The sequence below is a fragment of the Xiphophorus maculatus genome, chromosome 1 (genome assembly GCF_002775205.1).
Source record: "Xiphophorus maculatus strain JP 163 A chromosome 1, X_maculatus-5.0-male, whole genome shotgun sequence".
In the NCBI taxonomy this organism is placed as follows: Eukaryota; Metazoa; Chordata; class Actinopteri; order Cyprinodontiformes; family Poeciliidae; genus Xiphophorus; species Xiphophorus maculatus.
The window spans coordinates 7,094,074-7,217,030 of record NC_036443.1 but is presented as its reverse complement, the minus strand read 5'-3'; the positions used below and the strand labels follow the sequence as shown (position 1 = coordinate 7,217,030).

The 122,957-nt window shown below is 39.1% G+C and overlaps 3 protein-coding genes across 5 annotated transcripts; 1 reads left to right on the top strand and 2 right to left on the bottom strand.

Moving 5' to 3' along the window:
• Positions 1 to 47,382: 47,382 nt before the first annotated feature.
• mib2 (mindbomb E3 ubiquitin protein ligase 2) lies at positions 47,383 to 98,352 on the bottom strand. 3 transcript variants are annotated; one of them, XM_023331453.1, is made up of 19 exons: positions 98,204 to 98,352; positions 83,624 to 84,019; positions 82,001 to 82,172; positions 74,310 to 74,416; positions 73,000 to 73,194; positions 71,953 to 72,095; positions 71,480 to 71,587; positions 71,275 to 71,379; positions 69,961 to 70,123; positions 69,248 to 69,381; positions 67,012 to 67,160; positions 66,180 to 66,336; positions 64,857 to 65,011; positions 55,999 to 56,125; positions 55,614 to 55,874; positions 52,847 to 53,025; positions 52,329 to 52,522; positions 51,356 to 51,421; positions 47,383 to 51,173 (listed from the first exon to the last, which is right to left on the bottom strand). In XM_023331453.1, exons 2-19 carry the CDS (start codon positions 83,844 to 83,846, stop codon positions 50,932 to 50,934), a joined length of 2,880 nt encoding a protein of 959 aa, XP_023187221.1. In that variant the 5' UTR covers positions 83,847 to 84,019; positions 98,204 to 98,352; the 3' UTR covers positions 47,383 to 50,931. The 3 variants fall into 3 exon arrangements, with proteins under 3 accessions (XP_023187221.1, XP_023187217.1, XP_023187211.1); XM_023331449.1 differs by lacking the exon at positions 98,204 to 98,352 and adding an exon at positions 93,980 to 94,358; XM_023331443.1 differs by lacking the exon at positions 98,204 to 98,352 and adding an exon at positions 90,830 to 90,998.
• A 2,684-nt stretch (positions 98,353 to 101,036) lies between these two features.
• On the bottom strand, positions 101,037 to 105,668 carry ubiad1 (UbiA prenyltransferase domain containing 1). Its single transcript, XM_005805790.3, has 3 exons — positions 105,484 to 105,668; positions 103,267 to 103,869; positions 101,037 to 101,931 (listed from the first exon to the last, which is right to left on the bottom strand). The coding sequence occupies exons 2-3, from the start codon at positions 103,841 to 103,843 to the stop codon at positions 101,444 to 101,446; spliced, it is 1,065 nt and encodes a 354-aa protein (XP_005805847.2). The 5' UTR covers positions 103,844 to 103,869; positions 105,484 to 105,668; the 3' UTR covers positions 101,037 to 101,443.
• Positions 105,669 to 107,797: 2,129 nt separating this feature from the next.
• mmp23b (matrix metallopeptidase 23B) lies at positions 107,798 to 121,187 on the top strand. Its single transcript, XM_005805791.2, has 8 exons — positions 107,798 to 108,345; positions 114,089 to 114,225; positions 115,712 to 115,851; positions 116,284 to 116,451; positions 116,539 to 116,703; positions 117,497 to 117,607; positions 120,647 to 120,773; positions 120,852 to 121,187. The coding sequence occupies exons 1-8, from the start codon at positions 108,148 to 108,150 to the stop codon at positions 121,024 to 121,026; spliced, it is 1,221 nt and encodes a 406-aa protein (XP_005805848.1). The 5' UTR covers positions 107,798 to 108,147; the 3' UTR covers positions 121,027 to 121,187.
• Positions 121,188 to 122,957: the final 1,770 nt, after the last annotated feature.

Here is a 122,957-nt window from a genome sequence, read left to right as displayed (position 1 = left end):
CCCTTTTTTATTGTTGTAGAAAAGTAATCCAACCTTTATCATTTCAAATATTAATGCTGACAGTGTAAAAATACTTTAGCATCATATTTAATCTTCTCATTGGGACTAGAATTTAAATTTGCTTAATTATGTGTTTCTGGTCAGTTCTGTTCCCACCATGTATTGTTTTTTACTCATTACAGTAGATAAAATAAACAATAATATTAAATCTCATGTTTAATAACAAATCAATGGAAAACATAACTATAAGATTTCATTAGTCTAACTCTGTTGAGCATAACTCTAGCTCATACACGTATAGGAAGCTGTGTTTAATTGAATTACAAAGGACAAAGTGGAACAATCTGTTTCTGCCTTGTAGTTGAAGAGATAAAAATGTTCCTTTTTGCTCACAGTCCTGTGAAAAGTGAATGGTGGGTTGGGTTTAATCATTAATTAATCAGGATGCCAGGATTAGAGTATTTGAATATAGAGTTACAGGAAGCCATTATAACTACCCATAAATAACACAGCTCATATAATAATTTACCACAACCAGTTAGAGGCTGAGAAATGTAAGTCCTATTGAACTTTTATTTTTTTTGGCAAACTAAAACAGATTAAACATGTTTCCCTCCATGCTGAGTCGGATTCCTGAAGAGTGCCGTAAGGATCGTGATGTTTCTGGGAATTGTAAACTTTCCCCCCAAGCCGAGGCGATCAATGAGGCTTGAGGCCTGCTATGTTAAGCGGCTAAATGGTTTTTCTGTTTGTGTTCGAGCTGATAACATCTGCTGACTGCGTTTAGACAGTCAACTGAAACCCAGAGTCAGTCTAATGCAATATCTATAGTCTATAGTCTTGTGTCTCTGACGTAGATAACAGACTTTTTACCTTTATGGGTGTAAAAGAAACCAAAGCATTTCTGCAGACACAGTTGCCTAGTTTGAAGCACAGAAAACACGCCTTGTGCTGCCCGGGTTTATCAGGCCGGCCTACTATGTGCCGCCATACAGGGAGGCACAATGAGGGCTTAGCTGATGGAGGGACCTCATGGGTAAATTGAGGTATTTAAAAAGAAGCTCTGTTCGGTGGTAACCTGATCCACACCTGACTGAGGCTCGGCATTCCGCTGCGTCCGAGGGAAGAGTTCACGATTAGCAGGAAAGCTGCAGCAGAAGGAAAAACTGTCTAAAACGTGTTTTAAAGAGCAGAAAACAAACAAAAATACCATTTGCAAATTTAGCCCATTTATTAAACATTCCAATTTGCATTACAAAACATTATTATGCAGTATTAAATGGCAAAAGGATTTTGTACAGGATTACAAGTTTTAAAAATCTCTACACATTATTCCTGGAAGAAAAGGAAAAAAAAACAAACAAATAACTGAAGACAAAATGAGAGGAAATAAAATTAACATTTCACAGGAAAGTCATTTTGAATACAAAATGTGTGAATGTCGTTCTGGACAGCCGATTGAAGAAGAAACTTTGACTCGTGACACATGGAAGAACCTAAAAGAAATTCATCCATCTTCCAGTGCAAGGATCACAGTTCCACAGTAATCATCACTCAGCGCCACCTGCCACTAAATGTCAATACGTTGCTGCTCAGGGCTTGACTTTAGTCAATGCAAAGCACGTCAAATGCACAGAGGAAGAGGAAGGGGGTGGAAGGGAAGTAAGAGAGCAGAAGGCAGCGCCATTTAATGGACGGCATTACCAGACAGTATTAGACACCAGTAATTACATCTAACCATGTCTGGTAAGACGCCTATCAACAGGCTAGAAGGGATGACCCCTGAGTGTTCATCTGTGCTAAGAGGAAGTGCTGGAGGAAACAGAACAGCTTGAAAACCCTTTTCTTTTTTTTTTTTGGCCCATTTGTGTGCTTAAATTTGCAAAGCATGCAGTGAAGTAAAAGCGTGAGTAAACAGACCAAGAAACGCGAAGAGAGTTAAGCGAGGTTAGCTGAAACGGTTCTGTTAAATACGAAACATGTGGCAACGTCACAAACGTGAAGCATAATAGCACAGGGGCATTAAGAAAAAAAAAAAATTTGCTACTTCATGTTGCGGTGGCTTGGATAATGGAGCCTGGAGGGCAAATAAAGGTGTGGCTCAATATCTGTGGGGTATATCTCCCTCCTTTGACAAACGCAATGTCTATGCTGGCTCTGTTCTTTACTTTTTTTAGTCTGGTTTAAAAGTTTAACGCTACATCTTTTGAAATACTATCACATGAACTAAGAATACATTTACAATTGCTTTACAGTTGTTACTTACAAGCATTTAAAATTTTAAAGAAGGCCTAAAGTCTGTTGCACATCTTCTTGTTAGTGGGTTTCGTTTGACTTTCTTCACGTAGAAAAAGCTTGGAGAAACTGAGAGAAAGCCAGAGCTGTTTTTTTTCTTCCTTCCTTTCTCTTTAACACATGAGGTCCTGAAACGGAGCTCATGTGTCCGTTTCAGGATGTGCCACGCAGGTAAAGCACTGCCGACCAATCACTGCTAAACAGCACAAAGACCAACGCTGTTCAGGGGGAGGGAACAAGGAAACAAGGCCCTGCAGGACCGGTGGAACCATCAACCGACTGCTATTCTTTAACTTGGGTGGGGTTGAGATTGCTATAAAGGCTTTTTCTTTTTTTTTTTTCAAAGGCAGCGAGACAAGAGGAAAAAACCCACATTAGAAATCTATTCTTTTCACAGAAGTCTCTGTTTGGTTGAAACTTTACTCAAGGAAAACGTCTACATGCTAATGTTTATGTATTAACATCTGTCAGCGCCTTTCTTTTCAGTTTGAACAATCAACAGTACAGAGTAGCCTGGGGGATGAGGGGGGGTATCCATGGTGCTAGTTTAATGTAAACACAAGTCCAAAACAAAAAGTACACTTCTCTTGGAATTACCCTAAAATTCAAAGCAACCAACTTTACCCTTCCACGCTGGCCTCTAAAGTCGACCGCATCTCGGCAACCGTCCCACAGTCAAGTTGGAGGAACACAGCCGCCCAGGAAACATCGTTACCAGACAGTGTTAGAGCAACGGTTGTACAATCCAGCACTGTCGGGTAAGATGGATCCTGGGAAGCACTTCTGTCACTGCGCAAGCATCAGGTCTGATCCCGGAGGCTCAACGGGAGTAAGTTCCTGCGGGGAAAGCAGTTTTTCTGGTCGCCGTCAGCAGATGAGTATCATCATCATTACCAGGCAGTATTAGAGAAAGGAATGATATCCAATGCTGCCTCGTAAGATGGAGATAGTCACCCAAAAACGTCCACTATCTAAACTTATAGCAGAATCATCAATACTTGGTTGGAGAATATGAATTAATGTTTTCAATTAATGTTTTTAATGGTTAACAAAGTCTAACTAGAAACCCCCGACTAAAGTTTCACTAAAGAATTTTCAGCTTCCAACCACAAAGTAACAGTGGAAAACCCTCATCGCCCCGACAGCCGATAAATTAATGTCATGTACTTGCCAGTGGTGTTTTTCTACGTTTATATTTAAGGCATTAAAATGCTTTGCAATCATCATGTTTGTTATTTAGTTTAATTTAACTAAACAGCAACCTTACTGGATAGCAACCCAAACTTTGGAAAACAAAATAATGAGTGGTATTCTCTCACATCTAATATGTAAAACTTTGGGTGAAATGTAAGTTCACTGAGCGGACTAATTTATCCGGCTATACTTTGAAACAGGAAAAATCTTCATCTTACATATCTGGTCTCCATAAAGACAAAGTCTGGCCATTTAGCCAAAGAGAAGGGTGTCCACAGATGTCCAGTGTCTAAAGAAAGAAGACTACACCACAAAAAAAAAGGAGGAAAAACTCTATCAGTAATGGTGGCGACACAGAGTTGAGCAATCAAGGCAAACTAATAGTTTTACATTTGTGGTGAAGGTAATGCTCAAAGTGAGCCAGAAGCAGCGTTGCAGTTGGAAAAGGAGACGCGTGTATGCGGGGAACACCCTGCCGATGAGTAAGTGGCAAAGCTGTGATGTGGCGGGGGTTTACCGCTTAAACCTGCTGTCACAGACGACTGGGCCACAGAGGCTGTTAATGATTGCCGAAACCTGTTCTGACTAGTCTACACCTATGGCACGACAAAGTTTGGGAGGGCTTCTTCTCACACAATGCATGGCTGTAAGTCATTTATAAATGGCCACCAAGTTTAAGACGCCCCTCCCCCCCTGGAAGCTGGTTGGGTTACATATCTTACTGTATCCGAAGCTCTTTGAGATTAAGCTTTGCGTTTCGCATTGGTGATTTTGTCACGTCTGTCTCGACATATGCTGAAAGAGAAGGATAACTGTCTCTTTTTTTTTTTCCCTTTATTCCACCCTGTTTTTTCCGTTGAGTTCTGCCGGTCCGTTGTCTTTGTGTTTGCCGTGTGATGAAAGGCCGATGGAATGCCGTCTGGCTCGACCTGAGCCAACGGCGCGAACACAGAAGGTCACAGAAAACAGCCCTCATTTACTGAATAACACGGATATTTCACAGGTACGACGCGTGAAGTCCTCACACCCTGTGCTGGCATTTTTAGAGTTTGTTCAAATTCTTTGCATTTTAGCCTCAAGTTCCCTTTTTTTTTCCTATGGCAAACATGCAAATAGACGTATCCCTACTTCCTTGTTCAAGTCGTCAAATAATTACAGTTTTCAATCAGGAAAAAAAGGTTTGCAATCATCCTGTAATGCAATGCAAATGTTTCTCAGGAAGGCAGGGTGAAGGAGACAGAAAAGAGGTTTAAGGGAGGGGAAAATTTCAGGAAAAAAGAAGGTGGAGAAGGAAAACAGAGAATGCACCTGTAACCTTACCGTCGTGAAAGGTACCCCACGGAAAGAATGCAACAAAACCAAAGTGAAGAAAACAAGTTTAGAGGGAGGCAGCTGAAAAGGAGATCTTGAGTTTCCAGCCGGCTGCTTGAGAGCGCTCCGTCTTCCCTCCAGCCAGGCAGGCCCCATGAAATGAGAAAGTCAAGCAGACCTGCTCTCCCAGACTCTTAGTTAGTTAATCATCAGCATTATAAACCAGTGCTGCAGGCCGCTCTGAGGAAGAAAAGAGGAAGAGATATGAAGAAGAGGGTGAGCCCAGAAAATTTCAAGCAGGTAGAAACAAAGCAGTGGGACTGATCTGTACCTGAACAGAGTAGAAGCTTGTTTTGCATCTAACCGACTCAAACATCCTATCAGTTTGTCCTCCATTTGTCCAGATACTTCCTCTCCCGCTTGTGGCTATATTCTACAGAGTTTTTTTTTTTTCCCAATTGTTGATCACGGCGCTCCTAGCAGTGGGAGTCTCAACAGCTACCCACGCTTCTTTGCCTGTTGGTAGTGAGGCGTGATCAGGTAACTCTGCCCTCTCTGCTGGAATGTGACTCTGCTGCAAAGTGAACAACCCGATAGGTAAACCGGCCTGGACCTTAATCAATAGTTGCTGTCTTTGTGGGAAAACAATGGCAGAGAGAAACCCAAAACCTTATTTAACTCCCGGCCTTATCTCATCGCAAACTAATTGGCCCTTCAGAGCCGGGCCAACACAGCTACTGTGATATTTAGGCCAAAGAACTAGTTATCATACAGCTGCCACTTATTGTGCTGGTTTCTACATATATATTCATTGACGGAGTTGGTTTTACATATTATTTGGTTGCTCCACCCCCATTCCCTCTCTTAGACTTACCGTCTTTGCTACCTCTGTATTTTAACTGATTTGAATATTTCAAATGAAAGACAAAAATGTTCCACTGATTTGACTTTTTGAACTTCTTCTCACAGTTTTTACTCAGTAAAGTTTCACTTTTTAAATGTTTTCTATTTTACTACTAAACTTATTCGTTCCTACTATTAGGGAAAAATTTATAGCTTTGACTAAAAGCTGTGAAAAGTTAAATATTTAAGGCTTTTTCAATTTCAGGCAATTCAATCTGCTGTGAACATCATATTATAGCCTGTTGTCATCCCCCTTGAGGCACCAAATGTAACATAAAATCCTTTTTTAAAATCTTATTTTATTTTTATTTAAACTCTACATCCAAACTTTAATTGCCACTCTGAGGATAAATAAAGTTTTTTGAATTTAATTGAATTTGATTAAGAGCTAAAATGTATTTAGTATTTTTGAATAATAATGCCTAATCACTATTCTTCCCTAATAAAGAAGGTGAACTTGATTTCAAGGTGTCGCATTCGCGTTTTAAAAATGGCCCTGGCACATAATGCTAAGTCATACACCTCTGTGTCAGCGTTACTGTTGCTTTAAATTCTCCTCCTCAAGTGATAAGAGATAAACTTTCACTTGAATTCAAACTGTGGCTCAAGCTTTGACAAACACTTTCAACTTAAGGCCGCCTCTCCCAAAGCTTAAATGACAACGAGTCGAAATTCTGCCCTGCACTTCCTGCTCCGCTGCCGTACACCAGCAGAGTTGGCGGCACTCATGTGACCAGCAGCTATTTGGGTGTACAAAGAGAAATGAACAAATGTTTCCTCCTCAGCCAATCACAACCCTCCACCTTGCTCCGTAGTCTTCCCCGTACAGTACTCGGTCGACATTTTCCCTCCATTTTCCCCCCTTCTCTTCCCCAGACATCCCGCGGCTAGTCCGCCTCGTAGCGCCGTCGACAGCAGCCCAGACAGCAAGATAATATGCACCTTCCAAACTCTGGAAACTCTCTGCCGTGTTTAGCCTCTGCCCTGCCTGAACTTGCCGCAGTACCTCAGAGGCAGGAAAAGTGGATGAGCAGACATTTTACATCCGGCTCGCATCCACTTCCCAGCAGAAAGTGAATGAAGCTTGTAAGCTCCATCTTGAAAAGCCAAAAAAAAAAAAAAAAGAAGCAAGCAGCGACTTGTTAGAGAAGGATATAAAACTAAAAACAAGGTTTTAAAGTTTAATGGGTTATGGAAAAATGTTCATAAGTGAGTTTTACTGACGATGTTTGTTAAAAGTAACTGGCTACTGCTTCCAGATAATTAGTTTGTAAAGCAGATTCTTACCGGGATGCTGCGGATGTCTCGTCGTAAGCAGAATTTTAGCTCTTTAGAAGAAGGAGTCAGCGTCTGTCTTCATATCCTTTGACAAGTCTGGCAGTTTGCCTTTACCTGCCCCAACTGGTCTATCCAGTTTAGGAATGAGCGTTAGCCCCTATTGTTTCCTCTTCTTTCTCTCTGCTTAAATGGAGTTGGAATTTGATACATTATTATTTTCGCTTCTCATCGAAACTCGCTAAACCCTGCGATCCCACCCAAGAACACCAATCTTATTTGTTTGCCACACATTTTGCAGTTTTAGCAGTTCTCTTAAAAGTTTTTAACTGCCGCGTCGCTGAGCAACAACTCATGACGACTACTAACTTCAAGACGGAGAAAGAAGACACAGAAGGGATTTTTTTTTTTGTTACCCTATCTTTCCCAGGTGCGGTCACCGAGCCAGAAACCCAAGACAAGAGGCATCATTGTACAAGGGCTCTTGCCGCCCCCGTTGGCTAGTCTTCCTCGTTCCTGTTCCCGCTGAAGGACGGTCGACCTCTCGGGCGGCGATCTGGGCGGAAAGAGAAAAAGCTGTCCCTCTCAGGTAGGTTGCAGCCGAAGAGACGGAGGATGAGCCAAGCCCCGGAACAAACCCAACCAGTTTGAAGCGCGTCACTTATCTTCCTGTCGCCGAAGCGAGGCTTGTTTTTTTCCATGAGCTCTCCTTGGCGGTGTGAAGCGGTTAAGCTCCTCAAGAAGACAGAGGCTGAATTTGTAAAGGGCTTGGTTTACATGTAGACTGACCCACCCCTCCACCCTCTTTTCCCCACAGGTGTAATTTTCAGGTCACAGCCAATCTCCTTAGCCTCTGGCGCTCACAGGTGCGTCCTCCATAGGTCTTCAGCCAATGGTAGAAAAGACTAACCCCCCCAACACCACCAACACCAAACCCCTCCTGCCCTCAGACTCCCACCACACTGGTTGCCTCACCTCCACCCTCCTCATAAGCCCCTAGGTACCTTGTTGTGTGTTTTTTATGATGTCAGCTCAAGCTTCTGTGGGAACGACCTCCTCTGTTCGTATTACAACTAAGACAACAACTGCACCTCCATCAACATGAACTGCTGAACACAGCCATGATGTCTAAGCAAAGAATATAAATTGAGAGGCCCGACACAATGCAAGGGTCAAGCATCAACCCTTTAGCTTACTTTTCAGCTCATGAGCCCTCTACCTCAAATACCTGCCCTTTGCTCTCATGACTTCCCTCTCCCTCTTCTTGAGTACATACTCCTTCGTTTTGTCCTGGAACAATAACCCGGATGAGTTACAGCAAGCACGACAGCCGAACAAAGTGCAGGTGAGTAAAACCTGAGAAAGACACACCAGCAACTTTAGGTCAGTTTGGGGAGTCAGAAGCAGAGTAGGTGGGAGGCAGAGATAAAGAGCCTGCTGGGGATTTTGACCCATGAGGGCCCAACAGGGGGCTTACTCCACAGCCTGCCCTGAGTTTTACTGGATGCGGGCTGGGCAAGGCGTTAACTTTCGGTCCTGAGGTTTAATTATTGGGATTAGACCCTCAACAATGAGAACAATGCCAGAATCGTATCTCGTTTCTGGTGGGGTGTGGCACAGGTTGCTGCTGAACCGCACTGGTAAAGATGGAAGTAGAGGGCTTTTATCAATTTGAAAGACATAAAAGAAGTGGACTTCATTTTGTTTGATGGTTTTGCTTTTCTAAAGAAAAACTGATCTATCAATGACATTTTTCACATAGTTATACCTTAGTTCTTTACTATGATTGGCAGCTTTGTCTGAAATCCTTCACTCAAACTTATCCTAACTAGAAATGGGTTGTTGAGTGATATCAAGATAAGTTTGTCAGTAAAAAAGAAAAGCAAAAACATTACATCATCATCATCTACAGTTATTTTAATGAGATGCCAGTCAATGCACCACAGTGATGTACTTGTTTGATTCAGCACTGCCCCTCCCCCACCTGTTGATACTCATTTCCTGTCAGTTGGCTGATTATTCTTTTTCTGTTCCAGTTTTATATATATAGCAAAACCATGGGATTTCTAATGATGTTTGAAAAAAAAATGCAAATAATTAGAACCAGGATATCCTAGAGTCTTAGCATGAACAGGAACCTCTGGGTTGATTGCAATAAGGTTTAAGCTTCGTCATTTATAACAAACTACTAACTCTTTTTCTGACCCTTTCAGAGGGAACAGGTAGTGAGTTTCTCTGCCCTGAAAGGTCGGCTTTGTTTGGACTTTGAATTTGCATACCAAATGAGTTTTGGAGTGAAGCACAGAGGCCTGACCTGAACTCATTTGGCTAGCGATGGGTATCTGGGCAGCTAGTCACGCAAGACAGGACGTAAGGACATCCATCAGTGAGGCTGAGCAACAGCTCCAGGATCCACAACCAGACAAAGACACACAGAGAGACACATATGTTTGCCTGCTTACACATCCTCACACACCAAAGTGCAAATATACATCCGGATCCGAGGCCTTTTTTTTTTTTCTCGTACATTCAGTGGGCTGTTCAGCTTTCATTGGCTGTATGTGATCTTTGGAGATCAAAACTGAAAAATGTTTGCCTCTTTAATTCAATATTTAAATCAAATGCCCTACATGTTATGCATGCATATGTCCGTCTATAAAATATTCATAATGATAAGTGTTCTACACAAAACTTTAATTGAGTCCGTTTTAGTTTTACTAGTAATGCAAGCTGGGAAGTAAACTGTAACCAGCATCTTGTTGATCAAGTAACAGGTCCCACCAAAATGACATAGCCTCTTTTGGAAGCTTATTTATGGCTCTAAACTATGGACATTTTAACACCCCGTTGAGTTGGTGTTGAACCATTGCATTTGTCACATTTTCAGCTGGTGCGATTTGCTTTCACACTGCCCGGGGTCAAACGAACCAAACCTTTTGAAATGCCTCTTCCTTCCCTCGCCTGTGGTGGCGCTGCACCAATAACCACTGAAGGAAACAACACAAAAGCATCTGAAGAAGACATGAGCGCAACTTGCTCCTTTGCAAAAACGTACATAAAACTGGAATAGCATCAGATTTTAGCGATTGTAGGATTTCTCTTTTGTCTTTGTAAAAGACCACAAGACATTTCTTCCGCTAGCATTGGAATTGGTTGTATTTACCCAGAATGCCCTTTTCTATAGTCCGTTTCATGCTTTTGGAATGCTCTCCAGTCCGCTTGCATCCACATCAGCATTCAAACCACAACAGCAACCTAGGTTTTTAGGCAAACCAGAGTTTGCTTTTGTTGTCCATATCAGAGTTCGATTATGCATTCACACCTCCCCAAATGAATCAGACTTTTTAGAAAAGAGGCCTGACCTGAACTGACAACCTGGCAAATGAACTATGAAAGATTAAAGTGGACTAAACAGCACTGGTAGCACCCTACATGATCTTAGTCACATACCAAAAATGAACAAGGAGATTCAGACACGCAGGCTGAAGAAAAGACTTCTTTTTCTGTGGGTAACATCTACGTGTCCACATTCCAGTCTCTCTACAGCTGCTTTGATACGAGAACAAATACTGTTTTGGGCTTTGAACAGTTTGCACACAGCAAAGAACAAGATACAAAAAAAGACTGGAAGAGAGTCAATGAGATATTCAACTAATAAGCATCATGCAAATATTCATGTCTATTGTAAGACATGTAATTAAACACAATGAAGTATGACGACTGAAGACAACTGCTGATAATAAATTTGGCAGCTTTGTTCTTCATAATAACTAGTAGCATAAAATACACCATAAAAAATACTACAACAATGAGGCAATTGCTTGCTGCAGCTTTACATTGTTACTTATGTAACTTCCTGTATCAACCAGTGTTAAGGAAGATTAAAAAGGCCAAACATTTATGTCTCATGTCTTCTAATGTACAAAGTAAAAAAAAAAAGTCTCAAAACAACATTCGACAGGTGAGATTGCTGTGATATGGAGATACTTAAATAAAATGTTCTATCTCTTCTCCTTTTCTTATTGCTATAGTTTACACTGGCTGAACCTCAATTTTGTGTCTTAAATAAAATTGTAGTGTCCATCCAGTGTGATCACCGTTCTGGTCTGTATGTCTTCTACAAGATGTTTTATTGAAACTAGCTAGTTGCAAGCTAGTAGCTAGTTGCAAGCTAGTAGCTAGTTGCAAGCTAGTAGCTAGTTGCAAGCTAGTAGCTAGTTGCAAGCTAGTAGCTAGTTGCAAGCTAAACTGATAGTCATGGTAAAAAAAAATGCAAAGACACACCCTGCTGACATTTTGACTTTTACAGACAGCCTCTGATGAACTTCCATTCATCCATTGTCTACACCCGCTGAACCATGCAGGGTCCTGGGGGGGGAATGATGCCTATCTCCAGTGGTCATTGGGCATGAGTCAGAGTTACAACACCCTTGAGAGATTGTCAGTCCATCACAAGACCTCTCAAGAACTTGCTTGGAATTTAAAAAAATGTAAAATATGTCTAGTAGAAGTAATTTTCTTATTGAAAAAAAAGGATATAAGGTCAGATTTCTAAACTCCAGTAATTTCTCACGTCTAAAACGGTTTGTGCTTGGATCATGGGAAAATGGTGCATTAAGAAAAATTACGAGAAAAGCGGTTTTGGCTCAATTTTAGTATGTCCTGTTCCGTATGGATGCAGTCTATCGTTTTCTATTGTCTTTTTACTACCCTGAACTCGCTATGTTGAACTCCAAAACGTAATACTCCAGTTTTCCAAATAATTTTCTGTAAATACTTTGCATGTTGAAGCATTTGACTAAACGTTTGTGATTAACCACTGAAATAATATTTAATGTTTGAAATCTGGGCTTTCTTTACCGACACAAAAGAAAGCACTCTCTAAAGCTGGGAGAGTGTACAAAGGGCTCTTTTTTCATGTGAATATCAAACAGGTGCTAGTAAAGTGTTTTGACCCAGCATTAATAGAACAGCATTACCTCCCACCCTCAGCACACAATGCATAATGATGCATAATAGAACAGGTGTTGCAAGCTCAAAAGTCAGGAAAAGTCTCCATTTTAGATTAGGTTGTAGTCTGATCACATACTTGTAAAATGCAAAAGATTTTCATAACTATTTCACATTCTTGCTGGTGTCATCATACAATTACCAACTGTAATTTGTGTTTTAAACCTAAACTATTTTCTTTTTTGATCCCTGAATTGGTTTGTGTACTCAAAGTGCCTACAGTCACAGAAATCTGAGTGCTTTAAATAGTTTGCTGCAGCAAAGTAAAGACTAATAGATAGAAATACGTACAATCTGTATTATAAATTATTCTTTGGATATTTTCAAGTCACTTGACCAATCAGAATCCACTGTTTCTTTTAAAACTCATCATGTATCCCACCTGAGGGCTTTGTGGAGCTGCTGTTATTGTGCTCAGCCACCTGAATGTGGTAATAGATTCACAGCAGTGACTTCTAACTACACAACATGCAATTTGCAACCAGAAAGACAGAAAGAAAATTATGTGTGCTCCAATATTTAAATGGATATTATTGGCCTACACTCAAAGCTTTATATTAATTGTGAAGCACGGTGGTGGCTGCTGCATGTTATGGGGATTAGACAAAGACAGTGATGAGTGTTCAGAGACGATTTTCATAAAAATCTGACGAAGATTGAACTTTTTTTTTGCGAAGAACGGGCTTATATTTCAAATCAAACATATTTATGGTATTAATTTCTCAGATTTTTGTTTAAAAAATTGAAAGCCATTTAACTTTTTCCTTCCGCTTCCACTTTCTGCTGACCTATAGCACAAATTCCCAATGAAGTTTTCACATTGTTTCAGCTTCTAATGAGACAAAATATGAAAAAGTATGACAAGTATTGCAAGGGTATCAAGGTACTTCTACAAGGAACTGTGTGTTGCTGCGTTTCCATGGCAAATGTGTGAACATCTTTGTCAATTTTCTACTAATGTAAAAAAAAACACAATTTCCCAATTGCTGTGTTTCCATTAAATAAGAAATTAAATAAAAATGACCATGAATAAGCTTGTCCACAAAATAAGGTATTTGAAATTTCATGGTAGCAACGGATGTAAATAGTTACAGGAGATTATATTCATATTTCTGTGCTAGCTCTCTCCATCAACTAGCCACCACTGACTGTATCTTAATCAAGGACTTAGGAGCAACAAACCCCTTATACATTCTTCTACAACTTCCTTTTGTCTTCTTCAGCGTTTTCACCAGTAGTAACATCGGGCCATTGATCACTTGATTTGCCTGATGTAGGGGAAAAAATGGTTTCCATTGCAGTTTTGCGAAATACATCTATTTTGATACGGCTGAAAAACCACCTCATCCTAGAGCCAAAACTTTTTATCGAAACTTTGAAGGATGGTTTTCTCCTCCCGCTCTCTCGTCCCTGCGATGCAGGAAGACCCACAGCGTGTGTTGCTTAATTAGGGAGTGGGGAAAGTCTCAGCCGCTATTAGAACTGGAGCGGGTCCATTCTGCAGAGCCAACACACTACTGTGGTTGTTGGTTTTTATGTTCAGCACAGAGAAAAGCACAACTTTTTCTGGTATTTTAAGGGAATTTGTAAGGAAACTGCGCAAGTCAGGGCTTCTATTCTCAATAGAAGCCCTGACTTCCTTTGTGCCAATATAAACGATACATTATTACGTAATCTGAACACATCTCAATCCGATCAAGGAACATTGCACAAGAAAACACAACATGACTAATTCCTGTTGCGTATTGTAATTGCAGCTCGAGTCATTCAGTTTAAAGGATTAGGTGAGGCGTTGCAGAGATGTGGGCTTCTATATGAAATGAATCAGACCGCAATCACAAGAAAATAAAGCTCAGAGAAGTTAAAATACTTGATACATTTATTTTTACAGTGACGGGTGGCAATAAACATAATGCTACATTCTTCTCTCTCAAGACTCAGAATGATGCCATCTTCTGAACGCATCCAACAGCATAGCATCTGTTCAAGCTGATTTCCACGGAACCCTGCAATCAGCTGGGTCCAGGTGCGATGTGCAAAGACGAGAACACACAAAAGAAATGTGGTTAAATGTTTAAAGAAAGAACTACAGAGTAGAAAATTGTTTACCAGAAGATCTATGAGTAAGAAAATGCCTCTGTTCTAATACCAGCTTGAGCTGTTACTTTACTCTGAACTATGTTGAAAACTGGAACATATCTGTAAACCCTGTTTCATTAGATAAATACAGGCCGTGGTAGAACATGTCATTAGATATTCAGTGCTTTTAGGTTAAGAACTGTAAGTCATAGCAAAGTCCAGCAAGTCTTTGCAGCTGACGCCTTATTAATAAAGTGATTCGTTTGATGCATGTAGGCAGCCCACACGGATCTTAAACAGGATAATGCACTAGGTGCTTTATACTGCACATAGTATAATGTGCAGTATATATTATTTATTATTCATCTGAGATGAATAATTAAAAACAATCTTTCCAACAGTTTCTAAACCAAAAAAAAGTATGCGATCATAAAAGGAGCAGATCATATCAGCTGTTTTTGCCGTTATTTATTTTCTGTCTTGTAAATTAGGGGCCTTATCGCTCAATGTGCAGCATGTATGTTCGCGGCTTTCATGTTGTTTTATCCACCTGTCTGCGGCCCTGCCCTTCTGCTCAGGTGACTGCGGGATAATTACAGAGATTTACATTGTCTTCAAGGAAATTGGAGGAGTTAGCCCAGGTGTGATGTTTATAGGCCCCTCATTACTCTGATCAGCACTCAACCGCTGATTTTTTGACAAGTCTCCAGCCAATTAGTGGTCTGTCTTCCGCAGCAGCAGACATCCACCGCCGCCTCAAAGTAAGAAATTAGCAGCTGAATATTCCTTTCTCTTTGTGTCTACAGGTTTTACTGCAACATCTGTTTGCCTAAAATCCGCGTTGACACCTCTTGTGTACAAGAGAAGAGAGCTGAATATATTTTTTTGACAAAGCCAGAGAACTACCGAGGGAGCGGCATGCACGCCAGCGGTCTAGCAGCCACAGCCGTGCTCCGACTTGCAGACTGCCACCACCAGTGGGTAATTGGCCCCGCAGGATCCAGGGTGGGATGGTGCGTGCAGATGGAAGAGTCGTATCCCATAATCTCCGAGGAGGGCATGTTGCTATAGGGAAATGGAGTGAGGCACACCAATTATTACCAGCGTCTTCTTCCACAACACACCTGTTTTCCTTGCCTGCTGCTTAACCGGCCAGCTGAGAGTCATGACCAAAACCCGAATGAATGGCCCTCTGTTAGGGCACTTTTAGAGAATCCATTGGATGCAGGTTTATAATTTATTCTTTCAGCATTTTCAGTATTTACGCTGCGTGTTAAAAGTCACAGCTTTTTGTCCTTACTGTCTGACATAAATCGGGTTAGGTTAACCTGATACATTATTGTTTGTATAACATTTAACGTAGTTTTTTGTTTTTACTTCACCAGTAACACCTGCATAGATGTGTACCAGTATGAACGTGTGTATGTACATGCATATATAGTCACACTTATTGTTTTTCAGTATTTTTTCTGCACTCTGGTAGCTGAGCAACGACATTTCGTTGCCAAATTCCCTGCTGCGTCTTTGTGCAATGACAACAGTGGAAGTAGGTCTCTAAACTTGAACCATTCAGGTCAGCTTGGTTTGCCAAAATTATTTATAAAATGACAGAACAATGTAAGAGATAAAATGTTAAAGAATTGTTGTTTGACTTCAGATCTAAAACGTTTGCATAAACCTTTATAATATTTGGTAGAATTTTGATTTGGATCAAATATTCTTGGTATTTTTACAGAAAGCTTCTTATACTGGTTACCTGGAACTTTGGGCGACTCCTGGCCAAGTCAGGTGTGTACTCTGCTTTGCTCACTCACATCTTTGAAGATGCGTACAAACAGAAAATGCTCAATAAGATTTACACTCCAATGCATCACTGTTTGATAATTGGGATCTGTTGGAATGTAAGTGTGATTCAAATCAAATGGCTTACTTGTAAAGTGCCTTAAGATGATGTGTGTTGTGAATCGGTGCCATGTAAATAAACATATTTGAACTGAACAGAATAAAATTGGACCAACAACAGCAAAAGTCAAATTCATGAAAGAAATGTATTATTAACAATGCAGAAATCTTACATACCCTGCTATTTTCCTATAAAACAGCAAAAATACAGAAGTCCGTACATGTGTAAATATGTTTCACAAATCAGACTAATTCAACTACAAACAGTAGCCATTCATCCATCCATCCATTATCATACACGCTTATCCCTGCTAGGGTCACCAGGGTTGCTCCAGCGATCAACAGGCAAGAGACGGGGTGCAGCATGGACAGGTCGCCGGTCCATCGCAGACAAACAATAGCAGAACCCTAAGTCATATTATTCCGTCTGAGTGATTTTCTTTCTGTAGAGTTTCTTTGTGTTGTATAAATTATTATTCTAAACTACATCTGTTTTATGTAATCAACCCAATTTACCCCTTTTGTTTAAAGTTTTAATAAAACGTTTGAAATAACCAATGAGCACAGAAAGCACACCTGACTCTGCAGGTTTGTTGCTGATTCTGTTCAGATGGATGCTCCCAACGTACAAACATCACCCAGCTACAGCCGGATGCTGCTGTTTCTTTTTCGCTTTTCAACCATGTTGTCACTTTTTTGCCTACGAGCGTTTACATTTGGTTCCCCGTCTCTCTGAGGCTCCGTGCAGCAGGCTGCAGCCTTCATGACATGTCTGTGTTTGCATGTGTTTGTGCTGCTTGGTGTGCCCATCAAAACAAAGTAGCAGCCCATGCATGGCGGGATTCAGCCATTCCTGATGGGAGTTGACAGAGAGGTGGCTCTCTGGACAACACGTCACTACTGTACAGCAAATTAAAGAGCCCTGACCAGGTGAAACTGAGCGCTGAAGCTGTAAAGATATGCTGGAAAATGAATGAATTAAACATAAGTAATGAATAGGAAATCTTACTTTAAAATAATGTATGTTTTCAAAATACTTTTGAGATTTGAGTGTAGGGTTGTAGTGCTTTTGTTGGAGATCTGGTTAGTTTTTCTGCTCACAGTTTAGCATGTTATGAATTATTCCTTCATTTCTTCATATTTCGTCTCCAATCCACCAGACTTTCATAAGTTTTCCAACTGAAGTCACACTTATGCTGCAAAAACAAAAGACTTCAGACTCGACTTTGATTTGTATCCTGAAAGATTTTAGACTCGACTTGTACTCGTGGTTGGAGACTTGAGTTTTGGTAACAGTTTATATCCAATGTAGTGAAGCCAGTGAGTTAGATAGAAACTGCAGCTGCAGTTTATGTTGCGTTGAAAGGATGAGCTTGATTATTATCCAGTGACATTGATGAATTATTGGATCACAATGACTCATAGTAATCTATTTATGTTGGCTGTAACTTCATTGTATTGACCACGTGGATTTCTCTTCAACTCAATGATGTATTAAGTGACTTTTGATCATTTCAGAACAAAATGAATCTGACAATCTATCACTGTTAAGCTATTTTTAAGATAAGGACACTTCTGGCTGAAAATATTAAAATAAAAGCACCTCCTGTTTCGTTCAACTAGAAGTTTAAGACCATTACTTACTACACTGTCTTGTTCATAACGTTTACTTATACTAAATATTTAAACCTATAGAAAAGAAGCCTGAAATGAAAATGTGAACATATTTTTTTTAATTTTTTTAAATCTCAAGCTCAGAATGAGCAGAAGAAAACCTTCTAAACCACATTAAGTGCAATATATAGTGAAGCCATAAACAAGGGTTCTAACATCTTTCCTTTAGGTTTTGCTTTGAAGCGGTGAACGTAATCACTAATCAATTGTCATAATATAAAATGGCTTTTATGAATGCTGAATAAATAGATTAAATAGAATTATTAAAAATAGATTAAGGCATAATTGTTCCTAAAAATGTATAGATTTAAAGATAAATTTTACCTATTCTTGCAATGATTCTGGCCTACAGATTCCTGACCTGCAGTGATGCAGTTAGAGACGACCCAAATCTTTCATGAGAAAATGTTTATTTCAGTCACTGCTTGAATTTTGGACTTCGACTTATGGCAAAAGACTTGCCGTGTTCCCGAACTTCCCAATAATATTTAACCAGATTCTCTGAACGTTTTTCTCTGGTTTTGTATATTTTTATTTTTATATTTTTTTGGACTTTAACTTCTTTCTCACTATTTTTCAGTCACATATGTGGCCATTTTTAAAGGTGCAAAACAATTCTAATCCCAAGGGATGAACTAGTCACGTCTTGGCTTTGCTTTCATCAACCTGTCACAAACATACGTTGTTGGCTTTTTCCTATTTTGTTTGCAGCAAACTTGATCTGATCAACCAATGATGAATCTCTCTGCTATTTCAATAACATTTTTCTATTACTGAAAATTCTTTGAGAAATTGTCAATCTTTTATGAATATCTTTTTTATGCCTGACAGTTTTTTTTAACTGCTTCACTCACTATTAAGCCAGTACCACACTACATTTTGTCAGTGTCAGTTAAAAAAATGAGTAAAAAGTTTGCCAAACATTAAAGAATGTCTTAAAAGATCACGAGAAAGAGACCAGTCCTTCCGTTTGTTTGTATAAATGTAAGATGACCAAGCTGACCCATATTAAAGTGCTGTCTGTAAGCATTGTAAGAAACCTTCTTTTATTGCTGCCACTCATCTCACGTCGTTTGACCCCCATGAAGATTAAACATAATAAAGAATTTATTTCCTTCTAAGCCTTCTTGTCCTCCCTTTTAGTTTTTGAGTGCAATTGGTGAATATCGCTCTTCTCCTTAACTCCCTCTCTGCTCAGCTCAAATATATGTTTTGGCTTCGACGATGAGGATTACAGAGAGCGGCCCGTCTTCCCAGGCTATAAATCCCACTTAATTGAATCCCTTCTTCTGTTTACCAGCAGTGATTTAGCAGCAAAAGGCAGCAATGTAATGAAATGCTTCCATGACGGCTTTATGTGATGAAATCATGCGAAAACATGGAGCAAAATCTGCATTAGTAATACACTTGGATTTTAGTATTTTGTCAGAAAGACAAGTATTCATACTCCTGAATGTTTTTCACTTTTTTTTACATTACAGCCACAAACACAAATACTTTTAATCTGTATTTTATGTGCCAGACAGACACAAAGTAGTCTATAAATAAAGATCATTTTAAAACCCTTTGAACCTCGTGTCTTTGGTGCAGTAGATATTCTGCTCTATTCAACTGAAATACATAGACATTTTTCATATCTATTTATCTTTATATTATTTGTATTATAGAAGATGGAATGTAATCTAAAAGTTTTTCCTTCCCAAGGAAACACTCAGTCCTTAAATTTAAAGTCTTCTCAAAGCTTGAGGAAGAACAATTTCCAGTTTTCTGAAGCCAAATGGGTCAAATTTCCCAAAGACAAGCTTGGTACAAAAACAACACGTCAGCGTCTCTCCACAGTGAAACATGGTGGTGGCAGCATCATGACCTGGGTTTACTTTCTTGGATAAAATCCTGTTAGAGACTTTAAAATATCAGAGATTGAAGCAAGGGTTCACCTTCCAGCAGGGTGACAACTCTGTTCATAGAGCAAGGACTACAAAAGGTAGTTTTAATTAAATTATGTTTACAGTTCGGTCCAGTTAAAGTCCAGGGTTAAATGCAATTATGGAGACTTGGAAAATGATGGTCAAAGATGGTCTGAGTCCAGTTTGACTGAGCCTGAGCTAATTTTTTTTTCCAAAAGAAAAAGAAAAAAAGAGTAGACAAAAATAAAGAAATAAAAACTGTTAAGAGACCCTCCCCTAAAAGCTTAAATGCAGCAAAATGTCGTTTTGCAAACTGTTGACTCAGGACTGCTGAATGTGAATGTCTTACTTTTCTGTTTTCAATTTGATATGTTCAAAATCATTTATCTGTTCCTTCCACTTTATAATCATCTACTGCTTTGTGCTGCTCTGACTACAAAAATACATAGAAGTTTGTATTACAGTATGTGTGAGAAAGTCCAAGGGGTAGAAATACTGTTACAAGCTTTCTGCTCTGCCTGTTTTTATGTTATTTACATCCAATTTCTGCATTGCCAAGGTTTCCTCTTGTATCTGTTGAGACATCTGACATAATGCCTTTGCAACTTAAGAGAACACATTGCAACCATGACACTAATGTGACTTAACAAATGCCTTCCAATGTCTTTATCCACTTCCAGTCACACCAACGTGCCTGCTGAGGTCTGTAATCGTGTTTTTGTCGTGGCCCTGACCTGCAGAGGAAGTGAAGCAGTGCATGTGAAGATGTTGGAGTGGGGAGGGGCTGTGTTCCTTGGTAACTGGTACCAATGGGCTGCTTCCTGATGGTGTCTTCACCTGAACCGTGACTCCCCAAAGAACCTCCACATCACAAACATGTCTTGCATCATGAGCACAACCCGCTGTTACCCTGCACACTGACCCCATGACACACTCTGTGGGAGAGGCTGATCATTATCCAGTGTACATTTACAAGTCAAGGCTTCCAGTGAGTCAGAGACATGCATGCAGCTCTGCATAGGTTGGTAAATGTGTTTTCACAGCTGACAATCCAGTAGACTTGATTTGATTGGGGACCAAAATTGCAACATTTGTTGCGTTTTCAGCTGGTGCAGTTTGCTTTCACACTGTACTGTGTCAAATGACCCAAACCCTTTGAAAAACCCCGATAACCCCCTTTGCCTGTGGTGGCGCTGCACCAAAAACTACTGAAGGAAACGATGCAAAAACCTCCAAAGAAGACATGAGTGCAAAAAGGAAATAGCGTCAGATTTTAGTAATTGTTGGATTTCTCTTTTGTCATTGGTAAGAGACCACAAGTCATTCTCTCGCTAGCGTTAGACTTGCACAATTGCTTTGGTTTTATTTACCCAGAATGCCCCACACTATGGCCCGTTTCCTGCTTTTGGGGTGGTGGCTGGTTCGCTTGCATTAACATTCAAACACCACTTCAATCGAACACAGACCTAAGTTTTTAAGATTTTGGGGTCCACTGTGGAAGCCTTTTCAATAATTCAGAAACTTAGATTTGGATTAAAGAAAAATTTTATATTTGAATTTAGTTTTTCCCCCAAACAACCAGGCAAGTCAAAAGATTGGCTGAGGCTCTGCGTGAAATCAGAACTGTTCTACTCAATAAGTATTATAAATGTTTGGAGCAGCGTGCTACTGTATTACTTTAGCTTCTTATTGACTTCTTTATCTTTTGAACACTGGCTGCCTCTAATTCTGGCGGAGGATTTGCTTATCCAAATGCTGCAGTCGAGCAGGACACAACATGCATCGACTTTTTTCTTGCTCAGAGTGCTTTAGTCTGCACAGCAGTCTGCTTTCGTATATCAAGCTTTTGCTCTTCATGGCTTGGTTCATTTCTTCTTGGTGTTACGTTACTGAGTCTCGATGCTCTTGGAGATCAAAACATATTTGGGAATAGATACTAAAGTTGGTTTTGCCATACAACCTTTCAAACTGAAATAAATGACTACTGAAATTTGAACCTGTCTCTGTACCTTTGGAAAACAGATGTATATACATCCCAGTGAGTATTTTATGATTCAACATAGAGAGGAACCTATATGATCAGAGGAAGGCTAAGTTGGGGTATATTAGGTAAGAGAGAGAGTCTTAAGTCTAAATCTGGTTTATTAGGGCTGTAAGTGTAAACATGTTTTAGTCTGGCCTAAAAGGTCTGAAAGAAAATGAGAAATGATTTGTGTTGAGCTTTAATGAGCTTAATTTTTGAAAATTCTTAAAGCTACAGCCACATGTGATCCTGTGATGGCTCCTGTGTGGCTATTTGATACTGAAATTTCCCCACACTCCTTGAAAGCAGCACTGACAAAAGCTGCATAACTTGAAGCGCAGGTTGTGAACTTCTGTTAAGCTAGCTGTACAAGTCTGCAGTAGTTCTCAGTAAGACTGTTGAGCAGGAATCCAGGGAGTTTTTAAAGAGAGCTAAATGGTGAATTAGTGATTATCTTGGTGTATTACACCAAAATAATGTTTAACATACAGTGTAAAATATGCAAATGTTAGAGGTCACCACCTCAAATCCAAATTGAGCCACAGGAGTAAATTGTCCTACATGCTTCTGCGTGAGACACCTCCACATCCGCCGGTTTGGCAGACGGAGCTCCAAAGTTTTCTGTGTGTCTGTTAATGAATTTTTGCTATGCTTAAACAAGCTACGTCTAATTATTGTCCTGCTTTCACTGACACACACGTGAAGGAGTTGATTCAAGCATCTATAACAGAGTACAAACCAAACCTAAAGACACTTGTAGAAATTAAACACTGTTTCACTAAGAGCCTTAAGGACTGAGAAAAATAACAGTTTCAGCAATGTGGCGTAAAGCTAATCTTGAAATTGCTGTGTGGCTCTTCACAGTGATGATGAATTCAATTTGGCTCTTAATGCTCAACTGGTTTGCCACCCTTGAGCTAAAAGTATATAACTTTTACAAAAATATGTTGTTGTTGTTTTTTTTTACACATTTGTTCAAACTGTTACCATGCCGTGACATTATAGTAGGAGACAGCTCATCTGTGAAAAGATCTAGTTCCTCCAACTCCTCTCAGTCCTACTATTATCTGCAGAAATGCATTACTCTTGATCAAAAACAGCCAATCACAGTCAGAGGGAGCATGTTAGCACTGTCAATCAACCTCATGTACTCGCTGCTCAATGTGCTAATGACAGGGAAACAACTTACTGTTGTTTACCAGGAAAACCATTTATCCACCGTCATTGGTGACTATGCTAACTAGTCTTAGCATTCACCACATCAGGCTGTGATGTGGTGAACCGGCTGTATCATAGCAGAGAAGAAGGTCCTCTTCCTGTCTCTGATTGGCTCTTTCTGTCAGAGCTGTGCATTCATGCAGATGACAGCAGGACGTAGGAGGTAGAGTAGCTCGATTTTTCAAATTATATATTTGTCATGAGATAGTAATAGTTTTAACAAATATGTAAAAATAAGCAAAAAGAAAAAAAAACATGTTATAAAAGCTGCATACTGCAACTCTAAGTATATCTGGTAAATCAAAATATTGCAAACTTTCTGTGCTGCCTCTGTCTGTCTCTCCCTACGTTCGCTATCTCACAGACACAAAAGGCTAGCATACTGGGCACTCCTTTCTTTGTTAATGTCAATTAGAGCTTGACTGAATGAAATACAACACAATTGTCACTGCTGTTAATGCTAATATCTCAGTAAACACATTACAGGGGGCTAATAGCACTGGATCAAACAGCAGGCCTTTTGGAAGAAACAGACAGGTGTGTTTGGAGATGCTACGCTAACATAGCACTTCATAATGCCCTAAGAGCAAACACACACAAGCCCTTTAAAAGCACAACAATACAAAAAATTGTCCCTGAAGAAGGAGCGGCCAGCTTGTTGTTTAAAGACGAACACAATGCATGGCGAGCTGCAGGTTAGCATTTACTCTCATTTCCTAAACAAACTTCAATGTCTCGACCGTGAATGACTGAAACTTGACCCGACCAGCAGGCCTGCAGGTGTGTTTGACAGGCAACAGGGGGAAACGATGCGTGGGTGGGGGTGCGTGTGTGAGTACATGCAATGTTGGTTCAGGAAGCAGGAAGCTGTCCTCTGACATTGAACTTCTCAAAAAAAACGTCACAGCTCCAGTCCTTCTTTCTGCATTGATCTCTTTAACTAACCTTTGAATTTATTAACTCTTGAGGATTAAGTTATATTTTCCATACTTGCCAAACCGTTGGAACATATGAAGTTCTGGTTAGAGTATGGGTACACTTTACACACTTTGCCTTATGCTGACAAAACATTCTTCATCCTGTAAAAGAATCAACGATGTTTTAAAGAGTCCAAACCTCTCCTGTTTGTCTTTAGGCCAAAATTATTACAAGAACAGTTAGGAATTGAAATCTAGCAGTTTTCATAAGCAATTAAGCGTTAATCATTTAGCATTTAATTCAGCATTCAAAATAACTGATAAAAGATTATATTATGGTGACAATTGAAATATAACAAATGTTATATTTAATACTTCAAGAAAATAAATAAACATTTAATTCAAAGAAAGATATTAAAACCCCTATAGTTTTCTTCTCTTCCCTCTCAGCGTTTGAATTTGGGATTTTTTAAGGAAATCATTTTCTAAATCTACATAGAAAGCTTTTATTCTCAATTCATAGTAAAAACGTTCAAATATACATTGCAACATAATGAACAAGATATAGTGAAGTAAGTTATGGTGCTAACATCTAATTGAATGAAAGCAAAAGTGCTTTTATTTCAAAATTTTAAGCCTCAAGCGTCCTTATGTTAAAAACAGCTTAATAGTGATAGATGATCGAAAGTCATTTAATACATCATTGAGTTGAAGAGACATCCATGTGGTCATTACAATGCAGCTACAGCAAACAAAGAGACATTATTATGATCCAATGGATAATAATCAAGCTCATCCTTTCAACGCAACATAAACTGCAGCTGCAGTTTCTATCTAACTCACTGGCTTCACTACATTGGATATAAACTGTTACCAAAACTCAAGTCTCCAACCACGAGTACAAGTCGAGTCTAAAATCTTTTAGGACACAAATCCTAAAAGTCGAGTCTGAAGTCTTTTGTTTTTGCAGCATAAGTGTGACTTCAGTTGGAAAACTTATGAAAGTCTGGTGGATTGGAGACGAAATATGAAGAAATGAAGGAATAATTCATAACATGCTAAACTGTGAGCAGAAAAACTAACCAGATCTCCAACAAAAGCACTACAACCCTACACTCAAATCTCAAAAGTATTTTGAAAACATACATTATTTTATAGCAGTGTTTCTCAATTCCAGTCCTCACGCCCCCCCAAACCCCCCTGCATGTTTTAGGTGTTTCCCTTCTGCCGCACACCTGGATTGAATATTTTGGTGATCAACAGGCTTCTGCAGCACTTGATGGTCATGCAATCATTTGAATCAGCTGTTCTGGAGTAGAGACACATCTAAAACATGCAGAGCAGGGGGGGCCTGAGGACTGGGTTTGATTTCCTATTCATTACTTATGTTTAATTCATTCATTTTCCAGCATATCTTTACATCTTCAGCGCTCAGTTTCACCTGGTCAGGGCTCTTTAATTTGCTGTACAGTAGTGACGTGTTGTCCAGAGAGCCACCTCTCTGTCAACTCCCATCAGGAATGGCTGAATCCCGCCATGCATGGGCTGCTACTTTGTTTTGATGGGCACACCAAGCAGCACAAACACATGCAAACACAGACATGTCATGAAGGCTGCAGCCTGCTGCACGGAGCCTCAGAGAGACGGGGAACCAAATGTAAACGCTCGTAGGCAAAAAAGTGACAACATGGTTGAAAAGTGAAAAAGAAACAGCAGCATCCGGCTGTAGCTGGGTGATACTGCCAGCTGCAAAGACGAATGCAGAATTTGTAAAATGAAAACATTCATCAGAGCTGAATCAGCAACAAACCTGCAGAGTCACGTGTTCATTTAAAGATTTGATTCAAATGTAAAACTAGTTTGTGCGCTTTTACTTTTGTCATAATGGGGAAAAAAGTTACAAAATGTTTTTTATGATAAAAATGACTTAAAATATCACATACAAATACACAAATCAATCATAGCTGCCAAATTAGGCAAAATACAAAATACACATGCTTATAAAAATGATTCTTGGATGTTTAATGTTTTTATTTAATTGTCATTATTCTGTAGAAATTAGTTTTCACTCTGACATTAATGGATTTAAACAACCTAATTTTTTTTTTTACCATGATTGATTTATAATATCAATAAAAAGGGGGGATTGTTCAAGAGGGTCAATACTAGGGTGCTGAGATGTGGCAGGGAGAGATCACAACCCACATAAGGAGGCCTTAATCCCTGACGCGGCCGTTACAGGTTCGATTCCCGGCCTGATGACCTTTGCCCTCTCTCTTTACCCACTTTCCTGTCTGACCACTCTCATAAAACGTCACTAGAGCCAACAAAATCTCTTTTAAAAAAGGGTGAATACTTTTCATAGGCACTATAAAAGGCCCCAACTGATTAATATTAAAATTTTATAGCTGCCACATGCTTTGCTGTAGTTGAATCTGCCATGTGTGCACACGCACACACACCCCTACACACACGTTGCATGTCGGCGTGTTTCTGAATGTGTGCACAGAAATGGAGGAAGAAGTTTTAGTTGAAGTGTGGAAGTGTTTGCAACTGGAGAGGTGTAAAAAAAAAAAAACAGCCCACAAGTGAGACAAGTCAAACCAGAGGACAGAGAGGAGCCAGGTCCCGGCGAGCAGCCAGAGCGAACCGATAGCTGAACTGATTAGCGCATATCGATTGTGCGCATATTCGTCAACTATTTGTTTTGTGCTGCTTTTTATAATAATCACTGAAGGTAAAAGAGTCTTTTTGTTTTGCTTTTCAAATAAACTGGCACTATTGGCTGGGGCTTTTCACCATAAATTTAAACTTTCCAGTTGATTATTTAAAACTTGTTGCATATTTTACAGACCTACAGAGCCATTCAATACATTAGGATATTATTGAAATGGCCATTTATTTCAGTAGAACACATTATACAGATTAATTAAACGCAGATGGATATTTGAAAGCTTTTATTTCTGTTCACTCTGAGTTTCTTCCATTGAAGCTCAACAAAACATTTAAAATTGGAATATTACATCAGACCAAAAACAAAAAGTGAAGGAAATGTGGGTTTGATGAGATGTAGGTTTAATATCTGCTTAAACATTGCTATTTTCAAAAGATACTTCTAATCCAACAAACGAGATGATATTTATGACTATTTATATCAATGCTTACCAAAATGAATACAACTAATACTGCATAATTGATTGATTATTACCACTTTAAAACATTGTACAGTAAGTATATCTGACTTCTTGAAAGATAAGAAAATTAGGATGACTAAGTACTTTTGGACAGTTCTGTTTTACACAAAACACTGTTATGAAAAAAGTGAGAAAGAGCAAAATAACAAATTAAATCCACTTTGAGCTACACAGGCAGCATAAATAGAGCATTGAGCTTGCGTAACTCGGGAGGTCAGTTTGAAGATGAAAAATCTGAAACGCTTCACACACCCCTCTGTTCACCCTGCATCCAATTCAACCTGCAAGAACTCTGAGTTTGTCCTCAAGAGTCCACTTGGCCTCTCACTGTGAGTAAATGATCGCCACATTTGACTCATTTGTGTGAATCAGAAAGAAATAAGTACCAAAGTCCACAGGCCTAAACATTACCCCAGCGTCTCAGCCTCTCGACCGCGCCACAGGAGGAGAGCTACACATTAACACGTTCGGCTTTCTCAGCCAGAGCTTTACAACCTTCTAAACACACCCTTTGGATCAGGGCGCCACTCTGTAAACACTGCAACTTTCCAGACGCTGGGATCGGCGGTTCGTACAGTGCGCTCAGCCAATCGGAAACCAACAGAGAGGTGTTATATTCTCCTGCGAGAGCCTATGGGAGGCCAGCAGCCGTGGAGGCCAGCTGCTCATCGGGTGATGGGAGTGCAGCTAAAGGTTGTGTTTTGGCAAGCAAGAGTGTATATACACTGCTTGATGGTGGTGTTTTATGGCCTGTGCACCCTGCATGTCCATGTTTATACAATCTATTATCTCATCGTGCAGGATGACACTGTTTAGTCCTTTTGATCAAACTTTAGTCCGTTTGTCTAGACAGTCTGCTTCGTTTGGGGAGGAACGAATGCGCAATCAAACTCTGATGCGGACCACAAAAGTGAACTGTGTTCTGTCCAAAAACCTAGGCATTAGTTCGGTTGAAGTGAACTCTGGTGCAATTCGAATGCATGTGTGAACGCCAAGCAGACCGGAAACTGTACCAAAAGCAGAAAGCAGACTAGTGCACAGGGCATTCTGGGTAAATACAATCAAAACAAAGGAGTCTAGCACTAGCGGGAGAAATGACTCAGGGTCTTTTGCCAAAGACAAAAGAGAAATCGGATAACTGCTAAAAATCGGATGCTACCACATTTTTGTTTACATTTTGTGAAAGAGGAAGCGCTCGGGGTCTTCTTCAGAAGTTTTCAAGTCATTTCTTTCAGTGGCTCTTGGTGCAGCGCCACCACAGGCAAGTGGAGGGACAAGTTTTTCAAAGGGTTTGGCTCATTTGATACAAGTCGAGTGTGAAAGCGAACCACATCGGCTGAACATGTAACAAATGTGGCAGTTTTGGTCCCCAATTGAAGCGAGTCTACTGGACTATCAGCTGTGACAACACCCTCACATTAAACAAGGTTTGAATGAAAACACTTTAATTTTGCCAAGAAAAACCATAAAATGATCAAATTCAGCTGTATGGTCTACTTTTTTAAAAAACTGAAGTAGCCATTAAAAGTTTAAACAGGAGAAAGTTTCGATAGAAACGGTGTCTCTGGGAGAAACGTCTCCCCAGACTGTTTCAAATCCGATTGGAAGGACAAGGTTTTCAGTGGACATGGGAACACCTGCAGCTGTAACCCTTGCTGACCTACCTCCTGATGAACGCAGTAACCTGCAGCATCGCAATAACGATCCCCCAGATCTCTTCATCTCCGCTAAACAAAGCAGCACAGAGGGAATCCTCCAAAGTGGCAGCCTAATTCCTGTCCCCCCTCACAGTGGGACCCTTATGCTCTCCGGCTCAGACGGACTGCATTGAAAAAGAGAGCTGGGAAAAAGTGAAGCAAAGATGCTGCCAGCTGTGATATGTGTTGAGAGGAATGCACCGGTGTTATCGCTCACTGAGTTATGCAAGAACGATTTGGTGGAAACCTTTGCCTGGTACAGTATTGGGCCTCTGCCTCCTCATGCACAAACTACACACACACACGCACACACACACACGCCTAGATACACAAAGCCAAGTAGCTCCTGCCTTGAAGATTTTCTAATTACCCTGAGTGAATGGGAGGCAGACGGACACACAGAGGGCAGACTGCCTAGGTTATCACACACACTTCCAAGACTCCCGGATCTTCTTCCAAACATACGGCCCTATTTTTAGCTTTCATCTGTGGTGCTTTTCAGTCAGAGCGAATGAGGGGCATGGGAGGTACCGAAACTAGAAGATCTGTTTGGGTGCCACTTTGTAACCTGAGCCAAATTGAAACCTTTTCTTTTGAGGTTCATCCGCTTAAAAAAGAGGAATAAAAAAAAAGACAAGCCGATACTTGTTAAATTGTAGCAACAACAGCACGCGTTACTATATTTTCAGTAAGCAAAAGTTCTGATGAATATTCTAGGGAAAGAACCCTCCACATTTATTGGCACTCCTGGAAAAGATGTGTAAAACATTTCAAAATGGATTAAATCTCACAATCAATATTTAATTTGAGTACATTTATTCTGAACAAAGGTGAAGGAATTCTTGTTTTAAATCAAATCACCACTACCAAACTAATTATCAGCCACTGTTGACCGTTCAGACAATCCTCTTAGCCGATAGAAAGGATCACAAATGGATCTTTGACTATTCTTCTTTGTACAGCTCTTCCAAAATCCTGAATTCTTTCTTGTAATCTATTCAGCTCACTGAAACGTTCTCTACCAGATTCAGTTATATCCCAATTATAAAACAATGCAGTCATGTTCAGATTAGTGAAGAAATTATCCATGAAGCACAGCTGATTACACTGAGTAACCTCACATCAAGATGGAGGCAGTGGAAAAGAACGACAACATGATGCTACTGACAGCAGTAGCTCAGCTGATTGGACCCTCCAGGAAGGCCTCACAGATTAACAGAAATGTAACTTCTATAAAGAAGAAAAGAACAGAAAACAAAACCCTTATTATAGCAATAATTGGGTATAACGTATGATTGGAGAGGAGTAGGAGAACGAAACAGAGGAAGGAAATGTGGTCTATTGCAACAAAAGTACTGAGATAGCTCAGGGTAACCAAGGCCTAGACAATAAACTTCATCACAAAGGATTATAAGCCTAGCGTGGTTCCATAGTGGAGCATGCACATGCCTCCAGTTAACATCCCAGGAGAGGTTAACATATTTCACATGTTTACATTTGTGATGGTACGCTAGAAAAGGTGTGTTAGTTTTTAACTGGCATCATGCACAACACAAATGTTTGGCATGTAAATAGCATCTAGTGGATGTTGTAGAGACTTGGTGACCCCAAAATGCTGCGAAAATGAGCTCTACATTGTGCTTGGTGATAAAGTAAATATGGGCCCAATGACTAAATGATGCAGGTCTCTGTAACACAGGGAAACAGGAAGTTATGGATTAACAAGTAGAAGTTCTCAGAAAAAAAAATGTAAGTAGGAATTTAAGATAAATTCACACTGCAAAAACACAAAATCTTGCCTGAAAGTTTTTGTCTAATTTCCAGTGCAAATATCTTACTGGACTTGAAATAAAACAAAACTAACTTAGAAGTGAGTTTTCAGCAAAATATAGGAGCTTGAGTCAATAATTCCTTAATTTTTTATGAAAAAGTTCCACTGGGAGATTATTTCACTTGGGAAAATGTCTTGGTGTAAATGAATTTATCTGCCAATGGAACAAGTTTTTTTGTTTGTTTTTTTCCCCAATATTAAGGAATTATTGACTTAAAACAAGCTCCTACATCTTGCCGAAAAGTTATTTGTTAGTTAGTTTTGTCTTATTTCAAGTGTGCTAAGACATTAGCACTAGAAACTAGACCAGAAATACTTGGTAAAATTTGGCGTCTTTGAAGTGCAGTTATATTTATTATTGTTTGGTGGGGTTTTTTTACGTTAACATGCGGTCCCCCAAATTAAAGATTGTATTTGTATGAAAATTTCTATGCGAGATTAGACAGCTGCAATAAGAGCTGAATTTATCAAAAGACGACACATTACTCCTTTTTCTCACCCAGCTAACTGGACGGTGTGCTGATGCTATCAACTATCTCTCAGCCTTGCATAAATCTCATTGAAAAATTGCTCTGTCCAAAAGTGTCCAATCATTTCTAAGTGAGTCTTTACAAGAGTGATGGCCTTGGAAGTAAACAATACCACAATACGCTGTCTGGATGACTTCTGCATGGCATGCCATCATTTTTCCTTAACCACCATTTAGCTGTCGATCTGCATGAAACACTCCTTTGAAACTATTTACGGATCCCTGGACTATACAGAGCGCCAACGAGCTGCGGCCTGGAGCTACGGCGCTGAACAGAGTAACAGTAAGGCGAGGAATCGTGGTATCAGGTGAACGCATGAAAGAGGGGAGGTCGCTGGATTTAAGGCTTTTTGTCTTTGGGCGTTCAAAGGAGACAGCTGTCGACTGCACAGGGCCTGGCTCTATTCATGTGGGAGGGACCGCAGACAGAGAGCACGCCAAAAAACACACACATATACTTCAAAGGAAGGTGTGTGTGTGTGTGTAAGTGTGAATGCAAGCCATGTCCCCACTGATTGTTGCTGTTATTATCATCATTTAACAATATGCTCGCTTTTATTCATGTGACCATAACTGTATGTTTATTCTCAAGATCTCTTTGGTATCTGGGCTTTTCATCACATACGCACGTAATCATAATCCCTCTGTCTAACCTACAGCGCTTTGCAAAAGTGTCCATTCAAGAAAGTATGAACTTTCTTCCATTTTGTCTCGTTGCGACAGCAGACGTCAACGTCTTGTGCTGGGATTTTATGTGAGAGTCCAACACAGAGCAGAGCAAAAATTCACATATGGAAGGAAAACAGGATTCTTAAAATTTTTTACAAATAAATTTTTTTTCAAAAAATGGGGCGTGCATTTGCATTCAACTCCCCCTGCAAAATCCCTGCAGCTGTTCCATTAAAGCCTCAGAAGTTCCTTATAGAACATTAGTGACCAAACAGCATCGTGAAGACCAAGACACAGGTCAGGGAGAAAGTTGTAGAGAAGTTTAAAGTGGAGTTAGGTAATAAAATAACCCGCAAACAGCTTACTTAGGAGTATCTGTGGTCATATTTACCCCTGCACTTCACATATCCGGCCTTTATTGAAGAGGAAGAAGGAATCCATTGTTCAAGTCATTAGAAATCAACACAGCCTGTGTGTATGACTCTAAACACACAGGCAAAGCTAGTCAAATCAAGTCACGTTTATTTGTACAGCACATTTCAGCAACAAGGCGGTTCAAAGTGCTTTACCCCATAAAAACATCATGCAGTCACCAATTACTAAACAAGAAGTAAACATTACATTTTGTCAAATGTTATCATCATCAAAAGCAAATGTCAGCTGAGTTGGCAGATAGAGAAAACCTGTAGTGCCTGCATATAAACACACGCCACAGATTTGAGATTCTTATTTGAAAAGACACACACAAAAAAACACAATACGGATTGTGCTTGTAACGTGGCGAAATATGAAAATGTTGAAGTAGTACGAAAACTTTTACAAGGCACTGTCATGGTAACCATTTTAATATCCCCTTAGGTTACACACCTCTTCTGCATTTAAACCAACCATTCACTCGAGTGGAAATTCCCATGTTTGCCACCTTTCCCTGTGCAGACTGTCTGAACACACCAACCCAAGTCGAAGTTGAAAAATTACAAGCAGTTGGTCATTTTGGTAACAGATTACTATCAATTGGTTATTTTGTCAAACCAGAGGAGAATATTTTTGAGGGAGGAACATTATTAATAGCGTAATGTAAGCATCGTAGTCAGCAGGCCAGGTGTGTCTGTAACGGATGTGAAGTGTGAATATAAGTGGGATTTCAAATCGCCGCCTATCTTCTCCTCACCTCTTACCTCAGAACACCTGACCTGTTTCGTTACTGTGATGAATATTATAACTCACGCCTTCTCTTGGTGTCTGAAAGATGTCGATTTCTGACTTTGGAGGGCATCTTAATTGTTATCTTTTTGATCCGATTTAGTCTTTTGGGCACATTTCATACGTTTAAAAAGCAATCTCGCATCTAATGATGCCATCTGGTGTTTGTCACCCAGGAGTCCTGTTATTTTGAGATCCATAAAAGAGATTAAAAAAAAGTCAAATGATCTGCAAGATTTCTGGAGGTTTTTACAACTTTATCTTTAGACTTTGGTTTCTGTTTTGTCTATTTGTTGTTCAGGACCAGAGTATTTTCAGGAGTTTAAGAACACCTATCTTAAATGTAACTTTTTAAGGCAAGTCAAGTAAAGTTTATTTGTATTGCACAATTGAAGAACAAAGGCAGGTCAAATTGCTTTACACCGGCCCTCTAGGACCGACTTTGGGCACCACAATTATTTATAGTAACCAGCTATGAAAAAAAGCAATAAACATTACATTTGTCAAATGCCATCATCAAAATCATTAACACTATTAATCATCAAATGTACATCAAATCTACTGACCGCTGTTCCAATTATTTCTAATAAAAAGGCAAACAGGTGTGTGTTTTGGCCTTGATTTGAAGGAATTCAGTGTTTTGACAGTTTTGAAGTTTTCTGGAAGTTTGTTCCAGATTAGAGGAGCATAGAAGTTCAATGCTGATTCTCCATCTTTGGTTCTGGTTCTGGGGATGCAGAGTAGACTACAACCAGAAGACTGTCGAGGTTGATACAAGAACAACAACAACAGCAGATCTTTAATATATTTTGGTGTTAAGTCATCCATTGATTTATAAACCCACAAAAGTATTTTAAAGTTTATTTTCTGAGCTCCAGGGTGGAAGAGTAAGAACTTTGGGTCGGCGGTTAGTAGCCCGCTGTGCCAGAAAGATAATTTATTCATATTGTTTGGAGTTTAATCAATTCAAAATACCCACAAATACAGAGTTTAAGAGGCTTAAAATAAAATGTTAGCACCAACAACGTGATTTCAGAAAAGCCAATAGCAGAAAGCTTGACATACACTAGTTGACTAAAAGCAAGAAGAAAAATCTGTCAGTTCTTGTAAGACTTTTTGTTGGATTTCTCCTGTTTTTCAAATACATGAGTTTCATGTGCTGCTTGGTATGGCTAATGTTTTCAGTCGACAATTAACAATATACTTTCACAGTAAAATACATGCACTGCAGTAAACCTTAGTGTCCAAAGATTAATTTTTAAATTTTCATAAATTGTAAAAATATTGTGCGAGATTAGCTCAAAATGTAAACGTAAACATTTTGTAGAGTATTTTGGCTTTGAGGGTGTGAACTTGGAAGAGATAGAGAAATCGGTGACTGCCCGTCCGGATTTAGACTTCTTTTCTTTTTTCAACATTTAAAGCGAGAATCAATCAATCAAAAAAAAACAAAACTTGAACATGTTGAGGCTAAAAGTTGAATTTTATGTTAATGAAAACGCTGCTGGTGGCTGGATGCTGATCTGTTTTTTTTAACTCAAGTAGTGGTGCCTCTAGTGACACCAGTTTTCAGAGGGTGTCACCAACACTGAGGCGGCAGTGTTGTATGAAAGATCTGGGTGGGCCACTGACAAAAGCATCTGGTCAGTAGTTTAAGATCATTTGATTGACATTTGCAAAACAAAGCGAGGCAAAACATTACTTTTGAATCCTCCATTTTGCCACGTGAACAAACATTTCCTTTTACCTAAAAGGATTTTTTTTCCCTCTTCCTGTTGGCTTTTCTGATTCTTCCCTGCGACTCCAGTCTTCAGTTGACATTTGCATCGGAGGCAAATCAGTCAGGCTGCATGAAAGGAGAGCTGTAGCAACAGAGCAAAACATGGATATTCCTAAAATTAGGAAGCCATGGCAACAAGAGATGACTTCCATACTATTCCCAGGGCTCTCTACTATTTAAATAGTTATCTGAAGATGCATCATGGTGTTTGAATGTGGACATGTTTGAAGTAATGAACAAAATAAATTCAACTAAAACCTTTTTTTGTTTCATTCACTTCCTGTATTTTCCTTTTTAGTCTATAACAACATCAAGTCTAAAACTGCATGTGAGCATGTTGTAACCCTGTATTTCTAATCCATACTCTCTGGAGCACAGAACAGAATGAATAATGAGGAAACACAACACCCTGTCTCCTGAAAGCATCCCTTATATTTTCCTATTCAAATAACTTTGCATTCGCTGGGATGCAGCTGTATCAGCTGCAGGAGACAAGGCCGTTTTGTCATGCTCACACCCCTTCCTTCCTGACTTTGTTTGGGTGTTTTTTCACATTAGCCCCTAGATGCGAAACTTCATTTTTGACCAGACAACACTGAGACAAAACCTTTTGTTCACTGCAGTAAAAGTCTAAAAAGGAAGGATTAAACTCATCATAATCAGCAAAAAAAACGGTGCAATCACTCGTAGTAAGTTGTGAGGAAATGTTAGTCATCATATAAAAAAAAATTAAAAAAAACATTCTAAAGTTTTCTTGCAACTAAAACCAAATGTTTGAACAGAACTTTTTGAAACGAACATTTCATTTTGGGATGAGAGCGGCTTGAGGTAAAAGCAGATTTTGCTGACCTTTGGTTACCAGGGTTACCAAGATACAGCATTTATGTTCGTATTATGAAAAGGCTTCATTTGAAAGTAAAACCAACATTGATTATTTGTTCTCCAAATATTTTAAATATTTTTTTATAACAGACATGAGAAAACCTCAACTAAGTAGGAATAGTTGCTCATAATATAGAACAAGCTTAATATGTTTTCCTCCTTGAGATTAAGACTGGAAAATATTTCATGCACATTTATCTGTTTGGGAATAAATGATTGAATAACAGCTTTTTTTCATGGTTGCTTGTAAACACAACATTAAATTTGGCCCCTCCTCCAAAAATCTTCCTGTATCTAATTCCTTTTCACCAGATGTGATTGTCAAAGAGCAGATGAGTGATAACTCCCACATCATTTAACATTCAACACACTGAGACACTTAAAGCCACCCCTAAACAATTAGGTTTTCACGTTTAATCACTTTGCCAAGTAGCTTTGTAAATCCACTTTTTAACGCATTCATTGTGGCACAATAGGGAAGCAAAGTGTAACTGCTGAAATACCTAAAGCTACTCCATGCTGTTCAGCTTTTCCCTCGTCTGAACCTTCTGACTTTTTCATCATGTTTTAAGAAATTTGGAGTGCCAAACGTGCTCGGTAAAGCTTTACTAAAATACTTCGAGAAAAAAAGAGACGTTCATGTTGAAGAATGTGAAGCAACTGATACTATTGCTTGTTTAAAGTGAATTTGTTGTTAGCAGAAAACAAAGATGATTGAGCACAAACAAAACAAATGGTGGTGGTGGGACTGGTGAGCTTTAGCTGATGTGCCTCCCACCCCCAAATAAAACAGTTCTTTGGGCCTCATCGGACTTTGGGCCAGCTCTGGGTATGCAGCGTTCTCCAGAGAAGCAACACGTGGCATCTGGGTGTCATCGGGCTGTAATTACCCAGCTCCCCATGTAGTTTACCCATCTGCTGCGGCGGCTCCCTCCACATATGGGCCGTATGCTCCTATAGGACGAGTAATGATCACCTTCTTAACAAATCTGCTGTGAGCCAAGACGACAGCAGGACTTAAAAACAATGCAGGCCGGCTGGGGGTCTACGGGCGGAGGGGAGGGAGGGCGGGAAGATATGGTGGTTAAGCAGGAACTGAAAGGTGTGGCCGGTTTGAAGGGAGGTGAACGAGGGTCACACTCTGACACGACTGTTCAGGTCGCGATGTGGATGAAAGTGTGCATTTTTATTGCTGGATGAACTGTTTTTTTCTGAAACTGGAAGGTAAAAACATGCCATAGCTACATAAATACATGTGTGGAGAGCTTAAAGCACACACATGCACACGCACGCCCACACACCTCAGCTCAGGTACCAAGAGGGTTGAGTCTTACTTGGCGGATATTGCATCAGAATCAGCCTGGGGAAGAGAAGGCACACGAAGCAAAACAAGGCGATCACAGGGCGCCTCCCGATTTGAACGTGAGAATCAACACAACCTTTACATTGCTGTCCACTTGTCCAATAGGATTCGATCTCAGTATAAAGGCTAAGTGAGGATAGCTGGACCAGCATGACAGAGGTCATGCTCCAGGCGGTATGTTTGTGGACATTTTATGACCCGTTCCTAGAACTGGTCTAACTTTATCATTGACTCTCCAGTTTTTACATCAGCTGTGCTGGGGTTGTTTTCCACCATGGCCTGGTTTGTGTGTGGGGAGATTCTCCTGCAGGGAACAACTTTAGGTTTGTTGATGAAACGTGCAAAGCAACGGCTTTAAGCGGGTCGGCTGGGGTGCAGGTGCCTTGTAACCAAAGGTTGCTCCTCTTTAGGTGACTTTAGCAAGATGTTTTGGGTTTGTTTGTGAGACAAATTAGTCACTTCTATGGACATGTCATTAGATTTGAATGTTATTGCTTCAGGTCAAAGAAAATTACATTTAGTTCACCAACATCAGAAGAAGAACAGGCAAATCCATCAACTATATGTAATGTGTTAGTTTTAAACCATCATATGAATCCAATGATAAGCATGTTTAAATGTTTAAATGGTTTTTAACACAACCAAAAGAATCTCAACATACTTTACAACAAAAGTGTTTATGTTATATCATAGTTGCATATATTTCAGTTCAGTCCATTGTGATTTTATTTGATGCAGTCTAAAATTCAACACCAATACAATCAGATTAAACAAATAAAATTAAACCTATCAATAGGGCTTTTTTTTTTTTTTTAAACTGCTAATGTAGAATTTAAGTTGAGCTTAGATGATTTGGTAAAAAGTGTCAAATTAAACATTCTGCTAAAACTTAACTTAAAATGATGTCCTGGCTGGAGTCCAGGGGTGGGCAACACACTTAGAATTTTATCACAGTATTTTAAGATAATATTTATAATTGTGATAACAATAAAAGTGACAATAAGAGTGATCTATCACGTCTTTTTTAGGTAACTGTATGCAAGCAGCAGCATTCATAGCACCACAAACTAAAACTGTTCTTGAAAAACATACCAAATCGAAAGATGGTTCTTCAGAAGGACAATTATTTAATTGTGATTTATATCATTAACTGCAGTCAATGAGATTTTTGAATTTACAGACATTTATTGTTCCTCTTGTGGACAAATAGTAAAACTGACATTTGAGTCAAGTTTTTTTTTAACATTAACTGAAATGTATCAATCAAAATCTGTCATGACAATACATTTTTGACTATAAAAGATAAACAATCTGATAAATGCCCACCACTTCTGCAGGCTATAGGAACATTGTGTAAAAGTAACTAGCCTTGCAAAGCATCACTAAGGTAAATAATTTAAGCTTTCCCAGTCCAAGGTGCTCTACATCAAAAACAAGTATATCAACAACACAAAATACAAGAAGCAATGACAAAAGAAAAAAAAACTTCAAAAACTAAAGAGACGACTGGACAAATCAGCAACCTGGAAATGCTAAACAAAAAGGTGCTTCAGACTTTGGCAGTGAAGCTTATTGCAGAGGAGACGCAGAAACGATAACTGAACAAAGAAATATTATTCAAGTCTCGTCTTCAGGGATTTAGCACTATTAGCCCTGGATGACAGCAGGGGAGGACTGCGCTTTCCTCTTGTTTGCTTTCGCCCTGCCTTTACAAAACATTAACCCTCTAGGCCCCGAGCGTGCGATCTCATTTACCTTAAGATACCCATGTGAAGAGGAAGCACACCTTGAAGCTTTAACAGAGCCAAATGTCGGCCAAAAGGCAGCTGATAAGAAATCTCAAGCTTCAAGACAAAAGGTCAATACAGACTGAGAAATGTCATAAAATCCTGTTATAGAGCTTGGAAACCTATAAATACTGAAAATGTGAAACATAAATCATAATCTGTCCTTCCCTTGTTTCAAAAGCAGATTAGAAAATTTATAAAAGCCTTTTTAGCCTCTCTGGAAATAAAACAGGAGATCAGCATCATATGGATGATAATGATGATGATGTGTTTGTGGATATACATTATCTGACCAGTTTTAACAAGAATATTCCTGAAAGGTGTGTAGCTACTTGGTGCAACCAGAACATCACGTAATTGTGTTAGCCTCAGAACGTTCCTGAAGTACCAAGTCTGTGAGAGAAGAGTCATTAAATTAGCAACTAAAACCAGTGCAAACAAAAAGAAAAAGTTTGAAAATATATACTTAAAAAAGATAATCTGCTATTCTAAGAGAATTACACTGAAATGCCTCCAAGTACGGTGAAGAAATGGGGATCCAGGAGCACAACTTGTTCAGCCTCCTCTGTCTCCCCAGGAGAAAATAATAGATTCCTTCACCAAGTGTTTTTGTTTCTTCTTCTACAGATCTGACTCATTTTTTCTGCCGTGTGCATAACGCCATCAGAGCCAGACATTACAAATGGATTACAGAGGGGAACAGAATTTCTTTTTCAGTGTTTATTTTATTAATTTTTTTAATGAATGCATGTGTTGCAGACATTGTACTTCATTTAGACTCATTCATAGGCTCATACCAGGTGAGTTGTAATAATATTTTGAGATTTGTATGAATATAAACAATACAAAGAATTGTATTGTATTGCAGCTTATTTTATAACCTATTCATAGAGTTACACGCCAATGTATTTAAACTATCTGCATCATCAGTTTTTACCCAATTATGTCTAAAACTACCTATTGATGTAGTGCAATTTCGTCACCTTCCTAAAGTCATTTTCTACAAAAGCAATTTCTGGTTTTTTTTTTTATGTATGTAAAAACATACATTTTTTTTATGCATGTAAAAAACGTCAGTGAAATAATTTATTTATTGGAAAAAAATGTATGTTTGTTTCTAACAGTTAGGATAATGTATGTTAAGTTGTTTGGTTCACGTTTTAAGATTTATGTAAAATGATTGTATTTTATTTCAGGTCAAACTATTTTTTTTTTTGTCGAAAGTTATCGCGAGATTTGCGTATATGCGAAAGGCTGCGAGATTTGAATAAACAGAGAAGGAGCAGAAACCTGGAACAGAGCTACGTGTAGCAGCCTCTTGTCTCCTGTAGCTGTCAAGGTATTCTGTAGTTATGTTTGTAATATTTTGTAAATTTATTGGTTATGGTGTTTTAATTACTTAATATTTTAATTTAGAGTGAACGATGAAGAATTAATCTGTTATAGATCTCCGAAGTGGCAGGCAGCCACGAGGTAACTTTTGTTAAAGCACGTGTCACCTGACTGTAAATGTATCGATATCAAAAGCTTTTGTCTTTTATTTCTATAGTTTTGGCATTTAATAAAGGATAGCCGTGCTAGTGTTGTCACTTCGGAGCTACAATGTAAAATATCTTTTGGCAAAAAAAACTTGGGCCATCATTTTAGGAAGGAGGCCATTTGGATTAGTAAAACAATTCTTCTCTAATGGGTATGGCACCAAAACGGTTTCCAGCCAAGGGACCCACATCCTTGTAAGTCCTTGGAATGAACATTATAGGAAACAGTGCAGCATACCGATGCCACCGGAGAGGCTTATAGGAATATTGTACACTGTTCAAAAAGTCACTGTAGAATTCCCAGTAACTTCCTGGCAGCAGGTTTTCCAGCCAGTTACTGTAATGTTTATACTAAAAACAGTGCAGTAACCTAACTGTAGTCCCATACTGTAATTTGTTTTACAGCAACCTTACTGTACATTTTTTACAGTAACCTTACTATAATTTTAATACAGTTTTACTGTAATTTCGTTGCTGCTTTACTGTAATTTATATTATAATAGCATAAAAGAATATATAACAGTATTTATAGTACATGGTTACCGTGATTTCATCACATTTTTATAATAATAAAATTATTGTATTCCTGTAGTAGAACTTTTAAAAAGTACTTGCACAGTGAAAATCGGCCCCGCCAACAATGACTCTAGCCTGTTAAAGTTTGCCTCCAGCCGGTAAATATCCCACAATGCAACTGTGCATTTAAAATTTACAGTACAGCTGTAAATTTCCGCACATGACCCAGCGGTCCAATCACGTCCCATATACTTTCCTTACGCATTTCAGATCACAGTAAAGAGCTGTATTTTCAAAACCCAGCCACCTTACTGTATTTTCATGCTGTAGTTTTTACAGCCATTTGTTACAGTGCAGGTAAACAAAATTATATTCCCTATTATACTGTTATTCTTCACATTTTAAATTTGTGGTAAATATAATACAACACATGTTAATATTTATGTGTCTCACATTAACTGGAGAAAGTTTTATGGTCAGCAGTGTGATGATTGACAGAAACTGAGCTTGAAGCTGTTGACAATAGAATAGAATGGACTTTTTATTGAATACCTCTGTTCCTCCTCTTCCCTCTTCATCTCACTCATAATATGAATGAGACAGACATGTCAAATCTGAGTTTTTCATAATCATAAAGAAACTTTCATGTCTTACACTCAGCTACCTTACAGGAGCTTTGTAAAGCTTGACAATCACCTAGGGAACAGTCTGCTTCCCTACACGACAGCAACAATTCCTGGCAACTAAATAACGCAGCAACGCATGCCGCATTAGCAAATTCACAGCAACTGTTTGGCTGCTGGTGATGAGCTTGTTGTTGTTTGTATTGGGACGGAGACGCAGTCGATTCAGCGCGACCTGTTGATGGGATAACACGTGTTTAGTGACAGTGCAAACACCGGGTTTCATCCGGCGGAGTCCGGACGTTGGACCCAAAGCTGCCGACAGTCCCCCACGTCTTGGTTTCCATGAAAACATCTAGAAACGTTTCTCTTCACAATTTAATTCGTTGTTGCTTCAAAGACTGGAATTGGGCCGCTCAGGCCGGCATAAAAAAAGTCAGACTTGGGTCACGTCTGGGCAGGAAAATTATATTTAGTTGCATTTGTCTGCTGTCTGAATACAGCAATAGCTGTGTGAACTTTCAGATCAACATGGTAAATTGAGTGATAGGAACAGAAAACACTCTGTTCTCAACTTGCTTCAAAAGATAGTAAAATCCTGGCAAAAAGTTAAAAACTGTGAGCTGACACAAGCTGAATGTTTTACACAATTTAACTTTTAAAAAAACAAGCTAAATTTTACACCATTTATCCCATTATATATACAGTATCATAAGGGCCACATCATGAACAGTACAAATAGGTATGCAATTTTCTTGCTACTCCAAACTCATTTCATTTCATTTCTATGCTACTGGACAGACCAATTATATTCTGTTTAACAGAGGACAAAACGAGACGAGGTAAAGTTGAAGATTTATGAATTTTCATTTTAAACTTCATTGAAAATCATTGTGAAGCTCATTCAGTTTATGAATACATTAAGAGTTTGGGGTTTTTTTAAAAGGCAAAAATCATGCTTCATATATATAAATATATGCTTCATCTATGCCATCCAGTGTAAGTGACTGCTTGCTTGTGTTGTGCTAAGATCCAAACACAGAGATCTGAGTCTTGTCTGGATTTAAACAGCTGACTTATGTCTTGAACCCTAAATGCATAAACCTTTTTTTTCCAAGTCCAAAGTTGGAGTAATTTAGTCTTTAGTGCATCTCTTATTAAAGTAGATGCTCTACTTGTCCTGTCTTCCTAAATGTCTGTAATTATCATAAATTCAACAAGACGCCACATCTTTCACCATCTGTTGTATTTTCCTTCTTGATATAATTTTATGCAAGGTTAATTATCCATGTTGTTGGGCTGTGGGAGGACAGAGGAGAAGCTACTGTGTTTCCTGTGTCATTTAGCTGGAATTTGCTGTTCCTGAAAAGAAAAGAAAAAAAATCCGTGGTTGTTGAAAGCTGCCATGCTTGATTTTTCGTGTAACAGTTCCAGCTAAAGTGCTGCTACAGGAGCAAACGAGAGGCTGAGGAGCAAAACTGACAGCTCAACGATGAACAGAAAACTTGAGCACTTGATTTAATTATCTGTTTTTCTAACACAATGGAACTTAAATAAATCAAATCCACTGTTTTATTCTGATATGCATTTTCAGTAAACAATCCAGAGAATCTGCAGACTTTCCAGGAGCAACGCAGAGACTTTCAGAGGTCAATGAGGACGTTTAAAAAAAACCTGACTGTAGCTCAACCTGTTCTGTCACAGCACCACCACAACAGCTCTGACTGGTGTCCCGGCCAGCATGAAACCTGCCAACAACTGGAATGGGAGGAAGCATCGACGGGTAACCTTAGAAATGCTTACTGGCACTTTTCTCCACCATTACAAAAACAAATGAAGGAATTAATATACTTTATTAATCCCAAAGGGAAATTCGCAACTTTCAGTACAACCCGTCCAAACGTTTAGACCGGTCACTGAGACTGCATCCCTTCACCCAGAGGGGAGGCGCCACCCTTTAACCAAAGTAATGTGGTAATTGCAAAAGAAAAAATTGAATTAATTGCACTTTTAAGGATGACATATTTAGTCAACCAATAACACAGAAACACAGCTTTGTTAAAAAAAAAAAAAAGACAACTTTGCTTTCCATTTAAACTGGAAACATGTGCAATTAAAAAGTAAAAGAAGGAGCCATCCACATGAAATTGTCTATTAATGTTTTAAAGTGGTCAAGAAGTTTTGCACATTACCGAAATTTTACATCTTACACCTTTGGTTCAGTTCAATTTTGATGGGATCTTTAGGCTAAAGCCTCGAATTTTAGCCCAGTGTTTTAAAAACAGATGAATTTTGGTTATTTTGTTGATCCAACCCAATGTTACACATGAACTGACCCAGGGTGGGCTTAGCAAAACAAAACTGGGTCACGGGTTTGACCTGGACTGCTTGGTTAGGTTTTCAACGCCCCCAAATGTTTAGGGTACTAAAGTGTGGATTGAATGCCCATCGCCTTGAGAGATTAAGTAAATAATACATCAGTTTTCTACACTTTTTAACCCTTTCAGTGGAGAGACATGAAAGGGTTAAAAAAAAAAGCCCTGTAGAGTAAGAGCACATAAGCTAACGGTCAGAGGAAGCCAGTGTACCTTGAGAGAGAACGCACTGAGCACACAGAAAGGCCAATGCCAGCGTTTGAGCTTAAAAACCTTGAAACCTCACTAAAGTTTGGTCGGGTCATTGCTTAGTTCAAAATTGTAGCCTGTGAAAATAACGACAAACCTTCTCAAGACCAACCCTGGTGAAATCAGGCAAACAGAAATGTGTCAAGAAACTGATTTATTCAGCCGTGATTCAGAAAACTGACATGTAAATCATGCCTGCTGCTGCATCTGATTAGTTATATTGAAAACCTGGCCTCTCTATCACACTGGTTCCGTCGCCTGTAGAGAATCTGACTGAGCGCGCCTCTTATTTTACTGAGAGTTGTTAAATAAATACATTTCACGGGTCAAACCCTCTGAGACATATCTATCTAAAACAGGAGCTTAAAACAAAAGCTAGGCTTGTGGGTTTTTTCAGTTCTGTTCTAGCCTGGAACCACCTAATGAAATGATTTCCTCTTCTTGTATTTCTATTCATGCAGGTGATTTTTCCCATAAGGGAACAGGAACATCTGACCAAACACCCAGAACAGGCAGCAAGGCTTGAATAACTGCTAAAAAAAAAATCACTTCCAAATGGAGAAGTTGTGTCCATGATCAATCAAATGAGCTACTTTTAAAGTCGTACTTGTTTGGACCTTTTAGCAACATCCTTCAACACAAAAACATGAATTACTTTTAGTTATGCAGCGGTGAGTCAAGATCTAAAAGTCACTCAGAGACGTGTTTCTACAAAAACCAGTGTGGAGATTTAAAAATCATCCAAATGTGAGCATCAATCAGCACAAACCTGTTTACAGATACAGGTAGAAAATTCAGCATTTTCGTTTTCGCAGCTTTTAGTGTAAAAGCTGTTGTTTAACCACTTTAAGTTGTTCTGGTTTTTTCATTGTAATTATGTGGATACTGTTGTAGAACCTTGCATGGTGGAGTGCTAAAGAGCCTGATCCCAAATATATTTAGTCTGTTTTTGCTTTTTTTGTCACACTTGCATTTTTCGAATCGTCAAACAAGTATTGGATTAACATTAGAATAAAAAGCTGTTTTCAAATCATGATTAAAATTTTTAAGGGGGGTGAAGCTATTCAAACAAACCTGAAAAAGTAATTGACCCAGAATCTAATAAGTAATTGTGTCAGATTTAACAATCGTCAATGGCAACAACTGCAATAATCAGGTCTGGGGTCGGCTTGTGAAACAGTTCTCAGTTCTCTAAATAATTGTCGTTAATAGTTGTTTAATCACAATTAATTCATTATTTAATAAGGAGGGCAATTACTATTTCACTTAGGGGCAGGTTGGTTTTCATAGTTTATTTTCCTCTAAAGAAATTTAATCATAATTTTGAAAATGCTTTTTGTTTTCACTCAAGATATTTTTATCCGTTATTGAAAATTATTTCATGACCTAAAACCTTCAAGTGCAAGGGGAAAAATATCCATACATATTTAAGGGGACAAATACCATTTCACAGTACTGCACTCTGGACCGTAACTCTCAGGCCTCAAGATTTATGATGATACGCAGTTTGACACAACTGCTTTATTTACAGTAAAAAAAAAAGTTCAAATTGTAAAAATATAAAATGTTTAAACTGAGGAAACGGCGTGCAGTTTTTAGCCATTTGAACGTTTTGTTGATGGGAGATAAATGCAGGGTGGTCAGGTTGAAGCTCGCGTCATAATATGGCTTCGGTTCTGTAAACAAGTGCGCCCTCTGTAGGAGACAACATGCCCCTGTCGTCATTTAATTTAGAGATTTAAAAAAAATATAAACAACACAGATAGCTGATTGTTAATAACAATAAGACAGGGAAAGAAATGTAAAATGTTTTAAACTAATTAAGGAGAATGTAGATTGTTGGTTTGTTATTTAGATCCACACAACAGGAAGTGTCAGTTCATTCTTAGTATTTTTATCCACCACTAGGTGGAGCTCTCCCCTACTGGGTTTCTCCTGTGTTGACAAGTGAACAAAATAAAATCAGAAAACATTTTTTTTGTGTTAAAAAAAAAAGTTAAAATAATACAGAACACAAAGTAATGGAATTAGGGCGATGGTAGCAATCATTACCTCCACATATAATAAGCAACATGACAATTCATAAATAAATATGAAGCTGTTAGAAAGATTTCGAAGGTATGAAGCAATATTTCTGGAGGAACAAGATCAGGTCAAACCATATTTTCATCATGGGAGAAGTGAAGGTGGTTGAGGAATATAAATATCTCAGTGTTCGCCTGGACAACAGCCTGGACTGGAGATGCAACAGTGAAGCCGTACAAAGTAGAGACAGAGCAGACGGGACTTCGTGAGGAAGCTGAGATCATTCAAGGTTTGCAGCAAGATGCTGAAGATCTATCAGTCTGTTGTTGAGAGCATCTTGCACCTGAGGTGTAAATGAAAAAGGAGTAAATGTCTTAGGAGTAGACAAAAAATCTTTGTCTACTCCTAAGAAAAAGAAGAAAAGGGATCAGGAAACATGTCTCATTTAAAACAAACAAACAAAAAAAATCCCTCTGGAATGGAACAGGATCACAAACTTAAAACAAATCAGGAGAGTTGACTAAATATAGCACTTTCAAACACATTCTGACACACTAACACAAGTCTGAAATGACAGTGAGTTCGAGGCCACTTGCCAGCTTACGTCACGTTTCAGTGGATGTTTAGTGGCTGCCCTGTAGCTGCTGCAGCTCACTGTTACAGTTAAGCTGCCAAATGCATAAGAACCAAAGTTCATATAGAAAATAGCAGAAAGAAAATGAACAAATCACGGGAAACATCTGCATTCCCACCACTTTCTTCAACCCTTCTGGTGGCCGAGAACAGCAATAATCAAACATTGTAAATCTACCTCATAACGCTGGTCATAAATATTCTTATGTATTTATGACATTTACAGCCAGATAATAAATCAAAAAGAGGACAACCCATTATTTTTGTCAGACATGCAATTTCTCATTGAAAAACTGAACCATCATTTCAGGAACATGTAGGAGATTTTCATTTCAGACACAAAAGTTTCTGAAACAACAAACTAAAAGTAGAATTTCAATTAAAGGCACGTCGCACAGCTTTCCTTACAACAATAACCCATCAATTTAAAATAAGTAAGTTACTGTTGCCTCAAAGAGGTTCGTTCATAAAAACAAACTTTAAAATAAGGACTTATGAAGGAAACAAAAAGTAATATGTATTCTGGTTAGAGGTATACCCATCAATCAGAAATTTAAAACTAACTCACACTTGATTGGTAAAAAAGAAAAGAATGGAATTTTTTTTTTTTTCTGTTCAGCTCCAGCTTAAATCAGAAAGTCAACATATTGGTCATTAGTCACACGTTTCTGGGCAAACTGAATTCTAATTCATCTTCAAAACTGACAAAATATCTCATAAAATAGCTTTAAAACCCGATTCTTTCAGTTAAATGCTGTTTCTGTAATAAAACAAATGATCCAGTCTTTAAAAAACAGTTCCATATTTATTGCAAAATATTTTTGTACAGAATTCAACTGAAAAAGAAACATCAACAGAGGAGGAATGGACAGTAAGGCCAACATCAGAACTCCGAGAGTCGAACTGTACAAACACAGACAGTAACATTTTGCTGCTTTAATTAAGAACTTTTGTACAGAAACCGTTTCGCCGCGCTCACAGCAAGACTCCTTAAAAAGGAGGAAAGGAAATTAAAACAATTTCACACATTTTTTTCTCTTAAACATTATTGCCTCGCCTGTAAACCCATCAACTCAGAACACCAAAGGACAATCTTTAAATACTGAAACTTCTATAAGAAACATGTCCCTTGATTGATAATGTCTCACAAAATATAAATATATATATATATATATATTATATAAGTACATATATAGTTGTAAAAAGCTCAGAACGGCTCACGTTTTGGGAATGAGAGTAGCGTCTTCTGTCGTAGAGGTTCAGCGTGTGACTGCTGAAGCTAGAAGGCTAACACCACAAACAGAGAGAGAGAAAGAAGACGTCCGATCCGGAGTCGAACCCGACGCTATGCTTTGTTTCGCTTTGTAACACACCGCTAGAATAATCTGCCCCCCGTCTGACGTCGAGGGGGGGTTGGGGTAGAAGAGTGCATCTGTGTAGTAACGGGCGTGCATGTTCATGTTCAGGTTCATGTTCAGGTTCATGCACAACCTCATGCGATTTGGCACTGATGTAAAAGTCATTTCCTCATCACAAACCACAAGGATATCCTAGCTCTTTTTTTTTTTTTCTTTAGACGTTTTTGTTTTTCTTCACATATTTAAAAAAAGGCAGCGTGAGACAGGATACATTATCTCCCCTACCAACATTCAAATGTACATCTTTAACATTGTCTCTCCCACCGTCGGGGAGACACTGAGGACATTAAAAACCCCTCCTGTCTCTGGAAGTTCCAGATAAAAAATAAGAAAAAAGATTCAATTAAAATTAGACTAGATTTGTTGTTGTTGTCGTTGTTATATATGCATAAGCCCTTCAAAGAAAACACAACATACAAAAAAAAAAAACAAATTTAATAAAACGACGAAGCTGATGTACAATCCAGATCTCCAGAGGAGGAAAAACGGGGCGGCTTGCTTCTGAAATACTCCACTGGTAAGACAAGATGTGAACCTTAGACAGAAACACACAGACTGTGTGTTTGTGTGTGTGATTACACATTGCACGATACACCTGATAAAAACTAACAAAAAAACAAACAAAAACAAAGCATGAACCTCTTTAAATAGGGGGAATCCAGTGAAAAACCTTAAGGAGCAGACCAACACAATCAGACATGAAGTTGTGTGGAACCTTCTTATATTGATTGGGGATGTTTGGACAACACCTGGCACCAGCACCCATCCTGGACAACCCAACCACATGGAAACAACCCTAAATACATGCTATGACGCATTTCAAACCACCTTCGTAGTTGGCCTGCACTCATTGCATCTGCAGTAATTCCTACTGTCTAGACTGTTTTACCATGAGGCCTGATGATGACGGGAGTGTCATCATCAGTGCTGCTGGCTGTGTGACCATCAAGATTCCCACAGAAAATAAAAACAAAACTCGCTCATCTGCAAGGTCCAAGGGGCTCACATTCACAGACTTGGAGAGGTATTGTCAAAGCATATAGCTGAGCGGTCAGACACAGAAATGACCCCAAACTGACCTGAGCCAATTTCACTAAAAGAGCAGAGCTACTCAAACTGCTCCTGGATAAAAAAAAAAAAAAAAACAACAAAAACAAAAAGCAGAAATAAAAACCATCATTCTATAAATCGTGTTGCCCTAATCAGCACAGTTGTCGCCAAAAGTGACAAAACAGATGCTTTGTTCTCTATAAAAAAGATTTTCTTGGTTAAAAATGTTGAATAGAATCAATAAAAGACGCTCTATCACAAGTCGTGATTTTTACAGATCAGAGGTCATCAGCCAGGGTAACAGCTTATGGGGTTCCTCCTCAGTATTTTATATCTTTTATATTTTTGGAGCTGAATAAGGTCAACAGGTTATGAAATAACTCATGAAAAGCTCATATAACTTTCTCCATTTTTCACATTTATGCAGCATAATGCTAGTAGCCTAATAACGGTGAGTGGAGCAGCTGCTGGCCGCCTGCAGACCCTCAGTGCTGCGCTTATGATCAGCTTAACTCATCATAAGTATGAAGCAGAAATAACAAAAGCATGAAGAACTGATATTAATTTCAACTGTCATAATGAGTGAGGCCTATTTTCTTGTGAACCAGAGAGAATGTGTCAATATGAGATTTTTAGTATAATTTGTGAAAAGGAAACTTGAGATGCTTTAGACTAAAAAGATAATCCATGTTAATCCAGATTTGGATCCAGTTTTTTGTTTTGTTTTTTTCATTAGGAAGAGTTTGCACCTTCTCACTTCTTTATTTTGTATGTTTTGAAGGGAAATTGAAGTCTTCTCGCAGAATCTGCTCCACAACCGTCCACATTTCAACTGAGAATGACATGTTTTGTGTTTATTTTAGTCATTAATGCCAAAATCTATTTGTTTTTGTTACATTTCCTCCTCTTGGTGATCCACCAGAACAAATCGATACAACGCACTGTAATGGTGTTGGTGTGAGCTCCTAAAACATTTATGGATAGTCCAAGTGCTTCCAAGATGCAATACCCTGAGTAGCAGACGTAGGCTTGGGTTAAACCTCAGTAGAAACAAAACACCAAGATAAACAAGACAAAACACCTTTCACACATAAATAAAACTTTGTAGTCAAAGGTACATTGGCAACCACAAGCGTAACCCTAGAGTAAGACAAAACCCTAGTTTATCTGTGACAAAACAAGTCGTTTTCAGCTGGATAATATGCATAAACTCATGCATATATAGTGTCTGTCTCCCTTTGCATATAGACAGAAGTGTTTTGGGGTCTGCATAGAGAGCTTTCAGCTATACCCTCTCTCTGCAGAGCCTTACATTGAGAATGAAGAGATGGATGTAAATGAGAGCAATGTACTTCACGGGCCAAGGAGCGCCAGGACAACAACCGATCTCTGCGCAGACATGTAAACAAAAGAGGCCAGAAAACCACAGAGGATGATGGGTAACAGACATCCACTTAAAGCAGCAGAAGGGTCGGACAAAGTACAACAGGAAACACGAGGAGGACCCCCTCCGCCCCCAGTTGCTCCTTTATCAATCAAGAGGATTCAAAATGGATGAAGGCGCCACGCCCACTCTGCCTCGTGCGATTCCTCAGAGCCTGTCCTGCAGCAGGAATTTAAATTAAAGCAATGTTCCTCCGCTGTTCCAGATGGAAATGAACCCAAAATGTAACAGCAAACTCTGAGCGATCTACAGCAGCGTCTCTTTAGAAAAAAAGTCGAACGAATGTTTGACCGCCGCTGGTGAGGTGCGGCGGCCAGAGACGAGAGGGCACGAGAGCGGCGCAGCTTCCCTTCCCTTCCCGGGCTCCGTCTCTGGGGTCTGTGGGCCGGCGGACCCAGGAGGACACAAACCTGGAGCTCAGACAAACAGCTGGATCCGCTCCCGGATGGTCTGCCTGCAGATGGGGCAGGTCTTGAGCGCGGCGCTGCAGTCGATGCAGGAGGCGTGGCCACACTGGAAGACCAGCTTGATGTGGTTGTCGATGCAGATGGGGCAGGTGATGCGCTCCTCCATCTGCCTGTAGCGGGACTGCAGCTGCTCCAGCAGGTTGTGCTGCTCAGAGTTCTCGGTGCCGGGGCTGCAGTCCACCTCGGTTTGGTCTGCGGAGTCAAAATCATTGACAATGCCCAGTTTTAATCCAGAGTTTTACGTGTAGTTGCAGTATTATTGTGAAAGATGAGACTGGTCGGCTGTTTGTTGCCACTCCATTCCAGGAATGGACAGAAGCTAGCTCCGAAACGTTCCGCACACCAGAAAATAAAAGTTTCTAATCTCCTCTTACCTTGCCGTATTTTCTTGGTTATTGTGACCTGACATTTGATGCATTTCTTCATGCGATGTGCACATTCTGTTAAGACAAAACTAGTGTTACTGACTACAGGGTTTCTACACGTTTCACCAACTCAAACTTAAGACTTTTTATGACCATTATGAAAGATCCTACAGGCCTGTGGCAGTAAACAGTAAACCAGTTAATACCATAATAAATTAAAACCAGCTCCATAATTTCCACTTGCATGATTTATTATTTTCTGTTTTTTCTCTCTTTCTACCAAAAACAGGATGAGTCTCAACTAACCCTTTTATTAAAGTACAATTTTGTTTTCAGAGGCTTCATAGGTCATTTTATTTGTTGTTTCTGTTGTTTTGTTTATTTCATTTTGGATATTTAAAAGGTGTTCCAGTTAAATGTTCATTAAAATTGAAAGTTTATTGATCTTTGAGAATGTCTTTTTGCATTTTTTTTATGCCATTATCATTATATTACTTTATATTAATTGAAAACTGTCTCAAAACAACATTATCATTTATCGCAATAACTGCTGGGACAACTTATCGTCCAGCAAAATGTGTTATTGTGACATGTCTATCTCTATCTCCACAGAAATGTACTTTCTCTGGCCATAAATTTATATTTACCCATCATAGATGCAAAAAAAAAAAAAAAAAAAAAAAAAAGCTAGCTAGCCAGCGAGGGTATGCTAGCATTGAGTCTGAATGAAGATGTCTGTGTGACTCAACCTTTTGCCTGCCAGAAAAATCCCATGAGAAAAATAAACATACACATAGAATATACAATTAAATAATTCTGCCGAGACAAAATTTAAGACACTTGATTGACAAATTTAAGGTAAATTTTAAGGCCTTAATAGTAGATACATAGATTTATGGCTTTTTAAGGATCCACAGTCAATCTGGAATACATAGAAGACACTCCTCCCGACGCCCCTCGCCGCCTCAGCTTGCAGACGTACCTTCACAGGCCACGCTGTGCTGGCAGGGACAGAACAGAACCAGCAGAGCCAGCTCAGAACAGATGAGGCATTCACTGGGACCGGCCGGTGTGGGAAAAACCAGGTTGGTCATGGTGTTGGGCGTTGTGTGGACCCGCCGCAGGCTCGCGCTGCTCAGGCCCTGCCCACATGTGATGGCCTGCAGGCGCTGCAACCTGAACGACAACAGAGAACCATAAGAGCTCCTCTGAAATGGCTAACACGCTAACATAAAAAAACTACATTTTTTTATCTAAATCAAACTCTTACATGGATTTGTTGTCATAAAAATGTTTCTTTATGAGCTACATTTCATTTCTAGTCTGTCTTGCACAATGTTTCTGCTTCTTGCTATCCAATGAAAATGTAATTTTTTTGGGGGGGGGGTTATTGTTAATTTTATACTCAAACCAAAATAACCTTGTCGTTGCCCTGTAATCGAACTGACTGTCAGCCCATAGATCATAGCTGACTTCTATGCCAGTTTTCTGAACACGTACCTGTGCTTCTCAGAAAAGTTCTTAATAAGCTGCATCATGGTGCTGTCTCCCACCAAGTCCAGAGGACTCTTGCCCTTGTGGTTGGCGTAGCTGATGTCAGCACCTTCCTGGGCCAGAAAACAAGCAATCGCCATGGCGACGTTCAGCTCGGTGTTCCCCAGGAGACCCGAGGCATTCAGCTGTGGACACAGAAGGAGGAAGACGAGAGGATAAGGAGGAGGAGGACGGAAAGTCTGAGCTAAAACCATTATGATAAAACCATTATAAATGAGATTGTGTTATTCCAAGAGAAAACTCTAAAAACAAAAGTCAAAGATGCAGGAGAATTGAGCATAAGATAAGTGTAAGAAGTTCAATGAGAGTCATCCAGATTTAGACGCTACATAAACCCACATCTAATCAGCACAGAAGTACTCCCAGGACAACTCATCTGCTGACGGTGGCCAAAACGGCCCCGAGCACTCAAGTCTAGCCACCATCATGGCTGTGTATGGGTGGGTTGGTGTGTGTGTGCGTGTGTGTGTGCGTGTGTGTGTGTGTGTGTGTTGGCTCAAAGCCCATGATGCTGAGAGGAGCTGCAGTGTTAGCGGTGATCTGGAGCGGTGAGGATGTTCTTTTAAATCATGAAATATTTACACCATGTAATGGGACAGAGCTTGTCTGAAATGTTTCACATCAGGGGAACAACAGAAGGTTTTTTTCTAAGAAAAAATAATAGAGTTTGACAAAGGGTTGCGTTAATGCCTCTGAAATACAAAAGGGACAAACATTTTGATGACAGTGCAGTTCTGGTCTGCACAATTCTACCAAACATCAAACTGACTCGATACTTACAAAGCACACTTTAGACACAGATGAGTCGTCTATTGACCGCAAAGGGATGATCAACACTAATCACCGACCAGGCTAGTCGTAAACCCAAAAATCTATTTTTGTCTGATCAGTGAACATACCATAAATAAAGACAACTACATCGAACAAATATCACCCCTCTAGGTGGATGCTGTTATTGAGAGAAGAAGATGAAAAGTTAGCTGATTTTAGCATCCGACTGTTCTATTACTACTAGCCATGCTAATTGGTAGCACGGCACAGACAAAATGCTAACTACATCATATTTGTTCTAGTAAAACCCTGTTTCACAGCTAAAGCTCACACGCAAACACTGTAAAATTACTTCTGGTTCTAATTTAATTAATCAGTGATGACCCTACAGAACACATTTTATTACTATTCTTATACATTCTCACGCTAAAGTTTGTAAAGAGAAATCTGAGTCAACTAACGCTGGAATTTGTAGATCAAAGCTTCAAAGGAAAAAGAAAATGGGAGATCAGAAATTGTCCACAAAATTGATCAGAGTGTTTCTAGTCTTCCATAATGGAAACAGTTCAGTAAGCATCACAGACCTCCTAACTAAAGCTTCATCTTGGCTTATTTCCATTCTTGACTTTTCCCTCTAAATTTATTCCCAATAACGCTGTGGACCTCGTACAAATACAACCTTTGAAACAACAGAGCTGAACGTGACATCATCTTTACTTCAAGAAAGTGAATCTTTTATGTTCTGTACCCATATTTTTACTTTTATTAAACACTGAAACTATAACACATTCCTCAGGTTATATTTAGCTCCACTTCTCTGCACTCTAACCTTATTACTGTCTCTTAAGTTAATCTGGGTTCTTGCGACCTGCTTGCACAATGAACTGAGGTCCTTTTTCCCCAGATAAATCTGTTCCAAGCTCAGCCACCTAAATCCCCATTTTACCTTCTTTCACCTTTCATCCTGCTGTTTACCTGGAACCCAACTAACAGCTTCGTCCTAAACATATCCCAGGAGACTAAGCATACACTGTAACATTGATTGGTTAAGGTCTGTTGCCTCACTGTGTTTCCTATATGTTTCCCAGAGCGTCTTTTTTTTTTAATCTCACTTGGAGACTATATTTATCTCTTTAAGGCTACAAGAATTAGATGTTTCTATTTTAGAGTAGATCAGCAACGTCTGGTTAGGTCTTTATTACTTTATTTATCTCATGTTGACTTATATAGGGGTTATTCATTTATTTTTACCTCTTTGTTTTGTAACTGTCACTTCAAGTTCTTAACTACATACTTGGCCATTTTGTTTATTTAAACAGATTCAGGTATTACACTTCAAAAACACAAAATATTACTAAGTATATTTGGTGTAGTCTCTAGGGCAAATATTTAAGTAAATTTAAAATAAGACGAAACTAACTGACATGTCATTTTTAAGCAAATAATTTTTAAGGAGCTTGTTTTAAGTCAACAATACCTTGTCAACAATATACAAGGAATATAAAATATGAATTTCTGTGTTCGCATAGCCGTCATCCTCTCATAGCTGAAAGTAGATATGCCGAAAAAAATTTATTTTAATTGTATTGTTTAAAGCAAATGAATATCTTTAATCCAGAATTTACCAATAACACATCTTAATGGCATAAAAAATATTGGTACACCTACAATGCAGAGCAACTGATATTTTCTAGACTTGCGCATTAGTTCTACTAGCTCCATGACGCTTTAAAAATATAATTTACATCCTAAATATTGATGAAAAAGGACAAATTATAAGTGAAATAATCTCCCAGTGCAACTTGTACTTTGAACTTTGTGATTTGAGGCCTTTGGATGAGTTTCTGTCCAACAATGCCTTTGTAATTCCAAGTAGAAAGTAACAGTAATCTATCATTTAATAAGCCCGCCCTCCATGTTTAGATTCCCCATCGGCCCTCACCCTGCAGTAGAGCGACGTGGACGAGCAGCCCTCGCTGCCCTCCTCCGTGCTGCTGCCCCCTGCTGACGGGGTGAGCATGACGTTGGCCAGCTGCGGGCGAAGCAGGGCCACGTGCATCGCCGTGTCACCGTCCTCGTCCTCCATGTTGACATCGGCGCCCTCGTCCACCAGCAGCTGCACCAGGTCCGTGTGGCCCTGTGTGACGGACAGCTGCAGCGGTGACTGGTTTCGGTTGTTGCGGATATTGACATCACAGCGCCCCTAACAAGAAACAAGACGAATGAAATGCTTTTTTTTTTTTTTTTTTACATCAAATGTGGATTTAAATGAATAAATAAAAATGAATACTAAAGAGGCGACACTGGAGCTCTTATTTCTGGCTCACCTCCTTGATGAGGACCTCGGCGACGTCTCTGTGGTTGTTGAGAGCAGCCAGATGAAGGGCAGAGAAGCCGTCTTCCTTTTTAACGTCCACCAGCTGTCGAGCTCGAGCCAGGATCTTTTCTGTGGCCCTGAAGGCAAAATGAACAGACAACTTGACCAGTCACAACTCAGATTATACCCATATAAAAACTATTCGTAAGCTGGCAGAGGAAAAACCCAGAAAACACGACATGTCTGTCAGATTTGTATGTATTAAAGCAACAGCAGAGTACCCAAAAATTGTACTCAAATAAGAGAAGCACTACTTCAGCTAATTCAACATAGTTTTGCTGAAGTAAAAGTAAAAAGTAGCCAAAGTACCAAAAAAGTATTTGGTAAAAAGGCAACTCAAGTACTGATTACCGTACTGATAAAAAGAGCAATTATTTTACATTTATGTAATATCAATTACATAAATCAGACGAACAAAAGAATGAAGTTATGTGGACATTTTGATATTTTAAAGATTAAAATGAAAATAATACATATAAATAACATAGTTACAAAATCAGGCAAAATGAACTTTTTTTCCAAATTTCTTTCAATACGAAACATATGAAACTAACAAAAACTGCAGGTGTGCATGTCTGGTGAGTTTTTGGCTAAAACAAGCTTGTTCATTATTCAGTAAGGCTACTCACAGTGGTCAGCGCTAGAGTAGCGGTACTTCATAATGAAATTACTCAAATAAAAGTAAAAAAAAAAACACAGCGCAGTAAAAATAACCCTAATAGTTTGGGTTTTTTTTTTTTCAAAAAATTACTCAACAAAATGTAACTGAGTAAATGTAACTAGTTACTACCAATCTCTAGTCAACACTTTGAAGGACTATGTATAATTTTCCCTTCACTACAAAATGAAATATTAGTTTCTGCTTGACTGCATCATTGAAAATCCCAATAAAATACACTGACATTTACTGTTGTGAAGAGGAGAAGTTTACGGTGAATTTTCTTTATTTCGTGACCTTTTTTCATACATTTGATTCAACATGGAGTTGTTGTTTTGTTTTGTTTTTTTTTTTTTCACAAAAGCACCATTGTGTACTTTTCATTATTCGTTTACAAAGCGCATAGTTTTCATAACAAGAAGCCCTCATTATTATAAGTCCAAGTTCCTGACATCTGAACAGAACAGCAGCTGGTTCAAAAGCTGCTAACAAGACCATCTGAGCAGAAAGTGTGCTCTTCAACATGACTCGAGACAAAGTCCCAAATATTAACCTTCCTGTTTGCCATCCATCAGGATTAGTCAGGTTGCGGCGCATTAAGCTGAATATCAGTCTGTTTAATTGCAGAGCGTAATGAGGCCTCAGTCAGTGAAATGAGACCATCGCAACTTTGTTTGCATTTTATGCAGTGCAAGTCTGGGCTGCGCCGTTTGAATACCCTCTCCTCTCTGCCTGAGTGGGCTTTATGAAATGTGAAATTGAAGCCGACAGCCTTAGCAAGCGCCCAGGAAGCTGGCAAATCACCACAGAGGCATTAGTGTGACATGAACCAAAACTTCTGGAGGAAGTTGGGTTTAATTTACTGCTTGCCTCTGCAGGATTTTACTGTGTGGAAACACTGATGGCACACACGCTGACAGACGACCCTGCCGTCCGTTGTTTCAAAAGCGAAGAATAACGAGGAGAAGGGCGGAGAGCATCGGCTGATGTGCAAAGACCTCTGTAGAAACAGCTTTTACTGACATGATTAATCGATTATAACAACTCCTTATTCATTAGTTGCTCACTGCGAATGCATTCGGAGGTGTGGGCTGAACTCGTTTGTTTGTAGCAGAGTCAGTCAGATGTGACTTGGATTGCCTGTGTGATTTAAAGGCATCCAAAGAAGACATTGCCAGAGGTCACAGCTACCTGCATTGCAGATCTGTAAGCTGGTGGTCCAAGCGCTGACTGAGCCTCTTATACAGCAGTTCCTGCTTTCCACGTCACAGTCAAAAGATTAAACTGCTCAGGTTTTTTTATTTAATGTAGCCACTCCCGTCTGTACCAACTCATCCTCAGTTCTCTGCTTTCACATTAAGACCTAGATGACCATGAATGAATTTTGAGACTTTTTGGTATGTGATCAAAGCTCAGTGAAAGCAAAATAAATTCAAAATGCAAAATAAATTCAAAATGCCAATAGTTCTGAATGAAGTGAGTCCATTCAGACTCACGTTTAAACTAAACTTATTTTGTGTATATAATAGATTATGTGAAATTATCAATAGTGACTGTCATGCTATGAAAATATTTGACAGTAGATGGAAAAAGGAGTGATAAAGAGAGAAAAGTAAAGTTACAAAGGGAGAAACGTCATGAAGTCAAACCAGAGCGGCATCTCTTCTCCAGTATAAACCGTTAACCCATTATCTAACCCATTTGCGTCTTCAGAAGATATCTGGCAACATGCCTTGTTCCTTCACTTTCCCAGGCCTCCCTGTGAACTTGGCACAGGGAGGCCTTTTTAGCTGTCTTTTTCCATTTCCTCAAACAAAATACATAGACTGATAAACAATCCATTTTTGTCTTTCTGTCACAAAAAAACAGATGTTCACAGCTGCTCTCTGAAATAACTTCAGTTTATGAATTTGGAAACAACCCTCAATTTATCTCTGCAAGACAAAACATCAACAGATTAACAGATTGTTTTAGTTTGGGGTAAGTGTGAGGTTAAGTGTGAATCACATGTTTTTCCTAGTCCTTTTAGGTCAATATATTAAAGAGCAGATATAAAAGATCACTGTACAAATGATGGCAGTTTTTTCTACTGGGTTTAAATATGGAACTTGCAAAATTTAACCAATCACTCTATGGATGACTCAATCGAGACAGATCTGGAAAATATGCGTTGCATGTCCTAAACTGTTCTAAACCGAGTTAGGAACCCTGTAGCCATGACTACAGCTCACCATAAAAACAAATGACTAATTCACACAAAACTTTTAATATTACTAAAATTTATTATTTATAAAAACTCAGACCAGCGGAGATTTGAGAAAACTCTGAATTTGTGTTTGCTTGTGTACTAACTGAAATTTAGGGTGGCGCTCATTAAAGTCTGCCGCAAATAATGCGTCAGCATATCCCCATACTTGCTTTGATGTAATTCTCAATCAACATTGTGTTACGTTTGATCAATTTTGTATTCTAACACCCTATTTTTAAAAATAAACCTCCTGGCGCCATGTTTAATTCCTAACAGGAAGCTGTGGTTGTTTTGAAGCAATCAGAGTAGCTGACGTAGATTTTAGCTTTGCACCACACCGCCCCCTATGGGTCAGGCATGTTTAAAACACCTCATTATTTTAGTGGGTTCATGTGGATGAAAACTTTTCTGAAACGGATTCTGTGTGCACAATATTAGTTTTTAAATGACACGGCGGAGATATTCTGTTGGCTACGTGTGTACAGGGTCTAAGAGTTATCAAGTTTGATTTTGTTACAAATCTATGTTTTATGACTCTTTCCAAACTGAGCAGAAACACTGAAGAATAAAAAAAAAACACAGTTAGCTAACCTAACAAAGACAAATCACTTAAACTGAATGAGCCTTGACCTTTAAATGTAATGTGTACACACACACACACACACACACGTGTCAGTGTAAGTGCAGTGATGGACGTTTGATGATACATGAATGAACTAGTAAAGAGAGCCATTCCTGAACACTGTAAATCATGTCTCTCTTCATGGCATGAAGCAGCTGGTGTCAGGCTGAATGAATGCTGAAGACTGCAGCCTGAACTCAGAGACCTGAACACACGACTCGTGCCAGAGCAGACTGAACATTAATTAAAGAATTGCCTGCAGAGGTCCCAATTCTCCTGCACTGTTCTTGCTCACTTGCAAGTTGTGTCTTTTATTTTGTGCACATGCAACTCTCCTGTACAGATCTGAACGGAAATTATATTTTTAGAACAATCAGGAGGGTCCGTATCTTTTTAACTAGGTCAAATGTGACAAGGCGGTATGCATGAAGAATGTGACAGGAGTAAAGAGAAATTAAGACAGATAAAATAGGGGGAAAAGTAATCAGGGGCATCCAAAGAAATAGCCTGATAAGATTTTCAGCCATTTGGAAAGGCAAAAATCTGACTTTTTTTGTTTTTTTTAATCAGTGAACGCACTACAGCTAAACACTCTTAGGTCACAGTAACTACCACTGATAGTTATCTATCACACTATCACTGATACCAACATCAAAATAGTTAAGAAGAAAATGTACCTAGAAACAGAAAGGCTGGACTTATTGCCTAAAAAATTGCTTTGCTTTTTCCCCTCTCTCTCCTTTTACCATTTGTAATAAGACAGCCTGTATTTGGAAATATGAACTACCTACAAGAAACACTGACAGAGACTGATGTCTATGCTTGCTAATGATACTCAGAGTAATTGTGATATACAGTGTATATATATATATATATATATATATATATATATATATATCGTTCGATCGAAATCAGGAAGATAGATAGATAGATAGATAGATAGATAGATAGATAGATAGATAGATAGATAGATAGATAGATAGATAGATAGATAGATAGATAGATAGATAGATAGATAGATAGATAGATAGATAGATAGATAGATAGATAGATATAGATAGATAGATAGATAGATAGATAGATAGATAGATAGATAGATAGATAGATAGATAGATAGATAGATAGATAGATAGATAGATAGATAGATAGATGCAACATAAAAATAAGTTCTGTAGCTTTGCTAAATGTTAAATGCTTAAAAACTATACAGTTTTCACACAAGCTTTGCCAGATTATTAAGTATGAAAAAAGGCTTCTTTTGCAGAAAACTGACCAATACCAAGTCTCTAAGTCTTAACTAATCGAAGATTTCTAATCTATCCCACAACCTTTGGATTTGTAGGTACAAAATACAAAGCTTTGCACATGTCACCTCAATCCATCTGCTAAATTTCCTTAATTTCAATGATTAAAAAAAACGAGAAATTGTGTCCATTGGGAGAGGAAACTTTCCAAATAACCTACTTTAACTATTTACTTCGTATAATCGGTCTTTGGTTAAGAATCTTGATATACTGTGTTTCTTGATGGCTCCTTTAAATTCATAAAGCAAACCAATTCAGGTGTCAAAGCTAGCTCTTTTCCAGATTTCACCTTTTGCCAGTGTAAAGCCTTGCTTTACCGCATGAAGACACTGAAGGAAGTATCCATGCTTTCACAAGTGCTGTCAACACTTTCAGATGACTAATCTGAAAGTGTTGAAAATGACTGATCTATGTCAACTTAGATCAGTCATTACTTCATTGCTTGCAAAAGATAAAATATTCTGCCATTTGAATATAAACAGGAACTATAAGCAGAGGCTTATCACTCAACTGTTGACCTTACTAAACTGACTTCCTGTATTTTTAGGTTCTTTTCACAGGTTTGACTTTCACAAGATACATCTGTTTATAATTGCTAAAAATGATGGAATAGTTCACCAATCTATATGAACAATAGACAGTAGGGCACGTTTCAAAACCCACCATGTTTAATTGGCTTTCAACTGAAGTAGAGATTCACATTTTCTATTTTTATATTTCATTTCACTTTACAGTTTTCTTTAAACATTGCAATGTTTATTCCAATTCTATTTTTGTTTTATTGTTTGTATGAGATTGCCTTTGTCATTTTTAGTTTAAGTTGACTTCTCTTTTTGTCCATTACTTTGGCATATCTTGCTTTATACACATGACATAAATATAATATTGCTGACGTTGACATATGGTGGACTTTGGGCATCATTTACAATTGATTTCTAGGTTCTCAGTCACCAATCAGCAATATGTACTATTCAGGACTACAGTTTAAATATAAATAGTTGTGTTTCAAGCATTTTAATAGCATTTATGAAGAGACTTGGTGGAAATGAGAGTGCTAACTGGACCCAACCTGCTCAGAGAGGATGAAACAACAAAACCAGAAACAAGTAGAACATTTATATCATGTCTGGATGAGACTTTGTCATTGTGAAAACACACTCTGAGTAATCCACTAAGTCTCTTCCTGCCTGGTCAGTGTCATGCCCAGTTTGTGATTGAGATTTACACTCTGTGCCAGACAGACGGAAAACTAAGGAGCCTATATGTGACCAGTATCAAAGACACTTGGTGGAAGTGTGAGACACTGGTCACATGTAGCCAAGCATAAAGAAATGAATTTTCTCAAGTATAAAGAAAATGGCTTTCTCCATCTTTCATAACTTGTTGATATCATTCATTTTTACTATGAAAGTAGCATGTTTCACTAGATTTCTCTAAATCTAATAAATTATCAGCTGCGCTAAAATTACAGGAATTCACTTTGCCCCTAACTGGCATGTTTACAGAGAAAGCTGCGATACACACCTCACACAAATAAGATACCCTAATTGCACCTTTCAGGGACAAGCTTTTAAGCAACGGGGACAAGAAGGGATGGCGTTATCTTGTGTGACTAACCACAGAGAGAAGAACATTCAGGTACCTGGTTTATTGTTTTGTACAACAGCAGCAGTCACACACACACACACACACACACACACACACACACACACACGTACACACACACATATGAAGTGAGGACTGGTTGCTATGAGAGCAGATATGAAAAATAGAGACTTCCATGGTGTCTCTTTTGTCTGGAAATTTTTCGTGGCAGATTGAGGCTGCAAAATATATCATAATTTATCAATATTGCAATATACATATCATGAAGATCTTAATGGGTTGTATTAATATGAGCTAATTATTTAAGTATCTTGGATTCTCTACTAGCATGCATCTGATGACAATTGTTGCAAACTGCTGCAGAAGGCTGTTTTAGAAGTTAAAGAACTAAAATCATTAAGAAACTAAACCAAACCAGCAGATGTCAACAAACCACAACTAGGTATTTTATGTGGCAAAATAGCACATAACTTTTCAATATGGCTGCTTACTTTTGCTAGTGTTCTGCAGCTCTTCAGATGATTATTCAAAATACAGTTAGTGTGAAGGTTTCTGGTAGAAAAAGTGAGCTGTGTTCACTCTTGTAGCCCCGGCAGCAGAAGCCTCATTAAGAAGCAGAAAAATGTCGCTCATTATGCTCCTTTTAATGTCTTTCAGTTGATGAAATTTAAACCATCTGATCTTGAACTGAACATCAAACAAACTCTTTTGGACACAAAAATGAGATATTGAAGGTTTTGGTTTGTTCTTTTACTAAAATGGAAGAAGAGAAAATTTACATTAAAAGCTAAAATCTAAAATGAAGTCTGATTAAAGTAAAATTGATGTTTTATTGCAAGCAACATGCAAAGCATGTCCAGAGCTTTTGTCACTTGGGTCAAAATTGTTGAATCAAAAATGCTAGCAAGCCAAAAACAAAGTAAGTAGTTCTTCATTGTAAATTCAAAAATTTAAAAAGGATTTTGTACATTTGGTGCATTACAAGAAAGGCATCTAGCTTTTTAAAAATGTTTTGCATCAATAGAGTAACTTTATTCTCATGATAAAAGTAGGGTTTAGTTAACTCTCTTTCAAAAATGGTTGTATAAGTTTAATAAATTACATAAAACCTGATTAGGATACAGCAAAGTTGGCTTTTCCGTAAAAGTCTTGAACATGACTCTACTTATTATAACAAGACGAATATTTTGTACCACACTTAACTTTTTCAGTTGAAAGAAAATGATGTCAGTAACAACTTCATTCTTATTAAAAGCCTCCATCTGTATGAAGCACCTGTGCTGAATGGATCAAATTTGTATCATTCTTGAATTGCAGCTGGAGGGGCAACACTCAATCAGTCCTGGGGGCATAAATGACCCTCTGCCCGCACTTTGGAGACACCTGCATTAATGCTATGAACCTTTTCATCTTCTGTTTTTACTTGTTCGTCTTAAATTATTTTGATTAAATAACAACTCTGCTACATTGAAGAATTTTCAGCCATTAGAAACAAAAGCTTGCTCAAGGTAATGCCACAGCATCATAATACTTAAGTCCAGACGTTGACTAGGCCACTCAACAACCTGAGTTGATAGACAGATATTCTCCTTCAGAATGTTCTTGCACAAAGCAGAATTTATGACTCTGTTAACTACAGCAAGTTGTCAAAAAAAAAGACAAAAAAACAGAAGATGAAGAAGAAAGGCGACAAATACTTTTCACTGCACTATCCATGGTATTTACAATATATATTGATGTCAGAAAAGTAAACAGTGAGCTTGTCCTTCCTGTGAAACGTTCTCTGAGACTGTGATGAGAGCTTGTTTGGATTCCTGGAATGTTTTATCTAATTTGCCCCCAAACGGTGAGGTTACTGCATATAGTCTGGGAACAAGTTTGAGTACAAGTGTGTGTGTGCATAGAGAGACAAAAAAATACAGATTGCTGCATTTCTGAGAGATATCGACTCCCGGCCTGCTGACAGCAGCAACAACTGTGTGAGAGATGAGCGCTCTGCAAGCTCTCTGTAACAGATAGCGTTGAGAATTGACCTTGGGATCCTCATTTGAACTCACAGGAGAGATTCCCACACACACACAGAAAAAAAAAAAAACACATCCTTTCCAAAAATGAGATACATGCATTCTAATGAGATGCTACAAAAGAGCAGGATACAGAACAATGTGGAAAGTGTAGCTACATAAAAATTACTCTGCATTTTTCTAATAGAAAAGAGAGGGAAGGGACTCAACATATAGAAATTACACTACACTATTATTTGTTTTTTACCTCAAAGGGACTGCTGCTTAAACTGATTAGCTTTGATATCGCCCGATTTTCATTGCTCAGCGATTTCAAAGTTTAATCTTTGGACTTGATTCCCACTTACAGTTTGTTTCCTTTGAGGGCGGCGTGGTGAAGCAGATTGAAGCCTCTGTGGTTCTGCTGGGTGAAGTCAATGTTGGGCACTACGACCAGGATCTCAATGATGCTGCGGAAATCCTTAGCAATGGCATCATGGAGCGGCGTGTCCCCGTATGAATCCTAACAGAGTAAGTTGACAGGCAGCACAGTAAGTAAAGATGTTGCATAAGTTAAAAGAAAACTGAACCTGGATGCTTTTCAACGATAATTAAAAGCAAACGTTTGTTTTAGTCTGAAGACCTCTGAATACCTTCCATGAAACATTCTTCCAAGTCAGTGCAAAAGCAGACGGAGAAATAGACCATATGCACATTTGTCACAGATAAAACACAAACACACTCCAGGCTGACATGTTTTTAGCTGAGTAGCCACATCATTCAAGCAGAATAAACTGAGTTAGTTAGTCAAATCAGGGCCAGGCTGCGGGCATGTTAGGCCATCTGAAAAAAATCTATTCAAACAAATACATTATCTTAATGAGACAGTAACACCGGGTCAGGAAAACTATAAATAAATATTCATACAGAGTTCCAACAATTTTTTTTCATTTCTACGGAATTCTAAAGGAAGGAGAGAAAGACTAAAAATGGATGAACGACGGAGGGCAGATTAATTCATCCATGGTCGGTCGGAAAATGCGTAATCTATATCTAAAATTTGTCCAGACAGTGTAGGACCCCTGTATCCATGACTACGATGTCTGATGGTGCAAGATTTTGAATTTCTTCCCAAGATATTTCAACAATCCTGCCACTATTTTAACAAGTCAAAGTTGAAACAACAACCAAAATTAGCACAAAAAAAAGACAAAAGACAAAAAAAAGAGCTTTTAAAGAAAAAAATATCAATTAGAGTTGTGCATGTCACAATAAAATTTTTGCTGGACAATAAATTGTCCCACTAATGATTGTGATAAATGATAACATTGTTGGTTTGAGACCATTTTCAAGTAATATAATGATAATGGCATAATAATGGACCTTGATTTTGTAAAGAACTACTGGAACTTGAAGACATTTCAAATAAACAAAATAAAGCCAAAAATAAGTAAGATGTAAATAAGAACCACAAATAACCAAAACCATAAATAAAATGGATTATGATTAAATAAAATATTAATTGTCAGAGTAGAAATTATTGAGCTCATTTTAATGTATTATGTGATAAATTGATTAATTGTGACAAGCTTAGTTAGGGTGTTTTTTTTGTTGTTCTTTTCAGGACATGAATGTATAGTACAACATATTGCGGTTAACGCTGGAGAGGTAAGCACTCTGCACCCGCTCACCTGGAGATTGACGTCAGCCGCATGTTCAGTCAGCACTCGCACCACGTCAGTGAAGCCCTTGTTGACAGCGATGTGGAGCGCTGTGCACATGGAGTTGTTCAATACGTTGACATTCGCCCCTTTGCTCAGCAGCAGCCGCGCAATCTCAGCCTGGTTACTGAGTCAAAACAAAACCAGTGCAGGTAAATTATACATTCTTTTGATTGGCAAGTCTTCATTTTTATCAAATGCCGAATTAATTGTGGACTAAATTAGCAATCGATTAATTGTTAACTGGAGTATACAGATTCAAAAACGGTCAGTTGCTGAAAGAACAACATACTAAGGGAAAGAATTAAAACTGTACAAGAAATATAAAATTTTTGATTTAAAGATGAACAGAAACCTTTGTCTGTAAATATGTTTTGCCCAGAACTCCTCAAGTGTCATAGTTTCAGAATCACCTGGTTCAAATTCTGTTATAAAAAAACTAATATTAAGGACCTTTTGCTATCCAATTATTAATTGATTAATCCAAAAAACAGTCACCAGATTTATCCTACACAGTACTGCTTTTCATGTGTTGATAGCAGAAGCATTTATTTGGCTACTGATGCATCCTTTGCTACAAATGATCAAGTGCGCACTAGAGGGATTTTATGTTGTTGCATTTTAGGCAATAAAATGTTTTCTTGTTTAAAAGATTCCGCCAACTTTTTTTATTATTTTATTAATCGATGAATCATCAGAACAGTCGACGGAAAAGTCGGTGACTAGAATGATTGTTAGTTGCAGCCCTAATCAAAACATTTCATCAACTGAGTGCAGCACAAGAACATGAATGCGCCCTCACCCGAAGGCAGTGTAGTGTAAAGCTGTGTCTCCGTCTTCATCTTTGACCTCGACAGAGCTGTTGGCCTGCAGCAGGGTCTTCACCACCTCTGTGTGGCCTTGGTGAGCGGCGACCTGCAGAGCCGTCTTGCCTTGGTTCTTGATATCCACCTGGCAGGAGCACAGACACAGTTGGAGATTCATCCGCAGCAGAGAAGCAGCGCACACCAACAGAGCTGATCAAACACTGGCAGGAAATAATCTGCGTATGGACAACCGTGCTCGTCATACACGTGACGGGAGATAATCCCGCCAGGCAGTGGTGTCATAGCAGAATGGATCCGTGGGGGCACAACAAACACAGCAGCGAATGTGTTCATCCCCCTTCAACCTTTCCTCATTTTCTCACTTTAATAACAACAAACTCCAATGTGCTTTACATGGGTTTGAAGTAATTATGGCTGAAACAATCGGATGAATGAATTATTGAAAAAAAGTTGTCAACTAAATTAGTGTACAGGCTCAAAAAAAAGGTGAAGAAAACAACATATTCAGAAGCCAAAGCTGTACAAAAAAATATAGACATTTTGCTTTAAGATAAAAATGCCTTTGTCTATAAATGTGTTTTAGCCAAAGCTCCTCCAGTAGTAAAGTTTTACCTTCACCAGGTTCAGATTTACTAAAGGAATACTACAGTATCGCATTTTAAGAAAATGTTAATTTTCTTTATTATTTCTTTATTTCCATTTTTAAGGTATTTCTAAAACTGTATAAAAAAAAGGCTAATAGGGTTAAATGAAAAATTTGTAGAATGTGATTTTTTTTATCTGATTAATCAATTAATCATCAGAATAATTGATAAATTAATCAATTTCAAAAATAATAATTAATTGCAGCTGTAGAAGTAGCAGAGAAACAAGAAATGCATAATATATAATAAGTGTGTAATGAACTTGTGTTTAACCCCTCCAGACGTTGACGTGGTTGGAATGTGAAAAAAACGTTAAAAAAGTCGATGGGGTGTCAATACTTTTACAAGGCACCGTACCTGGACACGCTTTCCGAAATACTCCAAGGTATAAAAAGTAGAATAATCTTTAACAAGAAATTTTATTTGTAAAAAAATAAATAAAAAAATAGGCATAAAGATTTTTAAAAAACAATATAAAGAGACGTTTGTCAGGACGCAGCATGTTTAACGTCTTTCTCCTCAAACAAGAGTTCAGATTGTTAAATTATTTGTAGCCTCACTTTATAAGTACTGCACATGGATATGGAAAAGGGCTGTTTTTTCCCCAAATCACTGGGAAACAACTCGCTCTGTCCGACTGAAGGTCGCAGAGCTCCATTTATGAGGTTCATTTAATCTTTAGAAAGAGTTTTCCCTGCACATAAAACACGGCAGTGACGTAATCATTTCTTTGTGAAGCAAGTGTAAAGGTACAAAAAGGTAAAAAAAAAAAAAAACAGCATTATCACATTTGTGCCTTTCTAATGTAATTCATTAGAAGGGCGCTCATACACACCAGAAGATATGGTTTTAAAGCTGGGGTCTTCAAGTCCAGTCATCAAGGGCCAATGTCCTGTGAACTTTAGATGGGTCTCTGAGAAAGGGACACATCTTAATGCTGCAGGACATCAGCCCTTAAGGCTTGGAGTAGAAGATCCATAACGTAAAACATTTTTTTAAAAGTAATGGTTAGAGTTTTCCTAAATTTGTATGGATGTTTCCAAGCAAAGCATTGGGGAACTTGGTTAAACATGATGGTAATTGTGATCAATCTGTGTTTTCTGACATAACTTCTGCTGTTCCTTTTCTTTTTATCACACAAATATATGATAGGCTTTGAATTATACTTCCCTTTCATGTTTTTTTAGATGTTTGGATTGAGATTTTACAGCCTCAGCATGGCTGTCGCAGGTTCGATTCCCCTTCTCTCATTACCCACTTTCCTGTCAATTAACTATCAAATAAAGGCCACTAGAGCCAATAAAACCTTTAAAAAAAACAAAAAACTGGTCATTATAATTTTCAACAAAAAACTCCAACAGATCATTTCTACTTTGTCATTATTGTGTGCAGAAGTTTTCTGCATTTCTCTTTTTTTTAGAAAACGCAAGTAACAAAAAGAGGAAAATGTGAAAATAATCAGAATGCAAAAAAAAAATTTAAAAATAGAATCTGTCTGCACATCAATGCGCAGTTTTGTCTCTTGAAGCAATGAGACACACCCCTGACTGCAGCATGTCGCACTAACCTTGTCGGGATGTTTCTGCACCAACTCCCGCACTTTGCTGGCACTCCCGTGGGCTGCCTCGATGACGAGCCGGCCGGGGTTGTCCTGCTCCGTGGACTGAGACAGCAGCTTCTCCAGCACGGAGATGACAGTACCTGAAAAGATACAAAGAGGAGCAGGGAAAGGTTGAGGAAAGGGAAGACACAAGAAAGAGGGAAAATGTTACTTTCTTTAATCCAAATGTTAACTGCAAAGGATGTTCGGCAGGGGAAGGCAAAATCTGAATGATGCAACTGCTAATGAATTTGTCAGAACCGAGCAAAACCAAAGGAATGAGTCAAAATGTCCCTTCCATGCAGAGTGAATCTGACCACACACACACACACACGTCGGCATGTTAGCACCTTTCAATCCACTGAGGTGAACATAAACACAGAGTATGCCATCATTAAGAGGCTGCTGAGAACTTCAGACATGATGACAAATGTCTGCTGAGCTGCCAAAGCGTCTTGCTGTCAGCACACTGGACCATAACATGCTTTGGGTGAAGAGCGCTTAAACAAACAGACACCTTGTTCGCACATTAATGGAAAAAAAGGAAAAGAGAAGGCCCTTATTGGCAGCCTGTGTGAGGAAACATGCAAAAGCAGAGATGGAGCTAGGAGGAAGGCTGGAGAGGACTGAAAGAGCGCAGCGTTTGAGTCGGGCCCCCTCGATTCCCGCAGAGGCCTTACTTCCAGATTCGTTGGGGTTCTCGGCCGTCATGAGGTTGGCATCAACCTCTGCAGGCTGGGCCGTAAGGCACGCTGGGTTGAACGTCCACGTCTGACCTCCAAACGCCACCCGCAGGTCACCATCAGCGTATACTTTCAGCACCTTTCCCACCTGGCCAAGAACCTTCAGACAAAAGGCACCAAGTTAACAAACATCCTGCAGAATGTAGTCTGGTTACAATTCGTTTTGTAATTTAGAGATTTTCATTTCTAATTCGGATACAGGTCAGATATATTACAGATTTATTTTGGTACGTGAAGTAAGTACATTTATTAGAGATGTATGAAGAAACCAGATGGGCCGACTTATCTTCATCTGCCTCTTTTCCCCAATCAGCAAACACACCGAACATATGAGCTGCTGCATTACAACAACAACAATCCTTCACGTGGACAGAAAACCTAAAAGCTAGCTCCGTCAGGATCAGAAAGGTTTTACACAGCAGAGCAAGAGCAATGTGAGAAGCTATTTAAAAGGAGTTGCATTTTTACGACATGTCAAGACATATCAGTGTTTTATTCAGGCATAGTGAGAGAAAGAGACTTTCAATAGATAACAGTAAGGTTGAAGGTCTTACAGCAAAGTAAATCTGTTTTATCCATCTCTCTGAGAACATACTAGATTTTGAAATGCTGACAGCCTTTTTGAAGTTGTGGATCACAGAAAGTATTTTTATTGTCCAGAAAAAACATACATATTAAGGTGGTTTGGTTGATGCGCAAACCTCATTTATCTCTAAGGTAACAGCTTAATATGTTGACGTATTTTAAAATAGAAAAGTCTTGCTTTACAGCCTCTCCTTGATGCTAACATAAATAAGCACAACAGAAAGGCTAGATATAAATATATTTTTATAGTTACTCTTCTTAAAAAATTATTTAAAAAAAAAATCCATCTGATGAAGTTTTCTTCTAGTAGGTCAAAGAAATCAGCCACAAAATTATGACCGGGGCATTTTAGTTGTTTAGTTGAGGTAAGTCAGACATGGGGCAATAATCAAGTTAGTTATAAAAAGGCAAGCAATACTTTCCCAAATAAAAATAGTGATCATATATAGCCCAAAGGAAACTTTTCTTTACATCAGAATATGGACCTTTCACCACCAAATAATTTAATCCAATTAAGCATCTTCCTCCTTTTTAAAGGGAGATTGCATTAATAATAGGGACTCAAAGTCTCAAGACAATCTGTGTAAACTTCAGTTCTTCGTTTTACTAGATCAAAAATCAAAGCATATAAAACTAGAGTTAGATAGAAAGTCAAACTTAGCATACAGGAGTCATGCTGTCTGTCCACTCCCCATGGCCAGCCTGAAGTCTCTTCACATTTTCCAGCTCATCCAGTACTTTAACCAGTTCGCCAACTCCAAAGGTGTTCACCTGTCGGAAGAAAGGGGGGAAAACACATGAATGAATCTGTGAAGCTAAATTTAAAATCATACTGAAGATGTGATCAGAGAGGTTTTCTGTGGTTCGGTACTTTGGTGAGAGCTCCCGGGTGGAAAGTCCAGCGGATGTTGTTGCTATACTGGACCCGGACGTCTCCTCTGTCAGTTATTCTATGAACCGTCCCGATCCGACAAATGTACTGCAAACATAAATAGGTTGTGTCACTCCAGGTCCCCCCACAACTCCCTCCACTGCTGCTCTGACCTCAACGTTGCCTTTGGCAGCTGTGACTGAAAACGTGAATGCTCCGTTTGCCTTCATTTTATTAAAGCATCCACCTGAACCACTTATATAATATAAAGTCTCTGTGAGCCAAGTGGGCTCACATGCTGGACTTGTGACTGCATTCTCCCTGCACATGTGCACAGGACAAACCAACTGGAAACCAAAAAGAAGTGCATTTTGTACTTTACATTCCACGGAAACCAAGTGAAGAGTTGAGTAAAGCTGCCTGTTCTCATGAGTGGGATGTGAATTTCTCACCGGAGGGGATGCTTCTCGTACCTCTGCCATTTTTGGATTCCACCCTCCGTGTCCTTCCTGCATCTGTCGCAAGATGTCCACCTCCAATAGACATTTGACTTTGTCTCCCTGCTGAAACGAGTGGCCATCGGCGCTCTCCTGGCGCTGGAGCTCTGCATGCTCACCTGGATGGGGAGGAATCAGCAAGAAGACACCATCAATACTCGGGGACAGATTCAGAAGGATAACCTTTTAAATATTGTACTTCATGTTTCTACGCTGTCAGGTCTTGAAATCAAAGTAAAAATTTTTGTTTGGGCAGACAATTTTGCTTTGTAAGGCCAATTCTGAAAATGTAAAAGTTTAAAACCTAATGACACAAACTACAACATTTTGTTGTGGAAATTTACTGCAAATATCCTCAAAAAAGTTTGCATTTTTTGTTCTATTTATATTTAAAAATATTACTTGGTCCTTATTTAATTTTTGCCCAAGTTATTAAGAGTGGAAAGTCCAAAGAGCAAAGAGTTACACACTCCTGCACAAGCCCGGAGTTGAAAAGCAGAAGGAGAGAAATATATGGTTTTATTTTATTTTTGTCATAGAAATGAAAGACACATGTACCTATACGTAGATATATTTCAGTGCACTGAAGTGGCTCCCAATTAGTGACTTGTGTGTAATGTCATCCAAGGATAAATGCAGCTGCTGTTTGAAGACTACGAGTTTCTACAGATTAAAACTAAAAGTATCAGCAGGCAGGAACAGGGTTGTGGAGAAGCTTAAAACAGAGAATAGTCAATTACTAAAATAAATGTTAGTTTATTTTAGTAAAAGCTACTAAAAGCTTTTAATAAAAGCTTTTAGTAGCCAAAACCTAGTCCTAACCTGGACCCAGAATTTGCTGACGAGACCTAAACATCGGTAAATAAAGATACAAGTCAAGTTTCAAATTATTACTGTAAATTGAAAATCATATATTATTTTCCTACAACTACTTTGTGTTGGTCCATTACATAAAATCCTAAAAGAATGACAAAGTGTGGAAAGATGAATATTTTTGTAGTAGAAACAATATATCTTACTGACCAAGCTTAGGTAGGTGATCTTTGTAGTAGAAGCCTCCCTGGCCATCTGACACGTACTTCAGGTCCACTTTGCCTTTGTGGCCCATTCGGTAGACATTGGTGGTGCCATTGGACCAGGTGACACTGGCCACGCTGCGGCCAGACTCCGTGTCCCAACCACGAATGTCCACCACTTTCCCAACCTTACCCTCCCCGCCTAAACATAGAAATACAAACACACACAAAAAATAACACACACACACACACAAAAGAGATATGCAAAAAGCGGAGCTGCATAAGTTTGTGGGAAGAAAAGCTCAGTGAAAATTAAAATCATTATGTTTAAGAATAGCAAATAATAGTTATGAAAAAAACACACAGGGTGGAACAGAAACATGCAACACATGGGTTAAACACTTAATTGACAAAACACACTTGTCCATTATTTCTTTAAATTATTCTTTCTACACATACATTTCAGAGCCATATTATAAGAACACGTATTTTATGATGTCTTTAAACCATTTAAGACACTTGATTGCTTTACTTCTAATTAACTCCAAATAAATCAGTGAACTACATAATGACTTGTTTGAAAAAAAGGGGAATGTGAGAATGCTCAGAAAGGCCCACATGCACTGGCTGAATACACCATTTAAGCCTGATGAGTGAGTTAACCAAACCCCAGGGCAGAAACCAAAAGGACATTTTGACTCATTCAGATTCAGACAAACAAACAAACAAAAAGTTATGACCACTCTGTCTTTCTTTGAAGGGAACATCGCCAAGCGATCATTTTCATTTCAGTTTCTAATCATTTCTAAGCACAACTGAGAGCAAAGCTGTGCTTATCTGACAGAGGAAGCATTACAGACAGAAACATGACATGTCACATTGTGCTAAAACATGTAAGTGCAGATGTTCACAGATGACAACCAATACACAAATAACTGAACCACAGAGTTCAAGTAATGGGACATCCCCCCCCCTCCCTTCCAAATAGGGAAAAAAAAATGCAAAGAACACGTTATAAAACAAGCATTCGATAAAGACACTGACACAAACAGGCTGGCGCATCTGTGGGACAGACTCAGATGACTCACTGGCGGTGTAAGTGCACCCAGACACACACAGATGCAACATTATTCGGGTTATTGAGGCGTGCGGTTAGAATGGTATTCATATGGTGAGGCATTTTGAACACATACTATGTTTAAAGAAACAGCACCCAAAAAAAAGACGAATTTCAAAATGAATACAACCAGGTCGGTAACAAGAACAACTCCTACCCTCACCCCTCCTCCTTCAAACACACAAACACACACCACTCACCGTCTTGGTTCCCCCAGTCCCAGTCTGGTCCACGGACGACTTTAACGCCCTGGAAGATTCCTTTGAGGATGATGCGTGGGAGGTTCTGCCTCGGTGTCAGGTTCACTCTGTGACAGAAAGAAGAAAGATGTGTCAGCTCACACCTGAGCAGACAATTTGAATTAGTGGTTTTTCCTAACAAGTATAATCTTAGCGCACACTAAGTATACCAAGTAAGACCACAGTAGTGGACAGCTGAACGACCGTACTTAGCTTCTTGTGTAACATCGTGAAAAAAAGAAAACTCTTCATTGATAATGCATCATTTTTTGAAGGAGGCAGTTACAGTACATTATGTAGCCAATTTTTACACAGGAGTTGAAATTCTGCAGAAGTCTAGAAATGTACTAAATTACAAAACTTTACTCTTCACTTATTACTTTCCTATTGTGTGGGATGGTGGGGTTCCAGATAAAACAACAATAATCAATAGTTCACAACGACTTATGTATAAATGCATGCCTGTAACAAGGTGCACCAAGGTTTTATAATGCTGATAAAAAGTCCAAAATTCAGACATTACACAGTCACATACACACACACACACACACACACGCCTACACACAGAAACACCCCTGCACTTTAACTTTATTCCACCTTGATCATTAGATTGTCAAGTGATAGCACCACAAAAACATCGGTGCTATGATGCATAAGCGGATCCATTTGGTTAAGCTGGCAGAACGTCAGAAATATTAAATCCAAGGATTTAATCTACTGATCGTTCATGATAGAGTGCTAGTTCTGCTTTAAGAAACAAACAAATGACAACAAAAAAATCTTTCCACGTCTTTTCGGGCTGAGGAATATTGGTTTTTGCAAGTATTAAAAAATATGTCAAGTATAAGATCAAATATCCTGATTTATAAAAGCATCATCCAGAGACCTAAGTAGTTAGACATTCTTTTTATTTAAAAAAAATGAAAATCTAAATAGTTTTGGCCTATTAATTAAATTAATCAAAACTAAGAACTCGAATCATGTTCAATCTACAAACTGCTCAATGAACAGCTTGTGCTTGGATGCACTTCTGTGAGCTTAAATAAATGCAGATAAAGGTTAGAGAGAAAAGCTTTAATTCAAAACTGGAGACAATCATGCAATTTCTTCATGTTCTTTTGGATACTAAACTCCTACGTCTGCCCTGGAGCACATTTTCCTCTACTTAATGTCTAATAGTCTTAGAAAAAAAAAAAAAAAGGTCAAACCTAGAATTGACCTCAGAAAACATGACATTGGCATTCTACAGAGAAAACTGAGGCATACCTTATTGTGAAGATTTGATCAGGCCTGGTTGCAAAGGAGCTGCCTATTCCCATACTTCAACAGGATCCAGCACCAGCTTCCATTGCAACCAAACAGCTCTCCGACGAACATAAAGTCAATTAAAATCAGATGGAATTTAAAAAGAAAAAGGAAAGAAAGAACGGATTTTATGAGCACTCCTTTTTAAGGTCGTAGACTTTTTCTTGGCATATCAGGTCCCTTTCATGCTAAGTATTTTTGCTAGACATGCTTGCAGGATCCTCTGAGCTACAGCGGTAAATAGCTGCCCATTTGGCTCGTAAAGCCAACTAACAGTAAATCTCAGCGTGTGGCTGAGGTCGGGCAGGTTTGTGCAGAGGTTTTAGCCTAATCCTAGACAGCAGAGCGATCAGAAAGCACCTTAGGGCAAGTCATAAACATCCACATGCTGCCAAGTAAATGCCGACGTAAATATACAAATGCACCATCTATAAAATGAAATAAGGTTATTTTTTGAGCTTTACAGGGGGGGGTTGGATGATGAGATTGCACTTCGATTGATAGACCGAGTCAAATGATCAAAACAAACAAGAGTAGCACTGCTTACGACAACAAAGCTTCCTTATTACTATGAAACTGTAGCAAGAAGCGGATGTGCAGTGACAGATGTTCTAGTTTTATGACAGGGAAACATGACCTCAGCGCTTGACATTTGTTTTTAATTGCAGCCTCTCTTCCGAGGGATCAACTTTTGTAATCCTGCTGAACCAAATGTCAACCCCGATAACAGAAAGGATCAAGAGCAAAGACCTGTACCTACTGACACACAGGCAGGTTCAGCTACCACTCGTCAATACTTACAGCAAACACACAAGAACAAAGGGCAAAGTGAGCCCTGCGTATTAAGCTACTCGTTTGATTAAACCCGGCAGCTTGAGAACGAAAGGGAGGTCTCAGAAGTTTTGAAGTGAGGTTTTGTATGAAAGGTATAAGCAGTTAATGTCTTACCTGCCGTAGATTTTGGTGGAGTCATTTAGTAGAAATGAAGCCATTTAGTAGAAATGTTAGGTTCAGCTCAGGTTGAGCCTAACAGCTCATCAGAGAAGAGCCGAGAGTCTAGAGTAAAAATCAATACAAAACATTTCACTTACCAACCATTATGACACTGCTGTTTTTTATGCCACTGTCTAGATAATTGTTGGTTTGTATGTAAATAAGGCAAATAAGCATCTGGATTTATACTAAACAAAGATACTATGAATAGTATCTACTGTATATATAATGTTAGCTGCTTATAAACTTTACACAGAACCTCACTTTAGAAATTATGAACTATCTCGTTAATATCAGTGCCTTCTGAGGTATGATAGTCAGTAAAAATATGTCCAGATTAAAACAAATGTGTTTGGTTCATTTCTTTTAACACATTCAAGAACAATTAAACAGTGAACCAGTGTTGAGAGTATGGAAATGAGAAGCTGTATGAAAAATGAAAATAATTTTGCGAAGAAAACCAATTGTTCCCTGCAGCCCAAATGAGGCAAAATATGCTTTAAAAGCTCAACTTAAAGGTTAGAAAATCAACATAAAAGAAAATAAAAAAAAATCACACCCTGTTATGGGTCTGACGTGAGCGCGGACTGGAAAACAAACAATGATCCTGTGGCAGCAGTGTAGTGCTTTATGTGCAGAGTAAAGGATTAGACAGAGACTTGATCCGATTGGTTCCCTGGAACTGCATGTGTGCTGTTTGTGTAAGAAAGAGCCGATTAACTAGCTGCACGCCATCCCAGCTATTTGTAAACATATGGTCCAGACGTATGCCTCCAGATGCTTTGTCCAGCAGTCACAGAGATGTTCCACAGTCCGATTCAGCGTGAGAATCAAGCTTGATGAAATGGATCACTGAGAGAGCTGCCCTGAACACCAAATGTAAAATAAGAAACAATATTTATATATACATATAAATAAAAGATAATTCGCCAACATCTTCTTCTACCCAAACCTGTTCCTGATTTGCCTCTCGATGCTACCTGGGTATCTTCTAGGAAACTTAAAATTCTTAATCCGAACATAATCCATTTAAATCTGATGTAATTATAAAGGGACACTTATTAACGGTACATCCGGCTCACATCGCACACCATGTTTACGAAAGCGAAACTCGTCAACCCGTCAGGAGACTGGAGTTTCAACTACCCCGGTCATTAACCGCAACTCCAATAATTTGCCTTTAAGGCGTCTTTCAGTCTGTCTTAACACCCCTTTCATAAATCTTTCCTGGCTCTACGATAGGTCACACATATTAGAAAACCAAGCTAAATTTGGCAGTCTGGACACATAGCAGTGTGTCTCATGATTGCCAGAGTATAAATTAGTCTTTTGAAATGCGGTCAATGAAATTTGGGTCAATGTGGTCTAGAAATAAAGAGCCATTGTGTGTTAAGATGGGGAATACATATTCCTCGCCATTTGGCTGTCCCATTTGTTTGACAGGTACAGCAAATAACTTTCATGTGACGTCCCAGATGTGAAATCTGCGTCAGTGTTGGTCAGAATGCAAAATATCATTTTTGGAGAAATTGCAAAGTCTGCAACTGGAAACAAAGTTTAATTTAGAAAAACAAATAAATAAATATCCCTCTTTGCAGTTGTTGAGTCTACTATAATCATACAAATGATTCGACACAATCAGCCAATTTCAACAATAGCGTCATAAACACATTCTCATGAGATGTTGGAGAAAGTGCTGAAAAAGAAAACGACTGCAAAGATAAATTTAGCTGTTTACAAATATTTCTATTAAAAAAAAAAAGAAACACGGATGCAGGTTGACAACAGACCAAAAACCCAGAGCAATAAACCAATTAATTTAGGATTAGCTCATTCTACCCCCCGTGTTACTCGCTGAAGAGCAAAATAATTTAAGGATATAGTGTTTGCAAAAAAGCATGATTCTGCAAAAACTAAGGTTAAATTAATCGCCCTTTATTAGGGATGTAATGGTGTGAAAAAGTTGTAGCGTTTCTAGAATGCTTCAAGAATAAAGAAAAATGTAAGAATATCTTATTAATTCAATACAAAAACAAGAAGATTAAAATTGGTGAATTGTTGGGAAAAGCCCTCATGACCACAAACATGTCTGCCGCTATAAAGACTCGTTCGCATTTGAGGCTGTTTGAATGTTACAGGCAGCTGGGTTTTATTTCTCCTCCATACCGGTGAGGATTGCCTTTAGCTTGTGCATTATGTCAAATGAGTAATTACACAAAGCGTTTGGCTGGTCAACCTTCCTTTGTCCATTAGATCTGTTCCTGTTCTTTGTGTTAGTACCGTTATGTAGAGAAACACTGCGATATTTTTGCTCTAGGTAATCATACTGTAAAAATCTCAGTAGTCCATCACTGCATGGATTAGTTGGTTAGTATATGACAGGCTGTATCTCATGATAAAGGTAAAAAAAATAAATTATTTTGCTAGTAGATATTGATTATTGGAAATACATGCTTATGTTTCCTTTAAGTGAACTGAGTAGATAACAGAAAGAAAGAAAAAAAACTGAATCTTCAGTTGTCTGATCAAAACTGTATATGTTCAAAACACTAAAACTGTAAATGTTCAAAATAATACAAGGCGCAAATGAACAGGACCATATACACCTGGATGCGAGTAAAGCCTAATTGGGAAAAATAGGTTATTTTTCCCAATTAGGCCTCTCATCGCCTTTTGTTTTGGATTTGTACTATATAAAAACACGGGCTTCCTGCTGTTCTTGTTAGTTATTCAATTCTCATTTCATGTTTACTTCCTGGCTCATCCCACCTAGGTTCTGACTAGTTTCCAACCTCTCGAGGGGGAAAAACAAACCAAAAAAGGAAAAACAACAAAACCTGATGACTCGGTCACATTGAAAAGAGCAGTGAGTCATGATTCCTACACCTATTTGCGGCATTCATTGGACAAGCAGGCTCAGGGAAATAAATGGAAAGGGGCTGGACCTGTACCAGGCTAAACTCTAGAAGAAATCTGGGTCATACATATCACCTCGTTAAAATGAGAACAGGCCATCCAGCTGACATTCAGACAGTGCCGCGAGCCGTTTGGAGCGTTGCTGTGAACTGATGCAGAAGAGAGGATTCTGAAGGGACAACTCAGTCGAGTAAATCTGGGTTCACAGGACACTTGCAGTCAGCTCACTAAACATTTGTACAAATCTAGGCCACATGTGGTTTGTCCAAGCTGACAAAAGAACAAAGCTATTTGAAAATATGTGCGCCGTTAGAAACAAACAAACAAACAAAAGCAATAAAAATCCAAATTATTTACCGGTAACTGCAGTGATAATGAGGCAGGTTTGTTTTTTTGCTAGGAACGCTTCTCTTCAGCTCCTTGAAACTCACATGCAATTATTCTGTAGTAACAGACAAGATTCAATATTCACTTGAAGAAAATACACTAAAAAGACACCACAGACCCGGTTTTTCTAATTTTAGGTTTGTATCCAAAAAATACTTTGTTTACCAAATGTGAGCAACTATTGATTGATATGTGCTAAAAGACTGACAGCACTATTCTAGAAGAGAACAACAGGACCAGGTATCAAACAACGGATCAGGCAAATGTTGAAGACTTTACATCTGGAACGCATAACATATCTCCAAAAAGGGAAAAGTGAATTATTTGAAAACATTTGGAGACCCTTCAGAAATTTTGTTGAAGATCTGGACTTGTCTCAAGATGAAGAAACCAGCTAAAGACAAGATTAATGTCAAACCATAATGTTAAACAAGGGAGCCTCAGCAGTGGACTATTATCTCCTGTATACTTAAAGGAATGTATGCAGATATGTATCTAAGAGGGCGTTTGTTGGTCTTGTTTATTGTATTGGTTACATGGCAGGTATATCTGTAAAAAATACAATAAAAATATTGTTGGGGAAAAAAAAGACACCACAATTGATCCCAATATGAGAGAAAGACACTAATGAATTGAACATAAAAGTAAGGTTTTCTTCTAAATGAGAATCAAATTTTATTCGATTTTATTAAGGCTTCTTTGCTTTCTGAAACCCGGTTCCATGCTGGTATGCGCCCTTTTCGCAACTGTAGTTCTCCATACTCTCTTGGGGTTATTTATAACTCATGGTCCTTCATTTTAAAGACCACCGTTTTTCTCGCTGTTGGTGGGTATTAAAACAAATTTAATACTCACAGTCTCAGAGACACCATAACAGTCCTACAGTATGCCTCATTATTGGTGGGATGTGCTTTTCCTGGTTTAGGCCTATAACGTTTGTGCCAAGTGAACATTACTGGGCACATAGTAATGTGCCAAGTAATTTATGCTTGAACTAAATATCTTAGGGTTATACATATTATCAGTCTTTTTTTGTGATGTCGGCAAACTTTGCATAATTTAATTTAACATTTTACAAACCACTTAATTAGCTGTGAAGATAATCTTGTGCTTATTTGGAAACAAACCTAATTCCAACTAGAAGCCCTAGCCAAAAGCTGAGGGAGACACATATGAGAGAATTTAAGCCTCTCTTTTATATATGGCTTATTTAAATAAATGTAAATAAGATACATTTATTTACTTGTGATGAAGGCAAAATTGACACCTTGATCTGGGGTATTATGATCACCAGAAGGTTTGTTGCATTATAACTACTTAATCAGAGTAAGCAGCATCAATTTTCAATGAGAGCTCTTGTATAAATGGAGTCCACCTATACCGCTGTTTAAATATGAATAGTAATAATATGGCTAATTAGTGGTGTATCTAACAAAGCAGTAAACCTTTCATAAATCAGTAATCAGTGTGGAATAATTCGTTCAAGTTTGACCTGCTGATACGAAGTAGCTTTCATGCATTACCTCGAACTAATGTGGTCCTGCTGCCTCTTTTACATTTTGTCATAAAAAAATACTGACTTTTTTTTTTACCTTAATAAATGTCTATTCAGGGCAGAATAATCCAGCCACGGTTAACTGAGTTTAAGTGTTTTAGATTTTCAAGCTGGAGACATTCAGATGCAGCTCTAAAAGCTGCAAAATTCTCCTTTAATTGAACGTCAAGTTGAAAACTGTGAATTTGACTCCTTTCTGAGCAACATTACTCACCTGTGGCACAGACCTAGATTTTATTACATTTCTGCACCACACAACAATCACACTCCCTGCTGACGAGACATACAATCAACCAAAAGAAAGCAAAAGAAGGTATAAGTGACAGATAACCGTTTTGTGTGCATCCATGTGAACCACATAAAAACTGCAACTTATCTTCCTTTTTTGGGCTGGAAAAGATTTGAGCCATGAAACGTTTTGCATAGATTCCTGCACACGGACAAGATCCTTGAAATTTGGGGAATGTTAAAATTAAAGGTGAAGTGCAGCACTCACGGCTGGGAATGGGCCGTCTCATAACGCTCAAACGGATGACTGAGGTCGTGCTTGTTGTTCATGTAACACTGGGTACACAGGTCGTAGTCGAAGCACACTTTGCACTTCCACCGCATTCCCATGATGCCATGCTTCTTGCAGCTGTCACAGATGATATTGGAGTGACGGACTCCTGCAAACAGAACAAGTGGTGAGGAAAAGGAAATGGCTGGGCACATTCCTGACATTTCAGTTTTCTATTTTTAACTGAAGGAAACAGTTTTACCTACAGTGTGGAGAACAGACCAAACTAAACCCAACTAATGTGGCAAAACATTCAAGTTATTTGATATATGTTAAAGCATAATAGTATCTAAAGCTAACAAATAGTAAAGAGGAACAAAGAGGTTCAAACAATTGAACAAAATACTCTCAGCCCCAAGGCCTCTTTTTTGTCTTTTGCTGAACTAATTGAAGGAGCTTCTGAAGCAGAAGTATGTTGTTGTAAAGAGTGTGTGTGTGTGTGTGTGGGTGTGTGCGTGTGTGTGTGTGGGGGGGGGGGGTGTAATCCCAAATAGACCATGATGGGTGATGACAAGACCCCTGAAAATGGGTTTCGCAAAGCTTGAGCATAGACGATGACATACAAGCTGGAATATTGCAAACAAAAAAACAACAAAAAAAAAACATTTTAGGAATCAGAGGAGAACAGAACTATTTCTTCATATTGTAATAGGGTGGAAAATGTACTTTTAAAGTTAAAAAATATATAGAGAGATTTTTGGGAGAAAAGTATAAAAATTATTCATGAAGATGCACAGAGAAATCTGTTGGTGACCATGTTTATCTGAGTTTGGTGTGGAAGTTGAGGGAACTCAGAGTCAGCTGTATGTAGTTAGCTGTTTAAAGATTAATTCAAAGGAAGCACAAAAAAGCTATATGAAATAAAACTGTATTTTTTACATTATTTACGCTGCGAGAGAAAGAGGATTTCTGACAAATAAACTCAGAAGAATGTTAAAAAGTCTCAAAGTAGCTCATTTCTGTTCTACTTGAACTGTCCACCTCTGGTATGGAACATGCTGCGATTAGAGGAGGTGGAAGTTTTATGGAAGTTGAGAGTTAAACTGTTAATAACCAGGGAGACAGAAATGTTAGCACTGCTAGCCATGCTAAGTGGTAATAAGTTGCTAAAAGCAGTTTAAAATGACAGCACTGTGAACTTTCACCTAAAAATGTTATTAATGTAAATCTAATCATTGTACAATTTTTACTTAATGGGTAAAATGAATCTGATCAGAAGTAGGCCAATCACAATACGTTTTGCTGGATGATAAATTGTCCCAGTGTTTGTGATGAACTAAAATATTGGGGGGGTTTGTTATAGTTTAACATACTTATATGATAACCTAAACAATGTTATATTTTATCATATAAATATTGATAATGACATAATAATCCAGCTCACGCTCTCAAAAAGCAAAAATCTTTGATTTTGTAAAGAACTTTTAGCACCGAAACTGGAAGACCATTTAAATCCTCAAAATGAAATATGACAACTAATTTATCCAGCAATTAATTGCTCATAGCAACGGGCGTAATCATGAGTTTATGTTTTAGCACAACCTGATCTTCACTGCTTACCAATTTGAGCATTGTCATACAGCAGCAGGTCATAGGCAGCCTGGTATCCTGTGCGGTAGTTGGTTCGTGTGCCGCTGTCCCACTGAACCACCACCGTCTTGTCCGGGGTCGTCGTGCTCCCCTGCCGACCGATTTCCACCACGGTGCCCACGTGACCCTCGCCGTCGTCCTGGTTTCCCCACTTCCAGTCCAGGCCACGCACCACGCGCATCCCTACCTCCATGCTGCCTCTTTTCGGGCCTGGCCTGCAGGCTGCGGGCAAAGGCCGAGGCCTGGCAGCACAGTCACCCCCGCTGCTGCGCCTCCGGGCCTTGTAGGAGGAGGAGGCGGATCGCAAAGAGGGTATCGCCGGGAGAGACGGCACCAGCGTCGTTTCCGGGAACAGATCGGGGGTGACTGAAAGAAAGAGCAAGAGGAAGTGCATGAAGCACGCTACAAATGTAGAGGTAACCACTCAGAAATAAGCTATGAGAGAAATAAAAGTGTCTTAAAATGCTTTGCCTTTGGCACCAATCGAATAAACATGAGATGTCGTTTAGATCAGATTCCAATACTTTTAAACAAGTTAATCCTCCGACCTGTATGCACGTTCACACAGCCTGCGCACAACTGTCAGCTACAGCTGAGGGATTCGACACACAGCGCGCCATATGTCTCATTAATTTCAGAACATAGTTCTGTTGGCTGGTGGACCGTTCACTGGAGGCCTCACTGCGTGTCATGGCATACTTCTGCAGAGAGCAGCTGGGCTTGACTGCTACGTCCTGCTGCGCTAATCAAGCCCTGACCTGGCACAAACACTCACCGACAGCCTTGTACCAACATCCTTAACAGGATCCACAACTATTGTTGACCTCATTTTGGCTCCTCCGGAAGTCTGGTTCATTTTTGTGTAAAATTTCCAGATGCCTGAAGATAGCACATTCATCTGTTGAAACTGTTTTATTCAAGTAAAAACACAATGGGAACGTCCTCCCATCGTCCTCTTCTGGAAGGAAATGGGTTCTACTTTCCAGATATGGACAGATTTGGTTTCAAATGTCCATCAACCCAAAAATAAAAGCAAAAAAACTTTGTGAGCAAAGACAAATGGGGCCCTTAGCCATGAAAAAGCATTCACTCCAAAAGAAATAAAAAGCTAAATTTACAGTTTACAAATGCTTACAGCATACTTGATGTAATCTGATGAAACTAAAACAAAAAGTAAAACATTTTTGGACATTACGTTCATTGGTACATATGCTGTAAAACGGGAATGTCACCACATTGCTGAAAGACCGGTTAGTTAGCTGAAGGAAGGACTGGTGCACTTTACAAAACCATTGGCTTCAGGAATAAAAAAACATGATGTGAAAATATTGAAATGACATCTCAAGACCTTGGCCACCAAGTTTTAGCTTTGGTGCAAGAAGGTCAGTGACCCTGCAAACACCATCAAATTAGTTACAAAGTGGCTTACGGAGATTTAAAAAATACATTAAAGTGACCATAACAAGGCCCTGATTCCAGTCACGGCCAAATCATTGGTTTTATAGACAACTTTTGGAAGAGTTGGAAAGGTGTCTGCAAGCAAGACAGCCTACAGACCTGACTCAATAATGACCGTTCTGTCAGGAGCAATGGGCCAAAATTCCAAACAATTGAGCAAATGTATACAATGTGACATGCAGGAAACAGTAATTATTTTTGGTCATTCTAAACAACCAAAAACAGGAAGCATTCAGTGTGAATTACTGTTTGGTTTCAGTTCTGTAAACGTCTGAAACTGGAAATAAGAAGCCAGAGCCTCGTCACAATAAAGGAGGTCTAAGGACTTGTGTTTCAACCCTATGATAAACAGCACCAGTGGTTTTAATGACTGCAGCTGAGGGCTAAGTGCTAGAGACAGGAAGCGATACAGAAAGGAAGCAACATTTAGAGGATACGAAAGCTCGAGTCAGCAGTACAGCAAGAAACTTCTGCTGAGGACCATGATAATCTAATTACACTCATTAGTCACATATGATGTATTAAGATGTTCATTTATGCTCTTGCAGTTTTCTTCCTTTCTGATGCATACAAAAAGTTGTGGGATTTCTGTGTCTAATCACACTACAAGAAAAAAAAAGACAAAGAAATTGAAAATGCCAGGAAGCACAGAATAGTTCTCAGCAATAAACGCCTCGTGTGTGAGGTTTTGTGTGCACAATGAATTGTTTTATTTTAAGCGGCAATATTTTTACTCAATAACTTGCAACATGTGTCCATCGTTAATGAAATAAAATGTATGTTTATAAACTACTCTTATTATCAGGTCTTTAAACAAATTTACCACAAATGTAAAGCGAATAACACCAAATAACAAGATGGAAAGAAGCTGAGATTACTCATACTGCATCTTTATCAAGATTGCAAGGTGATTTCTGCATTAAGCTGTCCCTGCTTATGATTGAAAACATTTAGGATGTGGGGTGTTTAAAGAAGAGAACGTAAGCTGCTTAGAATCTTTTTTTTAGGTCCAAAATGTCAGCTCAGCACACATAAAAAGAAAAAAAATCCAGCCGCCTAATCTTAAAGAATGAAGATGGAGGAGGTCCTTCTCACTGAAGAAGTTTATAGGAAGCTCCTTGTCAGATCATTTTAACACTAGAACTTCAAAAACCTTAAAACTGCAGAAAAATTGCACAAGGAAAAGAAACAAAATAGTCCATCACTGAAAAGCAAATACAATGTAGGACCTGAGAGAGACAACGTTAAAAATAACTGTTTTAATTTTATCCAGTAGGTTTCTTCAGACTGGAAGTACTATAAACATTTTGAAGTAGCAGAGCCAGAGTCCCAATTCAAGGAAGTAGAAAGATTAGGGTTATGAGGAAGCATCAAAACTCAAACATTTTGGCGCTCATAACCAAAGATAAAGCAAAATAAAGACAAACATATATTTGGTCAGTAATTAAAAGAAGGGTTTGATAGTTGAAATACCCATGATGTTTTTTATCGATTATTGAGAAAGGTTTAAAATCATTTTTGACGTGTTAGTTTTTTTTAATAAAATGAAAAGAACTCTGTACAAAATTGACTGACTGTCCTCTTACATTGCTTTAGTATCTTTTGAGAGATGTCTTTCTCTCGTACTTCTTTTAAAAAAAACAACTGAAATTCACAAACACACAATCCAGAGAAAAATCTGGCTCCATTTTCAGAACTAAGGCAACGTGAAAAGTGAGGGCCTTCTTAACGAATCAACCACTGGGAAATCCGAGATTTACATCGTAGCAAGTGTTCAGTGAAACTATTTCTTGAAACTTTGTTGCAAAAAGAAAAAGGAACATATCCACGCTTGGGGAAAAAAAACAGCAACTATAAAGTTCATTTGTTATTAAATCTTCAAGGCTCTTTTATTGACGTTTCTGCGTTGCACAACATAATGACACCAAACTGTGAAACTTTTAAATGTGGCATTAACTGTTTATTGCGAGTCACTGCAACAAAAGCCAAAAGAAAAAAGCGAAAGAAAAGCAAAGCAATCAAACTGTAATGTAGCTGATGATGTCATTTTGGCCCAACAGGTGAAACCGCAGAGGATGTTTTGTTATTCCAGGGGTCGGCTGTCGGCTGTCCATTCCTCTGTCATGTTTGTCTGTGTCGGCGTGTGTGTGCGTGTGTGTGCTTGTCATGACTAGGCCACCTGTGTTGATGAAATGTCACTGCCAATCTGCAACAAAGGGCTAGAACATACGGGATTACAGCTCTCTGCCTGCAATAACAGATGGGTCGGCTTCCGTCACACACTGCCGAGGGCTGGTTGCCGATGCCACCAAAAAACCGCCTTCGCAAAATCAGCCTTTTAGCTACATTGCAAAACACATGCATTCAGAACCAGGAGATATTTTCTGTAATAGACAGAAAACTACAATTCTCGTGTTCTAAATGGTGTTACACACCATGTGCTTCAGCAACATAACTACATCAACTGTAAATTATTAAAAAATAAATAATAAAGCTCTACAGGAATGACCCGCTTCCTAGAAAAGTTTTCCCATGATAATGTCGGTACTCAAACTTTTATCCACTGCACCACACAGCAACTTGCATTGCATAATTATCATACTTTAACAGAAATGCTTAGCTTGAACCATCAAATACTGTACAGTGTTGTTCTTCTAACATTTACATCTACACAAACACAGCTTAATAAGAGTACAGATATGTAACTAACAGTCAGGCAGTGACTGGTCAGTGACCCCAGCCCTTTAATGTTTTTTTTCTGTCCAAGTAGAAAGAAAATGATATATGGTTTTTCATCTGTATTTTGTATGCAAAATTGAAAGTGTGGCATGCGTTTGTTTTTTTGTTGTTTTTTTGACGTCAGCCACCTTTACTGCAATATCCGTAAATCAAATTCAGCAACAACCACCTGCCTTCAGAAGTCACTCATTGGTAAACAGAATATGCCTGCAAGTAATTTAATTTCAGGATAAATACAAATAAAATGTTGTTTTTTTGTGTGCATACAAAAACAAAGTTCTTAGCGATTTATTACAGAGCATTTGGGAACAGAACATGGTGAAGTCTGGTGTGCCTCCAAGTAGTTGCAATGAAATTTATTTCCACAAATTATTGACATAAGGGGGAGAATATAAAAGCTTGTCACATTTTCAGATTTTATTATGATTTTTTATAATAAATCATTTATTATTTTCCTTCACTTCACAATGTGGAATGTGACAAAATACAAAAACTTCAAGGGTTAAGAATTTTTTTTTAAAGCTCTTAATCTGTACAAAAGAGAAATCTGTTTTTGTAGTATAAACCTGACCTGCATTTTCTTTCAAATGTGGCAGAGCGCGATTTAATGTAAAGTCTAGAGTTTGTACTGGTTGTCAGATGAGGTGTGGTGATGTCACCAGTGCCACAATGACTTTTTGCTAAAGAGGATCCATGACAGCACAGAAATGATTGACTATTTCACTGTTGCTGTACTGTGGAACCTATTTAGAATCAATAAATGGTTCAAACATCCATGTTTGAAAGCTTTAATAAATCTGAGAAGAATAAGTTCCCCAGAAGGGTGAAAACACAGCTTTGTTTTTGGAGTCCTTTTTTGCTTTTGGTCCCACTTACATTCTTCATACCACTAAACAAATGTTAGGGTCAAGTAAAGGTAACCTTCTTAAGCAATCAGCCTGATCGTATTTGAAAATGCATCTGTCCTCCTTCCTAAATGATGAATAAAATGTAATTAACCACATTTTTTTATTTTAGTTGCACTAACCAGAAATCACTTAAATAAAACCTGTCTGCTAATATAAATGAGGCTAAATTATCACAAAAAACAACACATCATGCCCTGAACTAAAAAGAAATAAGAAACAATGACTGAAGAGGGTTACAAAGTTCCTTCCAAGTGTTTTTAGAACTGTTGTCTGCAAATGGAGAAAACAGGGAACTGCGGTAAATGTCCCCAGAAGTGGCTGACCTTCCAAAACTTACTTCAAGAGTGTGTTGATGGCTCATACAGGAGATCCATTTTGCACAACTGCACTGTGGCACACTTGCTGTACATATATTTATATATACATATCTGCATTTTTTGAATCTTTGCAAGGACTGCTCTTAAGTTGCTTTTTATATTAACAGCATTTTATATTTTTACAATTTATAGCATTTTATATTTTGTCTTGTATTTTTTATTTTATCTACAACTACTACTCAGTGGTAGTTGTTATTGTGTCTTGTCTCTATGCTGTAACTGCGAAGTAATTTCCCTGCTGGGATGAATAAAGTACTTCTATTCTATTCTATTCTATATTCATAACAGGACCCAGAACATCCAAAGCACTGCAGGCCTCACTTGTCTCAATTGAAGGCCGTGTTCGTGATTCAAAAAGACTGGGCAAAAATGGCCTCCATGGGAGCACTCCAAGAGAAGAACGGCTGCTGAACGAAAACAAAACAAAGGTCCGTCTCACATTTGATCAAAGCGTCTATTGATCTTGACTTTCTTTTTGTGAAGTAAAAAAAAATGCATCCATCTAAAAGCCTCAAGGCCTAAATGTAACTAAATGTTTTCTCGCATTATATTTGCAGGAAAACTACATTATTATTCACCAGATTTTGTGGAAAATGTTCTACGGACTGGTGACACAAAAGTAGAGGATTTGGAAGGTGTCTGTCCGGTTACATCTAGAGGAAAAAAAAATCAAACAGCATGTCAGAAACAGACATGTAGTCAAACATGGCTGTGGTGGTGTGATGGTCTGGGACTGCTTTCTAACTTCAGTTTCTGGATGACTCGCAGTAATTGATAAAAATCATACATTTTCCTCCCTTTTGCAATCATATAAAGGAGAATACCGAACAATCAGTCTGTAACGTTACGGTCAAGAGCATTTGCATAGAGGACAATTGTCCGAAGCACACCGCTAAACAACTCAAAAAAGAAACATGTTGGATTTAAGTTCAGTTGCTTAAATTCAACTGAGCTGCTATTGTACGACATTTTGCAGACCGTTCACACTGAAAATCAATCCAGTGTGGCTGAATTAGCAATTCTGCAACATTTCAAAATTCTTACAGGATACTGAAATTCGTTTGTTATTCTGAGACATTTAAAAAAAAATACATCAGAACAAGAACAGGAGACATACTGTATGTAAGGGTGCAAATAGTTTTTCACAGCTATTTATTGCTGTACTCAACAAGAACTGGTGCAGTTTTTATAAAGAAATTAGTAAGAAGCTGCAGAAATGGGAACCTGTTGAACACATCTGGTAGCAGATGAGACAAAAAAAAATCAATAAGAATCTAGAGTAAATAATACGTGTACTAACAACTTTTTGCCTGCACAAATCTCCATAAGTTGCCACCTTATTTTTAATTCATAAAATTAACAATGTCATCTGTATCCACAAAATAGCTTGTAAGTCTAAACATTGATGTAATAACACGTAACTGAGCAACCATCAAATTAATTCCTGATGCTCTACATTGCCATATTTAAACATCCATCAGGGATTACTTCAAAAGATGTCTTTTTAAAGTGCAATAATCTCAACAAAACTCTAAAGATTTATTAATATTCACTCATAATCCCCAGAGCTTTTTGAGAGCAAACATTTAAAAAAAAAAAAAGCCCACACACACACAAAGACGTCCACTGATCCCCAAAAGCACCCAATGGAAACTTGATGAGATTAAGTCATTATCACGAATTATCGTACTCACTCCCCATGATCTTCATTCCACTTTTGAACATGCCAGAAGCCGTGCAGGACTTTGTTTTCGCACACGAGCTTACAATCCCACTAATATCCCTGCGTCTATCGGGCTGCGAGAAGCGGCTGGAAATCAGCAGCTCTGTGGGACCGTGGCTCAAACTGAACAGGGGACTGAACCCGCTCTGGCACAATCTTAGTATTTGGTTAGCTGTGAACTTTGATCCATGCTTTGGAACATACTGTTTTCCATTCTGATGTGGGTTTTTTTTTTTTGTTTGTTTGGCAGATGTCGATCAACAAGCAGGGTTACTTATCTGGGTGAGAAAGAAAAAAAAACAATAAAAACATGAAACCTGTCTAAAGCTGGGCAAATAATGGAAGAGGTCTAGTCCTTTGAGAGGACTATGTTTAAGGTAAATACGTTGCTAATCACTAGATTACTCTGCTATAAAAAACAAAAAAACCCCAAGAGGCTTTCCAGACAGTCTGCCCTGGGTCAAAATTTGTGTTAAACATTGTTTAAAACGTCTACGCTGTGCCAAATTTTGCTACTTGCACATTAATCTTTCAATTTATACCAGAAAAAAAAAATCATCAATTTGTAAATTAACATAGCCATCAATCATTCTGTTATGGCACTGAAATCCTGGTTTTATGATCGCTTTCAGGATAATCAGGTACCAACTGTTTTCATTCCAACTTGTAATACCCAACGTGATTTAGTAACCCAAAATGACCTGCACAGGTTTGGGATCACATAACAGACTGGTGTGATAACGAGTCTGCAGGTTAAGGCAGGGATGGTTGTCAGCAATTTGTTGCACAAAACTGGAGATGCCTGATGCCTTATAGAGGAAAAACTACAACCACACAGGCTGGGTAAGGTGGAGAACGTGATCACAGGTTGCCTGTAAAATAGTGTTAAATGGTGTTAAAGATAATTTATTCTGATAAATTTGGGGGGGAAAATAAACTGAAGTAAGCTGGGAGGGATTTTTTTTAACATGTTATCTGCTAAAGCGTTCTGACCTTCACTGCCTGCCGTAGTTTTTATGACGTCATCGGCTGAGATTGGAGCGGCTTGCTGCTATTTGACGCTTCTGGCTTTCTGGATTTCTGTTAGTGTCTGTAGAAATGGAAGGAAATCGTGTGCAGTCTTTTCATTTAAAAATAATTATTTATTTAGTTGTAATAAGGTCGAAAAATCCCATTACTGATTCACAGATTAAGCAATTTTTTTTAAACAGAGGATGAAAACCTCGCTTTAATTTTCTTGCGTTACTACTCTCCTGTAAAAATCCCTTATACTACTTGAAGCAATACATTTTTAAATATTTGTGTTGAATATTAAGTTGAAGCAAAACCAACTCATACTTAGATTGCAGGTAAAACATCTGTAAGCATCATTTCACTAATTCAGAGGTAGATTTAGGTCTGGCTCTAACATGCATATGCTTTGACTCACAACAAACTATGTTATGAATTGTAGGTTGAATTACTTCTGCCTCATCTGACCAGACATACCCATTGGTTGCTTCTCTGATTAATCTTCTCATTGCCCACAATGTTGTTTTAGATCGACAGCCATGTCTTAGTAGGTTTACACTTGTGCCATACGCTTTACTGAATTTTTAGATGATATACTGAACAGTTTGCCATGAGTTGTCAAACCTTAGAATATTTTTTTTATAGTCCAACTCTGCTGTAAGCTTCTCCACAACTTTCTCCCAGACTGGGTTGGTCTCAATGATGCCGTTCGTTGACTAATGTCAACGAATAGTTGACATTAGATTAATGTTCCCTACTAAGATTAAATTTCACCCAGGTGTATTCGGTTGGATAATTATGAATGCCAGTGATTATACCGGATTTTATGGGGGGGCATCACATCAAATGGGTCTAAATGCAAGTATACACCAGACTTTTCTGAATTTGAAACAGAGTTTCCGCTGGTTTCCCCAAATCAAATTTAAGACCTTTTTAAGACCATTGTGCACGAAATTTAAGACATGTATCATGACAGAAATATACAAAAGAAAATAGTATATTTTATAGAGATGCCAAGCTTTTTTGCCCAGAGTGCACTTAGCACCGCACGGATTGGCAACAGAAGACAAGCTTACTCCAGCCAACTGGCAATAATTTACACTTACCACTAAGAGACACAAACAAGCTAGCTAGCCAGTAATGGTCTATTAGCAACTGGTTAGGGGTAGCCTCAACCACCTTGAGTCACAGAATGTAATGAAGATGTCTGCATGTGATTCAAACTTTTGCCTGACAGAAAAGTCTCACAAGAAAAATAAACTACATAAAAGAGTAAATAGTCATGTCATGATCAAATTTAAGACCTCTGATTAACGTATTTAAGGCCAACTCACATTATTTTAATAAATTGAAGGTGTTTTAAGGCCTTAATTTTAGATACATGAACGTAAAACTTTTTAAGAATGAAAAGCCATGTATACTCTTTATTGATTGCACTACTTTTATGTACATATTGTCAACCTCAAATCTTCATAAATTACACTGAAATTTCTTGTTGTGATGTAAACCTTCAAGTGGCTTGAAGGCCTGCTTCACTTTTGTTAACCTGTTAAAGCATCTGCTGATTCATGTACAGAGTCCACACAGTGAAACAAAACTACAGGGTCAACTCTGGCATCGCGTATCCATCACCTCAATGCAGCACCACCAGGTACAAACTGGGACAAAGAGGGCTTCGCACACCCAACTCCCCCAACCCCCATTTAATCAGCACTGCTCTGTTCCACAAATGGCGACACTTACAGCCAGTGCAAACAACAAACTGCTTACTTGGCACATCATCTCGCTTTACTACAAACCACAGCAACATGTGCAGCGGCATGGCCGTGGACCGACACCAGCTGCACACGTGCTGCCTTTGCTCTTCATCACCCCACCTGCAGACACGTCCTTAACAACTATTGACGTGCAATATAGTAATAATTCCTTTTCAACAGGGGAAATAGAAGATGGATATGTTCCACTGTCCCTCCCGCGCTGTTGAAGTCTCATTTGTTGAGAAAAGCTTTAAAACAAACTGAAATATAAGAAGAGAATCACCAACACGGAGAGAGACGACTCACACTGCATCACCTGATAAATAAAGCATGTGCCTGTTTGGTTGGTTTACCTGTTGGCATACAGATGTGCAGCGAGACCGACAACAGCAGGATGCAGCTCTGATATTTAGCTACATGAACCCATCAGATGTTTAAAATAAATAAATAATTAGCCACCTGTAGTCCAGGAAAGAAATGGGAAATGTAGGAAAAAAATATTTTAAAAAAAGCCTCTGTTGTGATGCTCTCCCTGAATGAACCGGCCGACGAATGAGGAGGAGGAAGAGGCGGAGGATTAGAAGAGCCAGGCCAGCATTCCAGGGATGTGATTTATAGATCCAAGTCCTCTTTAAACAACATCCCCGACGTATGGACAGACAGGTTGGCCGTGTAGGATCAGAGCTGAAAGAAGAAGAAGAGAAGAAGGCTACTGGAGGATGCAGGCGGCATTTAGTCCTTTGTGCGTGGTGTCAGCAAGGATTACCACTGTAGATGAGGAGGAGGAGGAGGAGGAAACGGAGGAGGAGAGCGAGAGCGCTGCGTTCAGCCTGACGTTCTGCTGCTTTCGTATAAAACTGGGCCAGTGGGCTTTGCTCTGTGCATGCTGTATTCCATCACTGGGTGGGGGGGGGGGGAGGTGAGCGTGTGAAGCAGACGCGTTGCCTTTATGGGCCAATATGTGCAAACACATGCGCATCAAGAAGCTCTGCATAAAGATGTACAGCCTCCCCCCCCTTTCCTCTAGTAGCCTGTGGGGACACTATTCGCCCTACTGCCAGCCAGAGAGCAGAAGACAAGAGGGGAGGGGGGAGGGGCGCACATTACAGGGGCATGGTCTGGATGCTTTTCCTTTTCTTTTCTTTTTTTGAGGAAAAAAAAATGGGTGTGGCTGGAGGCAAATCTGATGAATGGACACCTGTCACAATTTTCAATTTCAGGCTTAAAAAAATCTTTTTTTATTATTATTATTTTTATTTTGCTACGTCCTCTGATTCCCTAAAGCACAGCCAGGAAGGAGCAAAGAGGGAGACTGTCTGCATGCTTCCCGAAGCTTTCATAGCCTTGGAATATTTACTTTAATGTGGCCACAGCTGCAAGAGACAATATGGTTACAAAAAAGAAAGACAAAAAAAAAAAAAAACCAGACGACACAGCGTTCTGCTGATCCCGGCAAACACACGTGAATCTATAGAGTTGGGATTGGCAGGACAAGCACAGGCAAAAGAATGAATGGGTGTTTAGGAAATGGCTGAGACACAAGCTCATAATGAAGTTTATTACGGCACACTGCAAGCTGGTGAACAAAGCTATCGCTGTCCAATGCAACATTCATGTTGGTGTGAAACACATGAAGGGAGGCATTCAGTCCCACAGCTCTTCTCCGCTTCACGGTTAAAAATAGAAAAACATTTCAGCAGATGTCTGTCATCAGAGTCAGAGGGGAGATTAAAGGTAAAGGCTTACTGCCCAGCAAATACCAATGAAATGGATAATAAGTAAAAAGTTTCAATGTAGCGAGCTGCAAGGCAGAATGACTAGATCTCTAGTCTAAAAACTAAAAGCAACTATGGTCCAATGAGCTGGACAAAAACATAAATGAAATTATTTATAAAAAATCAATGTAAAAACCCTTTTCATTTTATAAAATTCAGAATTTTATAAAATGAAGGACTTAGTGTGTTTGATTTTTTTTTTTTTTTTTGTATGTTGTTTTTGTACAAGCACTGGATAGGCTCTGGCTGAAAGGTGCTATAAAGTTGCCTTTAGCTTCCAGTTGATGAAATAAAGAGCAAATGTAAATGTTTTTCTATATTCAAACTTCTTCTTTAAATACTTATTTACACTTGAGAAATGTTAAAATCTAATTCCAGTTACTTCATATTATTAAACATAGACTTGTAGCTTGATTCTGAAACTTAAGACATTGATTAAATGCCCACTAAATATTTATTACACTATAATAAGTACAAATATTTTGACGTAAAATCAAAGTGCTGCAAATTTCCTAAAAAAAAGTAAGTGAAGTTGGTATCTTAACTTACTACACACGTATGTGTGGATTTATGCATCCACACATATGTCCCTGACCGTTATCCGAGTTTTACTTAACTCTAAACAAAGGGCATCAAAGGACAATGCTGTTTGTTGATGCATTTGCTGGTTGAAAACTGTAGGAGTTTACAGCTATGATGCATTTAGCAAGCAGAAAAAAACACCCAAGCTTTTCCACGTCAAAGGAAGATTAGCTAACTGATTGGTTTATCGCGCTTTGGCAATTACAGTCGCTTCCTTATGCTGACTGACCCAAAAATTAGCATCAAGATTAGAACTGGGTTTATATTATAAAGAGCAAGAAAAGCCTTTTTACAGAACAGGGCATATAACCCAACACAATGGCACCAGGCAAAGCGCATGTCTGACGCAACAAAAATGCTAACAAAGATATTATCTCTCAACAACGTTTTGGGTCAAACCCATAACATCCTGATAAGCAGCTAACTCCATGTTTACTGGCGTCTCTCAACTCTCAGGAGCATCAGTTCTTTCTCACAAGGAGCCAATTCACCTGTAGGCATAAAGTAATCATAGTCACTTGTTTTCAAATTTGTATTTTCACTTTGAATGAAAATTAACACAAAACTGTACTGATTGTAAGTTGCATTCTTCCGTTCACAGACGATGCAGATACTGAAACTGTCTGAACTAGACTCAAACTTATTCTTGATTCACTCTCAATACTAAGACAAACCAGCAGTTTTTAAAATTATACCTTAATGTTTTGCAAGAAAATAAAGCCTTTGCTTTTATCTTTCAACAGTCATAATAATTGTTATTATTTGATCAATGAATGAAGTCGCAGCTATGACTACAATGTCGGTGCGTTTAGTATTGCTTTCACAAAGGATTGCTTGGGTACTTTTCTGGAGTGGTATAATAATTCACTTATTAAGTAAAACTCTCTTTACCAAGAATATGTCTACATTTTAGTTTTAGTCAAATTGTTTTCAATTGATATGCTCTGATCAGAGATTAGCACAACAAATACTTAATAACAACAATAATAATAATAATAAACAGCAATAAAATAACATTGTAAAATTCTCTATTTATTCAAAATAACTAAAGTATAAGCCACTGCCATAATCTGCAAACGCACCAAACAACAGCTTGTACTTTGACATACTTTTGGAGGGGTTGATAAAAATGAAATCAAGATTTGGGGTTTATGTTTTGAAAACTACTACCTTTATCAAATGACCAGTAGTACATATTTATCTTTCTTCTATTTATTATAGTCCTTAAGAAAAAAAAATGTTAGTCAGAATTGTTATCAGCAGTCCAGAGTTTAAACGAAACTGGTATAACGGCTGTAATAAAATGAATAAATAAATATAAAAGCCCATGTACATGTTTCATTGTGGTTCATATCACTGTCTTACCAGATCAGACCAGCATCTTCCCAAAGTTGGTAGCTGTTCTTCTGAGATTAATTCACACATTTTGCGCTCATATGCTGAACCCGTTCCAGAGAGAACCTGTTTGGTAATCCTAACAGACATAAACCGGAAAAGTGTAGTCTGACTTTCCATTTATCTAAAAAACGCTCTCACGCTTTTCTTTCAAATTTGCCAAGTTCCTGCTCACTGTCATTCACAAAAGTCCAGACAAGTCCTGTAAAGTCCAGGACTCTCTTTTTAAAAATCAGGGCATTTGTGTGGTTTTTTCCCCACTTTCAGTCAGGTGACAGTCAACGCACGTCTTTGAGAAGCTCGAAGCAGCAGCAGAGGCAGCAGCAGAGGCAGCAGCCTGCAGCTCGGCCAGTCCTGACAGGTCTGACCCCACATGCAGCCCGCCTCCATGCAGAGACAACACCTTTCCCGTTACTCCCAACCGACACTGTCAAAGCCACACAGTAAACTCACCCGTTTTCAACACGTAACTTAAAGTCATGACATTTTTTATTTTTTATTTATTTTTTTGTCAGACAGGCGCACCTCTAAATCAGAAGAAGAAGAAACAGCTTCCACAACAACACGTCCCTATTAGGATTGTCATAATGAGCCATTTTTTTTTAACAAGAAAATTAACTGCACCCCCGCAAATCTCCGCTGAGGCATCCCACATTTTAAACAAGCTCATATTTACGCATATAGATGCTGACACTCTGCTGTACTTCTCATCGCTTCAAAGCATAACCAGACTGTACGCAGCTGTACGCCTGTCTAAGGCTGACGCTAGCTTGCTAACAGCTGCCCTGCCGTAAACTCAACTTCCCTCGCAGTGTGTCCACTTACCGGCTCCTTGTCAAGAATGCTCACTTTGCAGTCAAATGAAACTCCATACTGTCGTAAACTAATAACCCCGACTTGGTTTGTTTTAGGATAAATATGTATTTACAAGGCTGAGAGGTCTTGCTGCACACAGCCATGACAACACTCCCATGCATTGCGTCACTGGTCATGCTGCCTTCACTGGCTGCTCGTAACAAGCAGCATTCTTCATGACAGCTGATTAAAAGAACCCAAATATAGATATCCAGCGTTTAGTAGAGGTTTTGTTAGTAACGTTTGCGGTTTATAAGAAATACGTCAAAATGAAACAGCAAATAAATGAACATATTTGCTTTGTGTATGTTTATTGAGGTAATTCGTGTATTGTTAGTTTGTTATTTGCTTTATTGCTTCACGTCAGTTGGCACCCCACGAAAAGGTGTGAACCAAAACTTTAAAAGACCAGATAATGCTGCATTTTTGCTTATGCAGCATTATCTCACACTGGAAATTAGAGAAAAGTCCGACCTCCATTTTCAGTACGCGTATTGCGTGCAGGAAAAATCCTAAATGTAGAAACCAACTGATTTTAGTAACATCACTATAACAATAATAATAATCAGTTTTAAAGCCTTTTATGTCTCCAATTGAAATCACCTCACTGACGGCACAATGCTGGCACCCCGGCTGTACAGTTGTTTTGCTGTTGTGATGTTGCTTTGTTTTGTTTTTTTCTAGCAGACGAGCACTCATAGCATTTGACAAAGTCTGAGCGCAGAAAGAACAATCTGTGACCATTCTGCTTTGTGAAATGTCTGTAAATCCTTTCTTCTCTGAAAGCTTCTTCTCCAGTCTCATTTTGTCCTTTCTTCGCCTCACCACGTGTTCTCTAAAGGGCAGATGTCTGAGGATTGAAAAAAAGATGGAAGAGATGGATTTTGTCTTCCAAAAGACCCGATGACCTATTTTCAGGGGGTTTTTTGTTTTGTTTTTGTGTTTGTTTGTTTTTTTCTGGTTTTCTGGCACACTCCTCAAAGATTTTTCGTTTAAAATATCCTGGTATTGCAAGGTGTTCATAGTGCTTTGCACAAGATTTCCAGAACATTTGGGAGAAAAACAGTCCCAAAGCATCACAGACTCCAAAATAATAGTGGGCATTAGGTATTTTTCAACATATTCCTTCCTTGTATCATATCCAACTTGCTTGAACTGTTTGTTGCCGAAAATAAAATTCTGTCAATCTATCGTAACTAAACCACACAGTTTCAGTTAAAATCCCACAAGAGTTTAGCAAATAGCATATGTTTTCAGGTCCTGGCATGCCTCTTATCCAAACATTTGACCTGGAGATACCATCTACTGGTTGTCATAGAGACTTGGTGATTCCAAAATGTTTGCTGACGTTCTCCAAATGTGAGCTTTTGAGATGTTTTCGTGCCTTCCTTCGTATCCACAGTTCTCTGTCCATAACAGTGTGCGGTGGGTCCTTATCCAGCCAGTCAGTGGCTAAACGAAATTACCTTCTGTGTGACACCATATTTGTACCTCAGGAAGTCATGGATTACAAATTAGAAGTTTCTAGAAACTTGGAAAAACTTTAAAACATAAAATATAAACACTTAGTTACATTTACCCAGAATGGATTGTTTGGGGTGGTGGTAAGAGATACAGTATTTGAACTAAATTAACAATTTTTAGAAATATATTTCAGAGACGGTGGTTGTCAGCTTATTCTGCCCGCTTGTACTGCAATAAAATTACTTATCTGTGGCCAGAGTTGATCTGGGTGTTTGATGAGTCACACTAAATTATGAACATAATGCTTATAGTGTCTGTTGTTGTCTCGTGGCTTCTGCAAAATATAGCACAAGCCACATCAGATCTCCAGTCTTTCTTCACTTTCAGCATTATTTACCTTGTCACTTACATGACAAGGTAAATGTATGAAACGATGCACTCTAGAAAAGATTACAAAACAACTTTGAAAACCGTGTTGTTGGTTAATAAATGAAAAGGGCATCTGAGGACAGCAGTATTGTAAAGACACAGCAATTCTATGATTGCCGGAAAATAAAAAGTGATGCAAATACAAATATTGATTTCTTTGGGACCAAATCACTAAAACTGCTGAGGTGAAATATCTGGTCACAGATATTTCACTTAGATATTAGAGATTTTAGCATATATTTACTCAAACATGGAACAGCTGCCAATGTGCTGGTTAAATACTGCCCCCTGCTGGCATGTGACATGTTTTCCTTCTTTTATTATTTTTTTTGGTAAATCTAGTTTTCAACTAAACTGTGATGCTATATTAAAATGTGTATATCCTTAAACTTTTTATATTACCAGGCCCACTATACCTTATAAAAACGGTAATGTAGACTTGAAAGGAAATAATGTTGCTATCTTTTAATATCGCAAAAGAGGTGTTGTTTCACAAAACTGATCAATAGAAGAAAAGAGACATGCATAATAATAAAAGCTAGTTACAAATTTCACAGAACCAGGTTACTTGCAGCAATCCCCCCACCCCCTTAATCCCCACCTACAAAAACAAAATCGGGATTTGTTTTTTTGTTTTTACATTTGCCGTCTTTTGTATTAATATAAACTGGTCTAAAATAAGCAAATTTGGCACAAAAGTTAAGATTGAAGAAATTTCTGAGGTGCCAATACTTTTCACAGCACTGATCAGATATAAAGCAAAAATGTGTTCAATGTTTGTAAATATTCTGAAATATGCTTTCATATATGTATAAAAAAAACCATTGAAGACATTTTTGCTCTACATCTGATTTTAATGCAAAGTGTCAGTACTCAAGTAAGCATCTTTTGACCAAAAACAGAGACATTGTAGATCAGCACAAGTGAGTTTTATTACAATGACCTCAAATTATTTGGCTCTTGAGAAATAAAAATGACAAACACCAAATGGACTCTGAGTACCATAAAAACAAAACAAAACAAAAAAACAACATAATGTTGAGGAGTATGGTTTATTATATTTGTGCTGATATCATGTACTGTACTACAAATCCGGCAGCTGCAGATTTGCTTTTCTCTTAACAGATTAAAGATGGTTTAATACTGTCAGAAACCTGCTTTGTTTTGTCACTTTGAAAGCTAAACTTTTCAGCTTATAAATTAGCAAATAAATAAAAGCCAGCACAAGCCTTTAGACTTTTTCTTTTTACAAATAAAAAGAGGTACTATAAACTAGTGAGTAATAAACAAGAGTTTCGATGCGTTGACTCTAAAGAATCACAGTAGCGGCAAGCTGCCGGGAGGCGCCAGGATGATCCCAAAAACGTAGAAGAGTCCCATGAGGAGGTTGAGCTTGGCAGTTTTTTGGGGGATCTTGGCGTAGCAACGACTCCTGAACTGCTTCTCCAGAGGGAAGGCCATCGGCAGCGTGAGCAGCGGTAGAGCCATGCTGATGGTGTACCGGGTGGCGAGGATGCAAAACAGCACGTACGGGACGAAGAGCAGGAGATTGTAGAGGACGTAAGACAGCGTGGGGCCTATGAGGATGGCCAGCGTGACGATGCCGGCTTGCTTGTCCGAGTCCATGTCTCTTGTGTTGTTGCTGTGCAGGATGGCTTCTGTGTTGAGGGCCAGCGGCACGGCGTAGACCAGCGGCAGCACCGACAGGTAGCCCACCTGCACAGCATGGGCGAACATCACCGCCAGGGGGCCGAAGGTGATGAGGATCACTATGTCTCCCAGGGCAACATACTTGAGGCCGATGCCTGGAGAAAAGAAAAGAAAGAAAAATGGTTTGGTTTGTAGGTTGGGTATTGAAAGGTAGTTTATGATGAAAGTTCAGTGTCGCAGGTTTGAATAAGAAGAACAAGCATACACCACCTCACAGGTTATTTTGCTTTTAAGCATCACATAATAAAGCCTGGTCATTATAATGTAGCGAACTCATCTTTATATTCCTGAGGAAGCAGATGTACCTTGGCCATAGCTGCTGACGAATGCTACGAAAATTTCCAGAATTTGTTTTGTTTAGTAATGGTGTAAAACTTAAGCCACAAGATTTTTTTGTGCATTTCAATTCAATATCTTTAGATGGAAATTGTATTTTATTGAATCATAATGTGAAAAGGTTTTCGACTAGGATCTAAAATAATGTGTGCACTTCCAAGTAGACCATTTATATTTTTCAATTTGGAACAAAAACTGCAAATATGTGATGCAGAAATAAGCAACAGATAAAAATTCTACTTTATTTTATGTCTTTCTGCCTCTTTCCAGCATTAATTTATTGTTAGAGTCAATATTTTTGCTTCACAATGTACTATTTGATGTAGAAACAAAAAACTTTATTCCAACCATATTAATGTCTGATTATTTTGGCAAGAATGAGTAAAGAATTAGAGAAGAGAAATGAGAAACATTGCTCCCTGTATTGCATAGGAAGCCATTCTGCATCTCCTTTCACTATTCAGTTTGGGTTTTCTCCCATTGAGCTGGATTTCTCCGCTAGAATTTCTACTGGGTTGATCAGCAAACAGAAGGAGAAAGTTATGAATGATGACAATGATTTTCTGCAATGTTTTAAAATTTGAGTCTGACTGTAGGTGTAGCAATGGCAGCAGAGAAGAAAGGGAAAGAAGCAATTCAGTCTGTGTTGGTCACGCTTCCAAATATTAAATTAACATCAACAGCTGCCTCATTCAGATCGGCACTTTTTTCTTTGCAGAGAAGGATGGTTATGTACAGAGCAGGCGATTTCTGTGAAGCTCTTTAGCGTCAAACTGGCGCATTGCATACGTCACTGCCAAATGTTAGTGATTAGGTAAAATTTCAAACTTCTACACAGATGTTTCTCAAGACCCAAGTGAACCTCCAGAAAGCAATTGTTTCTCAAGAGCCAAGACTCCAGACCCTCTGTACAAAGAAAGGAGTAGTACAAATGGCTGGTTATTTCTCTAATTTTAAATCTAAAAATGATTACTAATCACCCACATATACTGTTCACATTCCTGCCATTTTACAAAGACTTTATTTTAAAAGATACCAATATGCAATGTCCCCTACAGCTAAAAGAAACACATTCAGGTTGGAAATTTACTCACCTCCAGTGTATAAAAAAGAGCTGGAAAGACCCCCAAAGTAAATAAGGGCGAGGTGCTCCAGCTTGAGCGTCGATAGGAAGTAGAGGAGAGTGGCGCACAGGCACCCCAAGGAATACAGCAGCGCACCGAACATGACGACATCCTGTGGTGCCAGAATTTCATCAACGAGAGTCCTGTCGTCACTCTTCTTGTGGTCGATTCCTTTGGAGAAGTCGTAGTAGGTGTTCACAAGATTCCCGGCGCCGTGGACCACGAGGACGGCCACGGCGCACACCATCAGGACCACCAGGTCCACAGAGCCGTCCAGCTTGTACGCCAAGGCACTGCCGAGGGCCACGGGTATGAGCGAGGCACTGAAGCTCCACGGCCTCAGAGCCAGCACGTAGGCCGCGCACTTGTGTCTGACGTCGGAGGCGACACGGGCCATCCTAGAGACGTGGTTGGCCGTGGCAGGGTGGTCTGGTCTCGAGTTGTTGGCGTCGGTCTGCCACTGCTGGCCATTGTGACCATTCGATCCAGCCAGCACAAATGTCTCAACTCTGTTGTGCCTCTGATCTTTAGCCATCTTCCTCAGCATGAGCAGCGTTAATTAATCTGGTGTTCCTGTGGGGAAAGAAAATATAAAACAAAGCAGGAAGCTGACATTCAGAGTAAGGGTGGGAAATATGGATTTCCACTTCGATCACAATATTTCGTGGTGTTTACATCGTACCTAAGAATTACATCGATAACCTAACCGTACACTTAGTGTTTAACTAAATATTTATGAAGTTACAGCTCCACAAAAACTGTAAACAACAAAGCCATCCTTGAACAACCCAGGAAAAGTAAGAGTAGTAAAACATCTTGCAAATTACAGCAACAAAACTGTAAGGGACTAAGGATCTATGCAACAAGACGGTAGTAACAAATACAGACTGAAACATGTTATTCACAATATCGTCTGTAGCTATTATTCAACTAAAAGGCTTTTAAAACTGTCCTGAAGTCTTTTTTTTAGACTTGCTTTGTCTCTTTAATCTAAAAATAAGGAGAGACTAGCTGCAGTCATGTGCCAGGGTCGTTTTAATAAACGAAAAGGATCCCAAAATGGCAATCTAATTGCAGGACTGACCTCACGAAAATCCTCACAACTTGCATCAAAGTACACAGCCCAGCTCAATAAAATATGATGATTTGAATTACCGTACATTTACAGGTGGGATGGTAAGTGTTGGCGTGTGTGTTGCTAACTTGTCAACTGGAGGCGTAAAGTTGCTAGAGTGGGGAGAAAGGTAAAAACAGCGGCGCAGCCCCAAGGCATTACACTCCCACCACCCAGCTCTACTGTAGGGAACACACCTGAATTTGGACTTCTCACCTGGTTGCTGCCACACAAACTTCACACCATGTGAACCAAATAAGTTGATCTTGACATCATCAGACCGCAGGTTCTAGTTTCAGGGTCGTGGCAATCTTCTTGTAGCCTATAGTCCTATAGTCCATCTTTATGTTTGGTAACAATTCTTGTTTTCACATCCACTGAGTTTTTTGTTGTTGTTGTTTTTTTTTACCATGTTAAGCTTCCAGTGACTAGTATAAGAGAGCACTGATGCGATAACAACAAATTTAACACGCCTGCTACTCCATTCACACCTCAGAGCTTGTAACACTAGCGGTTTAGACATTAATGGCTAGGGAATAGCAAACTTACATAATTATACGAACTGGCTGCCTTACATTGTCTCAAGTACAATATATTAAATATTGTCCCAAGATAAAGATACAATATTTACAAACGTGAAGTGAGGGTTGTGCTCACTTTTGTGGGATGCTGTACCTGTTTTGTTTCCGGATCAGAATCTATACATGCTCATATGGGGCCGAGTTCTTTTAAAATATGTTTAGACACATTTTAAATCTGAACATCAACGAGCCTTAAGCGTAATGCTTTAAACTCCTATTCAAACACTTTTGCTAAAAGCATGTAGACCATGTCTGACACAGTTAGATAAGTGCTTTTCACAGTGATGTCGTTCTTTACGCTCATTCTGATTGGGTCTCTTGTCGACCATGCGGGATTCTGCTCGAAACTACATTCAGGTGAAGCCAGCTCGGACAGTCAAACGAACTGACCCTAACTGTTGAGATTATAGGATTAGAGCTAATAAGCTAGCCGCCTAGCCTTAAGAGTGGTAACTTAGGGCGGTGAATATCAGTGACGGCAGTAGCTCTTACCTGCTACGTCTTTATTATCCGACCAGAACCCGGTTTCTCTCCGCTTAAAATCATATTTCTAAGCTCAACGAGCCTGGCGCTGCAAAAAGCAACGACAAAGTCTACGTGTCAACTCCGAGGGTAAAGTCACTGGTTGGCTACGGAACGCTTTTTCTCCCACACGAGCGCGACGACGCGTGAGGGACAGAAGAAACTGTGTATCTCGCACAATGGTTCCGCCCTGAAAATATGTTAATAAAATAAGACGCGGATGTGCAGGGTTGTCAATTAAAATGTACAAATTCGGTGATAATTAGTTATAAATAAATAAATAATTAAATAAATAAATACGTTTTTTCCTTTGGTTCATTAGGCGTTAATAACGGAAAGGGGAACAATGTATTTGCTAATAGAGGTCAATGTCATTGCTCCCAAATTATAGTCAAGCAACAGATTATTATTTGCATGCAAATATTTTCTCCCAAGACTGAGTAGTTGTAAATAAATCACCGCATAATCATTAAATACCTTGCGTCAGGTGCAATAAAGTAGAAAGTGCTGCTGATTTATATATAAAAAAAAGTTTGTTTGTTTTTTTATTTAGTTTGGACAAGCTCTTGGGCAAAATGTATAAAGCAACAATAACATAAAAAAACCCAAAAAACAAGAACTCACTGATCCAGGCTTTACGTTCTCTACTTTGCTCTCATATGGCCTCATTGTTCTTGTTAGTCTTTGGACCCTCAGTTCTCCATCTTGCACAGCTGGACTTCATGTCAACCTGAACGCCTGTGTACATATCTCACAATCGACAGCAAGCCCAGATCTATCACTGCCACTTTTTGTCTTGCATTCCCCCATAATAGTAAGCATTTGTACTTTCATTGCTTCTACAAATTTAATTATGCAAACCTCATTCATTTCTACCAAATAATACTATATTGCATGGTGAAATGCTTGCCTGTTAAGCCAATGGTAACTATTAGTACAACAGGTAATACTAGCTATTCCTAGCTAACTTTTATATCACTTTTAGTAATAGCTACTTCCTAGCTGAGTGTCTTTTCATCACATTGTATGACTCGTTTCAATGTGAATAATGACACTCTCGTATTTTCTGATTGTCTTTTGCTTTTGTTCTGAGGATGTTTCACACATTTTGTTTTTCTTTGAAACACCAGAACTCATCTTCTTCTAAAACAGTAATGATGTCTAAACGCATTTGCAAGCTATAACTTGCACTTTTGTTTTACTTTGGGGGTATTGGTTCCTTCTTTGCTGAGTGGCCTTTCAGCCCATGGACTTGTTTCACTGTCTTGCCATCTTTGGCCAGCATCTTCACAAAGTCTTTTGTTTTTGTTCTAGGACAGATTCATACATTATGCACCTCTAAGTGTCTGTCTCTGGGATGCAGAAACTGTCTCCTTCCTGAAAATTATTATGACTGGACATTCCAGTGGTGTTTATATGGGTGGATAATTGTTTAAACAGATGAATGTGATACCTTCAAGCAACTGGAAATAGTACCCAAAGATGAAACAGTCTTGTAGAGGTGCTCTAGTCTCTTCTTGATATCTTGGCTGATTTCTTTTGATTTTCTCAATATCTTACAAAAGAAGGATGTGTATTTGAGGTGTTACCCACATGTTGTTAAAAAATTCAGATCTCTAGCCAACTTATCTGAGTCAGGAAGCAGGGATTTGTCCTGCAGGTCATTGTGTCCTTGAGCAAGACACTTCACAAGCCTTGCCTGTTCCTGGGGTTCTGATGGCACCAATTCAATGGCAGACTAATTTTGTTTGTTTGCCCTAGTGTGACCACATTGTAGCTTGCTTACCACTATCAGTTTTGGTGGTGTGCATGAAAGGGTGAATGACTGATTGCGTTGTAAAGTGCTTTGGAGTCCTCAGACTTGATAAAGCGCAATGCATATGCAGGTAATTTACCTTTTACATTTGATGCTCTTGTGAAAAATCGCAAATTACACGATGACCATGCAGCAATTCAGAAATTCAATATGATGCTCATGTGAAATTAAAAATCTACATACTATTGCACACATGAAACCTATAGCTAATGTCCATTAGAAAACCACAACCTGCAAACTGTGGCATGTGAAGGCCATTTACTTCAGGTGCAGCCCCCACCAAGGATATGAATGATATTAATAGCAGTGGCTTGCTATGGGAGGAATAAAAGCAACTAAACATCCAGGCAGGTGAAGAAAAAAAAGAGGGCTCCAGCCCCCCATGTGGTTTAAAATACTAACAACGCCCCTGTCCGTTCTCCTGTGCCCAGATGCCTGTGCATGAGCGTTTTTTTTTCCCCAGGAGGATTACATAAACACTAAAGAAAGAGAGAAAAACAGAACAACCCATCTGATAGTGCTTTAACTGAGGTTTCGTGGTTGGAAGCAGTGGTGCGACGGACAGCGCGTTTGGTTTTCATTAGGTCGTCTCGACACTGACCCCCTGCCCCGACTACAGCAACGTGAATCCAGCCCGCTGGCAAGGCAGGCAGGCAGGCAGGCGTGCTGCTGAGCGGAAGAGAGCCGAGCAGAGCTGATGTGCAGTCTGCACTTTCCTTTACGCGGTCCGCAGGCTGGACTGCGCTCCCGCACAGAGTGACAGAAAGCTACACGCAAAGTTGCGCGCAATGGGCATGAAGTAGCGCCGGCGGGCATCGATGGTTGGAGCTTTCTTCGCAGACAGACGCAAATACTTCCCAAAGTGTGTCAGTGCTGCAGCCATGGTGAGCTGCGGGACTCCTGGAGGTTTACGCAGCGGTGACTGGTGTTCCGCTCCTCTGCTGACCGCAGCGCTGCTCAGCCTTCTGTTCGCAGGGATGCATCTAACCACCGCGTTTCCCTCCTGGAGGTTAGAGGTATGCTGTGACCACTCGGTGACCCGGAGCTGCGCATTAAACTAATTAAGAAGCTGGTTACCTTTTTATTCATTTTTTAACGACATATTCTGTCTATATAATTGTCCGAGATAATACATTTCCCAAAAATAATCGTGATTTTTCAGAAAGTTACAACTGAATGTTAACTTTTGAAAGACAGCACTAGTACTTCAAAAGATTCCAAGTGCTGTGAAAAGATTGAATTTGAAAATTTGACAAACCTCTTTATGTGGAGTGTCTTGAGACTTCTAAGGAGCTGGATGATTTCCTGCTGACTTTTTTTTTATTATTTATTTATTTACAGTTTATCATAAAGGACTTTAATTGATATTAACTGTTCAGCCTAATCACTACCAAAAGCTGGAGTCATTTAAAGTAATGGACATCAGATCTAGTTAAAGTTCAGTTCAGTTGACGTTAGATGAATACCAGAATTGGTTTCGGCAACACAGTGGATCCTTGTAAGGTAATGTCTTCAGTGAATAGGAAAAATGTCTTCCCCTCCACATTACTTCACTTCTCTCCAGCCACCCACTGTGATTGAGAGCCTGAGGGACAGCTTTGTGTCATTTCCTTTGCCACACATTCTTATTAGCTGTCATTCAAGAGAACTGCTGCGTTAACTTTTATTAGATAAACTGACAGCATAAATCCGGCATGTGAAAAAGATTCAGTCCGCTGTGTATTGCAAAAGTATTTGCACCACCTGAATTTATTCTTTTTTTCTTTTTACCTCACCTCTACCTTACTTTTACATTTAATTATTGGGGATGTTCTGAAATAGACTAACACAGAGAAGTGCATAATATGAAAGATGATTCATGGCTTTGTTTTTCTTTATTTATTTTAGCAAATAAAAATATGAACAGTGTGGTGTTCGTATGTATTAAGCTACATAGACTTATCCCGTTTTTAAAAGAATGCTTTGCATATCTAGAGACTGACTTTTTTCCTCTTTTGTCAAATATTCTTTACAAAATAGCACAAACTCACTTAGATTGAATGTCTGTGAACATTAAGATGCAAGTCCTGCAACATATTCGTAATGGGACTTAGGCGTGGGCTTTGACTGGACCATAAATCTGCTTTGATCTAAACAATTCCACAGTAGCTGTTGTACTTTTAGAGTGGTTGTCTCCTCAACTTTTACCAGCTTTCCTGCCCTTCTTGAAGAACAAAAATAATAATAATAAAATCATTCACACAGCATGATGCAGCCATCACCATGTTTGTCAGGGGGATGATGTGTTCAGGATAATATGAAGTGCTAGTGCTCCACCTCAGACAGTATTTTGTATTGGTCTTATCTGACCAGAGCATCTTCCTACATTTCTTTCACTGTGGCAAACTGTAAGCAGGACTTCTTATTACTTTCTTTCAACTGAGACTTTTTATTTGCCACCTATTCATACAGACTAGATCTGTTTTGCTCTTGGTAGGGTTGAAGTCGGTCGCTCTAAGTGTTATTTTGCGGTACTTCGGAAAAGAGAGTTTAATATAACTGAATTCAGTTCGAATCTAAAAGTACTTTATTGATCTCAACGGGAAATTAGATGTGCGTTGACACACTTGTCAGATTTATTTGTTCTAAAGCATTTTTGAAAACCACGTAAATTTACCCTTGACTTTTTAATTATGTTTTGATTTGTGTTAGTCTGTCCTCAGAAAACCCGAATGGAAAACGTTTAAGTATGTGGTCGCAGCATGACAAAATGTGAAAAAAGAAAAAAACAAGTCAAAAACCTTTGTAAGGAACTCAGATGTACATCATTCAACAAACAGACTGTTTTAAATTACATTCAAAATGCAGCATTTGCTGCAAAAAAAAAAAGGATTCTTGTGTGTGTGTGTGGGTGTGTGTGTGTGTTGGAGATGAGGAATGAAAATCATAATCCCTTGTTTAGTAGTTTGAGGCTAAGCTATTCCAGACTCCCTCTAGAGTCCTCAGAGATGTCTCCCCGCATGTTTTGGTCTGCGAGCTCACTCACGGCTTCAAGGTTTAGTCTAGAGAGAGCCTGCTCCGGTCCTCGCAGTTCCCCCAATTCATCTTCATTTGAGCCAAAGCGTGAGTGCCGATGTGCAGTGACACGGCACATGGAGAGAGGGAGAGAGCTGTGCTGGCCTGAATGCATCAGACGCCTCATAAGTCACCGAGTGCATGACTGCGAGGTGTCAGCGGAGGTCAGTAGAGCATATTGGGGAAGTGATTTGGAAGAAAAAGAGCATTCTTTGAAAATCGAGGGAGAGACTTTATCAAGTTTCCCAACAGAATGCGCCTGCCTCTGTTTCAGTATTTTTGGAAAGGAAGTAATATATTACTCATGACGGGGCAAATCTGGAACAGAATCCAGAGGATAAGGTGCAGAATGCAAAATAAAGGGTGCTCTAGTTTACCCCAGACAGGTGCTGCTACAGAACAGGTTGCATCAGGTGAAGTTTTTGACTAACTCCATGATGATGTAATGGCACACATGAAGAGAATGTAGTATTTATCATAAAATAAACTGTAGTTCTGCAGTGAGACAAGCCAGCTCTTCGACTGAGTCCGAAGCTTTTTCTGGGCTTTTTGCTTGTGAAAATATGCCTGATGTTTTAAGAATGCTGCTGGTCACACTGAAGGCATTGCACTTAATTCAATCCGAATGCAACTGGTAAGCTCTATTAACGCTACCTTAGTAAAAATAACACAGTTTCACAGCATTTATACAAAAATGTTAAACTGATGTTAACCACAATCCAATTGCATTTACGCGAAACAGAAAAGCAGCAATCCTCCCGAGTGTTGCTAAAATAATATAACACTTCACAATGTAACCGTAATGAAAGTGATGGGCGGTGCTCGTTTTGATTCCACACCACGACCCCTTGTGTTTTTCGCAGCATTGGATTTTTCCAAATAGCGGAATTTGTGTTTCTATAAAAAACACAAGTCAGCCGGCACACCACCAGCTTCAAGGAACGGGCATATAGAATAAACGTTGCTTTAAAAGTCGCCCAAAGAGTCTGACCAACCTCTGCTGACATCTAAAGTTAAACGGAGCAAATCAGATTGATATCAAATTGAGCCAATAAATGCAAGACTTACGTAGGTCAAGTCAAGTTCACTTGTGTGGCACTTTTCAGCAACAAGATGGTTCAAAGTACTTTACATCATAAAAACGTCATACAGTCACCAATTACCAAACAAGCGATAAACATTACATTTTGTCAAAAGTCGTCATCAAAATAATCAAGCAAATACTTGTTGATCAGTGTTCCACTTACGACTAATCACATGTGTGCTTTAAGTCTTGATCTGAAGGAACTCAGTGTTTCAGCAGATGTGTAGTTTTTCTGGAAGTTTGTTACAGATTAGTGGTGCGTAGAAGCTGAGTGCTGCTTCTCCGTGTTTGGTTGTGGGGATGGAGAGCAGACCAGATCCAGAAAACCTGAGTGGTCTGGAAGGTTGATAGAACAGCAATTAATTTAAGTAAGCTGATGCTGAGAGCAGCATGTCCCTCACATTTGACATAATGCAGTCATTAATGGGTGTTTTACTGGCAACTGCCAACGGCAGACTCATCCATTCAACTGCCAAATGCGTCATGATTCATTGCTCCAAAGCACATCTCCACCGTCCAGTCTAGTAGTGGTTCAAACCATTGCTCCCAACTTGCTGCATTGCGATTGGTGATGTAAGGTTTGGATGCAGCTGCTCTGCCATGAAAACCCATTGCATGAAGCTTTTTAGTCACAGTTCTAATACGAAGGCCAAATAAAGTTTGAAAGTCTGTCTACTGGGTCTGGGCACTACGTGCCTCAGCATCTGCTGATCCCACTCTGTGATTTTTAAGTATTCCACCACTTCAAGACTCAGTTGCTGCTGTTCCCAGTAACTTCCACTTTGTTATATTACCACTAACAATTGACTGTGGAATATTTAGTTTGGAGGAAATTTCACAAGTGGATTTATTGCACAGATGGCATCCTATCATGTTACCAGACTGAAATTTACTGAGCTCAAGAGCAACCCATTCTTTCACAGACGCTTGTTGAAGCAGTCTGCATTTTGTTGTGATTGGAATACCCAAATTCAATGATATGGGGGCGTGGCTGGATACTTTTGGCAACATTAGTCTACGAGACCATTGCAGCCAATAAAGTATTTGACCAAGCATCTTCTTCCTCATTTTACTATTAGATCCACTGTGCAGGGCTTGGGGGAGCTGGAGTTTATCTCCAGCAGTAAGTGAATGAGGAGGGTGGCAGACCCTGGTTAGACCAGCTGTTGATCAAATGTCAACAGGTCACACAGAGACACAAAGGCAACCATTGAATATTTATGATTTTTTTACAAAACAAAGCACCAGATCACAGGCTTTAAAATCTATGAGAAAATGAAAACTTCAAAATTTGGAGTTTTTGTTACTCATCCCCACTTTAAATGCCTTAAATGCTTCAGAGCTTCATTTCTTAGAAATGCTTTTGCACAAAATCTATTGACAATCATACCAAACAGATTTCGTCCAGACAATTGCCATTGTTTCGCACTAGCACCTAAAAGGGTTAAAGGTTCTGTTAAAATTTTAAGCAGTTATCACCCACGCTGTCTTAATTTAGTGTTATTCCAGATTAGGCGTAGACCGAGGTGGACATCTATATTCCTGAAAGAACTCCAAATACTGCAACACTGCTATTTAATGACCCTGCATACTGCTGTCATTTTATGGAACTGAACTCCTGAGTCTAACACACTCAAAGAGCAGAGCAAGTGGAGCTCTGTGCCCATTACTGATCCAGCTGCGGGTCGATCCATCTGGTCCGTCAAGAGTCATTCTTATCTCATGAGTCCATAAAACCTTTGACAAATCTGTCTTCAGATGTGTCTTGGCCCAGTCTTGACATTTCAACTTGTGTCTTGTTCAGTGGTGGCCGGGTTTCAGCCGTCCTTACTTTGGCCAGGTCTCTGAGCTCTGAACATCTTGTACTTCTGGGCCCTCCAGGTAGGTTGCAGTACTGGAATGTGACAGCACTGGAAGATAACGGGATCCTGGTAGCTTCACGTTTGATTCTTCTCAAATCTTTGGCAGTTAATTTACCTGTTTTTTTCCTCAACATGTTTCTTGCGACCCTGCTGACAATTAGCAGCAAAATGTTTGATGGTTCTGTGAACACGCCCCAATATCTTAGCAGTTTCAAGAGTGCTGCATCCCTCTAAAAGACTTTTTACAATTTTTACATTTCATCTTATTGTAAGTTTAAAGATTCTTAAGTAGTGATCACATGAACCATACCATGCCATGGTGCTTTTGAGTTCGGAGTTGCTTTAACCCTCCCGTGGTCTTAGTGAAACACTCAGGAGGAGTGCGCTAAAGGTCATGGTAGGGCAGTGGGGAAGTTAGCGGGGTCAGTGCAAAGAGTATAAAACCTGTGAGGTCTACATGACTCCATCTCTGAAGACCGCAGAAGTGTTAAGATAGTAGAAGTCCACTTTAGACTCGGGCTCTCTTACGGTTAGCTCCAAACTCCAGCACCGACTAATCTGAATGACGCTGTACGAAGATGCAAATCCAGTAGATGCAGAGGTGGCTTCCAGCTGCATTGAGCCCACATCACCTTTAACAGGGAGCCACTTCAAAAGTTCTGAACTAGATCTTTAATACGGCGCGAAGTGGAAGTGAGCACTCTGTCTTCACTTCGCAATCTGTAATGTGAAACATTAAAGGTTTTTGCTTTGTCCAAGGAAGAAGCTCACACCACCATGTTGGTCATCGGGATCCGCAAAGAGGCCCGCTCACAAGTCCTCCACCTGTCCAGGAACAAGCGCTACACCCTGACCCCAGAGCAGCTCAAATGGGACAAATTCAAGCTAACTTATAAGTATTTACTCACACACTGTTCCCTTACTAGCACAATTAAGTAGACAAGAGCATACCAAGACTTTGAGGGCGATGACACTAACACCAAGACCAAAGTGGAGGAAGAGAAAACTAATGGGACACAGTTTCTATAATCATTGCTCTGTTCATAACAATGCAGCTGTTGATACAAACATTTAGAGAAACATGTCTGTTGCATTTCTTTAGCAAACTGGCACTTCCTCAGACAGATGCAATGCCGCAACATTTAAGGGAAACCAAACTTGTATGTCGGCAGACCCTCAGCTACATGCTGCTACTTGTTCAATGAATCTGGCAAGCTGGTAACAAGATAAAACAGAGCAATTATGTACTGCCAAATGTTAGCTAATTTAGCAGTAGTTGCAGGCAGAGTGAGTAATATTGGGTGGCTTAATGGTCTTTCTTTGTGTGTCTTGTACAGACAGAAAAATACCCAAGTATTTGCACTGGAAGTTATTTATTCTAGGTGTTTTCTCATGTCTCAAGTTAAAAAGAAAACTGTAGGGAGTTTGAATCCTGTCAGGATTCAAACTAAAAAAAAGGGACATTGCAATCTTGGTCTTGATTGGTTTGAGAAGAAAGTCCTGAGATTCCTGTGATCATCATATCCGAGACATAAAAAAAAGTAGAAATGTAGTCGAGATTTAGACAAGACCAAGACTTAAATAATGTGGTCTCCTTACCAGTCTTGAGTGCTACACAAAACAGCTTATTGCAGCTTGCAGAAAGTGCTGAATAAATACAAATTTACTTGAAGCAATGCGCGTACCACAGTCACGATGGTTTTAGCGGGACAATACAAATACTTTCGTCTTAGTCAAAGTCTGCCTTTGCAAATATTCAAAACATTTCTGAAGGTACTTAAATCTGACATCTGTGGATGTGGTTTGAAGAAATTGTTTATTCCGAATTGAAAAGCTTGCCATGTTTTTCTCACGCATTCCAAGGTACACACTGACTTGTTATCTACCAAAAGTGGCTCCACATCACCTCCATGCTTAACTATAGAAAGCTACTATAAAATTGTACAGAAAGGACTTCAAACTGTTTGGATACCATTGTACAAATTGCTTTGAAGAAAACCTTCACCAATTTTTACGTCCTCTGGCGTCCTCAGTCAGCCCATAAACTCTTCAGTAAGACTAGATTAGAAAAGCCAACACTGAATTTCACCAACTGCGGTGATCTAAAAGTCCCTACAAGAAGACTGCAGACGATCTGATTAACACATAACCCTCATTAAAAGTTCCTGCACAGATCTAACCCTGGCTGAGATACTCAAGAAGATGAAGTAATGGAGCTGTACTCAGCGACACTTGTGGGAATTTGTGCGCTACTGAACAGTAGCTGCTGTGTTTTTCTTTTATTTATTTATTTTTTATTTTTTTTATTTTTTTGCTGACTCCTCAGCTGCAGAGAGGAATGCGTACAGAGAGCAGTACTAACGGCACGGTGCTTCCCAACAGGTTGCTGTCTTTTCCCACAAACCTGATAAATGCCAGCGACACGCGTCGAGGCATTGCCAGGGCTTTTGGCCTGTGGAGTGACGTTTCCCCGTTCTCATTCAGAGAGGTGCCAGCTGACGAGGAGGCAGACATTAAGATTGGTGGGTGCTTGCTCTGCCTGCATGCTGCTGTCTCCAACAGATGTTGCTTGGCACCCGGCTCCAGAGTTCTGCTTTGCTGTTGCTTTTCCTTAAATTGCCGTGTGCCGAGACTGGGGCACAAAGCCTATATTCAGCATGACTCATAATTCTGCAAGAAGAAAAAAAACTGTAAAATGCTTGACAGCTTCCATAGCAAAGCGGTGTGAATTATGCTTTATTCGTACTTCTGGGACTAAACTCAAGAGCCCGGCATAAATTGTCAGTGACAAGGAGAGGCATGGTTGTCATCCTGCAGGCTGAGGCTTTAGCAAAGAGCTCTCTGTCTTTGGTAATTCATCACTTCCCATCTGCAGTCTGCAGAGAGCAGAAATAATGGGGTGAGGGCTTCCCTCCTTGACTCAGAGGTATGCATTCTTCTCTCTCTCTTGGCAGGATTCTACCCGGTCAACCACACGGACTGCTGGCAGTCCTACCTGCACCACTGTTTTGACGGCATCACGGGTGAACTGGCTCACGCCTTCTTCCCTCCAACGGGCGAGATCCACTTTGACGACCATGAATACTGGATTCTGGGAGACATGCGCTTCAGCTGGAAGAAAGGCAGGAATATTTTTTTTATTTTTTTTTTGTACCCACAGACAATTAGTGAAGTGAACTAATTGTCACGTAGTTATGTTCGTGTTGCAGGGGTTTGGCTGACAGACATTGTCCACGTGGCGACGCATGAAATCGGCCACGTCCTCGGACTCATGCACTCTATGGATCCGAAGGCTATAATGCACCTGAATGCTACTCTGACAGGACGCAAGCAGATCACGCAGGATGAGGTCTGGGGTTTGCACCGTCTCTATGGTACGTTTGTTGTTCTCCGGTTTGAGACATCCCTGTCGGACCAGAGCAAGATTTTAGAAAGTTACCATTTGAAACTGCTGAATATTTTCTATATTGCCATTTTGGCTGGTGCAAGGGGTGTCATTTACTCAATTGCGAAAGTTCAAAAAGATCAAATTACCATGGAGAGGGTGGGCAACGAAAGAAAGACTGAGACATCTGTGGCATAAAGGGATAACGCCTGAAATATTTTTAATCAAAGATTGGAAAGTGTCTAACACTGATGCTAAGGCAAGCTCAGATGTGAGTCAAGACAGGTGAGCGAATACTTTTGGCAGCGTAGTGTAAGCGGTAAGTTGATGTAAAAAAAACAGAATTCATATATATATATATATATATATATATACTGTAGGCCAAGGAAGGGAAGAACATGAACAAAATGATCAATTTCATCTGTGAATGACAAAAAAAAAGCTGAAACATTTTGTACTCTGATCCTGGAATTTGAGGAATTACACTCAGATAAACACGTTAAAAACTGGTTAAATAACACGCAGTGACACATCTTTGGATCAGAACCAAAGGGAAAACAGACCACCGAGTTTGTCTTTGACGCTGACAGCCAACGTGGCATTAATGCACATTGTATAAACTCATGAGTCATCATTAGTGTGTATTACAGTGACTCATTTTTGTTGGCACAAAAAAAAGATGATTGGGGATCCAGCTTTTCCTTTTGCTGCTGACTGAGCGCTGCATGTCTGGTCCTGCTCCTCCTAAATCCACCCTCTAACCTCCCCACTCTTTCTTCCAGGATGTTTGGATCGCTTATTTATCTGTCCTTCCTGGGCTCGGAAAGGCTACTGCGACAGCAAGCGCAGGCTCATGCAGAGGCACTGCCCTTCCAGCTGTGATTTCTGTTACGGTAAGGCAGCAGAGAGCAGCAGCAGCAGCAGCAGCAGCAGCCCGGGGAGGGGAAAAAAAAAAAAAGAGAAAGCTTTCACAGCGTAAGGAGCTGCTGTGAACCGTTTGCCAATGGAACAGCTGGAGCCAACAGGTCCAACCTCGTAGAGCTGTGATGGAGTTTTTTTAAGTGTGTGATTTAAGAGGGGAATTAAAGTGTATTTCTACTGAAGGAGAAGCCTTTCCTCGAGGCTCGGCAGAGTTGGTACCTGTTGGCTGCCATCTAAAGGGACCTGCTTCGCGTGCAGTCCACCACATCAGCAGTCTGAGGGCCTCCTTAGGTTCCACTGTGGGATGTTCTTCTTGCACAACAGGAAACGGCCCCTCTAAACTATCACAACCCTCGCATTTCTTGGCTTTCCAGTGGGTTTTGTCAGCAACTGGGGGGACAGTTCGGAGACAGGCGCGAGGATACGATTTCTGGCCTGCAGGAATCTGTTCCTCATTGTTGATTTCAGAGACGCTGTACGGCTGTGGAAAATTCCAGAGCCACTCCAAACCGCTGGAATTTCAGACTGTGGCTCGAGGGTTAGAGACGCACAGGGTCAATTGGGATTTTTGCGGCATTAACGAGAAAATGAGGGGCTCTTAAGCAGCCTAAGAACTGATCGCAGACTGCTCTGTTTGTGTTTGTCAGAAGCCAGATGGGAGATGTTATAATGACAGGAGCCCCACGGCCCCGACAGGTCAGCATCACTCTCTCAGATGAGGGTTGGATCACGACATTTATGATGATCGGGTTTTAGTGGAGGTGCTTATCGGGGAACAATGTTGTATTTTTATATTACGAATGAAACAGAGATGAAACTATTTTTTCATAATATGCATTAATAGTATTGGGATTTTGTGTGACAGACCAACACAAAGGTCCATATAATTGTGAAGTTGAAGATTCACATCTTCTATTTTGGACTAGTTTAAATTTAAGCAACACGCTGAGACAAAATCTACCGCAAAAAACACGTGCACTAGGGGTGTGAACAATTAATTGACCTGCGGCTAATAGTCGAATGGTTTATTAGATTAAAGTTAGTTCCAGTCGATTAACTAATAACGTCCACCTAGACATTCTTTTAGCGTTTAGCCGAAGGCAGAAGGAGCTGCTGGTCATCCTACAGCGGAGCCCTGTTGATAACAGAATAAAGATGGCGGGGGCATACCAGAGCGGGAAAGAGAAATGGTCCAAACAGAAGCCAGTGTGGGATAAAAAATGCTCTTTTTGCGGTTCTGCTGTGAAACGTAACACTCGGCAAACTCCTTATGTCACGCCTTAACAGTGCCGATTCAGCCGAGCTGCTTGGCGGGAGCAGCATCACTTTCTCATTCAAAAATTAGTGATGTGCTACGACAGAAAAGCGGAGGACACGAACGGAAACAACGGTGACATTATAAGAGAAGGCATGGCTGCCAAAAAAAACTGGCTGATGTTGGGGGCTGTCGCGAGTTAAAGAATTTCATGGAGGGACGTTTTAGCATTCCTTCAAGAGTGACCACAGACACTTCTGTATGAACATCTGTCCGTTCACGGAGAATTAAGTGTTTCACATATTTATTCATTTTTACTTCTATTCAGCAATCTAAGAGATTCCTGTTTTGTTATATTTCACAAATGTCTAAATTCAATAATAAGAGAAAACTACAATTTCCTGTTTATTCACTCAGTATTTAATACAGCTGACATGTAAATAATGTAAATTTTTTTATTTTATTTAATTTTGCATATTGTGAAACATTCAGCCTTTCATGCTTTTGAAAGACGGTTAGCCCTCTGGATTTGAGAGAAATCTCAGGTTTTTAAGAAAATGACCACTTATCAATTAATCCTTAGTTGATTAACCCTACACTAACTCATTAACCAGTGACTTACACCTAATTACTACGTAGAGTCTACCTATGTGCCATTTAATGGTAGTAGAAATACAGCTGTTCAGATCTTTAAGCAAGCATCATAAAGACTAGAGACAGCTCACAGATAAAACTACAAAGAAGTTTAAATCAGGATTAGGTGGTAAAACGATATCCAAAAATTTTAATTTGAATATCTCACCAAGCACATTAGCCAGGAATGGAAAGAGAATGGCACACTACAGTAGACGTGCCAACAGCTGTTCATATAAACTGAAAGTCTAGAGCTAGAAGAGGATTAATCAGAGACGCAGCCAAGACGTGGTGAAGATGCAGAGGTCCACAGCTAAAACTAGGATAGCTTTAGCAGGTAGAGTATTCGTTGTGCAGTCCACAAACCTGGCCTTTTTGAAAAGGAGCAAAAAGAAATGTATTGTTGTATTAAAACTGGGCTAAATTGATTAAAAGATCATTAGTGGCTGCTGAAGACTTGAAACTTCGGGTTGGAGGTTTTCCGTCTCATGTGGCCATGACATGTAACGTACAGTCACTCTACAATGGTGTGGTTGACATCAAACAATACTTGTGTAAGAATGGCCCAGTCAAAGTCCGGGTTGTACATTGAATCAAGAATCTGTGGTAAGATCTGAAAATTAAGTCAACAAATTTGCTTAATCCAGCTTATTTTGTAGAGAAGAATGACCGCCAGTGGCCGTTCCTCTTAAGACCATCTCAGTAATCGTAAAACACTTGCAGCTGGAATAGCATGATAATAATAGTAATAATACACTAGAACATAAATGCAGACTAAACTGCTGGAGATAGGCACCAACACCTAATGATGCGTGGATGGAGGATAAATGCAAAGTTTTCAGATGTTTCTTTGTAAACAAATAGGGGGAAAAAACACATGTATGTTTGATGTCCTTTTTTTGCAATTGCGCTCTGTGTTGCGTCAATTTGCCCAATGAAATCCCAACACAAATGCTGAAGTTTGTGGAGGAAATACGTACAAGTTCGAAAGGCTTGAATGATTTTTGCAAAGCTCTGAATGACGCTTCGCTGTTAGCTGCTCCCATTAAAGGAATAAACAAATTGATTGGATATCTACACCCTTTTCTTTGTTTTCCCTCTAACGTGTTCATTCCCGTTGCAGAATTTCCTTTCCCCACTGCCGCTCCCACACCCACTCCACCTAGGACCAAACACAAGCTGGTCACTGAGGGAAAGAAGCTAACCTTTCGCTGTGGGAAGAAAATCGCATCAAAGAGAGGCAATATATAGTAAGTTCATGTGATGCGTCATCACTTGTCCTATGGCTGCGGTGACGACACTCGAACAGCGTCTGCCTTCTGTTTCAGCTGGTACAAAGACGGGGAGCTGCTGGAGCACTCTCACCCAAACTACATTTCCTTGAAAGACGATCACATCACCATAGTGGCCAACGCCATCAACGAAGGCACGTACACTTGCATCGTAAAGAAAAGGGACAAAGTTCTCACAAGCTACTCATGGAGGGTACGCGTGCGCTTCTGATGGAAAGCTGCAGAGCACACAGGACTCTAGGGCACATATTTCAATTTTACAAAAAAAAAAAAAAAGAATCTTGTATCATCCATAAAACCTGTCTGCCTTTCATTGTCATTTTGTAAATCAATGTTTGTACATGCAAACAATAAATGGTTTATACTACCCGACACTGAAAAGCTACTTTTTTTGTGGCAAATGTGTAGCTGTTTGAAGCAACGTTAGTTTTATTGGAATGGTATCATGGAATCTGAGAAATACCAGATTTTAAATCCAAATTCTGCCAGAAAACCCAAGAGATTAGAATTGGGTCTTTCACCCAGGACTCCGCAGAACCCAAAGAAATGTAGGACTGAAATGATTAATGAATTAAAATTAATCAAAACTAATTTTGTGGTCAATTAATCGTTAAATTGGAGTAGAAAGTTTTTTTTTTTAAATGTTTTTTTTTTTTGTTGCAAAAATCAACACATTTAGAGCAATAATTAAGTCAAAACTGTACCAAAACAAATATACATTTTGCATTTAAGTAAAAAAAAATAAATAAAAAAAATAACAGCCTATTAATATGTTCTCCCAAAACTCCTCAGGTGGCATACTTTTAGCTTTTCTTTTTTTTATTTTTATTTTTTACAAATTCTATAAACAAAATATATGAATAAAATTATCTAAGAAAATATCTATTAAATTATCTAAGAAAATATCTATTAAATTATCTAAGAAAATATCTATTAATTGGGTTTGCTACCCAATTAATAGGTTAATTGAAACGATAATTATTAAATCAACCCTAAACTGTATTGATAAGCAAAAAGAACTGAGCTTTTCATGTCGACGTCAGAAATATTTCTTTAGCTGAAGATGTATCCTTTGCTACAAATGATGAAGCATGCTAAAGAAATGCTATGTTGTTGAATGCTAACTTATTGTATTTTAAAAAGGAATTGAAGTATTTTTTTGCATCTTTTAAGGTATTTCTAATATTGTTCCAAAAAAATTTTTTTAAAGGCTTAAGCAGTTAAATGAAAAACATGCAAATTGTGTATCTGATTAGAATAACTGATAGAATAATTGAACTGAATACTACAATAATCCCTTGCTGCAGCTCTAAAGAGATTCCCTCTCTCTGTACGCTAATATATATAAATATTTAACCCTCCAGTGGTCCGAGTGTGATGATCAGGAGGAGCGCGGCAGATATCACGGTCGGACAGCGTGTAAACACGGGGCTGTCCCGTGAGACCACCCAAATCCACACAGACACAAAAAAACTGTCCTAGAACTGTCCACACATGGGGTCAGTGCGACCCCGCCGGAACCAAACACGGGGTAAAAAGCTTGTGGAGGCTTTTAACATCATATCTAGTGTTGTAAAAGCAAGTGGTGAAAAGAATTGAGGGGGGTGCTAATGACTGTGACACCAGTGATTTTTGTTGGGGGTTTTTTTCCACCTTCTAATCAAATTTTTCACTTCTCTAAAGTTCCAGCACAGTGCAGCATTAAAAGAGAAAACCTCTGGGTGTGAAAGATAATTCAACACCATCGGGGGAAAAGAGGTGATTTCTTAAAAAAATTTTTAAATACGGTAATCAATCCTATTTAAAAAAAAAAAAGAAAAATCTCCCCCACTCCAACCAAAAGTAAATCCTTACACGGTCGATGAGTTTTCCTTTTCAGCGCCCCCCAAAAAGTCACAGAAGCCGTTTTCTCTGATGCAGCGTAATTACACACCCACCAAACTGAGCCACTGAAGCAAAAAAAAAAAAAAAAAAAAAAGAGCCGTAATTTCAGCGGCCTTTGGAGATATCTGGACCTTAAAACCGCACATGGAACATCTCAGACGTCTAGCTTACTTTACTAGCCTGGCAACGAGGCCAGCAGTCTGCCTCCAGGGACTCCGCAGCCAGCCCCACTCGCAGCGCTTTCCAAGCTCATTCAAC

What these genes read in the sequence shown, in the direction of transcription:
- ubiad1 (XM_005805790.3), bottom strand. Translation starts at nt 103,843, where the DNA reads ATGCTGAGGAAGATGGCTAAAGATCAGAGGCACAACAGAGTTGAGACA. An exon ending in CTCTTTTTTATACACTGGAG is followed by an intron (nt 101,932 to 103,266) that starts GTGAGTAAATTT and finishes TCTTTTCTCCAG; the next exon opens with GCATCGGCCTCAAGTATGTT.
- mmp23b (XM_005805791.2), top strand. Translation starts at nt 108,148, where the DNA reads ATGGTTGGAGCTTTCTTCGCAGACAGACGCAAATACTTCCCAAAGTGT. An exon ending in TTCCCTCCTGGAGGTTAGAG is followed by an intron (nt 108,346 to 114,088) that starts GTATGCTGTGAC and finishes GCTTTGTCCAAG; the next exon opens with GAAGAAGCTCACACCACCAT. An exon ending in CAGCTGTGATTTCTGTTACG is followed by an intron (nt 117,608 to 120,646) that starts GTAAGGCAGCAG and finishes TTCCCGTTGCAG; the next exon opens with AATTTCCTTTCCCCACTGCC.
- mib2 (XM_023331443.1), bottom strand. Translation starts at nt 90,860, where the DNA reads ATGTTCAAAAGTGGAATGAAGATCATGGGGA. An exon ending in AGATCACCTACCTAAGCTTG is followed by an intron (nt 72,096 to 72,999) that starts GTCAGTAAGATA and finishes CTCCCCATCCAG; the next exon opens with GTGAGCATGCAGAGCTCCAG. An exon ending in CGGCTGACGTCAATCTCCAG is followed by an intron (nt 65,012 to 66,179) that starts GTGAGCGGGTGC and finishes TTACTCTGTTAG; the next exon opens with GATTCATACGGGGACACGCC.